Below are 134,073 nucleotides of genomic sequence, written 5' to 3'. Positions count from 1 at the left end.
AAGAAACGACCAGAAGAGATACAAAGATAATGTGTGGAATAATGATCATATTCCATGTTGAAACACAGCAAGCTTTGTGTCCATTTGTGCAACAATTACTATAAATTGATATGTAATATTATGATAAATTGATATGTGACTTGTGGATAAATAGACTTAGGTACAACTGTAAGATTTTCAGGTATAGGGTTCTTGGTTCCTTGACTGGTAAAACTAACATGAAACATAATATTACAAGAAGCAAACTAACAAACCGGGAAAAAAAAGATTCCAAGTGCTAAAATTCAGTACAATCAAAATGTCCATCATTTAAAGACATTGTAACATTGTATTGTACATTGAAATTTACAAGTTTCATTCCTATACGACATTTCCGCCACTTGTAAATGAACAAATGTTGTCAACCTACTCTGATGATGATTACTCTTTAATGATGAGCAGGAGACTTAAGCCCTTCTTTGGCAAAATTACAACACTTTTACAAACCAGGGGCAACCGGCGCAAAGCACCTTAGGTTAAGATTTTCCTTAGAATCCGAGTTAAGGTGTCCATAAAATAAAATCGGTTGTACAAAACACCCTTAAATCTTCTCCTTAAGGTTGAACATTTGAAGGAACATGTAAGCACAAGATTTAAGGGTGTTTTGTGCAGCAGATTCTATTTTATGGACACCTTAACTCAGACTCTAAGTAAACGGTGCTTTGTGCAACCGGCCCCAGATCCTTTATGTTTCACAAATATAAAATGGTGAAGTTCAGGTAGTGACATTTTGGAAGAGAACTAAGTTTTACTGGCTCATTCGCTCCATCCAGTAACAGTAGCTGGAAATGTTCCTACTAAAGTGGCAAGTGTAAGATAATTCCCATTAGCCATAATAAAGCAAGCACAAGTTTGGAAATTGCCTAAAAATCAATCCAGAAAATTATTATATTGCACAAGATTACGCGGAACTTCAGAGGACTCAAGCCCTGAACTTATCAAATACAAACCACTACTTTTGTTGTTGTTGCTGAATTGTAACCTTATTTCTCTAACATAAATGTGTCTCAACACAGACTGTTGAGTTCATTTTCACATTTAAAAACTAAATAAAAAACAAAACAACAATATCCAAATGAGCTTGGTTTTATACAGTTCTGACCACAGGTTAAACATGATACTGTACTGTAGCATTCATTACAAAAACCTCAACCATAGGACCAGGAGGGACAGGGAAGTAATACATTGTTTATGTTGTTCAATTGCTTTTCAGCCATTCCCTCAAAAACCACACGCACGCACGCACCTACAGTAGCTTATACAGTCTTCACACCTTGTATTGAGTCAACAGTTAGCAGCAAGAGCACATGGAATCATGTGGTCACAGTGGGCAGGTCAGAACACGTTAGCGTTGCGTGGTGGTTTGTGGAAGTATAATCGGTGTACACGCAATGCCAGCAAAGGACTCTGGGAAGTGCAAATCCCTCTCCCACTCGTCTGTCTCCGTGTTGTACACCTGCACGATGCTCGTGACATTATTCAGGTGCCAGTTGTAGCCCCCGACGATGTAGATCTTTCTGTCCAGTAAGCAGCAGCCTGCCTCCGACTGCCCCGCCCGCATGGGACTGACGGTGGTCCACTGGTCGCTCTCGGGAACGTAATACTCCACCGCCAGCACGTCAAAACAACGGTCGACGTGGTCCATGCGACCGCCCAGGGCGTAAACTCGCTCCTTGGAGCTGATCATGGCGTGGAGAACCCTGGGTTCGTTCATGGGAGCTCTGAAGTCCCACTGGTCGGCCGCCGGGTCGTAGCAGTGGAGAGTTTTCTTGTCGTCCAGTGAGACGCCGTAACCCCCCGAGATGTACAGCTTGTCCCCGCAGGTGGTCCCCGCGTGACCCCAGATCCTGCGTTTCAACGCCTCCACGTAAGTCCACTCGTTCTTCTTTGGGCAGTAGCACTCCACGGACGACAGGCTGCCGGATCGGTCGCGTCCGCCAGTGGCGTACAGACGTCCGTGCAGCATGTTTAGCTGAAACTGGATACGTCCCTCCTGCATGGGCTGGATGCGCAGCCATTGGCTCAGGTGCGGGTCATATCGAAAGCAGCTGTCCACTGCCCCCTCGCCGCTTCGGTACTGTAAGTGCTGCCCGCCGACAACGTAGACAAAGTTGTCGAGCACGGCGACGCAAGCGTGGCTGCAGCCCGTCTCCATCTCCGTCAGCTCTTTGAACTGACGAGAAGCGATGTCGGGCAGATAGTACACCTTGGTGCTCACCGTGCGGTCGTTATCCGTGTAGGGGGTCCCGCCGAAGGTGATGAGCGACACGACGTCGGAGCGGATCACCGTCCGCGGGGACTGCATCTCGTGCTGTCGGAAGGGCAGGATCTGGTAGTTGAAGGCCTCGAGGAGATACTGCCGACACAGCACGTCCTCCACCATGATGTCCACCGTCTGGACGCTGTCCACCAGCTCCGACGAGCGCATGAGCGGGAAGCGCACGTGGCAGAGCACCCCGTTGGCCTGAGCCCGGCGGGACTCGTCGTGCCGGAGCCATCGGATGGCGGCGTGAAAGAGATCAATCTCGCTGCAGTTCTTCAGCTTGTTGGTCTGCAGGAAGAAGACCAGGCGCTCCATGGGGATGTGCAGGAAGTCGTCCTCCTCTGCAATTTGGAGGAAGTGGCGAAAGGTGAAGGCGTCCACCGACTCCTTGAGGGAAGACAGGTTGAAGGTGGTGGCCATCTGGCCGATGTTCAGACAGGTCTCCACGCTCATCGCCGACTTGAGGAACTCCTCGCACAGCTCCACGACCGGGACCATCTGGAGGAAGACGGCTGCCCCGAGGACATCTTGAATGCAGTCCAGGTCGAGAGTAACCTCTGCACTATAGGCAAAGTCAATGATATGTTTCAGGCCTCGGGCGGACAAGCCCTTCAGCTCAATTGTATCCTGGTTTGACTCCCTCATACCTCCGGTAAACATCGCTCTGCAACGCAAGAACGAAAGCTGGTGAGTTGAGTGACCCTAGAACTCCATTTCATCTAAACACAGGGTTCCCATCATAGCCCAGATGTAAACGTCCAAGAATTTTCCATGACTTTCCATAACTAAATCAGAGCACTTCCACCAGCTAAAAATGGTTCTTCCTTCCTGGTTTGATGTTTTTCTGAAGAGGTGAGCTCTTTGGTTTCCACTACAGCTGGACTGAAAACCACCATCTAATGGGAAAAATGTGTGAAACAAGTTGTAAAATACAGTCTGCTATATTTCTGTAAAGTGACCAATTTGTAAAATGTCATTGACCTCAGGGATTTATAAAATTCCCTGATTTTCCCCGTCTAGAATACATCAAGATATCCAAGAAATTCAGTGACTAGTGCGAACCCTGTAAACATGAATTCAGTGGAGATGAGTCAAATGAGACACAAAAGAGGGAGAGGGAGAGTGTGAGAGAGAGAGAGAATGAGAGAATCATTTTGGAGTGCATTTCATGTTTCCCTCAGCCCTATCTTGTGGATCTAGGGATGCATGCACTCTGTGTAAGTGCTCTGGGTGAGAGAGAGCATCAGCTGAGTGCCTCACATTTTAAATGAGAAGCATGAGACAGGCTAACCTGAAGTAGTCACTGCAGGAGGCCAGCACTGCCTTGTGGACATGGAAGCGTTCCTCGTTGATGGCCAGCACCACGTCTAGCAGCTGGCCCTGGGCTCGCAGGACGGACAGGCCCTGCAGGAGGGTGGCGCTGTGGCTCGGTGCTGAGAAGGTGCAGCGCAGGGTGCTGTTCTTGTTAGCCATACTGGAAGAGAAAAAAAAGTGAATTCAGGGCTCCTAAATGTTTTCCATTTAATGTCTCACTACTATAACTAGGTGAAGGGTGCGGCTCACAATTGCTCATTTGTGGATCATGCACAAGCTGTGCGAGCGCGTGAAGCATGCGAGGCACGCTAGAGCGTGCGAAGCGCACGATATTTCCAGTAGCAATAAGACAAAGGGGGAATCTGCACACCACAAAATAAAGCGTGGGTGCAAATGGAGGAAAACATCTCAAAATGTGAGAACAAAAGCTCCATGCGACACTGCTATGAAAAACACATGGTAATGGTCTTGTAGCTTAAATAGACTGGGGTTTTATTTTGGAGGTTTTGTTCTGCCATTTTTCCCCAGACCTTAATACAGATTTTGTTCTTTTTTCCTATATCTATATCTATATCTATATCGATATATATGCCAGTCAGGTGGAAATAAGATTCATCATGGGTAGAAACGACATCGGCGCAAGTAGGTAGCTACCACAGGTAGAAACCAGATGCAGGTAGAAACGATATCACCAATGTTAGAAGGACATTGATGCAGGTAGAAATGACATCACCGGTCCGTGAGTAGAAACGTCATCAGGTCACATAGAAACATCATCATCGTGTCATCACTTCACTTGCTACTTGGGATTCGTAGAGGACGATCATTCCGCAACAACAAACCACATTTAAAGTAGGTGTAAAGACACAAGATATTCATTTAAAGAGAGTCTACATGTGTAGAGGGATTAGACAATAATTCAAACTTTTAAGATGAAAATTATATCTATGTATCTATATAATCGTCAAAAATCTGAATTGGCTTATTTGCAAATTAAGTAGATACAAAAAAGCATACAGGAATGTATTGCAGCTTACTTCGTCTATCTGAATGAAGAAATTAACAGAATGAAAATACTGTAGGTTGTGGTCATAACAGGCTGCATAAGAATTCAAGGGGACACAATCTGGGCTGATCTTGACAATAATAGACTGGACTGACCAAAGTCAAGGATGTTTAATATAGGCTATCTAGTATCTATCAGAATGTATTTCTGTAATTGCTATCAAAATGACTATGTGCAACGTTAAACAGTTCATTGATGAGATGACTGATAGTGTCACTTTCATTTCACACCACTTTGTAAGTTTGTATAGACCAAATCAGCGGGATGTTTACATTTACTTCCGGGTACCCCTGAGGTCCACACATTATAATGGCGGTGGACGGCACAAACTGACATGTTGAAGACAAAAACAGACAAAGAAGACAAAAATGGTTCGTCCGTGTTGTGTTGTTGTTTAATATCATTCATAACAACACTTTCACTAACGTTAGTGGAGACCAGACTAGCTAATTTACCTGTTGGACCAGACTAGAGTAGACTTGAAGCTAAATTAAATTGACCTGGCGTCAGTAGCTCTGTCTGTAGGCTCTTTCGCCGAGAAGAGCCTGGTGACGCGAGGTTACTCTGTCTGTAACGTAAAAAAACAGCGAGTTTGACAGACAAACAAACTTTATTAGCTAGCTAACACTACATAAAACAAACACAGAAGAAAGGCTAGATACGTCGGACAAGCATGTTTACCAACCGTTTAACCATTTAAATTGAAAGTAGTCGGCCGAAAACAACGAGAGGGTTTGACAGCATTTATATGACAACACGCACATTTAAACCTGCCGCCTTTCCCAAGTGGTACCCGGAAGTAAATTTGTTTACATGGTGACGTCACGGTGATTTGGTCTATAGTCTTGACTCTTGCACAATATTATTATTTGTTGTGTTGTTGTAACATTACACCCAATACCCGATGTTACTGCCCAGTGTTTTGTCGGTTTCATGTTGCATTTTAGGCTATCAATTAATCATGACAATGACATCAATAGCAGCGGTGTTAATTGCTTTAGATTAGATACTGTAACAGCTAGTTATCAAGCATAAGGAGACGGCATCCACCTCGTGCACAGGTGAAAATATAGGAGATGGCGATGCAATGCAAATGTCACGTTTACTAACTGGTCCGATAGCCTTATTGGTCATATCAAATACCGCCACAGCAGACCAGTTGGGTGTCCTCCTATCGATATCAGAAAACAGTGGAATCAGCCTCACCGTTTGATACTATCGACACAAACCCAAGCAGCTGGCTCCACGAGGCCAGACATCCTCAGTGTTTCCTGGAACACTCCCGCGGCTATCTCTCCGTGAAGTGACCAACAACAATCTCACACTATTTGACTTCCGGTTTAGCTATTTTTAACCCTAACCCTAACCCTGACCCTGACCCTAAAAACCTAACCCTAACCATGAAACAACCTAACCAAAAAAATTGTTGCTGGCTAAATTTGTTGCTAGCTTTATCCTGCACACCCCTCGGGGCTCTCTCTCACCTGCTCTGCGAATGTTTTGAAGCAAAATCCCCGCCGTCCGACTCCGCCATCTTCTAGCACAGAGCAGCAGCAAGCATAGGGCATTTTCACACGCATTAATACCACAAGGTCATCGGCGTAATCGGCCCGTTCGTGGATTGAAGGCATCCAGCCTGCAGACACAGAGAGAGGGAGAACGCTACCGGCTGTCTGCTGCTGTCCTGTGCTGAATATGATAACCTGTCTGTCTGTTAAGTGCCAGTGCCAGCTGTAGCCTAGTAGTGTACGTATGGTCTGTACTGACACTTTCTGGTCACTAGGGGGCGCCACAGTCATAGACTATTAGACTGGTTCCCAATCTGGGGTCCAGGAACCCTCAGAGCTCCGTCAGAGGGTTCCTGTGGGTCCTCAGCTAAACAGGGACATTACTTACTTACAACTTTGCAATGCATATATGCCTTGTTACTTTGTATATGTCATGTGTTCAAAAAAAAGTTGCAATGTAGCAAAAATAGCTGCTACTGCTATGCTAATAGCACAGTGGTTCTCAACATGGGGTCCGGCCGGGGACCACCAGGGGTCTTTGGGGGGGTATCAAGTGGTCCCCAGCTTCACCATTATTTAATTTACAGGAAGTTAAACAATTAGACAATGTAGAATAATGTTTTGATCAGCCCCGCCCACTTGACCCAGTTGTTTTACCCATCGACCTATATAACTCAATGGTTTTACCTGCTCACTACTGTACTATCACAGGAAGTGTAAACACAATAGGAAGTAACTGGCTGACCCCTGTGTTGGAACATAAGGTGAATAGTTTGACTGTTATCTCTCTATCTACAATAGATTGTCATGATTCTGGGCCAAATCATAACTAACAATAAACAATATTATCAGATTTGGGTTCGAGAGACAAAATCTCATCAAATGGGGGGGGGGGGGGGGGGGTCTGTGGCTGTAATGTGGACTAAATCAGGGGTCCTATTTGACTATATTATTGTCAGTAATAATGATGTAGGCAATCAAGTAAGGATGATCCTATTTGCAGCATCCAGAAATTGACAGAACAATCGCAGGACTGTGTGCTGGTCTAAATAATAGCCTATCTGGTATAAACAGTGAAGCCATGACTCTGAATCTAACCGCACACAGCGCTTATCAGTCAGGCTGCTGTCTGTGGTCAGGACAGATTATCCTCATCTTGATGTGGGGACAGATAAATTGGCTGTCAGATTATCATGCTCCTCCAGTAGGCTATGCTGCAAACTAAATAAGGGGACTTAAGGAAAAAAAATGCTTCTTTGAGCAGAAATTAAATGCAGAGTGATGGAAAATATTTCAAATCTGTCATCACTTTTGGCAAAGCAACATGACATATTAACTGTCAAAGGTTAGGTTGAAATTCCACAGAAGCAGTAAAGTCCTATCTGGTTATGAGTGAGCAAACGTCACCTTGCACATGTACTTTTTTTTAGGTCAGTGTTTTGACCACTTCCCGTCACCTCTTGTCTTGACACACACACACACACACACACACGCACACGCACACGCACACGCACACGCACACGCACACGCACACGCACACGCACACACACACACACACACACACCTACACACACACACACACACACACACACACACACACACACACACACACACACACACACACACACACACCAGACAAGTGTCAAGAGGAAGTTGGGGGCTTCTTTTACTGTTTTTTCAGCCTCTAAATTGTTAAGCCATCACTTTCAATCCTTTCTTCTTCTACGTTGCTCAGATTAAAATGTTCACTCACCAAAGCTGCAACACTTTGCAGATGATATTCCATCTGCACTTTGCTGATGTTGTTGCAGAAAAATCATGTTAACTGGTGTTTCTCTCAACTCAAGGCTAGTTTATAGTCTGGGTATGATCGATGCCTGATGAAAATGTAATATATCACCATGCGAAGCACTGCAATAGTAAAACTTTTTTTCTTTTCTTTACTTGTTTCTTGTCTTGAGAGCGGGGCTTTTCAGCCTTCATAGGTGAAATGTGTTGATAGACACCTCTTCCTAACACTGTCCTCCAGCAGTTAAACATTTTATTGCAGAACAGAGTACAGCACATACATTGAGTTTTAAAGCTAGAAATCTCAGCATCTGGATACATAATCATTGAGTCATTCTTATTATAGGATTATGGTCATTATCTGCTTTGGGGCAGTAAAACCCTTGCTCATATGCCCTTTAAGAGGAGTCTGCCTTCACATCGAAGACCAAGCCATTCCTGTACATCAGCACTGTGATCTCATCTCCCTGTCCGAGGTCCATCACGTCTGAGTCTCTGGACCGCCTCACTGCCTGACTCTTATAGCCGGGACTCAGACACTCCTCGCTGGCTCCCTCTGAGGTTGTGGAATCGTGTAGAATCCTCTCATGCTCCATGTCTTCTTCAGTGGTGTCATCGGGTTCCCACGCCTCCCCCAGGACAGTGGTTCCTTCCAGATCCTCAGGCGTCTGCACGGACCTGTCCTCTGGTTGCAGCGTTAGCTCATGTACCTCCTCTTTCATCTCCGGCATCTCCTGTGGAGATCACATTGGCAGAGGATGGTATCAGTCTCAAATGAATAATACACTTTATTGAAAACTCACTCTGATTGGTCAGTGGAGAGACCTTCTGAGGTTTGTTACTTCTGCATGATTTCTGGATAAAGAAGGTTTTCCACCCTACTGGCAGTACTGACGCTATATACAGCACCGTTTCCCAACCTTTTCCAACTCATGGCCCACTTGAAAATCGCAACAAACAAAAACAAACAAACAAAACAAAAAAGCGTCCCACATCTGACCGTAACAATAATAGGATGCCAAATAATCTGTTCTCAGGAGCTGATAAAAAAGGAGCTGTCCATCAGCACCACACAGATGTCAGATAAAGTGAGGGGCTGTCTGCAATAGGCTAACAAATTATTGATTACAAATTAAATAATGTGTCATTCAACAATGGAGAAGTGCATTCTGATACATAATGATCATAATACCGGTAGTAATAATGATAATAATAATAATAATAATAATAATAATAATAACATTAATAATGATAATAATAATAATAATAATAATAATAATAATAATAATAATAATAATAATAATGAGAAAAAGAAAAAGAAAATCGCAATGTTTGGCAAAGGAATTGGCAGCCCACTTGCAATAACTTGACGGCCTGCCAGTGGACCCCAGCTCACAGGTTGGGAATTTCTATGCATTAGCAAACGAAAAACTCCTCAGGCAAAGCATAAATCCATGTCTAAGAGTTACCTGATTCCCTGGTTGAAAGGTGTCTGTTAGAATGACAGGTATCGGCACAGGAGGGAAGATCCTGTTTTTGATTCTAAAAATTAGAGCAGAATAGAAACTGTCAAACAGGATCAACCAGGATGAATTAAAGAGCAAAGACAAAACAGCTAATCAACTAGAATTTCTAACATTATAAGGCAGAATATTAAACTCAACACATCTCTCTGACACATCACATGTATATTTGATCCAACAATTGTTAGTCTTCATGTGAATGAGATAGAACAGAGTTATTAGTCCTCACACATATATATTTATGTCCTCATGTAGAATGTTTACAACATTTTGTCAAAAAGCAACGGTCATGTGAAAAACAGTGAAAGCCACTCACCTCTTTAAGATGATGGTGCACAGTAGTACTGAGGCTAAAAAGAACCCAAACAGCAAGCTGCTAACAGTCAGCCACACTAAGTTGGGAAAAACATAAGATAAATTAGTAGCCTCATATGGAAATCACATTAACTTGTTTACCAGTGGTGTGGTAAACAATTGTCAATCAACCTTGCTCAAGTCCCAAGTCAGTCCAAATGTAGATTACCAAGTAAAGTCAGAACAATTCAAGTCCAGTATCAAGTAAATATCTTATAGAAAACTAAATATCTAGGTATTTCAATAGGATAAAAAACACTGCATCATGGGGTTTGATATTTAGTTTCAACTTTAGATTTTTTTTGTCAAAACTAGAAACCTTTTCAAGTCAAAATCAGGTCCCATGTCACCACCCAACTCAAGTCAAGTCTTCTCTCCATGCATCAAGTCAGGTCTAAAGGGATTAAAAGTATGACTTGTCTCATACCGTTGACAGTATTCTCGGGCGCTGTGTGGATGAATCTAAAGGCTTTGGGTCCGGCTCCCACTCTGGTTACTCCGGCCAGGCTGATGTTGTATCTGGACCCCGGCGCCAAGTTATCCAGACGACATTCTGTGCTTGATGCTGATATATTATAGCACTCTAATTAAATGAGAGATGGAAAGACACCCAGTATGTAGCAAAGTGATTATGTATTAAAGTACACTAGTGATGTACTAAAGTGATGTATGTAACAAAGTGATTAGCTACATGGCCATTTATTATGTTGAGTTAGTTTCACACATTCACAGGCAATTGAAATATTGTGTACCAAAAACAAATAATTGAAAAAAGGATTCTTGTCTTTAATCCTGTAAAATGTTTCATAGATTATTTTGTCCACCAAGCAGTGACTGATGAATGAAGTGTTATAAACAGAAGTGTACTGTATGAATTTATTTATAGTGATTTGTATACAGTAATTAGAGATCTCCATTAGCTAACAAAGTAATTCCTGGGTTAAAAAAAAAAAAAAAAAAATTACATCTACACTGAGGGGGGGATCACAGTAGTTTGCTTTTCAGAATTGTTCTTCCAAAATCCATGTTACAAATTATGCTTTCGATTAAAAAAAAATGCAGATTATTATGTTAAAGGATAATGCTGCTGTTTCTTATTGCATTACTTACCATCAATAAATCATATGAAAATAATCAAATCAACAATGCAAGTGCCAACCGTGCTGTCTGGCTCCAAAAGTTGGCGACAGTCAAGATGCCAAACTCGAGGCTTTGAAACGGGAGTCCACAAACCAATGATGTCACGGTGGCTACATCCATATTTTTATACCGATTTGTTTCCGACATCCCGTCACGTTCCCCTTTTATACCGCGTTCATGAATGACAACTTGGACCGCCGGAAGTTTCAACATGGAACCTCCGCCCATCATATTTGTGTTCACGCTGCACTTCCCGCTCTGGGGGAAAAAACAAACACAGGCTATAGGTTGCTATAGCAACCTGTGTTCAGTTAGCATTGTAGCTACCTACTAGCTAACAATGCTAACCGAACATGCTGAATGCTGAATTTCACATAGTACTCTAATCAGAGCAAAAAATAGATGACAAATGAAGACATCAAATTTTGTTAAAACGTCAACAAACGTCTTTATAATAATTCTGTGATTACCATAAATGATACAAGTCGCCATTTTGATGTGGCTATGACGTCAACTCGGACAAAGCGGAGCTCTGAATGATACCAGAATTTCCGATCTGTAATCCCGACGTGGACGAGCGTTCAATTAACTTCTGAGGTCGGAACCATGCATTTTTTCCAGCGGTCCGAGTTGCCATGAACGCGGTATTAGCCTTCAAACTGGAAGTCATTGGCTCCAATCGGCTACATGGACGAGACTTGTTAGCAAAACAAATTCATTGCTGATTTTGTTATTATCTTAATAGGATTTGTTGACGGTAAAAATGATTTAAAAACACGAGCCTTAAGACCTATCCTTTAAGTCAGAATCAGAATCAGAATCAGAATTATTTTATTTGTCAAGGTATGTTGTCAGATACTAGGAATTTGTCTTGGTGTGGTTGGTGCTCTTGTGACATTGATAAGAACAATTATACGATAAGTAGGAGTAGGATTGCGTGAAATGAATTTTGCACCTTCAGCCTTGTCTTGCGGACTGGTTCTCATGCTGCACACAACATAGTGTGTGAGGAAACCTTGCTGCTCTTCAGAGGGAATGGCTTTCCAAGTCAGGACAGCAGAATTGCGTGTTTCACTTAAAACAGCGAACTCCGGTTTGATGCGGGGAGCTGAAAAGGGAAGGTAGCTTGAAGTTTAGTGTCTAAGAAAAATCCCTACACATAGTTTACTTTTTTTGTTCCATTTCTTATTATTTCTCATTTTGGAAATATTTCTAATAAAGTGCAGTGTGACCCTGTGGATCTTTATGGTCGCAGCATGCAGAGAAATTCCATTTAAATGATGCTTACCACCTTCCTTTTTATAAAAGAGACACATCTCAACTGTCCGTGGTATCTTATTGACGCATCTGTGTTCGAAGTAAAGGTAGCGAACATAGTCTTTCAACTCTGCCTTCATTTCTGTAACAAAAACAGATTTGATTTTATGTGCTGTTCAAGTCAAGTCAACTTATATTGCACCTTAAACACAAAGAATACTTCTGTTACACGGTTAAAGAGTAACTAAGCCCAAAACCTGAATGTGTAGATGGCAATATTATTGCCATCTGCTATTGGCTGATCTTTGATGCCAGGTGACGTCATTACCTGTCATTCCCTAAACTAAAGGTAGGTGACATCACCTGGCACCAAAGATAAGCCAATAACGGATGTCAATTTATACTGTGTATAGCCCCTTATCACAAGCATGTCTCAAAATATACAATCATACAATTTGGGGCAGACATGGGATCAAGTCACTTTGGTCCAAGTCTCAAGTAAGTCCAAAGTCATTTGGTCCAAGTCTCAAGCAAGTCCCAAGTCATTTTGTTTTGCACAAGTCAATTCAAGTCACAGGTTATGTCAAGTCAAGTCAAGTCACAGGTTATGTCAGGTCAAGTCAAGTCACAGGTTATGTCAAGTCAAGTCAAGTCACAGGTTATGTCAAGTCAAGTCAAGTCACAGGTTATGTCAAGTCAAGTCAAGTCACAGGTTATGTCAAGTCAAGTCAAGTCACAGGTTATGTCAAGTCAAGTCACAGGTTATGTCAAGTCAAGTCACAGGTTATGTCAAGTCAAGTCAAGTCACAGGTTATGTCAAGTCAAGTCACAGGTTATGTCAAGTCAAGTCAAGTCACAGGTTATGTCAAGTCAAGTCACAGGTTATGTCAAGTCAAGTCAAGTCACAGGTTATGTCAAGTCAAGTCACAGGTTATGTCAAGTCAAGTCAAGTCACAGGTTATGTCAAGTCAAGTCACAGGTTATGTCAAGTCAAGTCAAGTCACAGGTTATGTCAAGTCAAGTCGTGTCCCTAGTTAAGGCAAATCAAGGCCCAAGTCAAGTCACCCCCCCCCCCCCCGCCCAAGATACTGCAGTCTTACCTTCCTTTACAAAGAAAAAATACATTCAATTTGTATTATAACTAGAAATCTCACACGCTGTGAACTATTGCTTTAAGAGGAAGCAGTCCCAGACATCAGCAGTTAAAAGTAGATCACCTGCAGCTACAGGCTGTGTTGTGCAACAATCTAAAACCTGCTGGTAACTTGTCAAAATAAGTCATTTTGGCTGAGGAAGGAAGTTAAGTAGATTTGCGGCTACTTTCTCTAAGACCTTTGAAAGCTGTTGTTGATGTACTGTGGAGACAGTGTGCATCATAGAAATGATTGAGACTTCAATTACATGTTAATGGTCAGGTTCTGAAGGCCTACAAAGGAAGATTTACAGTAGGCTCTGACTGTTGCAATCAGTGGAATTAGTTCTATACAGCAACTGTTGTGATCTATTTATTTATCCACAATTGAATGAATATACTGTAACTTGACATCACTAATGTCCAGACTTAAGACACATTAGTGCAGTTGATTGTTGTCGTTTGATGTCCTTTGTCGTGTGTGGAGCACGATGAAGCTGTTCGTTAACAGAACTGTATGTAGCTACTGTATGTAGTACGGACTTACTTGTTACATTACCGCTTGCTTTTAAAGTTCTCAATGTCTCTGGCATTGTCTCCCCATCTTGAAGCTCGTACCACTCTAGACAAGTTCTATTGGGAACTTTGACTGTTGATAATGGTTTGTCACAAGCTGTTGGGGGTGGAAAAGTAACAACATGGCTGTTAAGCACTGGTTCTGCTGAAGGATAAATATACCAAACCGGTCTCACAGTAGTTTGTGTTGTCAGTCACACACTTCAGTTTCATCTATTGAATTGTGTAGCCTACATTCCCCCCCCTCCCCCGTGACACTCAAGACGACTTTCAAAGTAGTATATTTCAGTTGGAAGTTGTGTGACATTCAAATAAGCTACATTTCAATCATAAGTAACATTTAATGTGTTTTTGTTGCAAAATCGTGTCCATGTATACAAATGTATAGATTAGATTTGTGTGTGGCTGCCAACATGAACTGCCATGAGGCCATGTTGAATACATGCTAAATAAGACACTTTAAAATGCAAAGACTCAAAGAGCATTTTGAAGGATGCAAGTGTGTGTGTGTGTGTGTGTGTGTGTGTGTGTGTGTGTGTGTGTGTGTGTGTGTGTGTGTGTGTGTGTGTGTGTGTGTGTGTGTGTGTGTGTGTGTGTGTGTGTGTGTGAGGTGCGTACCGTACATACAGTAGCCTTACTTTTCAAACCTTTGGCTGGTTTGACTGGAACCAGTACATTTGCAGCAGGAGATGCCCCTGCTGCATTGATGGCAGTAACGGATATGTTGACGAAAGATTCAGTCACACGAGTGCTGTATTCAGTGGTCTGGACTTGTTTCACCTTCTTCTTCTTTGGACAAGGACATCCATGAGAAGCCTGGGTGTCTGTCACATTGTAATGCACTCCTCCCACTGCTGCTGCATGTGGCATAGCCTGAGAAACAGGATATGGAGCCCAGTTCAGACATACAAGGCCCATGATCCATCACTGCTGCATGTGGCATAGCCTGAGAAACAGGATATGGAGCCCAGTTCAGACATACAAGACCCATGATCCATCATAGCCTGAGAAACAGGATATGGAGCCCAGTTCAGACATACAAGGCCCATGATCCATCATAGCCTGAGAAACAGGATATGGAGCCCAGTTCAGACATACAAGGCCCATGATCCATCATAGCCTGAGAAACAGGATATGGAGCCCAGTTCAGACATACAAGGCCCATGATCCATCACTGCTGCTGCATGTGGCATAGCCTGAGAAACAGGATATGGAGCCCAGTTCAGACATACAAGGCCCATGATCCATCACTGCTGCTGCATGTGGCATAGCCTGAGAAACAGGATATGGAGCCCAGTTCAGACATACAAGGCCCATGATCCATCACTGCTGCTGCATGTGGCATAGCCTGAGAAACAGGATATGGAGCCCAGTTCAGACATACAAGGCCCATGATCCATCCTCTCCCCTTCTCTCTCTCTCTTTTCCTTTCATTTCTTTTACAACAGTCACTAATAGTGCAGCCCCCTCTGGGCCAATCAGTAAATCAATGACAAATCCTTATGGCAGGAAAACTGTTATTCACACAAAGTGGAACTGAAGGCATTTTGGAGAGCAAGGATAGTTGATATATGTAAAGTACTAAAGAAAAGTTACTTGAACCTGCATTGTGGGAGATATGAAATAATACTTTTGACTTTAGCACTAATGAGTGCCATTTTCAAAATGTGTGAAAGTGAAAATGTATTGAAAACAAGTTACCGGTAAAATATCTCACTCTGCTAGTAGATGTTCTTATTGCAATAACATGCTTTCTTAGATGTCAAGCATGAAAACTAGTCTGTGTTTGCTCTCCAAGACAAAAGACACCACACACACACACACACGCACGCACGCACGCACGCACGCACGCACGCACGCACACACACACACACACACACACACACACACACACACACACACACACACACACACACACACACACACACACACACACACACGTTGAAAATGAGAGTATAGTTTCCCTTCACTAGCTAGCTTACCTTCCAAGTTAGGATTAGCATTCGAGTGCCGTTGTTAATCTTCCTGGTGGTCAAGTTAACTTCAGGCTGTTCAGGTTCTGCAATAAAAACAGATGTTTATACTGCTGGTGATGGTGAGCAGACAGCATGTCCACATGCTTTCGATGAATAGCCTGCAAATTAATTGGACCCCCGATCCAAACTGATCTAAAATTCCATAAGGGAGATAGATGTTTTTAAGCAAGGGTTATACAATTAATTGATTTCTCTGTTTGGTCCACAGTGCAAAACATTTTCTAGTTTCACAATAACGGCTCTAAAATTGTTTTTGCCTCAGTCCACCACTACTTGCTGCTGACACAGCGACTGGCATGACCACCGACTCCGCCCGCTAGCGAATCGCAGGAGCAGCTACCAGCTCGATCAGTCCATACAAATTCAGAAAACAGAATTTAAATTCAGTCGTCTGCCGGAACAAATCCCATCACTTTCAATCTAAGTCATTTACGCAAACACAAGATCTCAAGTCAAGACTTTAGAAAACTTTAAGTCATCAAAGTAGATGTCAAAGTCAAATCCCAAGTCACCAGAACCCAAGTCAAGTCTCAAGTCTCTTCATGCATCAAGTCAAGTCTCAAGCAATTTTGACTTGAGTCTGACTCAAGTGGTCTAAGTCATGTGACTCAAGTCCCCACCTCTGAGCCCCGCATTCAGGTAAGAACATGATTCACCTGCAGGAACAATCTGAACTGCGGACCAATCGCTCCACAGTGAGTTGCTGGCCTGGATGGAACGCTGTCTGACCTCAACCTGGTAAGATGAACGCTTCTGGAGATTCACAACACTGACCTGGTCTGTGATAAACCGAAAAAACATGCAGATTCGTAAAGGAAAACCATGACATTCTCTAGTTGGTTATGCCCCACCCTCAACAGAGACCTGTGACACCTGGTTGAAGAATGGTAACATTGCTGACCAGTGAAGCTCGCTGTTTCAACTGACAGCTGCCTCTGGAGATAATATTGTCTGTGGGTGGGTGCAATAACTATGTAGGTATGAAAGAGGTAAATTATGACTTGACTTATTCCTGTAGGCTCCTACAGTACGTGGAGAATTAGGCCGCAACCACACACCATCTATAACACATGAGAGTACTTACACATTAACGACTCTTTTGCTGTATTTGTCTTGGTTGTTCTCTATACAATGAGGGAAAAGGTCAAATAGGTTAATCAAGGCAGCAAAAAATGGAAATCAATTCATTACAGACAGTATATCCAGTAAAGCAAATGGATAGAGTTCACATTAAAAATAGCGCTCACATTTTCCATGGTGCCTTCTCTTCGGATCCGCACCTCTGCAAAAGCCGGTTGCTTCTCTGCAGCTCTCCAACTTAAACTGAGGTTGCTTTCTAACCAGGACACTGATATAGTTTGTGGTGCTTCATACTTCACTGTTGAAAAAGGCAAAACAGTTTTTGACATCTGTGTAATTTATTTTTAAGTTGATCATAAAATATGTTTATCTGCAATAAAATGATTACTTATGCCATTGTCCATTATGAGCATACATAGCCTGACATTTTTAAACCAGCCACTTTAGCTGATAACCAACCATTACATAGGGCTCCGTTTCAGCCTAAACATAGATTTAATTAGTCAAATTGTGGAAGTGGCTGTAGTACTTTGGAGTTCATTCTCCACTGTGGCCTGCTATGGATGGAAAATATTGTTTCCTGCCCTCATAGCAAGTTGTGGACTCATTGCTACAAAAAGGACAATAATGCGCTTGTATGTTATGTTGTTGGGTGAAATGAGCAGAGCATCAAGTACCTGTGTGCCCCAGGGTAACAGAGGTCCTGGGTGATGTGCAGCTCGAGTTTCCTGTGTGAGCTGTCACCCATATGTAAACAGGCCGGCGTCGGATCAGTGCCTCCTCATTAATCAGGGATTTCCAGTTCTTGTCGATGCCCTCAATGTCCTTTTCTTTAAAGGGAGGATCTGTCGTGCTGAGTGCATTAGAAATGGCAGAAACACCAATAAAATCAAGGGCGGCAACCTCGGGTCCTGAAAGGTGAAGCCCATGCGGAAGTGCCTTAAAGGAACACTCCGCCCATTTTCAACCAGCTTTGTATCATTAGAACATCAGTAGTATATCAGAAAACTGTAAACTGTTTTGAAGTCTGTCATTTAATTTGACAGTTATTGAGTGTTAAAGTGTGGACCAGTGACATCACTGGTCCACACTAACTCAAATTAATAACTCATTAACTCAAATCAACTCTCAATAACTGTCAAACTAGATGACTGATGAATAGTCTGACAGTTATTGAGAGTTGATTTGAGTTAATGAGTTACAGTACGGCGGGTCTTAACAAGGAAAGCAGTGGGATCCATAATAATGTGCCAAACTCGAGCCTTCAAAACAGGAGTCCATACCAATGGGTGATGTCATGGTGGCTACGTCCATATTTTTATACGGTCTATGAATAAAACAGCTTAGAATTTCCTGGCCTTCTAGATTAAAGGTGTATGTCAGCGTGGGAGGATGGGAACTTCACGGGAGTTTTTCTCTTTGTGCTTTTGAGATGATGCAAAAAGACTTGTACCAGCTAACGTTGCACATCTAAACCATTAATGCTATTACACACATTTTAAATTCAGTACATACAGCACATCTATTACATAAATGTAGTACATAAATGTATTACATAATAGTACATAAATACTGGAAGGCACAATTTTAAGTTGATTAAAGCTCATATCAATACTGTTTTCACAATCATCTGCTGAAAGTGGAAAGTTTCTCTGAGCTGACTGAAAAGGCCATTTTCAACAAGCATGATGACGTCATGAATACTGGAGCCAATCCCTGTCCAGTATTCAGAAGTTAAAGCCCTTGTTTGTATGCTATGATTGGCTAGTTATGTTCTAGAACTTCTAGATAACCGTGATTGGTTGGAATTTTTAATGAGGCAGAATGAGAGAAAGCCATTTTAAGGATTTTAACAAGGTAATTTAACATTTTTATTTATTTTTTTTGGGGGGGGGCATCAGACAAATTATTATTCAAAGAGTATTTTATATACAGTACATATTGAAACATGAAACAACACAAATTGTGTGATTCACGTGAAGACTCACTAATGCAGCCTGCAGCCTCTTTATAACAGCAGCGTCTCGTCTCTAATCTCAGTTCAGAATGGAATCCCTTCGCCTGCTCTCTGAGCAGCTGGTCTGAATGGACAAACTGTGTGAAACATTTCCTGAAGGATCCTATATGCACTAATTTACATGGCCTTACATACAAATAAATGTGTGCAAAATAATGAGATTTACATATAATTTAAATATGGCTTTGACAGGTACAAAGAGGCTGTATCTTTTCGCCAGCTCTGATTTCGACATTTGGTGATATCACTCTTGCCTGTGCAAAACCTTGGTGAATCTGGGCCTGAATATCTTTCAAATATCCATCCGGCAAATTTGTCAACCAAGAACTTACAGGTAACACATGTCCCTCCCGGGTCACTCTACTTTGTGTTAATTTGTGTGCTATCAATCAAAATGGTAGATGTCTCATTTTTAGAACCAAACACCTCAGCTGATACGCCCAACTCACTTGAAGTGAAGGTCATATGTCACGTCGCTCGCAGATGTGTGTATGCTCCATTCACACCTGTAAACAGTCTCACTAAAGTTCCTCCTGAAGCACTGAGGAGCTGAAGGAGCTTCACAAGCCGAGCCTTGGGGGAAGGGAAGGGGGGGGGGGGGGGGGACACATATTAGGAATCATTTCATGTATTTATTGGCTTCAACCTCTATGAAGAATGAAGACAGTTTTGGCTGTAAAGGCTCATGCACACCTTCAGCTTATTGTTACAGATTACAGATGCGTAGGAGGAAATGTCCATCAAGACAAGAGAGAATTCCCACAGACCGACCATTTACAGTAAAAGAAAAAGGGAAGGAGAAGTAAAATTCCCACACACTGTTGTGTGGGGCGGCTGTAGCTCAGGAGGTAGAGCGAGTCGTCACTAATCGCTTTGGATGAAAGAGGTCGGTGGTTCGATTCCCGTCGAAGTGTCGAAGTGTGCTTGGGAAAGATACTGAACCCCAAATTGCTCCTGATGGTGTGCCAGCAGGTGTGGCAGCTTGCCACCATCTGTGTATGAATGGGTGAATGTACCTACTGATTGTAAAGCGCTTTGGATAAAAGCGCTATATAAATGCAGGCCATTTACGATTTTGTGTGCAGGAATCCTCTCTTCTCGTGCCTATATATGGACATTTCCTCGTACACATGTCCTAACAAAAAAGCTGAAGGTATGCATGAGCATAGCAACATCAGCAACAAACCTAAAGCATAGTGAGCAATAACATTGAACACAATGCATGAGCAGAAATCTAAATCGCTTGAAAGCTACAGTCAAAGTGTAGTGCATTGGGTATGAAATGTGCTATCTAAACAACGTTTTACTCATTCCTTTTTAACCTTGCTTTTAGCTGAGTAACGGTCTTATATTTCCCTACTTTTATTGTATTGTGTTTTTATTTAATTTATTTTCACTTTTATATCGGTACTCCTATTTATTTATTTTTTATCTCTTTATTGTTCATTTCTCATTTTAATTTTGCTTTTCCTGTGAAGCAGTACACAGTACAATGCACGGCTACAACGCTGCACTGAATTGTATGAAGTTTGCTGGGTTGACAAGCGTTTCTCTGAAGTTTAGAATTCAGTCAAGCAGATAAAAATGCAAAATAAACCTGAAGCTTGCTAGTCCATGACGTTAAGTAATTTCAAACTCAAATTTCAACCAACAAATGCCCTGTTTGTGGAAAAAAGAACGCAGAAGCATTATACTGTATAAAACATCAATCCGGAGAAAGTGGAGATCTCAATGGAGAGAGATCTCAAGAGATCTAAATGGAAAAGCTTCTGGAAGCTTCTTGATGAAGCTGCGAAGTGCTCCAGCAGTGTGAAGCGGATGGCAGCTGGCAGAGGAAACCACAGGGTGCTGATAAGATAACCTGAGAAGACTTTGTGGCTGATGTTATACTTTCACTGTAGATGCTATCTTCCTTCATACAGCAGGTGTGATTTATACTCAGTATTCAGAATGAGTTGCAGAGAGAGAGGTCAATAGTAGAGCTAGTCTAAAGCCACATAGTGAATTTAAAAACAGAGTGACAGGTTTTGTGTATTCACTTACCTTTGCTGACCACAGTGAGCAACATGATCATGGCAGTGAATCCCTGTAGTGAACTCGAGGTCTTCAGCTGGTCCATGAGGTGCTGTGGAAAGTCTAGAAGGATCATCAAGTCGTCCTCAGTATGTTTGTGAGTCTATATGCAACCTGTCTTCTGGTAACTCAATGAGCTATGCTCAGAAATGTCATAGAGAGGAGTTTCATATCTCTCAGGTCGTATGAGCTGCAGCTAACCACAACTGTTACGGGGGAGGGGGGGACAATTTAGGCAGACAGACACAACAGTCATTCTGAAAGCGTTAGACTCTTTTGTCGGTTTTCACATGTTCATTTCACACACTGCTTCTCCTAGTAAACAGCCTGGTTTACCAGGCTATTGTTCTCCTAGGTTTCCCTTTGAAACGAAAACAAAAGAGAATTTACGATGACTTAAATAGGGAGAGTGATACATCTACATCTGTCCCATGTCCAATGTTTTTATGTCCTCCATTAAGTGAGATACACCGTATATTCCTGGGACTTTAAGCAGGATTTTTCCAGAATTGTGTTGATTGATTCAAGTTTGGTCAAGACAAAAAATTTTTTTTTTTACTAAATGGACTTGAATATGATTTTGAAACCACTTACTTTTAACGGTTGTCTTTTTGGCACTTCAGTCATAGTTCTCCGAAACTAGAAGTAACTACTTTGCGGTTGTATGCCTCCGCCAAAAAGTCAAGTTGCAGTCTCCATCCATGTCTGTCCAGACTTATACAAGCACAAATACCGTGTTTCGCCTCCGCTCCAGTTCTCACTCAACCCGATCCAGAGCTTCAATTTATCATGGAGGAGGATGCTTCTAAGTAGACCTGTCCTCTCCCAACAGTCTTCTGTTGATTTAAAACTCCATCCTTGTGCTTCTCTCTTAAGCTTCTCCAGCAGAAAGAGAAAAAATGACTTTGTCAACTGTGAACTTGTTCTGACCATCATGCTGGCCTTGGAAGAGTGTCACTGGCTGGAGGGCACCAAACATCCCTTGATTGGATGTATGGACAGACCACAAGAACCTGACCTACATCCAAACAGCTAAGCGGTTGAACGCTCGAGTCAACAAGTTAGCTGGACCTTGTATTTTGGCAGATTTGATTTCACCCTAACCTATCACCCCAGTTCCAGGAACATCAAGCCTAACGCCTCCCAGCACTTCAAAACATGGTGGAGGTAAACATTTACTACCATTGAAAGGAGGACAGATTACAATTAGGCCTATTTCTTCCCTGGGCTTTTGCTATGGCAGAAACTTGTCTAACCCACTAAGTCAAGTCAAGTCAAGTCAAGTTTATTTGTATAGCACATTTCATACACAGAGGCAATTCAAAGTGCTTCACATAAAATGGTTGACACAAGAAAATAAAAGAATAAAAGAAGAGGATAAAATAGACATTTAAAAGCATCACAACAGAACTTTAAGAAAGAGCATAAAAAGTGCATTAAGCGACAGGCGCAGCAGTTACAAAAATAGCTAAAAACGTACTCATTGGGTTTGTTTCTATACACACACATGATTGGAAAAATGTCCATAATCTTTACTCGAACCTTTATAGGCCACACACATCTCCTAAAAACAGCTGTCAGCAGTTAAAAGCGACGGTCAACATAAAAGTCTTTAGTTAATAAAAGTAAGTAAAGTTGGGGCAAATCTGAGGTCTTCAGGCAGTTTGTTCCAGCTAGCAGAAGCATAGTGGGTGAATGCGGCCTTCCCATGATTTGATTTGATCCTAGGGACAGTTAGTAAGCCGGACCCTGCTGACCTGAGAGGTCTAGATGGTTCGTAGCGTGGGAGCAATTCAGCGATGTATTTTGGGCCTAGGCCGTTAAGTGATTTGTAGACTAGTAACAGTATTTTAAAATCTATTCTATGACACACTGGCAACCAGTGTAAGGACTTAAGAACTGGAGTAATATGATCAGCTTTCTTAGTCCTTGTTAGAACTCTAGCAGCAGCACTAACACTAACACTAGCACTAACTACAGTATAACTCAGAACCAGAGCCTGAGAAAGGTCAAATGGATTATTTTTGTGTTTCCATTACAAATAGAGCAAACCGTGCTAATGTTATGTTGTTGCATTGCTGCTCCCACTCAAGATGCTGCTAATGTTATTATAACCTGTTTGTCTAATGTGACACGTACTGTGTGAGCAGGTATTTGTACTGGTGGATCAGTTTGTAAAAGGTTCATACATAGAACAACATCCAAGGTTTGAAACTGACCTGGGACGTTTGTCACATGTCTCCCCCCTCTCTGTTTTCCTTTGTTCATAGTATTCCCATGATGTCACATGCATTTTTTGACAACTATGGTTCTATTGGCCTGTTCATTTATTACAGTCACCTGTTATTTTCATACCAAGGTGGCTGTGAGTTGAAGGAACTGATGCTTAGGAATAGACTGTCAAATAAAGGCAAAAATAAACAAACAAACAAACAAACAACAAACAAACAAAATCAATCAATCAATCAATCAATCAATCAATCAATCAATCAATCAATCAATCAATCAATCAATACATAGATAAATAAATAGATAAATAAAAATGCATTGCCATAATCAATAGACCCTTCTCACGGGGGCCATTTTGTGTCTAAAAGGCAGGGTAAACACAGGTGCATGCAAAACACTAATGAGGGGTTCAAACTTCCATGATTGGAATTTGGCTATCTTAACCCTTAAGCCGTTTTCCCACATGCGTACCGGAAAATTACCTGTAAGTCAATATCGGACATTTCCCGGAATTTCCCTTCACACCTGGGCGCTCGCATGTGGGAATATAGCAGCGAAATTGCCTGTATGTTGGGGGGCGGGGCGGCACTGCAGAGCGGGTGGGGAGTGACGTGTCGGCAAAACTCCGATGGTGAAATAAGTTTGCTTGTCACACAATAAATCACACTCGTTTGACTTAAGAGGGCATGCAGAGAGGGGAGAGGGGGAAATCAGCACGCCCACACATGAAGCTGACATACCGCTCTTATTATCACAAGATAATTTCGCCAGTTTGCTTTAATGTGCGCGAATGATTAGATTATGCCCGCTGGAACATCAAGCAACATGTGTACACCTCGCCCATGAGAGAAGGACCGGTGTCGCGGAAAATGACTGGACCCGTTTCACACTTGTGTCCCCTTAAGAGCATACCGCTCTTCTGACTGGCTCGAAACTGGTGAAATGTCCGCGATGACGGGGTCGCGCTTATACCGGAACAACAACTTTCACACATGAAGGCATTAGACCACGTTCCGGTCATTTAGCGGTACAAAGCGCATGTGGGAAAACGGCTTTAGATAGTGTAGCCTACTTTCAAAACTATAACAGCCCCCCCCCCCCCAGTAAGCCAGACCTGTTATGGGGCAGGAGGTCTCTAGTGTGCACAGACTGTCCCGTAACCAAAAGGTCGCAGGTTCAAGCAGCCCAGTGCGTCCATCAACAGCCTGTTGATGAGACTGTGGCTCACTGTGGATATGAACATTCAACTTCACACCTTCCCTTGCAATGCTTTATCAACATAATTTCTCTCAACAGCCACTAGAGAGCGACCTTCATCTGTTTAGGAGGAACAGGGAAATGAGTACAAAACTAACCCTGAATATTTATTATTAACCAGGTGTGTCAAAATATTTTCTGATATGATTTTAGTAATCGGATCGGATTAAATCTGAAAATTGTGTATTTCAAAATGCAAAGTGAGATTCTGATCATTCATTTTGGGATTTGGATCAGCTAATATCCAATCCTACTTTTGATCAAGCTTGCTGTTTCTGCATGTTTCAAAACTCAAAAGGCAGAGACGATAGTTTTTATGCCAAAAATCAAAATAATCTTGATTCCACTGAAAGGCATGATTCAGGATGGAAGGGCTTCATATAGAACCAAGACGAAATTGTGATGTGTGAATGTGGGGGGAATACAGCCTGCACAGCTTGAATATGAATATATTTGATGTTAAAATTGTATTAAATGAACAGCTTCCTAAACAAAGTCTCGTACCAGCTGCCACCGCTGCAGCAGGATCAACTAGCTGGCAGATGTTCTGGGATTCTAGCCTAATGAATAAAAATGGAAAAAGAATTGGGAAGTTTTGTTTTGAATCAATTGTTTTTGCCATCCAATGAGACTTTGAATTTGCATACACATTGTCTTGCACTTTTCCACCTCCACTCACTTTCTTGGTCTTTTTGCCCTAACAACCTGTTTTAATACTATTTGTCCAACAGGTGGCAGGGTAGATCTATTAAAGGCTGCAAATCTGGATTCAGAATGACACTATTTGATAATGTTAGGAAAAACTGAAAAGATCAGTCTGGTCTTGGGTTGCTAAACAGGGGATTTACCTCCTCTCTTTTCTCTCCTCGGGTTAATTTCTGAAAATACCCATTATAGATATTTGCATAAGGAAGGAAATCCGATGACAAAAATGACACTATGATGCTTTACCATTTGTATGCGGCTGTGGCTCAGGAGGTAGAGCGCGTTGTCCACCAACCAGAAGGTCGGTGGTTCGATCCCCGGCTCCTCCAGTACGCATGTCGGACTTCGACACTGAAGTGACACTGAACCCCAAATTGCTCCCGATGGCTGTGGCAGCACCCTGCGTGGCAGCTGGCTGCCTTCGATGGGTGAATGTAGGCACATTGTAAAGCGCTTTGGATAAAAGCGCTATATACAGATCCTTTCCAAAAAAAAATAATATCAAAACAAGTTTTTTTCCATAATTCCTTTCATTTCATTTCATTTCCACTCAATGTGTTCGTAACTCTTCGTAAATGTCAGTTACATTATGTTTAAAGAGATATGCAACCCCCCGTGACCAGAGAGAAGAAAGCCAGGCCTTCATGTCAGAACATCCTTCAGAAATGTCTAGCAAAGAGGTAAATACTGGAATATTAATGCTTTCTCATTGGCTCTTTTGGGGGGCTTAGAACAAGGCTTTTCAGCCTTCATAGCTGAAATGCCTTGTGACAAAGTGAGTTTTAAATGCAAAAATCTCATTAAGTAATACATAGGTCATATAGCTATATTGCGGAAAATTGGCTTTGTACGAATTGTATGAATTTCCCTTCACTGACTTCTGAAACGTTTCCGTCTTCAGCTCATTGCTTTTCTGCTGATGTCGAGTGGAAAACAGCATCTGTGTCAACCTCACACCTACAGACCGACCACAACACTGCATGTGGTTATTAAGGTTGGGCCAAACGTTTTACAGAACACTACATTTTCCACAAGATACTTGGGGAAAAGGTCGCTCGTTTCAAATGTTAGTGTAGCTTTAATAATATGCGGTTATATATTGTAATCTGTCATTAATGGGAGAACTTGCATTCTTCATCAAATACCACAATATGGAAGGGCTCTGTTTCAAAAGCATAACAAATCTGAGCAGATAAAAGTAATAATAGACTAAATTCAATACACAACTGCCACTAATTCACATAGAAATGTATGGAGCTCTTGTGTAATCATAAAGAATTGATTACATCTAAAAAGCAGAAGAAGAAGAAGAAGAAGAAGAAGAAGAAGAAGAAGAAGAAGAAGAAGAAGAAGAAGAAGAAGAAGAAGAAGAATCAGAATCAGTATCAGTTTTTATGTATAATAAAACTGATGATGTACTGTATATGGGAAAAGTTTTTTATTTATAACATTTATTACATTAATAGGGAATTCATGACAACCATATTTTTCCACTATATTTTTTGCAAATTGTTACATTAATTGTTTACTATAAACAGGAAGTGGCTACATTACAGTTATGGGTAAGTGTGATTGCTTTGTTTGTGAATCTACCTGCTCAAACAGCCAGTTTAGAGGTGGGTGTTGTGCAGTGCAACGTGTCGTGCAGGCACGTTAACAACTTCTTGTGACTGTTTGCAAAGGCGCTGACACGTGAAGAGAGTGGAGGGTGACAAAACTGCACATTGTCCAAACACAAAGTCAAAGTGAGAGGGAGGCGCAAACGTCAGTTGTGAGCGATTATCTCCAGTGCGTGGCAGGCGGTTCCTACCACACTCTGTATTTTTATCAGCTGAGATACCTACGCTCCTAAAAACACAGAGCCAAGGCATCAAATAAAGTCCAGTGACTTTCAGTGAAACAGGCACCAAACACCCAAACCACGCTGTTACTTTTACACTTCTGTCCAGCAAGATAAAAATAGATCAGTTGATAGATCAGTCATGTTTTATATTGTTTAAATGATGCTATATGATGTGTTACATTATGTCCTGTTTGTGGGGACCATGTTGGAAATAAGTGTTAACAGTTTTACTTGTCTATCCTTTGATTTTGTTATTCTATATCCCAAATCAAATCAAATCATATTAGATTATTGGGTCAACTAGGATTCAGAATATTTAGACAATCAGAAAAGTATTTTCCGCTTATCGTCGGCAGTCCGCAGACTACATATTATCGATGCATCTCCCAATTTCCCAGCCCCATGTGCCGTACCTTAGATGCAGAGAAAGCGTTTGATCGCCTAGAGTGGCATTACCTGTGGTCGGTGTTACACATGGCACATGGGGTTTGGGAACCAATTAATTTTTATGATTCAAACTTTATATTCTTCCCCCATGGCCCAATTTCCTATTTCCAGATCCTCTAGACAAGGTTGCGTCCTCTCCCCTTTATTATTTGCCCTTTCCCTGGAGCCTCTGGCCCAGGCCCTCCGTCAATCCTCTCATACTCCCATCACTTTACATAACACTGACCATTTCATTTCTCTTTACGCTGATGACATTTTACTTTTTTTAGGAGATGCTCCAAATTCAACTTCACATCTTCTGTCTGTTTTCCATAACTTTGGAAAATTATCTGGATACAAAATTAACTGGGCTAAATCGGCTCTTCTTCTACTTAACAACGCAATGAGATTAGCCACTCCACCTGCAAATATCCCAGTGGTCCAGAAATTTCAATATTTGGGTATTGACATTTTTCCATCTGAGATTGTTGCAAACAATTTGACCTCCATCTCTAGGCAGGTGGAGTCCGATTTGGAGCGTTGGTCATCCCCAACTCATTACAAGCTCGTGCTTCCATTTTAAAGATGAATATCCTGCCTCACATTAACTTTTTTTAGCTCCATGTTACCTTTACCACCCCTTGCTGGTCACTGGAATAAACTGCATAAACTGATCACAAAATGTATCTGGAATAAGAAATGACCACGTCTCAAGATGTCAATCTTACAAAGAAAGAATTTCAGGCGGCCTGAGCCTCCCTAACTTTAAATTTAATTTTTGGTCTTACACACTTCATGCTCTTCATACCTGCTTTAACTCGGAAGCTCAGGTGGCGCGGCGTTCATTGGAGGAGCAGATTGTTAGCCCGTGCAGACTCCAAGACATCATTTTCTCCAACATTCCTCTCGAAACCTGTAGATCCAGCTATGGACCCATAATTTCTCATCTTATCGCTACGTTTAGAACTGTTGAATCCCATGACAATTTACCGTGCAAATTTCATACTCATTTACCTTTGTTTCATAATTTTTCTCTTATATGTGGGTGGTCACCTGATCTCTTTCCCTTCTTGGAAGAATAATGGCATTAATATTCTCTCTGATATTACGGTAATAGGCTTCTGGCATTTCAAGACCTTCAGTCTCATTATAACTTCATTCTTTTTTTATTTGCAACTTCATAGTGCTTTATGTTTATATGGTCTTCCTTGGGGTGAAGAATTAAAAAGCCATCGCATACACAAAATTTGTTCATCCAAGATCTTATAAAGGCTTGGTTTCTAATCATTATACCTTTATCACCAAAGCTGCAGAAGATCAACCATTGCAGGCTGTTTGCTGGAGTAGAGATCTTTCCATTTAATCTAATATAATCAATTGGGATACGGTGTGGATTAATATCATTTTATCTTCCAGGAACCCCAATCACCAGTTGATTCACTATAACTACGCCCAGTACCACTCGCAAATTATTTCAGATGAAACTATCTCAAAGCCCTAACTGTTCCTTGTACTCCTGTTGTTTTGCTGTTGAATGATTTTACGGTTGAATTTAGGTAGGTAATCTATGGAACAATGGGCAGTATCACTGTAAGTCTTAGAGTCCAGAAAGAGAGCCTGTAGCTTTAGGACACACACACACACACACACACACACACACACACACACACACACACACACACACACACACACACACACACACACACACACACACACACACACACACACACACACACAGGGCGCGGGAAGCTGGGTGCGGTGGGTGCTGCAGCAATCCGGCCCTGGATATATGGGAGGAATAGCAGGTGGGCTATCACTGTCCCTGATTCCTGAGGGTAAATTGAGTAATGCTGCAGAGAAGAGGAGAAGACACTGAATAATGACATCACAACAGTATAATCCTAATGTTAATTTAAAAGTAAATATTCCTCTAAATATGGCTAAAAGTCCAAAAAGGGTGGGAGAGAAAATGAGGATTCCGACACAGCAGTGGGAGTAAGTGGTGACATGGAGGTGAGTGAGAAAAGGTGACTGAATAATGACACAACAGTCTAATCTTAATGTTAATATTCCTCCGCGACCTTGGGTCGCCAAATTTTCCGGCGCCCATGCCGTCCCCCCCAATGTTGAATCGGTGGCTACGGCCTTGCAGCACCCCCTACCTAAAAGTACTTCCAGCGCCACTGCACACACACAAACGCACTTACAGTACACACTCACGCACACTCACTCACTCACTCACTCACTCATACATACCCGGGCATGATCCCCTCCAGGCTTTCACCTGGCAGAGATAATAAAACACTGGGAAGTGTAAAATATGAGACCTTTAATGAATGGATTCTCCTGATACAAATAAAGAGCACACACACACACACACACACACACACACACACGCATGCACGCACACGCACACACACACACACACACACACACACACATGCGCGCATGCACACACGCACACATACGCACATAAAATCTAGCCAAACCAAGTGAGACCAAACTAAATGAAAAGAGTTGTGAGTCGCTGGCTGTGGTTTACCACGGTGGTTGTCACCCTCTTGTTTTTCTCGACCACCCGAAACAAAGCAGCGCCTGCCTGTGAGCCCCGCTGCACGGCAGAACATAGAGTGCTGAACTGTGACCTCAAATCATGAGTTAAATTATTACTTTTCTGCATGATTTCATAAGAAAGGTATTTATCTCATGAATTTGTTTAGAAAATCTATTTGTTAGACTTCTTAATTCATCTTGAAACCCCATAGGAAGTCAGACCTAGAGGTGCAGTCCCACTGGTTTAGATTCAGCTGAACAGCTGACTTGGCCGTGTGTTGCATAGCTGATGACAGCGTAGTCTGTGTCTCTGGGCTGGATCTCCACTGCTGCCTGGCCTCTCTTGGGAAACTCCAGCACGCTGTAGACCAGAGGAGCTGCAGGCACACCACTGGCTGCCTCCGCTGGGCCCTGCACATAGGATGGAGGTGAAGATGGAGAGTTTGCTACAGATGTTTTGATATTTACACACACATCACATTGACATCTTCAGGGTGACAATGTGATAGTTTAGCCTCACCTGCACTGTGGGCGTAGGGTCTCTTTGTTGCTGCTCTGTACAGAAGGTAAAAAAGACAAAGTATTGAGTCAAATAAAATAAAATAAATCATCCTTCCATCTTGATATCAGACTGAACTGTCAACTCGTTACAATCTATTTCCATCTTCCATCAAGCAGCCAAAACTCAACTCAGTGGAGTGGGCGGATTCTAAGGTCTGGACACACGCAAAATGTGAACGTGAAGCATGGACATTTGTGACCTGACACATTGACTCCAAAACACATTTTGAGTTTTATACATTGTTGAAAAAAGGAGAATGTAAGGTTTCTGGTGATATCATAATTATCTTTGTACTTTGTACTTTTTACATTAGTTGTTGTTTTTAAAATCCAAACTCAGTGGTGTCAAACCTAAACTTGAAGTGAGCTGGACAAAGACTAGGCCGAATGTGACAGTAAAGTGTTATTGACGATAATTCCCTGGAGGAGTCGTCCATTTCTTGCTGTGGGTGTCAGCTTGACACAGCGATCAAAACACGATGAAAACTTGAGAGATAAATGAACAATAAAACAGGAAGTTTGACCAAACCAATCGAAGGCTTCAAGAGAAGGATCATTTCCACCTGGGCATTTTCATGTTACATCTAAATGGTTAGAGATGTGTAGATTCAGCTAAAAACAAAATTTAGCAACCTAATCTGGGAACCCAGAGTATTTCGGCACGTAAATATGTACAGCACGAATCTTCCGCCCACGACTTCCGCCTCCGCGCAGTGTCACTCTGTTGTTGTACCGGCGAATATAGGTTCCGGTCCTGAACACTGGTGAATATACGAATTTTGACGTTTAGCATTAAAAATAAAAGCGTATGTTTTTAAAAGGCACCGCTCTGTGGAAGTGGAAGTCCTGGGCGCAAGATCCACGCTGGGTTCCCATTGTTTAATATGTAAGAATGTAGGCCCATTTACTGCTTGGTCTCAAACTGGGGTATTATAGCCAAAAAGATCCAGGGCTTTAGGAGAGCTAAAGCAGACATGCAATGTTGAAATGACTTATAGTGCTCACTCCAAGTTGTTTTTCTATACTGGACAGGGATAAATGGCAGAAAATGGCTTCTTCTGAGATAGGAAAACAAAAGCTGATATCTACAACTTTGCTGACTGGACCATTAGCATTACGGTAACTTAATTTATTATTATTATCTATCTAGTTACTGTAAGATCTAGCAGTGCAGAAAAGCTAGTGGAGCCATGATCTCTCAGTGAGCCTCGGCCTTCATAGGGAAAGCCCTCTGTGGACCGAGTGTGGATCAAGTCAGCAACGATACCGGAGTGCACAGTCAGCAAAACCCTGCATTTGTATACGAATCCGGGAATTCAGCAGCTGTGGTTTCTGAGGTGACGGAGCTGTCTGAGTATCTCAAAGAGACTACTGTGTTCAGATTCAATTAGGTTGAGGGGTTTACAGGTATCTGTGAAGTGAAGAGCATCTGTGTAAATGAACAAATAAATCTATATAGCTTTTTTTCTCAGTGATACTGTAGGCACATGATGTGCATTTTCACCTAGTGAAAGGAAGACTTCTTATCAAAGCTTGCGAATCATCACAAGTTTCAAAAAGGATGTGAAACTGCAACCTGGCTTGCATTTTGAGCTAACCACACCACTACACATTTTTTCCACAGAATAACAATTATTCTCTCATCTTCCCTTGACTTTGCTCCAGTAGAAACATGCATCAGACTGAAATACGTACGTAACTCAAAATGACTTTGATGTGTAACATTAGATGGGATGGGTTTAAATGAGTCGCCATTGTTTTGGCGGTAAAGGTAGGTTTAACATTGGGGATCAGATATAGGGCTCTATCGTCCCACCGGCCTTATATTAGCGCTTCAATCATGAGAGACTCGTAGGAAGTTTTAACAAGCTTTATTGAACAAATAACCAGTTTAAGTGTGGCGTAGCTTGGTTGTCAGGGGTTGCACTCTCTGCTCGGCAACACGAAGGCAGCTGGTTGCCTGCGGCTCGCTGAGCTCCGCTCCTCTCGTCAAAAGGCTCTTCCCGAGGGGAGCGCCGCAACACACTGAATCCCACTCGATTTGGAGGCGGAACACGCCAGGATTGGCCAAAGCCCAATCCAGTCCCCAGAATTGTCAAATAAAATCATCGACATGATACTATGACCCGCCTCTCAACCTGTCATCTTAGACAAACTATGTTTTCAGTCTGAAACGGAGTCATTATGCACGTGACGAACAGGTTCAGTTCGACTTTAAGCGTAGAATTATTCACACCGTGCTCATTGGATAAGTGCAGTAAACGAATCACAATGTCCCTTTCATGTTCCATTCCACGGAGCGATCCAATCCGGTGAGAAAAACCCGACCAAAGCGTTCTGAGCTCCCCCCCCCCCGCTCTTTCATCCCCGTCTGTCTCCATATATATTATTCCACATTATTATGCTTCTCAAACCAATCCCACTGCAGTTTAAATACAGTAAGCATGTAAATACGCTACACTATAGCAAGATCAAAGTGAAAAGAATGTTCTAAACGCATCGGCTAGAAAAAATATAGCCTATCCCTGGCTGGATGTCATGATGAGATTAGATTGGTGAAAGTTTGGGCAGAATGATATCGTTTTCTCTCGCTACCTTTTCTTATCCCCCACTGCACAGGTAGGATGATGCAACAGCCTCTGAATGACAGGCGCTCAAAACTATGGTATAACAACTTTTTTTCCATCGGTCATTGTGCCTGTCTGACGCGTGAGAGAGAGAGAGAGGAGGAGAGAGAGTGAGATGGCAGAGGAGAGCTGCGCGCAATTACGCACACACAGTAATATCCGCGGCGCACTGAATAAGGCCTGGTTTTGAAAAGCGCTAAGCGCTAAATTAACGCGAGGGGGGAAGATAGCGTTAGGCCGGTATTTAAGGGAAAAACGCCCATTCTGGCACTGCGCCACGCCTCTTCGGCGTAAAGCGCATTTTGGGGCCTAACGCTACGTTCACACAGACACAGGGAACCTACACCTTGCCTTGCCTCAACCCACGCCTACGCCTGCAGACCTTGAGCTGGGCGTGGACCGATCACACCGCACGCCTTTGCACGCTGAACCTGGAGCCGAGTCACAAGCGCCTCTCCTCTCTCCCGGCCGTATTTTTTCACGTGTGGTCCCGAATTATCATGTGTAGGTAAAATAAATCTGATATATTTAATGTTCTATTGATGCTGGATATGTATCACCAGGTCTGACTATAGTCAGACTTTTTAGAGAGGTAATCTTGCAAGAATATGTGCTGGCACAACAACATTGTCCATCTTCTTCAGTCGCTATTCTCTCTCCCGAAGATTTGTTTGCCACGGGGAGAAAGCCCCACGTGATAGCCACCCGTCAATCTCTCTCTCTCTCTGCTCAACACTGTTGTAGTAACTCCATTTTATTTTGAAATTCAGTTGACTTTGCCATTTCCCACGGATATTGTTGCGTTTTTCTTTCATGGCTTGACAGAAGAAGCCTGCCTGCACGCGCCTAGTCGGCTCGAAAATAGAACTCACGCCTAAACGATAAAATCGGCAAGGCACAGGCAAGGCGTGGGTACACGCAGGGTTCACGCTCAGGCGCCCGGTGTACACAGCCTCGTTGACTAAAACGGACGCCTATTTAAAAGCATGGGTAAAGGCAAGGCGTAGGCAAGGCTTGGGTCCCCGGTGTGAACCCAGCCTAAAACCATGATCTTCCTGAGGCAGGCGCGCAAGGCGCGTTTTTTTTGCGTTTAACGCCAGTTTTAGTGCCTAAGGCCAGTGGGAAGATAGGGGCCATAGTATTTACAATATTTTACATTTTAAGCTAACACTTATAGCTAACACTTCCAGACTCACATGTAAATGAGTGCAGTAGTAGAATCAGCCAGCCTCAATTTCTAGATCATACAACCAATAGTCAGGAAGTCAAAGGTCAGACTCTCATGTGATAGAAACATGCTATTAAAGAAATAAAAACTGAGGAGAGTTACCTTTGGTTCTCTTGGAGCTCCAGATGAGCCAAGACAGCAAGGCCACCAGCAGACCTGCAGCAGAAAGCCCAAGAACCAAGAAGAAGAGGAGAGAAGGCACTGGCTTTCCTTCAGCATGGTTCATGTCTGTGCTGTTGGCTGCCGTAGGAGGAACTGTAGGAGTTAAGAAGGAAACGATGACAAAATACACTCCTCTCTCTACAAAAGTAATATTCATTTTCTCAGTTTCTATAATATGGTGTCATGGCAATTATAGTTCATCAGGACATAAAATTACATCCCAAGAAACTGTGGGAGTTGTACAATAATAGGTTTGGGAATTATTACACTTAAATTGTCATTTTGGATACCAGACAGAAGAATTAATTGTTTTCTGAGTACAGTTTCTGTAGTTCAACATTAATACAATCAGAGACTATTATAATTACATAATTGAAAATTGAGTAGATAATAAATTAAGAGATGCACACACACACATTCACTCTTTTATCAGTTTCTCATCAGCCTTTAGCACCGTTTGAATTTGTATGGTGATTCATAGGGTTAAGTTAAGTTAAGTTAGTTAGTTAAGTTAAGTTTGAATTTGCATGGTGATTCATATGGCTCTAGTTATTTCAAACTTGTTTGTTGAGCGACAACTAGGCTATACCAAAATGGCAGCCAGCAAAGGAATTGAACAATAGCAAGCTGGAGAAATGACTTTGGGTGGGTGTTCAGAATGCCATATAACTGTAATGCTAAAGACTGAGATTGATGAGTTGGACACTGAGCAAATTATTTGCTGGACGGTGTGAAGCAGAGGCTGAACTTACCTGTGCTATTTGTGTTCAGCTCCCGGACGATTAAGGATATCTCATTACTACTGTGCACGATCGCCCTATTCTCGAAAAAGCTTGCAGAGTAATTTCCAGTGTCATTTAGTTTCAGACTTCCAATGCAGTAAAATACGGATACTTTTGCTTTGTTGAAGACACAAACATGTTTGTCTGAGCAATTTGTGCCCGGTGGACATTCATGAATCTTCTTGGTATTCTTGTAAATTGAAACAGAACTGATGTTGGACATGTTCTGATCTGTAGGAAGGAACTTAAAGCGGAGGCTGTGGCCAAGGACTCCAGTGACTTCTTTTCGGTTGGAGACAATAGAGTAGCCTATAGAGAGATAAAACAATTAGATATGGGGATGCAAATAGAGTTGATTGACCATAGAAGGTATTAGACATTGCACTGTGTGTGAGCACATGTTGGCACATGTTGTCTCTGTCAGTGTGCTGTTTAGGTATTATGTCCTGTACTCTTGCTCTTCTGATTCTGAATATAAGCAGCATGTAAATTTACCATGTATCATGACTGTTACTTAAGGATATTACATATACAGTAGGCTATCTATAAGGCAGCCGTCTATAACCATCTGTCCCTATTGAGCTTTAATAGGTGTTACACAATTTAACTGTTAACAAAGTACACATTTAAAAGAGTTTCCTCTGATGGTGTGTCTGGGCCTTTCACACCATAGGGAAGAAAATAAGAAGTAAATAGTTTCCATTTCCATCCCCAAAAATGTAAACATAGTTTCACAAAAATAAAAAAATAAATTTCTATTGTTTTCTCAGCACTGCTTTTCAAATGGCACCAAAAAAATCCCCAACAACAACAACAACACATTTTGAAACATTTAATAGGATTACAAAGAATGAAAGTAGCCAAAATATCAACCACACAAATATAGACAGCTTACCACTGAACACCATGCGAGCTGTGATGATCAAAACTAACCCAAGAGACTTTGAGGCGATGTAATGAACCATGGTGAGAGCCGGGGGGTTGCAGGCCTGAGGGGAGACGGCAGGTCGCGTCTCTGACCGGACTGATTTCTGTCTGCTGCCCGTTGAATCCTTTGGTTTGATTTGCCTTTATCAAACATCAGTTTTATGCGCCTGACAGAAGGAAACTGTAGGCAGGAACTTGCGTGAACACCTCCTTCATCTACCTCCAGAGTCACAAGCACCTCCTGTTAACCAAGACTTCAAAGAGGCTCAAGGACATGCGCCGTGTGCAGTCTGTGATCAACCCAGCTCAAAACGGTGTCACTCGAGTTGCTGTGTGCTCGCTTCAAGATATGAGAGGAAGAAGGAACCAGGCTTTTTTTCTTTTTTTTTACTACAATGCACAATCTCCAAGCTCACCATGGTGTCAAGATTTACAGTGGAAATTTCAGCTAATAGTAAAACGTTGTAGCTAATTGTTAGGTCTACCTTCCCAATATTGAGTTGAACCCCCTTTTTTAAAGGATAGGTTTGGTGATTGTGGACCCATAAAGAGTCTCTTCCATCCCTGTAGTTCTGGGACCCACGCACAGACACTATTGTCTCCAGAGTCAGCAGTCGGTGAAACAGCTAGCTCCGCTGCCTCTTGCTGCTAACAATGAGTCCAAACTATTCGTCTAAATATCTCCAAAAAAGCCGTTCACAGGGAGATGAGAGGCAACATGACTCAGTTCCTCTGTTACGTCACTTTCACTAATCAGGAAATCACAGAACTTTTTTTTTACAAACCACTGTGGGGTGAAAGGTGGTTCCTTGCAGAGTCATCTACTTTAGTTCCTTTACTTTAGTGACGACTAATATGAGTCTGGGACAGACAGCTGAGATTTGGTGGTTTTCGCTGTATAGGACGAATCAGCATGAGGTCGCTTGACACCCAGAAGTAATTAATAGTATGAGTTGTGCCAAACAAACGTTAATATCTCAAAAACTATACATGACATCGCTTATATTTTGACATTCTGAGTGAGAGCAGAAGTAGCTCAAGAGTTTGATGTATAATATATGCATGTCTTGTTAAAAGTTGTGTGAACTGTCACAGTTTTTAAAATGTAAACAGAGTTAACTGGCTAGAGTCAGACATTCAAGCCTCGCGCCACTTGGGCTCCATAGGGTTCCATTGCCGCTGCCACCCAGTGACGCGGTTTGTTTACCAGAATGCTGCTCGGCTGATCCCTCGTATAGATGGTTCTGACTTTCGCCGAAAACCCGTGTGTCAATCGGTCGAATTACGACACTGCACTCCATCGGGTCCCCAGCAGCGCACCAGTCGATCGGACAAACGGTTCTTCAAGAACCGTTCTTGAGATACGCGAAGGACACGTGCGCAAGTACGTGGACGGTCCTGGAATTATAGATATATTTAGCACAAATGTCCCCACAAATGTCCACAAATGTCCACTTGGAGTCAAGGATAAACTGATTAGGTTTTGGTGGCCAAAGGTCAAAGTTCAAGGTCACTTGTGTGCTGTGTTCACACCGAGATATTTATTTTTCACTCTGTCGCTCGATTCAACCCTTTGGAATCGCTCTGTCGCTGTGTTTAAATCGCTCGTCAACAGGCACACGAATTGACGGACATCTGGGGGCTATAACGTTACGCAATGCCATGCTGTTTGTCCACTATGAGCCACCGTAGTTGTTTACAAGCTAAGCCTATCAGCATGCTCCTAACGCGAGCTCTATACCGGTAGTACAGACTTCACTTCATGTCAGCCCTCAGCCTGTCAATCAGCTGTCAATGTGGTTTGTTGCCACACAATAAACCAGCGGTTTGTTCCAAGCCAGTGTGATCCTTGACTCGCTCTCACACGGCAGCCAATCAGCGTTGAGCGGCATGCGACTGATGCCAGCGTAATTTCGCTCGAGTTGGGATATTTCATCTCGGGCGACGAGCGTATTTTCTCCCTATCGCTCTGTCTCTGTCGCTCGGACGCCCAGCGATTTTTCTCCCGGGCGAATATAGGCTCAATCGCTCGTTTGCATTGACTTTGTATGTAAACTCGATGCCAGCGAAAAACTTTAATAGGTCGGTGTGAACGCAGCTTAACACATTTACTGTATGTGTGATGAATGGTTTAGACTTTAGATTAGGGGATGCAGAAAGCCTTGTAAATAAATTGTAAATGATTTACACATAATTTATAACAGGTGAGGAACACTTCATTTGGCCTACTCAAAGTTTATAGATGACTTACAACACATTTGTGATATGTTAACATATCATTTATTAATCATCTACAAATGTATATTCATGTTTTGTAAGTGATTAGTTAATCATGAACTAAAGGCTTATAAATGACTTACGACTGAACGTTATTATAAAGTGTTACCATTAAATTCTTTAAAAGTCTTCACTACATATGTTTTATGAGTCTGGACAGAGATGGATGTAGACTGTAACTTGACTTGTTGGCGGAAGCAAACAACAACTTCTAGCTATTTAATGTTTCTTTCTGTTACAGAGGCTGAGAAATAAAGGTTTGGTTTGGTTTATTTGGCCTTCAAAGCAATTACAGATACACACATATACATCAAACATTAAAATACAGCATAAAAAAACAGATGAATGCCTGGATTGCCCAATAAGCTGGGAAAAGCCTGCTTATTTCCAATGAGGTCCAGTGAGGAACAGAGATTAGACAGAAGAAGTGAATGTTTCAATTGTGTGGGTGGGAAATCCCCATTTCCCCTTTGTAGTCTCAATGTGGAGAAACACCAGCACCTGCTGTGAGATAGAAGAGACCAAAATTGTCCCCAACATTTGTTTACTAGTTATCATTATTAATTTACCAAATGATATTTGATACTGATATTTATTACATAGCTTTTTTGAATACGCAATTGCATTTTTTTTTAAAGTTGGACTTAGCAGATAGGGATTCAATATCTAAAAGGCGATAATGCAGCAACATAAAAGATGCCAACTGCCATAAAACGCCACAGAAGAAGGATAAGAAGGAAATAGTCTTTGTGCAGTATGCGATCACAGCAACACAAAACATGGAGCAGACCAAATTCTTAAATTCTTCAAATTATACATTATAAATTATAAAGTGCAAAGTAACAGACCTTTAAAGTGACATATAGTGGAGTCCATATAAATGTCAATGTAATAAGTCCATGTACAATGTCCAGTAAGTCCTTGATGTACACTGTATAATGGGGGGAGGGGGGTTGTGTCCATGGGAGAATGTCCATAAATGAACATGTAAAAGTTCATATGATGTCAAGTAAAGTCCTTTGAGTGTCTGTGGGATAATGTCCATGGGGATGGGAGGGTTCAATCATTGAAGAGCCAGATTGCTCAGGGGCCATGGGTGGGTGGGCAAAGTCCTGGTTGTGGGAGGGTTCCGGGTGTCATTGAAGAGGTGGATAGCAGTTAGGTAGAAGCTGTCTCTATGACGGGAGGTTCTGCTAGACATCAGTCTTCTGCCATGGAGAGGACCCTGAAGAGTTGATGTCCTGGATGGGTGGGGTCGTCCATAATCTTCTGAGACCGCTTTAGCATCAACAATCCCGGCTGATTGTTGAGCCCAGGAAGCGAAAGGACTCCACGGTCTTGACTGGGGGAAAGTGGGGCTGTGTTTTTCCTGTAGTCCACAACAATCTCCACTGTCTTTTGGACATTGAGCCCCAGGTTGTTTTGATTGCACCAGGACGTCAGGCGTTTGATCTCCTGCCTGTATGCATTGCAGACTCGTCTCCATTTGAGATGAGCCCTATAAGGGTGGCATCTGCAAATTTCAGAAGATGATGATGGTCTATTATAAATGCTGTTTCAGAGGCTTTTCCACTTGGAAAGTCTGTGGAAAAACAATAAATATTTTTTTAGGACGAAAATGTTAAAATTAAAAGATGTCAACATAAAATATCAGTCCGCTATTGGCAACCTCTAAAAAGTAAACAAAATATCAATATTGGTATCAGCCTTCAAAAACCCATATTGCTATAATCATAACACACACACACACACGCACACGCACACGCACACGCACACGCACACGCACACGCACACGCACACGCACACGCACACACACACACACACACACACACACACACACACACACACACACACACACACACACTAGCTTAACACTTTTAACCAGACAAGACTCAAGAGGAAGTTGGGGGCTTTGAAGAGAGAGTGTGATACCCAAGGTGTCAGTTTATGCACAGGGTGGGTGGGAGTTGTTTGGATTTGGTTGGTTTCAGTGGTTTGCTGGAGGTGGTCGCTCATCTCACTTCAAACAATGCCCGTCTGTTCTCAGTTCAGACAGCAGCTCGTACTCAATGTGAACATCCCACATTGTCACCACTTCAAACTCAACAAGGTGGGGCCAGACAGTGCCGAGGAAGACCCTGATCTGACTACAGCTGGGCTGTGTTGCCTGTGCAGATTGCTCAGCACGTAGCCTGTTTGTAAAGTGCATAGAGTAAATACAGGGCTTTCAGGTGACATAAACACACCATCTCATCTGGCGGCCATATTGTTGGTCGTCAGCTTTCGGGCAACAGTGGTGACCAGCTGATTGCATTTCAACTGTGCGTTCACACCAATAGACCCTTCTCACGGGGGCCATTTTGTGCCGAAAAGGCAGGTTAAACACAGGTGCAAGCAAAACACTAATGAGGGTTTCCAACTTCCATGATTGGAATTTGGAAACCCTCATTAGTGTTCTGCTTGCACCTGTGTTTGCCCTGCCTTTTCGGCACAAAATGGCCCCCGTGAGAAGGGTCTATCGCGAAAATCGTGCTACTTGCTCGAGTTTGACCATGCTCTCTTCATTAGCCTCATTCACGCCGCCCGGGGCAAAATGGCGTCTGCTCATGTGTTTACATTGACTTTGTATATAATCTCACTGCACAAATTTGTGAATTCACCAGACATGGATAATTTCTACAGTATGCTGTTTGTATTGGGCCGCCACGGATTTATAACCAGCTGTATATGTGTGTATTCAACCCAGTGAGTTTGGGGGATTTTCAACAGGATGAGGTTTGCAGAACGGGTGTTGTACGCAGCAGCAATTTGCAGCAGGCGCAGGTAACGCTTTAGAATACAGCATGTAGTTATAGTATAACTAAGGGGTACAAGGAGTATAGTTATAGTATAACTACGGGGTACAAGGAGTGCAGTTATAGTATAACTACAGGGTACAAGGAGTGAATTTAGACTTTAACTAGAGGGTAACAAGATCTGTACTTATAGTATAACTACGGGGTACCACTGTAGTTATAGGGCCCTATTCTCCCACAAGCCTTCGGCGCTAAAACGGGCCTTAAACGCAAAAAAACGTGCCTTGCGCCTGTTTTGGGACGATATCAATATGGCTTTACGCTGCCAAATGCGCTTTAGGCCGAATGGGCGTGGCGCAGTCCCAGAATGGGCCAAAGTGGGCGTGTCGGCCTTAAATACCGGCGTAGTGCTATCTTCGCACCTGCCGTAAATTTAGCGCTTTGCGCCTTTGAAAACCAGGCCTATTCAGTGCGCCAGTGCACTTGTGCCTCTCCCCTGTCACCCTCTCTGTCTCTCTCTGAAACCAGGCCTATTCAGTGCGCCAGTGCTCTTCTGCCTCTGAGTCACCCTTCTCTCTCTCTTTCTGACTCCCTCGCTCAAACAGACACAACACATAGCAGCACCCAGCTTCCCATAGGAAATAGCAGTTGTAAGTTTACTGCCTGTGAATGTTCACTCCCAGCATGCAATTGGGTCCTCCATTTCGCTACTAAATAGCAACCAAATGAGCCGAAATAGATATAAAAGGTAGATCTAAAATAATGTGTAATGGTAAGACAACCTGCAATTGTAGAACATTTCAATATTGGACAAAATAAAACATCGAAATGAAACACCACCCTATGTGAAACATATATGTCCTCTTGAGCCTATATATACCCCTTGTGGGTTTAACGTGATTTAGATAAGTGACAGCGGAACGCGCTTCTGTGATGTGCTATACTGTGATACCGCTCCAATAACTTGGCCCTACTTGACATTTAGTTTTACAATAAAAACACATTTATGCAATGACTTTACATAATGTAGGGTATATTTATGTGCATCATTCTACCTGCAGCAGGGGAGAGAAAACGATATCTTTCTGGACAAACTTTCACCAATCTAATAGGCTATATTTTTCTAGCTGATGCGTTTAGTACATTATTTTCACTTTGATCTTGCTATAGTGTAGCGTATTTACATGCTTGCAGTATTGAAACTGCAGTTAGATTGGTTTGAGAAGCATAATAATATGGAATAATAGCCTATAATGCAGACAGACAGACTGGATGAAGGGAGGGGGGGGGGGCAGAGCGTTTGGCTTTCGTCTGGTTTTGCGGGATCACTGGAATTGGAGCTAAAAAGGCAAGCGTGCGATTCGTTTATTGCAGTTATCCAATGAGCATGACAGTGCATAATTTTACGCTTAAAAGGCGTGGTTGTAATGGTTGAGGCTGCGTCTAGCGCCAGCACGACGATATCAAGTGCGCTGGTCCACGCCCACTGATTTGAGCTGCGCCAGCCGCTCGGCCTAGAAACAGCGCCGATGCAACGATAGGGACCATAGTATAACTACGGGGTACAAGGAGTCAATTTAGACTTTAAATAGAGTGTAACAAGATCTGTACTTATAGTATAACTACGGGGTACCACACTGTACTTACAGGGTAGCTACAGGGTCGCGGGCTGTATTCTAAAGCAGGGGACCAATTCTGTACTTATAGGCTAATTACGGGGTACCACACTGTACTTATAGTGTAAGTACGGGGTACAAGGAGTGAATTTAGACTGTAACTAGAGGGTAACAAGATCTGTACTTATAGTATAACTACAGTCTTATACCCCGTAGTTATACTATAACAACAGTCTTATACCCCGTAGTTATACTATAACAACAGTCTTGTTACCCCGTAGTTATACTATAACTACAGTCTTGTTACCCCGTAGTTATACTATAACTACAGTCTTATACCCCGTAGTTATACTATAACTACAGTCTTGTTACCCCGTAGTTATACTATAACTACAGTCTTGTTACCCCGTACTATAACTACAGTCTTATACCCCGTAGTTATACTATAACTACAGTCTTATACCCCGTACTATAACTACAGTCTTATACCCCGTAGTTATACTATAACTACAGTCTTGTTACCCCGTAGTTATACTATAACTACAGTCTTGTTACCCCGTAGTTATACTATAACTACAGTCTTGTTACCCCGTACTATAACTGCAGTCTTATACCCCGGAGTTATACTATAACTACAGTCTTATACCCCGTAGTTATACTATAACTACAGTCTTGTTACCCCGTAGTTATACTATAACTACAGATCTTGTTACCCTCTAGTTAAAGTCTAAATTCACTCCTTGTACCCCGTAGTTATCCTATAACTACATGCGTATTTGCGGGCTGTATTCTAAAGCGTTACCCAGGCGCAATATTGCATCTTAACATTAAGATCAGTTGCTTTGCATATTAGCCTGCTGGCTATTAGCTAGCTAGCAAACTTAACTGATCTGACTTATCAAGCTACAGTACAACTCAGAAAAGTAAGTAATGCTAAAATAAAAAATCGGGGGAAAAAAGAAAAGAAAAATAAGTAATGCGGGTAAGTGCAGGTGACAAATGTAACAGTGATGAAGGAGGATGACAAAGACGCGTTTGTAACATTGTGATTCCAAAACAGAAGAAGACAAGGATGGAAAGCAGATAAACATTCCAGAAGTCTACTTGAATTTACTTGAGATTAGAATTTGAGAATAACACATCACTTCTGCACAATGCTGTAGTCTGGACTGTACCAATGCTGTAGTCTGGACTGTACCAATGCTGTAGTCTGGACTGTACCAATGCTGTAGTCTGGACTGTACCAATGCTGTAGTCTGGACTGTACCAATGCTGTAGTCTGGACTGCAAATCCAGCTGAAACAGCTCAAATGAACAGGTCAGATACCTGTTCATTTGTACCTCACCTCTTCATAGAGATTTGAAGCACACAGCCCACCTGAACCTGTCAGGAGTCTCTGTTCACTTTCATCTCTCCCTGAAAATGTTGGAAGAACTTCCTCCATAAGGTCACAACTCACATAGGCTACCGACTTGCTATTCTTGGGTTTGATATTTAGCTATAGGCTCACGTGGAGCCAAGTGTCAAAGTTCATATAGAGGGTATGCACACCCACTGGAACACGCCCCCTCAATCAGGAATGAGTGTCAAAATGAGTGTCAAGTTCCTCCCTGAGCAGCAGGTGTCAGTTATCTAGGCTGATTACTGCATTCAAGCTCAGTCTTGCTGTGACTCAGTGGGCGTGACCCCACAGTGACTTCTGCCTCTGTGACATCACATGCATACCCTCTATACCCCTTGTTAAAAACTGATTTTAAGGGAAATCCCTGATTTGATCAATTTGACCAAATTGCCCTTTGTATAAATTATCTACATCTCAACCTTTGAGTCTGTTGGTGCTGGTAGGCTATTGAGCGGTTTTAGATGCAATGGAGCAAAGGCTGTCTTGGTTAAAATGAGGAATGAAGTAATCATGTAGCCTACAGTTACGTTTGCTAGGGTAAACAATAAAAACGTGTTGTAGATTACTTATATGGTGGATATTTTTTTATTTTTTATTTTTTTATGCATTGTTTAAATATGTAATAATGTATATACTGTACATTACATTACATTACGTCATTTGGCAGACGCTTTCATCCAAAGCGACTTACAATAACACACTTTTTGTCAGCAATAGAGCAATCAACTATGGAGCACAGTCTATGACAACTACAAATTCTGAAGGAACAGTGGTAGGAGTTTAGATTTTTTTTTTTTTTTTTTTTTTTATTAATAATATTTACTAATATACTTGGTGTAAAACTGCTGAATATACTGCTAAAGCTTAATGAAACATGTGTAATGTGTCTGGTCTGTGTCAGTAAAGTGAACTCAGTGGGCGACAGTGTCATTCTACAGAACTCAGTGACAGAAACCTACACTAGGAAAATAAAAGGTTAGAAACAAGATATTTATCAACATATTCAAATTAAGTTTAACATCCTGTGCTAAGGGGGATCCCCGAGCCAATTAACTCATTAGGTTTGATTATAGGTTTGATTGAGTAGGTTTCATATGAACTGGCATGCGCATCATAGTAGCTGTAGTAGGGTGGAAAGACTAAGATAATTAAGAGCATTTTCTTGTTTCTGTAGCCATTGGTCTGCTGAATCCATCAAATAACCACTGAACTATATTATGCTCTATGAACCAGTAATGCCTTAAATAACCTTACATTTACTGTTACAAAGCTTTCGCGTCCACCAATTCAATGGCCGCCACCAGGGCTGACCCAGGGCTTCGGAACCAGCCAGCCACATTTCGGCGATGACATCATCACCGCGACGAATCGTCGATGACATCACAATGCGATCAGTGACATCAGACATCATGTGACATCCCGACCAGCGATGTCATAACCAGCTGGACAATGCTAGACTATAGTCAATATGACATCGTCGAACAAGTGTGGCATCATTAAGCGGGACGAGAGATGAGAGTTATGACGTCATACCTCCAGTCCAGCCAGGCTATATAAGGTTCATACAAGAACGTGACCAGTTCAGTGTTCTCAGTTCGACTTCCATGACACCCAGGAGAACATGTAGGGACAGAAACCGCTACAGATGTGTTATTTTTAATGGATAATTAAAGTTTACGTAATGAGAAATTAAGGACATGTTGATCAAATTAAGGAGTTTGGTTTCATAGTGTTTCTCTCTATTGTACAGTGGCACATGTGGGGAGCCTTGTGCCAAGGTCTTATACTGTATTGTTTGTTATTGTTGTTTTGTTGTTGTCTGTTTTTTGATTGATGTGATTGTGGACCACTCACTTTATATTAAAAATTTTAAGCAATCACTGAACCAACCATATAATGGGCAACAAAAACACACACATGTAGCCTACAAAATCTAAGTTTCCCATGAATGTGGAAAAGGAAGCATTTAACATTGATGTTCATGTCTTACACAATTGGAGGTGTCGAAACTCAGTTTACACCCCTTATGAGGACAGAGTATTTTAAAGAGAAATTAGAACAAATTAAAGTTTGTCTAAGAATCTGTTTTTTCTTCTTCTTGGTATCGGTGGCTGTCTGATGATGATGATGCTTCATGACCGCTCACACATTGTATAAATAGAAATGTAAAATTATGGAAAGAGACCTTAATGCAGTTTCAGCTTCACTTAATCAGTATTCATGCTTATTCTACTGTTAGTATGTTTTTGTGCCATCTAGTGGACATTATTGTTTAAATTTTGTATTATCATCAGTTTCACTTGTAATGTTCTATTATCTGACAATAAGAAGAATGGAACCTGTTTAAATCATATGATGTCACATTCATTGGGAGAAACGGAAATATATTTAGTTTTTGTATTTTATTCCTGTTGGTACTTTTTGTTTATTACTGTGGTGAACTTGCTGTTGCTGTTAATTGTGAATTTTCGATGCTGCACCCCAAATAAAGCCTTTGGCTTGTCATCTTGATTTCCATTTTGTTTGTTTATATTAGTTTTTGTTAGTTTGAGGTGGGACATCTGCTCAAATCTCTTTTGTCTTTTTTTTAATCTTACATTTCGGTCTTATTTATCATTGTTATTTTGTCACTATTTATGGTGACACTTTACAATGGCCTTATTCCAGGGTATTAACCTCTGCATTAGTGTATGGAAAAACATTGTAAGATTAACAATATTACTGTGCAGGTATGGTTGGAAATCCCCCTAAATACTTAATATAGCCTCCTTACAAGTAACTATGAGTAACAGCACGTTTTAATGAAGCCATTTGAATGGTGTGGTACTGTGTACTGACGATGCTTTTCCATTTCCACAGGTTTATAAACAGGTTAAGGTGATAGCGAGAAAGTGTTACTCCGTTCTCTTCTGTGTTTTATCACTTTGCAAATAAATGAAACTAAATTATTCACACTACATAGCCTACACTTTCATGAAGGAAATTGAATGCACAACACTTGGATTTCAGTGGGTTTTTAACAGCGGTGGTGACATAAGCTATGAATCATTCAAACCACACAAAGCAACAGACTGCTAATTTGACTAGTAACTGAAGACCTTTGTTCCAAAATGCAATATTTCCAGTTTGGAAAAAAATTGTTGACCTGAAGTGCATCATTCAATTTTTTTTTGCCTTGCGAATCAAAAAGCAGAGTCATTGTTTTAAATAGGTTTCACTTTTTAACTTGATGGGTAATCGTAATTATCATTTTGCAAGTAAAGTCCTCAGTTTCATTTACAGTATATCCTTGCTTGATTCTGGTTAGAACTGCCTTCATTTTTCTTCAGCTGCAACACCATCTTGTGGATAGAAATCTTCAGTACAACGTACAAGGCAAATGCCTTTGACTTAAAAATCTGTATGACAATTTATAGTGATGCTTTGCCCTTACCACACACCTTTTGTGTTACTTTTCATATGGGCAGGGCCACCATAAGGGGGTAAAAGGGGAGAAGCTTTCTGGGGCATAGCCACTAGGCTACTTGTTGGGCACATGGAGCCCTGGCTGCACTGGCTGGACCTTTTCAGGGGCACAGCCATTTCTATGGGCGGCCCTGCATTATGGGTATTCCATCGGTGGTGTAGGTAAAAGCACCTGCCTACCACCGCAGAGACCCGGGTTCAATTCCCAGCAGCACCGCCTTGGTCAGACGCTCCTGACACAATTGGCCGTGTCTGCGGGTGGGAAGCCTGTGGAGTAGGGCAGGCTATCCTGATCGCTGCACTATAGTGCCTCTTCTGGTCAGTCGGGGCACCTGTTTGCGAGGAGGGACTGGGGGAATAGTGTGATGATCCTCGCAGCGCTATGTCTTGCGGTGAAACTCTCCGCTGTCAGGTGAAAAGAAGTGGCTGGCGACTGCACATGTATCGGAGGAAGCACGTGCTAAGTCTACAATACCGAGATCGGCAGAGGGATTGGCGCAATGACTGGGACATCAGGGGAAATTGGCCAAGTACAATAATTGGGGAGAAAATGGGAGAAAAACTGAGTGCAAAAAATGATATACCATACATTTTATATGTGCGGTTTAGCAGAACAGACAAAACATGGTGCAGCAGTGTTGAGCAGTCCAGCTCATCGATGGTGAATCTAAGTAGATTGAAGCTGGAATGTGTGTTGGGCTGCCGTCTGTGGGCGGAGGCACACGTGTTGAATCAGCGTTCAGCCGAGCTGCAGGGATGGGAAGAGGAGGAAAGCCCTTATCACCATGGTAACAGAGGAGCCGGCTCTCCTCCTGCTTAAACGATGCTCTATCAAAGCAATTACCAAGCAAATGGGAATACCCATTGCATATAAAATGCAGGCCATACACCCGCCCCAAACAACACACACACACACACACACACACACACACACACACACACACACACACACACACACACACACACACACACACACACACACACACACACACACACACACACACACAGTGATGTAATGATAAATAAATAACAGTGGGGAAACTGTGAGCGCCAGTTGGTGTTGATGATTTTGGAATCGAATGCTTTCTGTTTTTGTTTTTTAAAGATGCACTTACACCAGTTTGACATTTCTATTGTGATGCATATACAGTCTGACAAACATGGGTTTTTGAAGGCCAATATGATACCGATGCCAAAAGCTGCTAATTTCGATTGATGCTGATGATAGTCGATACCGAGTGTCAACATTATTTTATCCTTTTCATGCCAAACAAATTCAAAATAATTCCAAATTCAGTGTTTCACCCAGAGTTTTCTTCTCATAAGGGGTAAAAAGCTTCTGAAACAACATTCAAACACTACAACTTTCAACTAAAAACCAGACTGACAATAAAAAATAATAGTAATACAAGTTCTACTATACTACTACTAATAATAATCATCATCATCATCATCAAAAAATAATTTAATGTACCGGTACACACAATGTACAATTTCCCATAGAAAACTTGTATTCATCAATTGCAAACAAATAGATAATAAATCAATCAAACAACGCATATGAATATGAATGTCACGAATCAAATAATAGAATAAACAATCATCAGCCAATCTTATCACAGAAGAAGGCTGGCTCTGATGAGACCATGACTTGTTGGCATTTTCCCTACAAGACCAGTGAGTTCAATTGGTCCCATGCAAAAATCCCCCAAAAGTTGATCCACTCAGTTTCAGCAGTCACCAAAACAGGATATGAAGAATGATTATGTTGTTCTTAAGATGCTCTCCTCGGCCCATTACACACATGCAGTGCAGCTGGCTACAGAAGTTGGTCTAATCCAAAAATGTGCAATGCTTCCTGCAGTTGGGTCGGATCGAAGTGGGATCACGTTCTTACTGTACGACACCAGTTTGTTTTGGCGCACCCCAGTGTGATTGCTGTGTACTGTCCACACCTGCCCAAACGAATCGCACCAAGGGAGACAATACGTTCTCACTCCAAAATCGTCTCACAGAACTGCTTTGTAACATGCCGGCCGACTTGGGGGTCTTTTAGGGGTCTCCACTCTCCAGGGGAGTGACCTAATGTGCACGCAATGCATACACCAGAGTCTGGAGCTGTAACCAGGAAAAAGCGGTGACCTCTGGTGGTCTTTCAAGATTCAAGATTCAAGATTCAAGATTTTTATTGTCACTCCGTAGTACAAGTATCACGTGTGAAATTCTTGTGCTGTGGACTCTGTTTACAACATAGTACAAATATAACAGGGCATATAAGTGCAAAAACAACAAGAGAGACAACAAGCAATAAGGCAAATAGGTGCACATGTCATGTGCATACTTTAGACGTACTTAAACATTTAAGAAAAGAAAAAAGAAAAAAAAGTGGCATATTCACTGCACATAGGTGCACATGTCATGTGCATACTTTAGACATACTTAAACATTTTAAATTCGACGTATTTGACATACAGGTGCAAATAGCATATACTAATTAAACATACAATTAAACATTAGACATACGTAATGGTAGCAGCTACAGTACGGTACAGTACGGCTACTACACCATTTGTGTATGTTAAGGAGTCTCGTGGCCTGCGGGAAGAAACTGTCCCTCAAGCGATTTGTGCGTGCTTTTGGGACCCTGTATCTCCTCCCTGAGGGTAACATGGAGAACAGGCTGTTGTGGGGATGGTTTTTAATGTAACAACAGTCTGAGAAGGGAGAAGGAGTGGGATTGGTAACTTCTTTGTCTTTCAACTTCCTTGTTGCGAGAGACCCAGGTTCACCTCCTGACATGATGTGTGTTTAATCATAACTTAAAGCATAACCCTAACCTTAGTTGCCTAACCTTAACCAACTTGTTTTACAGTAGTTGTTTGTTTTGCATAAACATAACTGACATTTAAAGATAACCGATGTGACGTTTTCAAATTAACCGACGTGAGGCGTGTCACCTGCATAGCCAGGCGTAGCCTACCGTTTCGCTCATATGATGTCATTGTAAATCGACATGTCGTTTCGGTATGAGGACGTGTTGGTCTGATGATGTGAGCTTATATCAGAAACATTTGTATCTGGACAAATTTACACATTTAGTAAGTAATAAAGTGTATCTGTAGCTGTGTTGAGGTGAGTCCAGACTCCCAGTGGGTCCAGTCTGGTCTGCTGGAGTCTCTGCTGGTGAACTGGGCTCAGTCCAGATCCTCGCAACCAGGAAAACCATCAGGAGCTGCCTAGCAACCAGGACTACAGCTGTGTCATCGCAATTACTGGTTGCCATTGGAGATGCAGGCAAAGAAACACATAAACAGCACACACACACACACACACACACACACACACACACGCACGCACGCACACACACACGCACGCACACACGCACACACACACACACACACACAAACAAACACACACACACACACACACACACACACTCTAGCTCCTCTGCACACGTGTTTGGAAAATTGACAAGTGTCAAATGATTGCATTTACACGAGACCCCCACACCACACCGCCCCCTTCCCAAGACAGCCTCTCTGTGTCTTTCTCTCTCTCACACCCCTCCCCCTACCCACACACACACACACACACACACACACACACACACACACACACACACACACACACACAGAGCTGTCATGTTCCCAGCTGATGTATTCCCCAGCCTCGTCGTGACCTACCAGCAGCCTGTTCAGTAGAAGCTGCTGGCATGTTCTCTCAGATCTGTTTCTACTCCGTGACAAGTCCTGAGAAATACTGACGCAAACACAAACACTAAGCCGTATTCCCAGATGGAGTGTTTTCACGGCAAACAGGATGATGGCTGCTCTGAAGATCCAGTCACAACTAGGGTTGGGTATCATTCAGAAATGTTCTATATCGATACCGGTATCTTTGACTTCGATACAGCTTCCTGAACGATACCTTTTGCGATACTTTACTCTCTATAATTAAAGAAAAATGTAATTTCAGTTGGAAAACATTGAGTCCAAACTTCTCAATTTCAACATTGCTATTCATTAGAACATTATTACATTATTCAAGGACAACTCGGAAAAAAACGAGATGCGCTCGTAGGTACAGCGTTGAGATTTGGAGAATAGAATTTGGCGAGAGAACCAGGAAGTGCATGACTTCTGGGTTGGCCTACAACAATACCATCATCACCCCTGTGGTATAGTCTATTTAGGATCTCCCCCATGCTATGAGGGTGACTGTGCCAAGGTTCAGTCTCTCGTGTGAAGGACAGTGACGGATCTATGTGACTTTATTGTTTTGGCACCAAAACGAATCAACAGAACAGCAGAAATTGCGCAGCACCACTGCGTTTTGAGACCACAACAAGTGATGTGAGACGAAAAGGCAGAGCAAACACATTGAAGACATTTGTGATGGGAAAAGACAGTAGCGTACTGCCAGTGGCGTAAGGTAGTTAGTAGTCTGACTCACTGGAAGCAGGCTGCGGGCAGTGCGGGGGGTAAGCTCTGCCATTGGTGCCGACCATTTCAGTCGGAGTGGAAGGGAAATCCCCTTCAGCTTCCTGCGTGTCGCTCTCAAACGCCTCCGCCGCTGTGAAACAACAACAATAAATGCTAGCTAGCAAGCTAGCAACCTACACACTGAAAATGGCAAGTTTGAACGAACATTTGGATTGTGCAATAAAGCAGGCCTGCTTGGGAGCCTACTTTTGGTGGATGGTTGTAATGATAACAGAGCCTTTTTCTAGGCTATACCAGAGTGAGAGAAAGAGGAGCCAGACTCTCTAGTCTGAGTTCAGATTTTGAGCCTAAACTATATATCGCCTCGTCACATGATCAAATAAGGAGTTGACATTGGACAACATAGCCAATGATCATTGCATATCTGTATGACAAAAATACAAAAGAAAATAAGAAATTATTCATTTAATTGAATAGTTTTTATAGCCTAGTAGTGTATTTATAGTTTTTATAGTCTACTATGCATGTCTCCTAGGCTCACCCGCTGCGCGGCCTCGCTGTTGCGGCCTCGCCCGCCCTGCAGCTCGACCGATGTGCTCCGTCAGGTCACCGGCACAGCGCAGGGGCGGAAGCCATCGTCTCCCTCTGGTTCCTCTCGGATCCTACCTACTTATACTCCCATCACTTATATAGCCTCAGACTGATGACATCACTGATGACATCATCATTGATGACATCATCACTGAACTATAGCCTCAGCCTTAGGGCACAATTGCTCAAGTGACATCACTGATGACATCACTTATGACATCATCAGTGATTTATGACATCACTGATGACATCATCAGTGGGACAACAATTTTAACAGAGAACAGAGAACAGAGATTGCCCACATGCTGCTTTTATAATAGGAGGATGTTGGATAAGCATTATAATTTTGTTATAGATTTCCACAGATTATTTTACACTGACAGAGATGACAGAGATGTGTTTAGCCTTTTCGAGGGCATGATGGCACACATTTTTTTCCAACGCATGTTCTTCTTTGAACACCGGCATATTATTTCTGAGGTGACAATGTGACCTACCCCAAGGGCCGGGTGCAACTCCACTGCCTGAACTGTTTACGCCCCTGGCTGCTGCTGTGTGAATCCCCGTGCGACGGAGCCAGCCCCGCTCCAGCCCCCCACCCAAATTGATTTACACCCCCCCCCCCCTGACAGTCACATGCTGTTAGCGGTGACCCGTCGCTCCCTCTCGGCTCTGTCGCTCTCGGGTGCGCATTGGAGACGAGACGCGCAAAGTGTTGGAGCGTCCTTTTTTTGGGTGGAGACGGAGTGTATCATCATTGTTTTATTTGCCGCACACGGAGCTCTGAAACATCTCCGGGAATCTGCTGAATCTGCCGCCGGTAAACGATACTCTTAAAAACAGTTATTTTTAGTCGCCCACGGTCCACCGCAGCAATGACTGGTGTGCTGCCTGCTGGCTGTGAGATCACTCTGGGCTGGTGAGTGAGAGTGAAGACCCCTCACCGCTCCGCTCGTTCATACAGAGATGAAGTCGAGAAGAGATAAACTGAAGATCCCCTCCCTGACTCTGGAGTAAGTTCTGCTTTTCTCTCTCTCTCTCTGCATGAACAGGTGTTGCTCAGTGAATGGCAGTCAGCTGAAACGGGTTGAAGTCGGAATAACAGATTAGTGCTCGTGTTGTGCTGGCTTGTTTTCATCCAGCAGCGTCAACACGCATACAAGTCTGTAGATCAAATATCATTATGTTGATGCCAATCTGCACTGGTAGAGCTGCAACGAATCGAATTAAATTACTTGCCGAACTATTCAATTAATCGCCAACTATTTTGACAAATCGATTAATTGGTTTGAGTAAATTGCTCATTCTCTAACTCCAGCTATGAATGTAAAAACAAAGAAGACAGATTAACCAACTATAATAAATAATCCTTATAGTTGCAGCCACTGGATTTTAAACATTAATCTCACTAGTTAATATGCCTAGAGCCATTTAGAGCATGTTATAAATGTAGGCTATATATATTTTTATACATTTTCCTTCCTTTTTTCTGATCAACATGTTAAGGGACTTGTGTGGTGTGTGGTGTGTGTGTGTGTGTGTGTGTGTGTGTGTGTGTGTGTGTGTGTGTGTGTGTGTGTGTGTGTGTGTGTGTGTGTGTGTGTGTGTGTACAGTATCACCTGTAAAGCTACATGTGTTTTCAGTAGGCTATTTCCTGGAAAGAACACTATCAGCCTTCTCAGTGTTATCAATAAAACTGTGTTTGCAATTTTTCTGCAAACTGCCTATTAATTTTTAAGCTGAGGCCGACCAAACCCGCTTTCTAACCTTGAACTGAAGCCACAGATGTAAAATCCGTGTGACCCCCCCCCCCCCCCCATAAGGAATCCAAAAAGCACGTTTACTGTTATTTCATTTGGTTAAAACATCAAACTGAACCATCTGATCCCCATTCAGTTGTTGCCCAACAACAGAACACAGGGCTTTTGATTGGGTTTGAGGGATCGCTTCCTCTCCATTCCGTTTCTTTTCAGTCTTACACACCTCAATCAGTCCAAATCATTTATCTCCAATTTAAAGACACAACTTTAGCCCATGCCTTATGAGAATGATGTCTTCCTGATGTGTTTTCCTTTGAGCAGTCTCCACCTGTCGCCTCGGTCTGTCTTCACCCTCACATAAATGTCTGATCACATGAAATTCTCACGATTCTCTTGATCATCAAGATTCCTATAATCACATTCCTCCCCCTCACAGCACAGCACATTTTTTTCTTTCTTTGTTTTCTTGGGAAGATATTTATTTCAATGTCTTCCTTTTCTTTTATAATTCTATGCCGTGATTCCTGTCTCCATCAAAAGGCTTTTGGCAGGCCTGCAGTCCTATATCCGCCCACGCTCCTTCCTCCAGAGTGAATGTAGCTGAGGGGGGGGGGGGGGGGGGGGGGGTGCTGCCTGTTGCCCACTATACAGTAGATGCTGATCCATAGAAGGCGTAGGAGCAGTTCCTCTTCACAGCCCCATTCTCTGATCCATCTGCTTCCCCCGGAGGCCGGAGCATGCCATGCGCTTTCCCATTTTCATTTTCATTTTTAGCCACTTAGCTGCTGCCTGCTGCTGCACAGAGAGGATGGCTTCACACCATGGAAAGCTTCAGGGTCTCAGTGATGCTGCTGTGGGAACCGAACCTGTGGCGTTCAGGTTTCAGGACCAGCACTGCATCAACGACAAGCTTGGCAATGGATTTGATCTTGTGTAGACCTATTATACACTTATTCTCTCAGTCCAATGATCTCACGGCACTGGCAGACCATCAAGAATACTATATTTCTCACCATGCTGCTGACATGAGGGAAACTATGTTAAGTCTTAGACTTAGACAACTTGAATGTCCATAAGTGGCAATTTATGGTACAACACAGAACATAGACACATTAAAAGCACACAAAATAAACATGAATGACAATAATCCAAATGATCTATAGCAGCCATCATAAATACCCTCATAGTCCAGGCATACATTTAAAGTCCTATGGGTAACTGTATACCTGCACATACATTTAAAGTCCATATGGCCCATATGGATTTTAAATGTATGTTCAGGTATGGGTAACTGTATACAACATACAGAACATACAGAACATATAAAGGAAACAGAAACCACAACGATCCAAAAGCATCTAGCAGCTAATTATAAATATCCAGGCTGTCCAGTCAGACATTTAAAAATACACGCTGCTGTACATTGATATACCGATAATTATATTTAAAATATATTAGTTTCTTGTTTCAAGGTGTCCTTGTTTCATGATATTGTCTTGAAATAAGTCATATTGATATCTGACGCTGTCAGATAGTTTGGAAAAGGGCACGCACATTCAAAAAATACCTGGCAGGTGATTGGATGAACCATCTATCACCATCACAGGCTCGCTTCTCGCTGTTGTCACACCTAAATGCCGCCCGTAGCTGCTGGGCACTGATTGGTCCGACCCACTGCTGGGGCAGAGTTAAACCACTAGCTTGGGAGCGCGGCAAGATGTTTCTCGTGCGATCGCGATCTCACAAATCCAGTAAGATTTACTGAAATGAGCAAGGTTATCCGCCTGTGCAGGGAGGTGATTTGATATCCTGGAATAAGCTGATCAATCTGAATACAGGACTAAAATTCCTTGCCAGGATTGCCATTTTCCGCAGTAAGGGCCATCTGAAAAGGAAACCCACGGTGTTCTGCCATGTTTTGTTGAAATGCTAGAAGATTAAAGAACCATAGCAACACAAACATCTGAGCCAATCAGAAGCTCGTTGGGAATGACACTGATGATCAGTTTACAAGTCACTCTGGATGGGAGTGACGGCAGTATTAAAGTGAAATGTAAATAGCAGACGAAGGCTCTTGAGAGCCTCATTCAGGTCTGTGTTTTGGAGATCTGAGGGAAACGTGCTGAGCAGAGGACAATAATGAGTTGCACGTGTTGGGTAATTATGAGCCGACAGGATGGAGTGCGAGGAGTTGTTTTTGCTGCCATCCTTCCTGCATTACTATGACAACACGTTGGTTAGTGCTTTAGCTGTGTTTTGCTGTGAGGAGCCCCTCTGACTGCAGCACAGGGACAGTATACAGCAGTGTGGAGGTGAGATCTGAGCAGGGATATCAATAGCTTTAGCGCTGGGTCAGCATCCTCTCACCATCAACCACTTACAGTATAGGCCTCAGGACGGCTGAGCAGGCATATTCTGAGGCAGGGATGGTGTGTTAGAGAGAAAGTGTGAAGCTGTGTGGACTGTCTGTAAAATATATGAATCCAGATTGAGAATTGTGTGTATAAGTAGCTCAACATATATTATTCTTCTTAGGGCTGCCTGCAACAAACGATTATTTTCATTGTCGATTGGTCTATTAATTATTTTCTCTGTGAACTGATTCGTTATTGAGAATGTCAGAAAATGGCGAAAAATGGCGATCAGTGTTTCCCAAAGCCCAAGATGACGTCCTCAATTGTCTTGTTTTGTCCACAACCCAAAGATATTCAGTGGAGTAAAGAAACCAGAAAATATTCACATTTTAAGAAGCTGGAATCAGAGAATTTTGACCCTTTTTTTTCATCTTTAAAAAGGACTCAAACTATGAATCGATTGTCGAAATAGTTGGCGCTTAATTTAATTGTCGACAACTAATCAATTAAGCTCCTGTCCTTCTGGAGTGTTTAAAATATGACAGTGGACTCTTGCGGCAAAAACACATTGTTTACTTTCATCTGAAGGCCTGCAGAGACCTCTATATATTCTAATATTAATTTGACGCCATACTTCAGACACGCCCTGTGTCCCTGATGTTATTAAACCGGCTGCGGTCTATCAACCACTGCTCCAAACAGCTGAAGTAACTTCCTGCCTGGTATGTTGATCAACAGCTGCCACTTCCTGTGGTGTGAGTGAGTGTAGAAGCCAGTCGATCCACACCATCCTCCAGAAAAGAGTGGCAGCAGACAGGCTGTGCTGACAGCGTGTAAACAGTGTGTGTCTTTCACCACCAGCAGGGCCGGCCCGCCCTATATGCGAACTAAGCGGCTGCCTAGAGCCCCGGGAGTTGCCAGGGGCCCCCTATTTTTTTTTTTTAATAAACATAGGCTATAATATTATAGGCTGTGTGTGGTAGTTAAAACATAGGTTGACGTTTATTTAGGTTTGTAGTTTAAACAAAAACATAAATACTGTAGGCTACATACAGTACAACACAAAAGGCTGTTATTTACCTTTTGTCGCCACCTGGTGAGTAAATATATATGTAACTAAAACCATTAAAATTGACAACCGGTCCTGCATGTATCTACCGGTCCTTGGCACAAAAAAGGTTGGGAACCCCTGGTTTAACTGACCTGGCAACCCCTATGGCTGCTGGGTTCTACACGCTTGCTTGACACTGATAGGGCTACAAACGAGCGTCATCATCGTCATGTTTGTTTGTTTTAAATATTCTTCTAAATATGGCTAAAAGTCCAGAAAACGTCAAATTTTCTTCGGCGCTGCAGCACCGAGACTCCCCTCCTTACAGCACCCCCTACTTAAAAGTACTTCCAGCGCGGATGCCCCCAAACCCCCGCCCCTGGGAGGGGGCCCCTAATCTATATCCTGCTTAGGGCCCCCAGATGGCTAGGGCCGGCCCTGACCACCAGCCAATGAGAGCCTGGAACACGGGTCTGGTGACAGGCGGGAGAGACTAAAATGTAGAATGCCTTGCAGTCTGAAGAGAAATACCATGGAACTCTTCAAACATATTTCATTGCTTTTTCATTTTTGGCTTAAGGATGTTGGTACTTGTTACGGTTATGGTTATAGCCCATTAAAACTGCGTGGCTAAGGTTATGGGTTTGGCCATGGTTAAATAAGAAAAAACGTAAAATTATGGTTGGGTTGGTTGATAGGTTAGGCATTTTTTGCCTATGATGCTGGTGACCGGTGTTTGATCCCCATGGTAGCCTATGCCACATGTATATTCTTAATGAACATTTTTCTTATGTAACCATAGTCTGACTGCCTGGAAGCAGGCTGCGGGTCTAAACTCTGCCATTGGTGCCGAACCATTTCAGTCGGAGTGGAAAGGGATTTCCCTCTTGCTCTCTGCGTGTCGCTCTCAAATACCTCCACGGCTGTGAAACAACAACAATGCTAGCTAGCAAGCTAGCGTGTAGCATTGCTACACGTTGAAAATGGCAAGTTTTGACAAAGATTGGATTGTGCAATAAAGCAGGCCTGCTTGGTTTCAATGGATGGTTGTAAAGATAACAGCGCCTTTTCCCCCTGCTAAACCAGAGAGCAGCCAGACTCTCTCTTGCGCGGGTACAGCGCGAAACGGAGATAGTCTGGCAAGCGAGACTAATTGAACCATGACCAAACCCTAACCCTAACCACAAGTTGTTTTACTTGACTAGACTAACCATAACCATAACAACCATACATATTTTTGTGAGACCGTGTTCCCGCTCCGCAAGGCATTCTGGTTTGGCCGCATACACTTGAGTCTCTGCCGATGACAGGCGGGAGAGACACTGACCCTTGTGACCATGTCTTGCCTTGCAGTTTGTCGCCCACGTGCCAGAGCCCCACCCTCCTGAGCCCCTGCAGCCCCTGCAGCCCATGCAGCCCCTTGCAAACCCTTCACCCCTGGAGGTAAGACAGCCAGCACACACGCACACCTCCACCAGAGGCTCCTTCTGTAGCTTCATACACGCACACCTCCACCAGAGGCTCCTTCTGTAGCCTCATACACGCACACCTCCACCAGAGGCTCCTTCTGTAGCTTCATACACGCACACCTCCACCAGAGGCTCCTTCTGTAGCCTCATACACGCACACCTCCACCAGAGGCTCCTTCTGTAGCTTCATACACGCACACCTCCACCAGAGGCTCCTTCTGTAGCTTCATACACGCACACCTCCACCAGAGGCTCCTTCTGTAGCCTCATACACGCACACCTCCACCAGAGGCTCCTTCTGTAGCCTCATACACGCACACCTCCACCAGAGGCTCCTTCTGTAGCCTCATACACGCACCTCTACGAGAGGCTCCTTCTGTAGCCTCATACACGCACACCTCCACCAGAGGCTCCTTCTGTAGCCTCATACACGCACACCTCTACCAGAGGCTCCTTCTGTAGCCTCATACACGCACACCTCCACCAGAGGCTCCTTCTGTAGCTTCATACACGCACACCTCTACCAGAGGCTCCTTCTGTAGCTTCATACACGCACACCTCTACCAGAGGCTCCTTCTGTAGCCTCATACACGCACACCTCCACCAGAGGCTCCTTCTGTAGCCTCATACACGCACACCTCCACCAGAGGCTCCTTCTGTAGCCTCATACACGCACCTCTACGAGAGGCTCCTTCTGTAGCCTCATACACGCACACCTCCACCAGAGGCTCCTTCTGTAGCCTCATACACGCACACCTCTACCAGAGGCTCCTTCTGTAGCCTCATACACGCACACCTCCACCAGAGGCTCCTTCTGTAGCTTCATACACGCACACCTCTACCAGAGGCTCCTTCTGTAGCCTCATACACGCACACCTCCACCAGAGGCTCCTTCTGTAGCCTCATACACGCACACCTCTACCAGAGGCTCCTTCTGTAGCCTCATACACGCACACCTCTACCAGAGGCTCCTTCTGTAGCCTCATACACGCACACCTCCACCAGAGGCTCCTTCTGTAGCTTCATACACGCACACCTCTACCAGAGGCTCCTTCTGTAGCCTCATACACGCACACCTCCACCAGAGGCTCCTTCTGTAGCCTCATACACGCACACCTCTACCAGAGGCTCCTTCTGTAGCCTCATACACGCACACCTCTACCAGAGGCTCCTTCTGTAGCCTCATACACGCACACCTCCACCAGAGGCTCCTTCTGTAGCCTCATACACGCACACCTCTACCAGAGGCTCCTTCTGTAGCCTCATACACGCACACCTCTACCAGAGGCTCCTTCTGTAGCCTCATACACGCACACCTCCACCAGAGGCTCCTTCTGTAGCTTCATACACACACACCTCTACCAGAGGCTCCTTCTGTAGCCTCATACATGCACACCTCTACCAGAGGCTCCTTCTGTAGCTTCATACACGCACACCTCTACCAGAGGCTCCTTCTGTAGCCTCATACACGCACACCTCTACCAGAGGCTCCTTCTGTAGCCTCATACACGCACACCTCCACCAGAGGCTCCTAATGTGGCCTCATACACGCACCCCTCTACCAGAGGCTCCTTCTGTAGCCTCATACACGCACACCTCCACCAGAGGCTCCTTCTGTAGCCTCATACACGCACACCTCTACCAGAGGCTCCTTCTGTAGCCTCATACACGCACACCTCCACCAGAGGCTCCTTCTGTAGCCTCATACACACACACCTCCACCAGAGGCTCCTAATGTGGCCTCATACACGCACACCTCTACCAGAGGCTCCTTCTGTAGCCTCATACACGCACACCTCCACCAGAGGCTCCTAATGTGGCCTCATACACGCACAGTGCCTTTGTTCCTAACCTTCTCACAACAATCTCAACACCATCACATCCTTACTCCCAACTCATGTTTCAATGCACTGGGTGCCCACTTTTTTCCTCATTTTTCAACACCTTGGTAGCTAACAACTTGTGTTACCGTCGGTTATGGTTAGGCAACTAAAAGAACTTGGATAAAGAGGAATTATTTGGGTTAGGCTGAAATAACAAAAACTTTCAATGTGACTTAGAGTTGAAATGTAGACTTTGAACACGCTGGGACGCAAACTCCGGTCACCGGTCTCGAAGTCAAAGGGTTACGCCCATCTGCCACCGCATCCCTGACCACGACACCCTTACTGACCACTGTTTTAATTCATCGTCACACTCCCGTGGCGTCGATTTCAGACATTGTGGGAGTTCTCAAGGACTATTGGACAAAAAAAGGGTGAAAAAGAGGTACCCCGTGTTTTAAGAAGTGTCGCCAAGGAGTTCTGACCAAACGTCAGAATGTTGACGACTTGGGAGTGAGAACGGTTTGTCAACACAGCTCAGAGAAATGTTTGTGTAGCTCAGCATCATACCTGTCACACTGTTAGCTGTAGGAGAGATGTGTCTGTGTTCAGCATCTTACCTGTCACACTGTTAGCTGTAGGAGAGATGGATCTGTGTTCAGCATCATACCTGTCACACTGTTAGCTGTAGGAGAGATGGGTCTGTGTTCAGCATCATACCTGTCACACTGTTAGCTGTAGGAGAGATGGGTCTGTGTTCAGCATCATACCTGTCACACTGTTAGCTGTAGGAGAGATGGGTCTGTGGTCAGCATCATACCTGTCACACTGTTAGCTGTAGGAGAGATGTGTCTGTGTTCAGCATCATACCTGTCACACTGTTAGCTGTAGGAGAGATGGATCTGTGTTCAGCATCATACCTGTCACACTGTTAGCTGTAGGAGAGATGGGTCTGTGTTCAGCATCATACCTGTCACACTGTTAGCTGTAGGAGAGATGGGTCTGTGTTCAGCATCATACCTGTCACACTGTTAGCTGTAGGAGATGTGTCTGTGTTCAGCATCTTACCTGTCACACTGTTAGCTGTAGGAGAGATGTGTCTGTGTTCAGCATCATACCTGTCACACTGTTAGCTGTAGGAGAGATGGGTCTGTGCTCAGCATCATACCTGTCACACTGTTAGCTGTAGGAGAGATGTGTCTGTGTTCAGCATCATACCTGTCACACTGTTAGCTGTAGGAGAGATGGGTCTGTGCTCAGCATCATACCTGTCACACTGTTAGCTGTAGGAGATGTGTCTGTGTTCAGCATCATACCTGTCACACTGTTAGCTGTAGGAGAGATGGATCTGTGTTCAGCATCATACCTGTCACACTGTTAGCTGTAGGAGAGATAGGTCTGTGTTCAGCATCATACCTGTCACACTGTTAGCTGTAGGAGAGATGGATCTGTGTTCAGCATCTTACCTGTCACACTGTTAGCTGTAGGAGAGATGTGTCTGTGTTCAGCATCATACCTGTCACACTGTTAGCTGTAGGAGAGATGGGTCTGTGTTCAGCATCATACCTGTCACACTGTTAGCTGTAGGAGATGTGTCTGTGTTCAGCATCATACCTGTCACACTGTTAGCTGTAGGAGATGTGTCTGTGTTCAGCATCATACCTGTCACACTGTTAGCTGTAGGAGAGATGGATCTGTGTTCAGCATCATACCTGTCACACTGTTAGCTGTAGGAGAGATGGGTCTGTGTTCAGCATCATACCTGTCACACTGTTAGCTGTAGGAGAGATGTGTCTGTGTTCAGCATCTTACCTGTCACACTGTTAGCTGTAGGAGAGATGTGTCTGTGTTCAGCATCTTACCTGTCACACTGTTAGCTGTAGGAGAGATGGGTCTGTGTTCAGCATCTTACCTGTCACACTGTTAGCTGTAGGAGAGATGTGTCTGTGTTCAGCATCATACCTGTCACACTGTTAGCTGTAGGAGAGATGGGTCTGTGTTCAGCATCATACCTGTCACACTGTTAGCTGTAGGAGATGTGTCTGTGTTCAGCATCATACCTGTCACACTGTTAGCTGTAGGAGATGTGTCTGTGTTCAGCATCATACCTGTCACACTGTTAGCTGTAGGAGAGATGGATCTGTGTTCAGCATCATACCTGTCACACTGTTAGCTGTAGGAGAGATGGGTCTGTGTTCAGCATCATACCTGTCACACTGTTAGCTGTAGGAGAGATGTGTCTGTGTTCAGCATCATACCTGTCACACTGTTAGCTGTAGGAGAGATGGATCTGTGTTCAGCATCATACCTGTCACACTGTTAGCTGTAGGAGAGATGGATCTGTGTTCAGCATCATACCTGTCACACTGTTAGCTGTAGGAGAGATGGGTCTGTGTTCAGCATCATACCTGTCACACTGTTAGCTGTAGGAGAGATGGGTCTGTGTTCAGCATCATACCTGTCACACTGTTAGCTGTAGGAGAGATGTGTCTGTGTTCAGCATCATACCTGTCACACTGTTAGCTGTAGGAGAGATGGGTCTGTGTTCAGTATCATACCTGTCACACTGTTAGCTGTAGGAGAGATGGGTCTCTGTTCAGCATCTTACCTGTCACACTGTTAGCTGTAGGAGAGATGGGTCTGTGGTCAGCATCATACCTGTCACACTGTTAGCTGTAGGAGAGATGTGTCTGTGTTCAGCATCATACCTGTCACACTGTTAGCTGTAGGAGAGATGGGTCTGTGTTCAGCATCATACCTGTCACACTGTTAGCTCTAGAGAGATGGGTCTGTGTTCAGCATCATACCTGTCACACTGTTAGCTGTAGGAGAGATGTGTCTGTGTTCAGCATCATACCTGTCACACTGTTAGCTGTAGGAGAGATGTGTCTGTGTTCAGCATCATACCTGTCACACTGTTAGCTGTAGGAGAGATGGATCTGTGTTCAGCATCATACCTGTCACACTGTTAGCTGTAGGAGAGATGGGTCTGTGTTCAGCATCATACCTGTCACACTGTTAGCTGTAGGAGAGATGGGTCTGTGTTCAGCATCTTACCTGTCACACTGTTAGCTGTAGGAGAGATGGGTCTGTGTTCAGCATCATACCTGTCACACTGTTAGCTGTAGGAGAGATGGGTCTGTGTTCAGCATCATACCTGTCACACTGTTAGCTGTAGGAGAGATGGGTCTGTGTTCAGCATCATACCTGTCACACTGTTAGCTGTAGGAGAGATGGATCTGTGTTCAGCATCATACCTGTCACACTGTTAGCTGTAGGAGAGATGGATCTGTGTTCAGCATCATACCTGTCACACTGTTAGCTGTAGGAGAGATGGGTCTGTGTTCAGCATCATACCTGTCACACTGTTAGCTGTAGGAGAGATGGGTCTGTGTTCAGCATCATACCTGTCACACTGTTAGCTGTAGGAGAGATGTGTCTGTGTTCAGCATCATACCTGTCACACTGTTAGCTGTAGGAGAGATGGGTCTGTGTTCAGTATCATACCTGTCACACTGTTAGCTGTAGGAGAGATGGGTCTGTGTTCAGCATCTTACCTGTCACACTGTTAGCTGTAGGAGAGATGGGTCTGTGGTCAGCATCATACCTGTCACACTGTTAGCTGTAGGAGAGATGTGTCTGTGTTCAGCATCATACCTGTCACACTGTTAGCTGTAGGAGAGATGGGTCTGTGTTCAGCATCATACCTGTCACACTGTTAGCTCTAGAGAGATGGGTCTGTGTTCAGCATCATACCTGTCACACTGTTAGCTGTAGGAGAGATGTGTCTGTGTTCAGCATCATACCTGTCACACTGTTAGCTGTAGGAGAGATGGGTCTGTGTTCAGCATCATACCTGTCACACTGTTAGCTGTAGGAGAGATGGGTCTGTGTTCAGCATCTTACCTGTCACACTGTTAGCTGTAGGAGAGATGGGTCTGTGTTCAGCATCATACCTGTCACACTGTTAGCTGTAGGAGAGATGGGTCTGTGTTCAGCATCATACCTGTCACACTGTTAGCTGTAGGAGATGTGTCTGTGTTCAGCATCTTCCCTGTCACACTGTTAGCTGTAGGAGAGATGGGTCTGTGTTCAGCATCTTACCTGTCACACTGTTAGCTGTAGGAGAGATGTGTCTGTGTTCAGCATCATACCTGTCACACTGTTAGCTGTAGGAGAGATGGGTCTGTGTTCAGCATCATACCTGTCACACTGTTAGCTGTAGGAGATGTGTCTGTGTTCAGCATCATACCTGTCACACTGTTAGCTGTAGGAGATGTGTCTGTGTTCAGCATCATACCTGTCACACTGTTAGCTGTAGGAGAGATGGATCTGTGTTCAGCATCATACCTGTCACACTGTTAGCTGTAGGAGAGATGGGTCTGTGTTCAGCATCATACCTGTCACACTGTTAGCTGTAGGAGAGATGTGTCTGTGTTCAGCATCATACCTGTCACACTGTTAGCTGTAGGAGAGATGGATCTGTGTTCAGCATCATACCTGTCACACTGTTAGCTGTAGGAGAGATGGATCTGTGTTCAGCATCATACCTGTCACACTGTTAGCTGTAGGAGAGATGGGTCTGTGTTCAGCATCATACCTGTCACACTGTTAGCTGTAGGAGAGATGGGTCTGTGTTCAGCATCATACCTGTCACACTGTTAGCTGTAGGAGAGATGTGTCTGTGTTCAGCATCATACCTGTCACACTGTTAGCTGTAGGAGAGATGGGTCTGTGTTCAGTATCATACCTGTCACACTGTTAGCTGTAGGAGAGATGGGTCTGTGTTCAGCATCTTACCTGTCACACTGTTAGCTGTAGGAGAGATGGGTCTGTGGTCAGCATCATACCTGTCACACTGTTAGCTGTAGGAGAGATGTGTCTGTGTTCAGCATCATACCTGTCACACTGTTAGCTGTAGGAGAGATGGGTCTGTGTTCAGCATCATACCTGTCACACTGTTAGCTCTAGAGAGATGGGTCTGTGTTCAGCATCATACCTGTCACACTGTTAGCTGTAGGAGAGATGTGTCTGTGTTCAGCATCATACCTGTCACACTGTTAGCTGTAGGAGAGATGTGTCTGTGTTCAGCATCATACCTGTCACACTGTTAGCTGTAGGAGAGATGGATCTGTGTTCAGCATCATACCTGTCACACTGTTAGCTGTAGGAGAGATGGGTCTGTGTTCAGCATCATACCTGTCACACTGTTAGCTGTAGGAGAGATGGGTCTGTGTTCAGCATCTTACCTGTCACACTGTTAGCTGTAGGAGAGATGGGTCTGTGTTCAGCATCATACCTGTCACACTGTTAGCTGTAGGAGAGATGGGTCTGTGTTCAGCATCATACCTGTCACACTGTTAGCTGTAGGAGAGATGGGTCTGTGTTCAGCATCATACCTGTCACACTGTTAGCTGTAGGAGAGATGGATCTGTGTTCAGCATCATACCTGTCACACTGTTAGCTGTAGGAGAGATGGATCTGTGTTCAGCATCATACCTGTCACACTGTTAGCTGTAGGAGAGATGGGTCTGTGTTCAGCATCATACCTGTCACACTGTTAGCTGTAGGAGAGATGGGTCTGTGTTCAGCATCATACCTGTCACACTGTTAGCTGTAGGAGAGATGTGTCTGTGTTCAGCATCATACCTGTCACACTGTTAGCTGTAGGAGAGATGGGTCTGTGTTCAGTATCATACCTGTCACACTGTTAGCTGTAGGAGAGATGGGTCTGTGTTCAGCATCTTACCTGTCACACTGTTAGCTGTAGGAGAGATGGGTCTGTGGTCAGCATCATACCTGTCACACTGTTAGCTGTAGGAGAGATGTGTCTGTGTTCAGCATCATACCTGTCACACTGTTAGCTGTAGGAGAGATGGGTCTGTGTTCAGCATCATACCTGTCACACTGTTAGCTCTAGAGAGATGGGTCTGTGTTCAGCATCATACCTGTCACACTGTTAGCTGTAGGAGAGATGTGTCTGTGTTCAGCATCATACCTGTCACACTGTTAGCTGTAGGAGAGATGGGTCTGTGTTCAGCATCATACCTGTCACACTGTTAGCTGTAGGAGAGATGGGTCTGTGTTCAGCATCTTACCTGTCACACTGTTAGCTGTAGGAGAGATGGGTCTGTGTTCAGCATCATACCTGTCACACTGTTAGCTGTAGGAGAGATGGGTCTGTGTTCAGCATCATACCTGTCACACTGTTAGCTGTAGGAGATGTGTCTGTGTTCAGCATCTTACCTGTCACACTGTTAGCTGTAGGAGAGATGGGTCTGTGTTCAGCATCTTACCTGTCACACTGTTAGCTGTAGGAGAGATGTGTCTGTGCTCAGCATCATACCTGTCACACTGTTAGCTGTAGGAGAGATGGGTCTGTGTTCAGCATCATACCTGTCACACTGTTAGCTGTAGGAGAGATGGGTCTGTGTTCAGCATCTTACCTGTCACACTGTTAGCTGTAGGAGAGATGGGTCTGTGTTCAGCATCATACCTGTCACACTGTTAGCTGTAGGAGAGATGTGTCTGTGTTCAGCATCTTACCTGTCACACTGTTAGCTGTAGGAGAGATGTGTCTGTGTTCAGCATCTTACCTGTCACACTGTTAGCTGTAGGAGAGATGGGTCTGTGTTCAGCATCATACCTGTCACACTGTTAGCTGTAGGAGAGATGGGTCTGTGTTCAGCATCATACCTGTCACACTGTTAGCTGTAGGAGAGATGGATCTGTGTTCAGCATCTTACCTGTCACACTGTTAGCTGTAGGAGAGATGTGTCTGTGTTCAGCATCATACCTGTCACACTATTAGCTGTAGGAGAGATGGATCTGTGTTCAGCATCATACCTGTCACACTGTTAGCTGTAGGAGAGATGGGTCTGTGTTCAGCATCATACCTGTCACACTGTTAGCTGTAGGAGAGATGGATCTGTGTTCAGCATCTTACCTGTCACACTGTTAGCTGTAGGAGAGATGGGTCTGTGTTCAGCATCATACCTGTCACACTGTTAGCTGTAGGAGAGATGGATCTGTGTTCAGCATCATACCTGTCACACTGTTAGCTGTAGGAGAGATGGGTCTGTGCTCAGCATCATACCTGTCACACTGTTAGCTGTAGGAGAGATGGGTCTGTGTTCAGCATCATACCTGTCACACTGTTAGCTGTAGGAGAGATGGGTCTGTGTTCAGCATCATACCTGTCACACTGTTAGCTGTAGGAGAGATGGATCTGTGTTCAGCATCTTACCTGTCACACTGTTAGCTGTAGGAGAGATGGGTCTGTGTTCAGCATCATACCTGTCACACTGTTAGCTGTAGGAGAGATGGGTCTGTGTTCAGCATCATACCTGTCACACTGTTAGCTGTAGGAGAGATGGATCTGTGTTCAGCATCTTACCTGTCACACTGTTAGCTGTAGGAGAGATGTGTCTGTGTTCAGCATCATACCTGTCACACTGTTAGCTGTAGGAGAATAGGGTCTGTGTTCAGCATCTTACCTGTCACACTGTTAGCTGTAGGAGAGATGTGTCTGTGTTCAGCATCATACCTGTCACACTGTTAGCTGTAGGAGAGATGGGTCTGTGTTCAGCATCATACCTGTCACACTGTTAGCTGTAGGAGAGATGGGTCTGTGTTCAGCATCATACCTGTCACACTGTTAGCTGTAGGAGAGATGGATCTGTGTTCAGCATCATACCTGTCACACTGTTAGCTGTAGGAGAGATGGGTCTGTGTTCAGCATCATACCTGTCACACTGTTAGCTGTAGGAGAGATGGATCTGTGTTCAGCATCTTACCTGTCACACTGTTAGCTGTAGGAGAGATGTGTCTGTGTTCAGCATCATACCTGTCACACTGTTAGCTGTAGGAGAGATGGGTCTGTGTTCAGCATCATACCTGTCACACTGTTAGCTGTAGGAGAGATGGGTCTGTGTTCAGCATCATACCTGTCACACTGTTAGCTGTAGGAGAGATGGGTCTGTGTTCAGCATCATACCTGTCACACTGTTAGCTGTAGGAGAGATGTGTCTGTGTTCAGCATCTTACCTGTCACACTGTTAGCTGTAGGAGAGATGGGTCTGTGTTCAGCATCATACCTGTCACACTGTTAGCTGTAGGAGAGATGGGTCTGTGTTCAGCATCATACCTGTCACACTGTTAGCTCTAGAGAGATGGGTCTGTGTTCAGCATCATACCTGTCACACTGTTAGCTGTAGGAGATGTGTCTGTGTTCAGCATCATACCTGTCACACTGTTAGCTGTAGGAGAGATGGGTCTGTGTTCAGCATCATACCTGTCACACTGTTAGCTGTAGGAGAGATGTGTCTGTGTTCAGCATCATACCTGTCACACTGTTAGCTGTAGGAGAGATGTGTCTGTGCTCAGCATCATACCTGTCACACTGTTAGCTGTAGGAGAGATGTGTCTGTGCTTAGCATCTTACCTGTCACACTGTTAGCTGTAGGAGAGATGGGTCTGTGTTCAGCATCATACCTGTCACACTGTTAGCTGTAGGAGAGATGGGTCTGTGTTCAGCATCTTACCTGTCACACTGTTAGCTGTAGGAGAGATGTGTCTGTGTTCAGCATCTTACCTGTCACACTGTTAGCTGTAGGAGAGATGGGTCTGTGCTCAGCATCATACCTGTCACACTATTAGCTGTAGGAGAGATGGGTCTGTGTTCAGCATCATACCTGTCACACTGTTAGCTGTAGGAGAGATGGGTCTGTGTTCAGCATCATACCTGTCACACTGTTAGCTGTAGGAGAGATGGGTCTGTGTTCAGCATCATACCTGTCACACTGTTAGCTGTAGGAGAGATGGGTCTGCATGCTGGAGAACAGCTACTGTCTCCTGCTACCAGAAACAAGCAAGTCTAGTTCTCCCCCTGATCTGTGAGGTCATCCAAGTGTAATGAACTGATAGGAACACGTGTGGGAAACTCCACATTCCTCTATGATAACACAAAGTATGAAGCTCTCTTATTTCAACCATTTGGAGAAAGGTTTGCATGTTTTTCACATTAATCCAACCAATCACGACGATATATTTAACATAATGAAATGGTGCGAAATGCTAAAACCGGCACTGAAAACATAAGAACTACGAGTTGTTTGTTATTACTGGATGTTAAGATGGTTTCATTTTCCCAGAGGAAGACATATCATTTATCAGTTGTCTCCCTCAGTCTAAGTGTTGCTTGGCAACGTCGCTGGGTGCTGAGGAGGAAGGCGATACTGCAAACAGAGGCGGCCGCATCCAGCAGCATGTTAGGATGTCTGAGCAGCGCTAGGTTGTCACACCGCATATGGTACAGTAATCAACCAATCGCATTTGGCTCCATCGCAAAACTGCAAAAATGCAGTGGCAGGATGCAGAAGCTCTCAGATTTACTTAGAAGATGTGATGAACACAAACTGCTTTGCTTGACACTGTTTTCACACAGGCACAAATTGACACTACAGTCTGACTGCTCAGCCTGCTCACCAGAATAAGATGTCAGCATTTTAGGCTATGTTTCTGCTAGGGATGCACCGATATGAAAATTTTGGCCGATGCCGATAACCGATATTAACATTGCTGTTATGGCCGATAACCGATATTTACAGATGTCGATATGATCTGTATAAAACCACATTTTTATGATCATCACATTTTGTACATACAGAAAAACACATGTTAACACTGAATTTGAAAAAGTTATGCATTTCTTTATTTGCAAAGCCTTTGGAAAAGCCCATAAATCATAGATTTACTGCATTATTTCATATCAATGTGAAGAATTTGGCTGATAATGATAACCGATATTAACATTGCAACATCTGACCGATACCGATATGACCGATATGTTAAAAAATGACTAACATCGGCCGATACCGATATGATTGCCGATATATCGTGCATCCCTAGTTTCTGCAATCCACTGAGATATTGAATATCATGTTTCTGAACCAAAAATATGTTGCATATCACACTTCTAGATGTGTGTACAGTATATGAACGTTATACACATCATAGAGTCTGCACGGTGGCCAGTAAGTGGCGTTGTGGCGGGGGTGGATGGACGGTGTAAACAGTTGCCTTTCACACCGTAGAGCCGTGTTCAATTCCTAGGGTTTCCAAAGTCTACATTTAAACCCTAAAGCTGCGTTCACACCGACCTATTAAAGTTTTTCGCTGGCATCGAGTTTACATACAAAGTCAATGCAAACGAGCGATTGAGCGTATATTCGCCCTGGAGAAAAATCGCTGGGCGTCCGAGCGACAGAGACAGAGCGATAGGGCGAAAATTTGCTCGTCGCCCGAGATGAAATATCCCAACTCGAGCGAAAATACGCTGGCATCAGTCGCTCGCTGTTCAACGCTGATTGGCTGCCATGTGAGAGCGAGTCAAGGATCACACTGGCTTGGAACAGACCGCTGGTTTATTGTGTGGCAACAAACCGCATTGACAGCTGATTGACAGGCTGAGGGATGACATGAAGTGAAGTCTGTACTACCGGTATGGAGCTCGCGTTAGGAGCACGCTGATAGGCTTAGCTTGTAAACAACTACGGTGGCTCGTAGTGGACAAATATCATGACATTGCGTAACGTTATAGCCCCCAGATATCCGTCAATTCGTGTGCCTGTTGACGAGCGATTTAAACAGAGCGACAGAGCGATTCCAAAGGGTTGAATCGAGCGACAGAGAGAAAAATAAATATCTCGGTGTGAACACAGCTTAAAGTCAGATTTAACCCAAACCACGATCGCCAAGTTGTTTCACTTGCCTAAACATAACCAAAGTTGTAAGTTGTTTTATTTGCGTTAAACATTAGAAAGGCATCGATGTTTTCAAAGTAACCGCCGTTTTAAATTTACATTGAGATTGTAGAATGCCGACATTTTATTCGGGCGATTGAGTCGACTGCTACAGCCATCACAGCATTTTGCTTAACATGACCTGTGTCATCTCACCGTTCACAAACACATTCATTGACCCTCAGATTCTGTCTTCTTCTGCAAGTATGCAACCATCTCTGATTCTGACACACTAAATGTGCAGGAATGAATGAATGAATGACGACTAATAATACAAGAAGCTGCTGTCACACAGTGCAGGAGCAATAGGAACTCACACTGCAACTCACACTATGCTATGTATATAGACTCACAAAGGACAGGATTTGCTAACAGAATAAACTTCCTTGCAACTTAAAGATCCTGTTAAGGTCGCTGTGAGACATGTAGATTTAGGTGCGGATACTTGATGGCCAGGACACACTTGGTAACTGAAGTCTCGATAACTAGGAACGCTGTGGAACCTGATAGCTGGGTCTGCAAGGTTCGAAAGATGGGAACTGTTGCAGAGGGTTGTCGTGAGGTTAGTCTATGAACAACTGCAGAGGACCTGCAGAACCAAACCTTTATAGGTCCCCGGACATGACATCGCCTTGTGTTATGACATCATCAGTGAGTGATCTATGACATCACAGTAGGAATGATGACATCATCCTAACAGATCCTACTGTGACTGTAAATATTGGATTTGATCAAATATTACTGTAGCAAACTTAGAAGCCAACCATCTACAGGACAAATGCACAAGAAGCTGTCAAATAGACTTCAAAAGTAATGTGTTAATGTCATTGTTAATGTGATTAGTTCTTGTAACAAGAGCTGGCACTGGCATTGAGGGTGGATAAATATCATGCAAAATCAGGTCCCTCTACCAATTTGTGTTTTTGCAAAATGGTGCAATTAATCGCGTCAACAAATGAAGTCTGCCATGGTCTTCTAGTGAGGCCATCGCAACACAAATCTACCTCAAACATAAACAAGTGATTTTATATGGCGCTTTCAATGTTGAATATAATCAGCCTAATAGAATATTAGAAAAGAAAAGACAACTAGTTACCTGCCATAGCGGCTGGTAGAGCAGACCTTTTGACCAGAAATAATACCATGATGAGAAAGGCTGTTAATTAGTGTGTTACAGGGCTTACAAACTGGGGAAAGGATGGAGGATGGTGGATTGAAGCTTGGCCTGTGAGCGGACAGACGAGGAAACTGAGACAGAGAAACCTTACTGAGTGTGGATCATATTTCTTTTAGCATCTGCTCAAGGAATGAAATTAGATTTGAATGAACTTTCAACTTTTAAAAGTTTTATGGTGCCATATTTTGACAGACTTTAAATAGGCTACTTTATGTGTGTTTGGTTAAATCTGATATCCACCAGTGTAAGTCATCTCTGCCAAGCCATAAATGCATCGCAATGCAAACACATTCGAGTTCTTACTGTAAAACTGTCCAACACTTAAAACACTCCCAGCCTATTAAGTCTATATCCATATGTCAAAATGTCAATTTATTGTAACAAAGTTCTCTTTTCCCTTTAATGTTAAACAACCATAATCCTGTGCACAGAGTTTGTGCTGCATAATATGTTCTGTAGTAAAATCTAATGAAACCTAAATACATAGCCTACAATGAAGGCATTACTAGCACTGGAATGTACCACTGATGAAAAGTTTGGGACGGGTCACAGGAGCCTCCCTCTGAGAGGATTATGGTACAACCCAACAACGATTTGCTGCTTTCAAGTGCTGCCGGTAATGTTGGAGTTACAGTTTGAGTGCACAGTTCCTGGTGACAGACAGGTTGCCAGCCTGCCTGCTCTGAAACAAGAGCGGGTCAAGCAGCTGACAATCATAAGCACTCCACAATTCAGTTCAAATGAGTCAAAAGAAACATTCAAAGCCTGTGTAGATTTCCTTGTTTCTTGACTTGTTAAAATACTTTTTTTCCCTGAACAGCTCATAAGAAAACTACTTGTGTAGGCTCTTTTGATGTTGCTATGGGGTGCATATTATAACATGTAAATTGCATGAATTCTTTGAATGGGTTCATGTTCAGGCTATCCAAGCTAGCAGTAAACTAAATGACATCCAGTGATTATTCTCTTCTCTATACAGTAGTGTCTAGTTTGTCTGTGCAGGTTTGCTTTGCGGCTGCCTCAGGCTGTTTACACTCAGTTAGACTGCACTCCACCCTTTCTGTCCACCAGACAAATGGCTGCATGTAACCCAGCTGCCCTAAACAAGTGTACCCTGAGGCCACATTGTTGCCAACTTGTTGTCAGATTTAGCAACTTTTCATAACGCCTGGTAGGGCTGGGCGATATGGGCAAAATCAAATATATTTTTGACCAAATACCTTTATATTGATATTGCAACAATTAACAGGGATGAGTATGTGGTGCTTTCACAAAATATTTACACAATGGGATTTTTTGACAATACTATAATCTGGATATAATGACTAAGTGGGTAATAATAGAACAGCTAGAACAGTCTGGTAAGTTCAGAAAATGACATCAGTTTACTGTAATGCAGTATAAAAAAAACCTGCAGGAAAAGAAAACACTTATGCCATATCACAATATTACAATATCCAAATCTAAGATGATATCTAGTCTCATCGATATTTTGCCCAGCCCTACCCCCTGGCAACTTTATTTCAAAGCGTCAAAGCGAGTATAGCGACAAAAAGTCAACTTTTTTGGACCATGGGGAAAAATGCTCATGTATTGAGTCTCAAACAAAGTGCTGATAAATTGGTAGAGCTGTAAATGTGCACTATTGCTTGACTCATCCATAGACTGTATAAAAAACCAGGTCCGATCACAGCTTTGGAGCCTGTGTGCCTTAAATTCCCTCTTTGTCTGCGTAATGGGTGAAAAATAAACATTCATATACAAATTAGCCTGTGACGTCATCTGCACACTCTTTTGAGCAGCTATAGTAATAATTACTTTTCTTGTCTTCTGTGCCTCCCATACTGAGACTGTTGTCCATTATGTTCTGGAAATGTACAACTGTGTGTAAACTGTGGCAAGATGTAGATTTATCTTATCCTATATTATCTGTAACTTTGAGCTTCTACTGGAAAATGTCCCCCCCTTAAGGATCAACACAATGACTAGTATTTTTTTTCTAATGACTCTTATTTCTTGTCAAGCTTTACATTCATAAATGTCAATTTGCGAGTGTAAAATGTTTTCAAGAAAGAAAGGGAAGACAATAACTTAAAAAAAATGCTGTTAAAACTGAGACAAGTTATCTTCTATTTATTTATATTATGTTTAAACCTGGCATGTTTTGTAATATTTAATAATTACATACTTATGTATACTCATCATTTGAGTGTTTATCCCTTTATTTGTAGCCTACTGTATGCATTTATTTTCCAATTTAATTCAATATCACATTGGTTAATTGCAGTGTTGCATTATTCTTTGTGTAATGTTATGAGAATTGAAATCAAGGCGGAAAAAATGCTTTTCTTGGAAGAGCAACACTCTTGGGACTTGAGAGCTGGGAAGTCGGAGGTAACGAGCAGCACTTGAACGCAGCATCAAGCTCCAGCAGCTTCCTCACACACATGACTCACAGCGTCATCAGCCAGCAGCAGCACGAACCAGCCAGCGCAGCAGCGGCTGACTGGACGACCTAGCGCGGTTAACACACACCACACAGTCCCGCTATGGAGCTCCGGGGCAGGCGGCAGCACCGCAGCGTCTAGTCGGGACTGGAAGAAAATGTGCTCGGCTCGGTGCTGTGGGCCCGCAGGAGCCGCAGAACCTCACACTCACTGAGCGGGTCTGAGCACAAAGGGACCCGCTGATGAGACGATGCACGGAGCGGGGCTAGTAGCAGCCAGGGCTCCTCTCACAGCACCAGTGCTGTTTTGAAACGGACGGGACTCTGCTTCTAGTCTTCTGTCAGCATGTCGGATCCAAGCCACTGGTCTCCAGCGCCGCCGACCCACAACAAGTGTCGGTTTGTCCCGGGAGCGTTGCTCAAGCGCTCCAAAAGGTACAGATGCAGAGTTGTGATAAAGGCTTAAGTCAGTTTTGTGTGTTATACTCACACTGGTATCATGCCTTAAAGGGACAGTTCACACCAAAATGAAAAATACTTTTTTTTTTTAAACTCCTACCTGTAGTGCTATTTATCCATCTAGATCAGAGGTTTTCAAAGTGGGAGGCGGGTCTCCCCAGGGGAGCACCAAACAGTTTCAGGGAAGGCTGAGTGAATGGAAGTGGAAAAAATGACATTAGTTATATTACAATTTACCCTCAGGCTCTTCTAAATTTCATGTCAACACTGCAGTTGGAAGAGCCCTCTCATCGACCATAGGAGTTTCGTTAGACAATCTGTGTTGGGCATTAAACTCACCTTATTTCTGCACTTTGAAGTCACAGGTAGGGTCGGGTGGGGCTAACTAATTATATTGGAAGCCTAGTTGCGGAAAAAAAGTGAGCTGCTGTTCTTTTTTTAAGACAAAGTTTGACGAGAATCACCGAGTTGCCTGGAAACAGAGTCCAGACTCATGCGCACTGGCATCATATTGTCTTGTACATACATTCTACAATGCATTTAGACAGACCACCACCGCTCACTTTTTTTCGGCAACTAGGCTTTCAATATAATTAGTTTGCCCCACCCGACCCTACCTGTGACTTCAAAGTGCAGAAATAAGGTGAGTTTAATGCCCAACACAGATTGTCTAACGAAAATCCTATGGTCGATGAGAGGGCTCTTCCAACTGCAGTGTTGACACGACATTTAGAAGAGCCTGAGGGTAAATATTACAATAGTTATCAAAAGGAGATCACATAGAATAGCAAATGTATGTGATTTGGTTAAAGAGATAGTTCAGATACAGTAGTTTTGTTGGGGGGATTTTTACTGCTTTCCAACTTTCCCAGAGTCAGAAACTAATAAATGCCTTTCCAGGGGTGTCAAACATGCGGCCCGGGGGCCAGATCCGGCCCCCCAAAGGGTCCAATGCGGCCCAAAGGATGACTTTGCAAAGTGTGAAAATTGCACTGAGAAGTCCAATGTGATGCACTTGTGAAGGCTAAGAGGTAGCAAGTTTCAGGAGCAAGTTCAATATTATCGCCTATTCATGTTATCTGTATTAATCACTAAATAGTCAACTATTTTCATTACCTTTGCTTGACTATAGAGAATTGCACAGTTGCCATCAATTGTAATCAGAGGTGTAGTGATAAATAGAGGTGGGTAAACTATCCAAGGTGAGTAGTTTAATTTATCCACCTTGTTTGCCCTCATTGATTGATACAGTTGCTCTGAAAATAGGTGAGTAAACTATCTGTCTCATTTCAAAGGGGTGGGTAAATTGGGTTTACTTGCGTTGACCCTCCACTACACCCCTGATTGTAATGCACAGTACAGACAGTAGATTTGACAATGTGCTTGATGGTAGCTGAGATAACCCTACATATTGTAGGGTTGTACCTGTAATTCTTTACACTAAGATAAACGGGAGCATTTTGAAAAAAAAATTAGGCCATTTATAGGTTATTATTGATTATTGATTTTCATTGTCTGGCCCACTTGACACCAAATTGGGTCGCATGTGGCCCGTGGACTAAAATGAGTTTGACAGCCCTGCTTTAGACAGAACTATTCTATGTATTTTGGTGTAGTCTGGAGTATGTCAAACAGCAATATCGGGCTATCTTGGCACAATTGTTAAGTGTCTATTCACCTTATTCTTTGCCCACACATGGATAGTACACACGTAATAGTATTTCTGTTTTAGAACCGGATGTAGATTATTTCTTCTACCTTTATTTTTTAGACTTGCCAAAAACGATGGCCGCCCACACTCCCCTCCTAAGCTGGCAGAATTACTCCCCCATAAACTAACATATCTTGGCCAATAAGTATGTAACATACAAAATAAAACAACCCGTAATATCTTAATTTAAAGTAGAATGCAGAGGACATGTAACTGTGTAGTTAAACTTGCATTCCAGGAATATTGTGCTCTAAAGATGACGTTAGTGGCTCGAGACTGTTTCGTCCTGAAACCCACACGTTTTGCGCCAGCGTAACCTATGTGGGATTCGAAATAACGCATCCGAGATAGAAAACGTTATGAATATAGCCACGTTATAAACAACAAACTAACGCTGGTGATCCGTATGGAAACAGTGTTACTCGAAATGGTTAAAAGTGATATCAATTTGGTCATTCAGTGGCATTTTACTGCCATATAACATAACTAACTAGCGGCTAATATTAGCCACAGTAGGCATTACCCATACCCATAGATGCACTGGTCTTAAAGGGCTCGCACCGCGTGAACTACAGCTGAACCGGAAGAACAAATACGTTTGCGTCGAACGCGAAAGAGAGAAAAAGTGGGCGTGGTGAATAAGGTGAAACTAGTGTGTGTGTGTGTGTGTGTGTGTGGGGGTGCTTTGTCTGAGGAAGGCCCATGGTCTCAGACTTTGAAAACCCCAGATCTAGATCGTTTTGGTGTCAGTTGTCGAGTTTTGGACATATCGGCCGTAGAAAATAAATGTTTGCCTTCTCTTGAGTACAATGGAACTGGATAGCACTCTGCTTGTGGTGCTCAAAGTGAAAAGAAGAAGAAGAAAAAAGAAAGTTGTAAGGTGTCACTGGACAACATATAGATAGTCTAGTCTCACGTGGTCAGACACAACATATAGATAGTCTAGTCTCACGTGGTCAGACACAACATCTCACTTCCAGTGGCGGAGGGACGGCCTGAATCAAAAGTCAGCATTTCCGGGGTTTTGTGGCAACCCTCTGATTGGCTGGGCTGTAATGGAATTCCGGCTATCTGCAGTGCATTGGTGTATCGTTCAAAAATGTACCGCCCCATGAGTTGCGTCACGTCACAAATACAGTAAGGAGGTCTGTGGTTGGTCAATTCACATCATTCACACATTTTGTTTTGGTCTTAGGGGGCGGTCCGTCCTTAACCACTTTTCAAGAGTTGTACACCACAACACCAGACAGATATATTATTATACGGGCTGGCTACTGCGAGACTACAGATAGCCTAACTGTAAACTCAGTTTGGAGGCAGACATGAATCCGTATGATGTAAATTCATAGTATTTGAAGATATGATCTATTACAGAAAAGTAAGCATGCGTTGACGCTTGTCTGACAGTAATTGACTGTGTTTATATTGGGAGGCTGTTGGCCCCATGATGATCACACAGCACACACTTCACCTCCGCCTGTTGACAGGAGGTGTCTTTTTGTGTTTCAATGTTAAAACTCAATGGCCAAAGAACCAAAGTATTGTACTGAAGTCCACTGAAAAAGAGGCAAGAGGTAAGAGAAGGAACGAGGAAGCTTAGCGCTCTGCTGCTAACTGGGAGAAAAATGCAGTGCACCCATATTATCTAGGTTAACTAGTTAGCCTAGTAATTGACCTTCCAAGGTCATACTATCCATACTAGCCATACTTGTTAGTGATAGCTACTGACCTTCCAACATCATGATGTCATGAATGACTGGAAGAAGAAATCATTGCCATCTCTATTTATCCTTTACCATTCAAGTTTCCCAGTTAGCTTAGTAGCTTAGCAGTTAGTTAATTTGGCATTTTGTGGTTTTTGGCTCCGCCCACTGAGGTTTAACTGAACCAATGAGCTCATTCCTGCCACGGAGTAATATTTGCTCTGATCTGTTTGAGTTGGTTGCAGATCAGACATGAGGCACAGCAGATCAGACAGAGGAGGCACAGCAGATCAGACAGACACAGCAGATCAGACATGAGGCACAGCAGATCAGACATGAGGCACAGCAGATCAGACATGAGGCACATCAGATCAGACATGAGGCACAGCAGATCAGACATGAGGCACAGCAGATCAGACATGAGGCACAGCAGATCAGACAGAGGCACAGCAGATCAGACATGAGGCACAGCAGATCAGACAGAGGCACAGCAGATCAGACATGAGGCACAGCAGATCAGACATGAGGCACAGCAGATCAGACAGAGGCACAGCAGATCAGACATGAGGCACAGCAGATCAGACATGAGGCACAGCAGATCAGACAGAGGCACAGCAGATCAGACATGAGGCACAGCAGATCAGACATGAGGCACAGCAGATCAGACATGAGGCACAGCAGATCAGACATGAGGCACAGCAGATCAGACAGAGGAGGCACAGCAGATCAGACATGAGGCACAGCAGATCAGACAGAGGAGGCACAGCAGATCAGACAGAGGCACAGCAGATCAGACAGAGGCACAGCAGATCAGACAGAGGAGGCACAGCAGATCAGACATGAGGCACAGCAGATCAGACAGAGGAGGCACAGCAGATCAGACATGAGGCACAGCAGATCAGACATGAGGCACAGCAGATCAGACATGAGGCACAGCAGATCAGACATGAGGCACAGCAGATCAGACAGAGGAGGCACAGCAGATCAGACATGAGGCACAGCAGATCAGACAGAGGAGGCACAGCAGATCAGACAGAGGCACAGCAGATCAGACATGAGGCACAGCAGATCAGACAGAGGAGGCACAGCAGATCAGACATGAGGCACAGCAGATCAGACAGAGGCACAGCAGATCAGACATGAGGCACAGCAGATCAGACAGAGGCACAGCAGATCAGACAGAGGAGGCACAGCAGATCAGACAGAGGCACAGCAGATCAGACAGAGGAGGCACAGCAGATCAGACAGAGGAGGCACAGCAGATCAGACAGAGGAGGCACAGCAGATCAGACATGAGGCACAGCAGATCAGACATGATCAGACATGAGGCACAGCAGATCAGACAGAGGCACAGCAGATCAGACATGATCAGACATGAGGCACAGCAGATCAGACAGAGGCACAGCAGATCAGACATGATCAGACATGAGGCACAGCAGATCAGACAGAGGCACAGCAGATCAGACAGAGGCACAGCAGATCAGACATGAGGCACAGCAGATCAGACATGAGGCACAGCAGATCAGACAGAGGAGGCACAGCAGATCAGACAGAGGAGGCACAGCAGATCAGACAGAGGAGGCACAGCAGATCAGACATGAGGCACAGCAGATCAGACATGAGGCACAGCAGATCAGACAGAGGCACAGCAGCTCAGGAATATCTGCTTCACAGCCTGTAGCTCTTTTATTTTCCTGATGTTGTGTTGAACTGTCTGAGCTGTCTGTCTCAGCTGCTCCAGGGCACAGTGTTGACGGTCCCTTGCTCTGTGTGTGAAATATCTTGACTGTTGACGGTCCCTTGTGCTGTGTGTGAAATATCTTGACTGTTGACGGTCCCTTGCTCTGTGTGTGAAATATCTGGCTCAACTTGTTTTTCAGAGACATGTGATGTGTGTATGGACGGTTCCTGTCTGCTCGCTGTGCTTTACACTCAAACTGGTCTGTCTCACCAAGAGCAACAATACAACACTGAAAAACTCAAAAAGATGCCAAAATTGACAGAATATCCTTAGCTGCAGGACGGGCGAGCCTAGGAATCCACCCTAGTATTATAAAAGGGAGCATGTGGGCAATGTTTCTCTGTCGTTTAAAAAATGTCATGCCATCAGTGATGTCATCAATGATGTCATACCATCCCTGATGATGTCATCAGTGATGTCATACATAGGCATTGTGACATCATTGTGACATCACTGATGATGTCATCAGTGACACACACACGCACGCGCGCGAGTGAGTGGGAGAGAGACCAAGCTGCGTATGCGAGCTGCAGTGCCACTGCCAGCATGGTGAGCTGCGGGGCAGAGCCTACGAGATGCCTAGTTTAGAATATATCCCAAACTCTCCTCTTTGTATATTCTACAGTTTTCTGTCAGAATATCGTCTGTCTTGTAGTGTGCCTTCATTCTTCTGACCAACTGGGTGTATTACAGGGTTCCCAGCTTAGTGGATCATGTCTGGAACTAGAGCTTAGGTCTATCCTTAATCTGCCCAGTGTCACGCAGCACGCTGTCATTACCTCCTCGCCTTATCTGGGACACTGAAACCTCTCTCTTAAGTCGTCTTAGACATCAAGGTGAAGGTCAATGCACACACACACACACACACACACACACGCGCGCGCACGCACACACACACACACACACACACACACACACACACACACACACACACACACACACACACACACACACACACACACACACACACACACACACACACACACAATGATGCATGGACAAGGCCCAAGATTGTCACTTTCATATTTGGCATGTATCAATGGAATAAGTCATCCCTTCAAATATCATATATTTAAGCCAGCAAATGTGACTTAGCCAAGTTGCCTTTAAAAAGAACAAAAAGTTTCAAAAGGATGCCGGTTGTCCCCAGTAAATGATTTTCTCTGGTGCTCCACGCTAACACACAAAGGGTTTTGAGCGATGGGAGGCCGCATGCTAACACTCGTAACTATGTTGACTTGAGTGATGGTAGACGACTAGCTAGCATTAACTCATAAGTAAGTTGTATTAAATTAAATCTACACTCAATTATTTAGGCCTTTTTTGTGCTGCAGCTGGTGATTTTGGCGTTTATGTTCTTGTCACTTAACGGGTCATTTGACCAATGGGACACAGTCTCCCAAAACCTGCTTGAGAGGCCAGTGATGAGTCCTATGTTGCTCAAAGGGAATGACAGCATATGAATCATTCAACAACATTAAAGTAAGACTCGTCTCTCGTCCTGTTTGTGTCCCAGTTGTCGCAGCAGCAACAGGAAGAACCTCGGAGTCGGGACGCCATCGCCCACGCTGTCCCGGCCGCTCTCGCCCCTCTCCACCCACACCGGTAAGACACAGCTGGTTTACTTCTTCTGTGGTGTTCATTCAGACCAGTTAAAAACACATGAAGAAGAAGAAACAGTTGAGTATGAGCATCAATCCAGACTGCATTTAGTTCTGCTAGGCTATCTAAGCATGTCATAAGCCCTTGTGTTTTGGGGGTGGTTTCCTGTAGTTGGTTGGATGAATGACCTGCATCACAGTTCCCTTGTTAGAGGACTGAGATTCTCATTATTTATTTATTTATTTGTTTACTATTAGTTATTTATTATTAGTTATTATCACCCATCACCACACATTAGGACGGCACGGTGGCTCAGTGGTTAGCGCTCCTGCCTCACAGCAAGAAGGTCCCGAGTTCGAACCCCGGTCCGTCCCAGGTCCTTTCTGTGTGGAGTTTGCATGTTCTCCCCGTGTTCGTGTGGGTTTACTCCAGGCGTTCCAGTTTCCTCCCACCATCAAAGACATGTATGTTAGGGTTAACAAACTTAACACTCCTAAACACCCTCAGACCAGCTAGGCTTTGAAGAATAGCTGCTGCAATGCTGTAGATAATGGTGATCCAAATAAACGTAAATTTAAATACGGCCTTTATTGGTAGGAAAATAACAGGTGACTGTAACAACTTGATTGGTGATTATTACAATCAGCTGAGAGCCACACAGCCAATGAGCCGGTGAAGCACCATATTGGTACGAAATGCATGATGTGGCATCATGGGATTAGCCTACTAATAGTCAAGATTACTTTTGGCATAATGATGCAGCCTTAGTATGCTGGATGTCTGGATCATATGTGGGTGCTGCTCACTTTATTTTAAGAAAAAAAACCATTACATTTTGACAAGGTCCAGTTCAGAATTCTTGGAGAGAAAAAACTGCAGATCCAGTTCAGGATTCTTGGAGAGAAAAAAACTGCAGAAGGTGACAAGCAGGGAATGTAAAGTGTTTGGTGCGCTCCTTCTGCTTTCTGAGTCAGCCGCAGTGTGAGCAGCTCATCCCTTAATGTGGTCCAGCAGGTGCGCTCTATGTATAGAGTGTTGCTCTCATGCCAGCAGGCTGTAGACACACTTCTCTCTTCAGCTCAATCACGCTGAGGAGGATCTCAATTGCCTCCTAATTGCTACTCGAGCACTTCCATGTAAACAAACCACAATCTCCAGTGTGCACAAACCGGACAGAGCGAGGCAATCTCCAGTGTACACAAACCGGACAGAGCGAGGCAATCTCCAGTGTGCACAAACCGGACAGAGCGAGGCAATCTCCAGTGTACACAAACCGGACAGAGCGAGGCAATCTCCAGTGTGCACAAACCGGACAGAGCGAGGCTTCCTCCCCATGGACCCTTTTCACGGGGGCCATTTTGTGTCGAAAAGGCAGGATAAACACAGGTGCAAGCAACACACTAATGAGGGTTTCCAAATTCCAATCATGGAAGTTTGAACCCCTCATTAGTGTTTTGCTTGCACCTGTGTGTACCCTGCCTTTCTGACACAAAATGGCCCCCGTGAGAAGGGTCCATTAAGAAGGGAATCATTGTGATGTTTGGATGATTAAGTCCCAAGATAATCGAGTACCACAGGGATGACATATTTTGGAGGCTTTACCAGAAGTCCCTGCACTTCCTGGTTCTTACGTGCAAACGTTAATGGTATTTTCTTTTATGGGAATTTCGGTTAAGTGCATGAAATAAAGTCTGTCGCTAACAAAAGTTTATGAAACAGCGAACCTTTCGTTCAGCAAGATAATCTTCACAAATGAGGACCACTTTTATGACTTTTGAAGCGTTTTCTGAAAATCGCGTGAAAAGACACTTCGAAAATAAAAAAAAGTGGTCCTCATTTGTGAAGATTATCTTGCTGAACACAAAGTTCGCTGTTTCATAAACTTTTGTTAACCACAGACCTTATTTCAACTCAAGCATTTACCGGTAATTTTGAAGAAGGTGATAATGGTTCCAACATAGACTTGACGGTGTGATTGTCTGCTTTCTATTTCATGGTTGACTATTTCAGTTGTGAATAGTAATGGTGGTCCTGGTCTGTTTCCTTCTCCAGCTGCCAGCAGCCCTCTGGACAGCCCCCGAAATGTGTCGACCAGCGCCTCGCTCAACTTCCCTTTTGCCCGAAGGTACGCCAGCACTGTGCTCTGTAAACCTCCTGTAACTAGCGGAATACTCCATTGCACAGCATCACAAGTTCGGCCATTAATCTGCACAGCCATCGCGAATTTGCCCATTAATCGACCCTAATTACCCAAGTAAAAAATAAGACTCCGTTAGGTCACCCGCTCTCCCTTGGCTGATTCCAACTCCGCTCAGGTATGCTCCATCAGTAGCTAACGAATGGAGCTCTCCATGGTGCTGAAACTGTTGACTCATTCTGTCCACTACTTAGCCATTTTTGCCCATTTAGTCGGCCCTAATGACCTAATTAAAAAATCCGGCTCCATTAGGTCACCCGCAGGGCTGCTCTTTACACTTCCTGAAAGATACAGCGCGATCTCACGTAAAATGGCCTAGCTGTGGCCGAACACAATTTCTGCTCGCTCGCTCACTCACTCACTCACTCACTCACTCACTCACTCACTCACTCACTCACTGACTCACTCACTCACTCACTCACTCACTCACTCACTCACTCACTCACTCACTCACTCACACACACACTCACTCACTCACTCACTCACTCACACACACACACACTCACTCACTCACTCACTCACTCACTCACTCACTCACTCACACACACACACTCACTCACACACACTCACTCACTCACTCACTCACTCACTCACACACACACACACAGAGACTTCGCATTCTTATTAAAGGATGATCCTGAGGTTTATTTGTTTATGTGTCTTAATATAATTTAATCAATGAATAAATATAAAAAATTTAATAAGCTGTTATTCTGAGCCAAACTGTTCTTTTATTCCATTTGAACAATTTGAAAAGATGTGCTAAGTAATGATATTTAGATTGAATGACTTTCAATTACTAATTTGTCTGCATGAGTTATGATCTTCATCCCTCCGTTCTCGCCATTCTTTTGTTCTTTGGAATGGTACAGTACATAGCCAATTATTACATATTGGAGAATGTTCTTTACATCCCCCACCGCCGCCGCCAACATCTCTAACCTGGCAGGAAGACGCGTTACCGAAACTGTCCAATAAACAAGCTGCTTGTGAGTCATGTGACTTGTTTACAAGCCCTGGTTCCCTTGTAACTAGGTAGCCTAAATGAAGCAAATCCAAAAGAAAGACAAAAACAGCAAGCGTGATGATGGCAGCCCAAATCTTCAGCTATGAATGATTAAGAGCTTCCTGTGAAGTTGCTTGTGTGTTGGGCCGGGGGCAGGCAGGCAGGCGGACTCCTCTTGGTCAGGATGAGTGGAGCGAGGTGGAGGGAGTCCCCTAAAGCCCCCCCGCTCGCACATCACTCATCCCCGTTCCCACGGCAACACGGCCGTCTCCTCCTACGAGCGAGGCAGCAGCAGCAGCAGCAGCAGCAGCAGCAGCAGCAGCCATGAACCCAGGAGTGCTTTAAGGGTTTCATGCTAAAACAAGATGGGGATTGGGAACGAGGAAGAAAAACTGACAGCTACTCTGAGAAAATGCTTGCTGGCATCAAAGTAAACATCGTGGTTCACTGTTGAAGCTAAAAGTCATCTGTAGACCTTTGCTGATACGTTTCTAGTTATTTCTTGAGGCAAGAATCTGTCTCTGTCTCGATGCAAAGCGATTGGAAAGAAATTCATACATAGGATCAACTTCATTGTTTATATTTGACTAAGAAACAAAATTCAAGCATTTAATCAGAAGCCTAGGTCAAAATGGTTTTAAGAGAATGAAAAACAGTACGTTCAATGAGGTGTGATTGATTGTACTTTGACTGGTAGCGTAAAGCAGTTCATATTTAAATAGAACTCTTCGATTGCAACTTGGATTGATCAGCCAACCTCACATGAACATGAGTACACCAGGTTAATTGAATCCTGCTATTCTTCTGTTGCTCATTATTGCCCAGCTGTTGTTGTTGTGTCCTTGGGCAAGACACTTAACCCTCATTGCCTCGTATGAATGGGTATGAATGTTGGTGGTGGTCGGAGGGGCCGTAGGCGCGAAATGGCTGCCACGCTTCCGTCAGTCTTCCCCAGGGCAGCTGTGGCTACATCACCCGTAGCTTACCACCACTGGTACGAATGGTGTGAATGAATAATGATTTCTGTGAAGCGCTTTGGGTGTCTAGAAAAGCGCTATATAAATCCAATCATTATTATTATTATTATTATTATTATGAAAGAGTCTGTTATATAATCACGGCAGGTCACATTTTGATAAATGTCATTTATTTTAAGTGGATTTTAATTTTTGATCGGCTTAAAAACCAATTTGCCGATTAGCCCCACGGCCCATTTCAAGACCCTGCTGATCCAATCTGTCTGACAGTACCTTCATTCTGAACTCCGCAGCCGTCGGCCCGCGTTAGCATCTGACTCCTCCTCAGAGTTTCTCGTTGATTTTCTTGTGTGATAAGGTCATGTGAATACAAAACATGCCACGCTCTAACACCTGCAATTTATTCACACAAGTTTTGATATCGATTTTCTGCTTTTGCAAAACCCTAAGCCGTCCACGGCCACCACAGCAGCGACATCCTTTCACTGGCTGTTAGTTACTCAAAGTGAAGAATTGTCTCCGTTACGTAAAGGGAAGTATCCTCAAATTAATTTAGCGTGTGCGGCTACTTGTGTCTGGATGAATGGAGACTGACAGGGAAGACAACAGTGTCAGGATGAATCGCTCAGCTGAATGCCACGGGTCACAGGATTACATGCACAGCCACGTAGTGGAGTGTAAGACAAGCTGATATTCCCCAGAAACTCACTCAAACTCTGTCTCTCTTCCTTAACAACAACAAAAAACAACACACAAAAACACGTAAAATATGGACATCATGACAACTCTTCAAAAGTGAAACCAAAACATCTTGATCGCCCCCTGGTTTCTGGCTGGTCCCAGTATAGGTAATATAAATCCCGCCCCCTCCATGTTAGCGGATGGAACATGAGCCAAACTAAAATTCTACAAAGTACAGCTACAAAGTACATCTAAAAAGTACATCTAAAAAGTACATCTAAAAAGTACACACCAAATAGAATTTTCCCAAAGATGGCTTCTGTCATTTTAGGTAGTTCTTATCACGCTGATGTGTGTTCACATGCAAATTCTTCCTGATAATTTTGTTTTTAATTAGTTATTTGACAATATAAAAAGGGCTCTCAAACCTCCGTCAGACGGTGAGACAGCTGATGCTCGATGTCCCACGCGCCATCATCCCACTGGCCGACTCACACATGCAAGATGGCAGCTTGTAGAAACGAGATATTTAGACTTCCCTTTCGCATCGCAGTATGAAGTGGAGACCCATCGTCCATATTATATACAGTCAATGTTCTCACCGTGGGGACCGGGGGACCACCAGAGGGCCTTGAGAGGGTTCCAGCGGGCCCCCAGCAAATTGATGAATTGTTAAACTTCACCAGAATGTAGAAGAATGACTATTTTGATCATAGTTTCTCTGTTATCTCTCTACTTTTAGAATTCAGACACGGCACTCCTGGAACTCTGGACAAAAGCTAATCTAATCAAATAAAATGCTCTCAAATTTGGTTCCAAGAGAGACAAAATCTCATCAAATGGGGGTCCACGGCCCTCCTGTGTGGACTAAATGAAGGGTTCTTGATGTGTGAAGTGTTGAGAATCACTGCTCTAAGCGTGAAGTACTGTCTGTGGATCAAGTCAACACAGAGAAAGAGAGACTTGGGGGGGAAAAGAGGAGTCATTAAATGTCATGCTGTTCTTGTTGCGGGGGGACTCGTCAGTTATGTAAGGCCCTTTCTCATATGAAATGCTGCTAATACTGTCTGAAGCTTATGTAACAAGCAGCTCTTTTCTTCCTCAGAGCGGACGGCCGAAGATGGTCTTTGGCGTCTCTCCCTTCGTCTGGCTATGGCACCAATCCGCCCAGCTCCACAGTCTCTGTGAGTCCAGTCCCCCGACCCCCACCCCCCTTACCAACATGGTCCTCCGTGGTCCACACTTATTATAACACCTCACTCAGCCCAAACGGGACATTGCTTTATGAAATAAGGTTATAACACCTCACTCAGCCCAAACGGGACATTGCTTTATGTAATAAGGTTATAACACCTCACTCAGCCCAAACGGGACATTGCTTTATGAAATAAGGTTATAACACCTCACTCAGCCCAAACGGGACATTGCTTTATGTAATAAGGTTATAACACCTCACTCAGCCCAAACGGGACATTGCTTTATGAAATAAGGTTATAACACCTCACTCAGCCCAAACGGGACATTGCTTTATGTAATAAGGTTATAACACCTCACTCAGCCCAAACGGGACATTGCTTTATGTAATAAGGTTATAACACCTCACTCAGCCCAAACGGGACATTGCTTTATGAAATAAGGTTATAACACCTCACTCAGCCCAAACGGGACATTGCTTTATGAAATAAGGTTATAACACCTCACTCAGCCCAAACGGGACATTGCTTTATGTAATAAGGTTATAACACCTCACTCAGCCCAAACGGGACATTGCTTTATGAAATAAGGTTATAACACCTCACTCAGCCCAAACGGGACATTGCTTTATGTAATAAGGTTATAACACCTCACTCAGCCCAAACGGGACATTGCTTTATGTAATAAGGTTATAACACCTCACTCAGCCCAAACGGGACATTGCTTTATGAAATAAGGTTATAACACCTCACTCAGCCCAAACGGGACATTGCTTTATGAAATAAGGTTATAACACCTCACTCAGCCCAAACGGGACATTGCTTTATGCAATAAGGTTATAACACCTCACTCAGCCCAAACGGGACATTGCTTTATGCAATAAGGTTATAACACCTCACTCAGCCCAAACGGGACATTGCTTTATGCAATAAGGTTATAACACCTCACTCAGCCCAAACGGGACATTGCTTTATGCAATAAGGTTATAACACCTCACTCAGCCCAAACGGGACATTGCTTTATGTAATAAGGTTATAACACCTCACTCAGCCCAAACGGGACATTGCTTTATGTAATAAGGTTATAACACCTCACTCAGCCCAAACGGGACATTGCTTTATGTAATAAGGTTATAACACCTCACTCAGCCCAAACGGGACATTGCTTTATGAAATAAGGTTATAACACCTCACTCAGCCCAAACGGGACATTGCTTTATGCAATAAGGTTATAACACCTCACTCAGCCCAAACGGGACATTGCTTTATGTAATAAGGTTATAACACCTCACTCAGCCCAAACGGGACATTGCTTTATGAAATAAGGTTATAACACCTCACTCAGCCCAAACGGGACATTGCTTTATGTAATAAGGTTATAACACCTCACTCAGCCCAAACGGGACATTGCTTTATGAAATAAGGTTATAACACCTCACTCAGCCCAAACGGGACATTGCTTTATGTAATAAGGTTATAACACCTCACTCAGCCCAAACGGGACATTGCTTTATGAAATAAGGTTATCACACCTCACTCAGCCCAAACGGGACATTGCTTTATGAAATAAGGTTATAACACCTCACTCAGCCCAAACGGGACATTGCTTTATGCAATAAGGTTATAACACCTCACTCAGCCCAAACGGGACATTGCTTTATGCAATAAGGTTATAACACCTCACTCAGCCCAAACGGGACATTGCTTTATGCAATAAGGTTATAACACCTCACTCAGCCCAAACGGGACATTGCTTTATGCAATAAGGTTATAACACCTCACTCAGCCCAAACGGGACATTGCTTTATGCAATAAGGTTATAACACCTCACTCAGCCCAAACGGGACACTGCTTTATGAAATAAGGTTATAACACCTCACTCAGCCCAAACGGGACATTGCTTTATGTAATAAGGTTATAACACCTCACTCAGCCCAAACGGGACATTGCTTTATGCAATAAGGTTATAACACCTCACTCAGCCCAAACGGGACATTGCTTTATGAAATAAGGTTATAACACCTCACTCAGCCCAAACGGGACATTGCTTTATGCAATAAGGTTATAACACCTCACTCAGCCCAAACGGGACATTGCTTTATGAAATAAGGTTATAACACCTCACTCAGCCCAAACGGGACATTGCTTTATGAAATAAGGGGCAGTGGTGCCAAGACCGAGATGACAAACTGTTAATTGTTTTCCTCCCATCATCTACTTGAATGAGTCATTCTCTCACTTTGTGGAACTGGATGTCTGGGGTAATACACACTGTGTGTGTGTGTGTGTGTGTGTGGGCGGGGGGGGGGTGGGGGGGGTTGCGGCATCCAGTTTTGGATGATGTAATAAGCTACCGTAAATTCCGCACTATAAGCCGCACCGGAGTATAAGCCGCACCTGCAAAGTTGACTGTTTTTTACATATATAAGCCGCACCGCACTATAAGCCGCGGGTGTTTTAATGGTATTTTTTTTTTTTTTTTTTATATTGTGTTTTAATGTTTAATTACCATAAGGGTTCATGCACAGAGGGGATTGTCGGGAAAGAGATGGCTGTTTGAGGAAGCTCCCATTTATTAACATTTCAACAAAACAACATAACACAACACCACCTGTGTTTTGTTTTACAGTGCACACAGTGTCCGTGGTGTGGTGAAAAGAGGGCAAGAGAGGAAATTAAAACAGAAGTGGATTTATAGTTAGAAAGAGTGCTAAAAATAGAGATTTTTTTTTTTTTTTTTTTTTTTTTTTGAAAAAATCCATAGATAAGCCGCACCGTTATATAAGCCGCAGGGGCCAAAAAAGCCCAAAAAACGGGGAAAAAGCCGCGGCTTATAGTCCGGAATTTACGGTAGTTAACTTTTTCACATCAACTTCCTTTCAATACAAGTGTTGGTGTCCCCCCTACTCTGGCGCCAGCTGTTTATGTGTGTGTGTGTGTGTGTGTGTGTGTGTGCGTGCCTGCGTGCATGCATGCATTTGTGTTTTCCATGTAAGGATGAAAGGAGGAGTGTGTGTTGGGATGATCCTCCATATGAGGTTCTTTTCCAGACAGCTTTTCAACAAAACCTCAGCGACACATTTTTCTCACTAATGATGTACTAAGACCTCACATTCTGGATGTGCTGATTATATTTAACTTCTGATGTTCTTTGTTCATTATTTGAGGAGTTTGTTTCAAAAGTTAGATAAATTATATTATATTAATCAGAACTTAGTCAGAACTAATAGGAAGAGAAGCGTATGGTATTCTTCAAATATTGACAGTCTCACTTTGGACCTAAACTCTATTTATTCCATCAGTAGTATTAGAAATAGGAATAGATTACAATAGAATAGTTAGAACTTAATTTGTAGTAGACGGCAGTTGAATCGCAGACGGTGAGAACCCTCTAGAAAAATGTTGTTTTCATGTTTTCACTTCAGAGGAAGGGTGACCTGCTGCTCAGAGGGTTGAGAAAGCCCTCTGAAAACAGAATCCACAGGATAAAGTCAAAAATACACAGTGTGGTCCAGCTAAAACCAGGCTATTTTTCGTAGTTTCTGAAAAGTTTTTCAGATGTAGGGTTTTCAGATGACAGCATAACATCTTGAGCACTCTCCTGTTTTAACATGATGGCAAAGACTCGTACAGGTGGGGGGGGGGGGGGGAGGAGTCTGTGGTGAAAGCCAGCCATGTTACAGGTGGGGGGGAGGAGTCTGTGGTGAAAGCCAGCCATGTTACAGGTGGGGGGGGGGAGGAGTCTGTGGTGAAAGCCAGCCATGTTACAGGTGGGGGGGGGGGGAGGATTCTGTGGTGAAAGCCAGCCATGTTACAGGTGGGGGGGGGGGGGAGGAGTCTGTGGTGAAAGCCAGCCATGTTACAGGTGGGGGGGAGGAGTCTGTGGTGAAAGCCAGCCATGTTACAGGTGGGGGGGGGGGAGGAGTCTGTGGTGAAAGCCAGCCATGTTACAGGTGGGGGGGGGGGGAGGAGTCTGTGGTGAAAGCCAGCCATGTTACAGGTGGGGGGGGGGGGGGGAGGAGTCTGTGGTGAAAGCCGGCCATGTTACAGGTGGGGGGGGAGGAGTCTGTGGTGAAAGACTCGTACATGTGGGGGGGGGGGGAGGAGTCTGTGGTGAAAGCCGGCCATGTTACAGGTGGGGGGGGGGAGTCTGTGGTGAAAGCCGGCCATGTTACAGGTGGGGGGGGGGGAGTCTGTGGTGAAAGCCGGCCATGTTACAGGTGGGGGGGGGAGGAGTCTGTGGTGAAAGACTCGTACATGTGGGGGGGGGGAGGAGTCTGTGGTGAAAGCCGGCCATGTTACAGGTGGGGGGGGGGGGGGGAGTCTGTGGTGAAAGCCGGCCATGTTACAGGTGGGGGGGGGGGGAGGAGTCTGTGGTGAAAGCCGGCCATGTGCAGCTTATTGTAATGAAGTTTATGAGTGGGACAGGGCCCAGGTCAGAGGTCAGCTGGGACAATAGGCCCTTTTCTTGGAGCTCGGTGCCTCTTTATACAGGACGTCACAGAGGCCTCTTTATACAGGCGAAACACACAACTCTGATTGGCTGGTGAAGATGTCCGTTAAGTTCGTGTAGCGGCTCTGACTGAACTCCTTGACCACTATTCTAAATGAATGCGCTAGTCAGTGATACCCCAACATGTAGCATTTTAACATCAATAAATCATTACCACATACATTGTAAGACATTAGTATTATGGATTTGGTGGTAAATCTGCTGGATTGCTTTACGGCACAAAACAGGAACTGTTTTACTTTCTCTCAAGTACAGTAATACACAACTTAATGTGTTTTACACAATACACAACTTGAAATTTGGATAGTTGCACTATTCAATTTGAATCCATATTGGCTGTTATCAAGGCTGGTTTGAGCTCAAATCCTTGATCTTGCAGTTTCAAAACAGAGTGATGTGTGGAAAGGGGGGAAGAAGCAACATCCTCTTTGCAACATGAGGCAGCAGGGTTTCTTTGAAATGGTGGAAAAAAGGCCTTGAGAAACACAGGTGCATCTCGCACGTTTTATTTATTTCAAATTGTTTTTATTCGTTTTTAAGCAATACAAACAAGAAAAAACAAAACCCGTAGAAGACAGACAATACAAAATAGGTGCATGGTTGCATGATGTCATACATGCATACAATCTCCTGAATAATTGTGATGCAATGACAACCAAGTGTAAAAATAAAACCAAAATAATAGAGACAAGGAAAGAACAAGAGGGGGGTGGGAAGAGGGTAGGGTAGAGGTGTTGGGGGCTACTAATCTAAAGTTCTTGCGTCAAATTCCTTATGATAATAATCTAAGAAGGGGTGCCAAGTAATTTCAAACTTTTCCAGAGAGCCCTGGACTGTGCATCTGACTTTTTCTAGCTTAAAAAATGACATTACCTCACGAATCCAGCGTGAGTGTGATGGAGGTGTGGGCGATTTCCAGCTAAAAAGAATAAGCCGGCGAGCTAGTAATGTTGAAAAGGCCATTAGATCTGATTGATGTCTGGATATCCCACTGTTGCTAGGGGCAACCCCAAATATTGCAGTAATTGGATCTGGGTCAATCTGTTTTTGACATATATATGAGAATGTATTAAAAATGTCTGACCAGAATGTGTACAAATTTGGGCAAGTCCAAAACGTGTGGCCTAGAGTACCCGGAAACTGATGGCATCTGATGCAATTTGGGTCTGAGCCAGGATATATCCGGGCCTCCTTGCACGTATTAAATGTGACTCTGGCTGCTAATAATCCCACTCTATCAGCCACTGTGTGGTATCTGGTATCCAGCCATCATTTGGACGTCCAGGTCTCTTTTAGAAACCCAAGTTGGCTGCTAAGATCTGGTGAACGGTGAATGTAAACTATGTCCTCCTGTCTTAACTGATGAATCCATCTGGCCTGCAGTCGTCCTCGTCCTCCCAGGAGCGTCTTCACCAGCTTCCCTACCAGCCCACCCAGGACGAGCTGCACTTCCTCTTCAAACACTTCCGCAGCTCGGAGAGCGTGACGGACGAGGATGGCCGGCCCTGCACCTCCGTACGGGCCCGCTCCCGGAGCCTCAGGTACACAACAGATTCCTGCCTCTCGCTCGCTTTAGTCTTTTAGGCAAATCAGGATCGTTTTCATTCCAAAATGCTCAATATCCAGCTATTACTCAATATATGAAAGATGCAGATGATTACATCCTCTCAAATGTAAGTGTTTCCTAAGCAAGGGACTTAAAATAACCAATAAATGAGGTGATTTTCCATATTCTGTAACCAGTCATTATTTTGTCAACAGTAGGCTTCACTGTTTTGCGGGGCGTTACAAGCAGCCAGAAATAGCCTTCTTCTCTGATTGGCTGGCATCGTCCCAAAATGTAAGATGGTTACTCCATTAAAGGCATAAACCGACTACCGTATGTTCTGATTGGCCAGCCTGAGGCAACTTTAGAACAGTTTTCACTTTTTTTTTACTGCGCAACGAACATCAAGAGTGGAAACACGCAGAGAAACGTTCAATTATTAATTTACAAACATGCCCCGCTCTGAAATAGTCAGTGTGCAGTGTGTGAAAGAAAAACAAACACATGAAAACAGTGGACAGACCTGCTTTCTTTGGATTCAAAAGTCTCTGTATTTAACTAGCCCTCTTAATAACTAAAAATGGCACCTGAATTTCACCTGCCTATTACACACAAACAGGTGTGACTGAGTATAACAAAATTCAGATCTGGGTGGCCCTATATATATATATATATATATATATATATATATATATATACAGTACGCTCACTATGCAAGTTGCGTTGGGCCCCACAAATGATGCCCCCCCCCCCTCGTGTCAAAGCATGTGTCAATGTTTACAAGTTGGATGAGAGGATGAAGCAGATCTTCATCCTTCTGCTCATGAAAAGAGGGAAAAAACACCATGAGAGTGAATTGTGGGAACAGCCATCAGGTAAACTTGTGTCCTCTCCTCTCCAAGTTTGATTTGATCTGCAGCAAATTGATGAATTGTTCAACTTCATTGTTATTTGATTTAACATCATTAGAGAATGTAGAATAATCATCATAGTTGATCAGTTTCACTGTTATCTCTCTACCTACAATACAGATAGTCTGACTCTGGACAAAATCTAATCTAAGAATCAAATATTCTCAGATTTGGGCGTCTGTGGCCGTAATGTGGACTATTTTAAGATGGAATTGACGCATCGGCGAGGCCCGCGAGTGCCTCAAATCAGCAGACACGCCCCTCCACAAGGCTCCTGTGCGGACGGTTTTCGCCTGGCCGTGTGCACACCCCGAACTCTGTAACTACGCGGCGCGTACTGGGCGGACAAAGTGGAGTTTTCAAGACTCCCGCTCACTTTCCACGAGCAGAAACCCGCACAGAGTATAAAAGCTCCACACGTTTTCTCGTCAGCCTTGAGAATCACCGTTGTGTCTGTCTTGCTAACCTAGCTAGCTGTGCATCTCTCTGTAGTCTGTCTCGCTAGCTCAGCCGTGCATCTCTCTCTAGTCTGTCTTTCTTGCTAACCTAGCTGGGCAGTGCATCTCCAGGGGGTCCCCAGCAAAAAGGGGAATACTTTATTTTCATCCATCCATAAGTAACACAATGACAGAATGTATGGCTAATTGGCTATTGTGGTCATTGTTATGCCTCCGCTGGCGATAGCCAGGCCGGAGGTGTGATGGCCATTGAATGGGGACAATCTGTAGTCCCTCCCTTGATTTTCATTTTTGTAGTGAAATGATCATCTTCATTTCAGTGCGAAGTCTTTTATTTTTCCTCATAATCATCATTCTCGTTATGGGGTCGCCTAAGATATAGAAATTTTATATATATTTTATATTTAAATTTTATATAGAAGTACCATTTTGGGGGTGCTTGACATTTTATTTTGGAGGCTTGACATTTTATTTTGGAGGCTTGACATTTGGGCAGAGTCTTCCTGTTTTTCAGCGTGCACGCGGTCCTGTTGTCCTCGTTCCCTGGGTGTCAGTATGTACTGTGAGATGTCAAGATGTCTCTGCATCAGTGTGAGCGGGATACGTTCATGTTGCACCACCACAGCAGCAGTTGATACATTCATGTTGCACCACCACAGCAGCAGTTGATACGTTCATGTTGCACCACCACACCAGCAGTTGATACGTTCATGTTGCACCACCACAGCAGCAGTTGATACATTCATGTTGCACCACCACAGCAGCAGTTGATACGTTCATGTTGCACCACCACAGCAGCAGTTGATACGTTCATGTTGCACCACCACAGCAGCAGTTGATACGTTCATGTTGCACCACCACAGCAGCAGTTGATACATTCATGTTGCACCACCACAGCAGCAGTTGATACGTTCATGTTGCACCACCACAGCAGCAGTTGATACGTTCATGTTGCACCACCACAGCAGCAGTTGATACATTCATGTTGCACCACCACAGCAGCAGTTGATACGTTCATGTTGCACCACAGCAGCAGTTGATACGTTCATGTTGCACCACCACAGCAGCAGTTGATACGTTCATGTTGCACCACCACAGCAGCAGTTGATACGTTCATGTTGCACCACAGCAGCAGTTGATACGTTCATGTTGCACCACCACAGCAGCAGTTGGCGGCCAAAGTGGTCCTGATTGATTACACACCCGGGCAGCAGGGATCTGTGTGGCTTTGACAACTCTGTCTGTTGGCTGTGAAGCCCGGGCGCTCTGTGTTCTGCCGGAGTGCCGCAGGGATCTAGATACTGAGCTGGAGATGAGGGGGAAGGGGGGGGGGTTGATCGGGGGTGCAGAGAGCCATGGTGCAGCAGTGTGTGCTGCGCTGGGCAGCCTGCCATCCGCTCCAACAGAGGCGTCTTTCATGACAAAATATGGCCGAGGCGGGAGGCTGTGTGCATTATGATAGGTTTCCATATCCGTTCTGCTTGAAGCTGCACAACGCAAAATGTCTTTTGTAAAAATACACCCGTCTTCTCCTCCTGAAGTCCATATCTTAGGATGCTCTCCAGGCCTGCGTGATAAAACAACCACATGAACTTCGCCCAACTCCGAGATTAGAGTCGCTCCTCCTGACCCACGCCCCTGAGCTGGTATAAATACCCATAGGGCTTTATATGGATAATACTAGTGCCACACAATTAATTTAAATATGATCGAAATCGCAATTATGGCCAAGAGCAATATCCAAATCGCAGGAGTGGCAATTTCTTGATCAAGATACAATGTGCAACATACCATTAAATATGATGGTGATGCTACAGAGATTCCCCAGCCTACAAATCATATTCTCCAGGCATAAGGGAACATGCTTGTTTGTACAGCCCCAGTAAAAATCACATAACCCCCCCCCCAGTAAAAATGAAAGCCAAAAGTCCCCACTATCATCATGACTCATATCGCAATCGGAATATCTGTCAATATAATGGTAATATGATTATTTTGTATGCAGTATCAAAATAATCACAATATATATATATATATATATTTTTTTTTTGCATATCGTGCATGTTTTATATAGTCATCCCTCCAGTCATCCCAACAGAACCTTTCTCTGTTTTTTCTGTTTTAGTCAGACCGTTGTCTCCGTGTTCGCTAAGTTTTCCCGACAGGAATAACGCCTCTGATTGGCTGAATAGACGTGGAGTGGACACATGCCTCTGATTGGCTGAATGGACGTGGACACATCTGTTAGTCCAGAAAACGTGAAATTGGTTTGAACTTTCTGTCCATCTGAATGGATGGAAATGTGACGGACACAGAGCATCAGCAGTCCCCACAGCAGACAGCTCCCATTGAACTGGAATTTAAATTGTTGAGTTGAGCAACAGCAGCAGGCTTTTGCTCAACTCAACAATATAGCTAAAAGCAACGATTGATAGCCATGGGTGTTATCTATAATCTACGAACAGTCTGTGTTTAGACATGCTCAAAAAATATTACATTCACTACATTAATTTGTGCTTACTTGAATCTATATCTTTTATTTTGTATTTTGTTAGACTGGGCTGAGAAACAGCACTTTTTGTAGCCTATGGGGACAATGAAGTAGTAAGTCTTGAATCAGGAAGTGGGGTGGCAGTAGAGAATCATGATAATGAGTTAGATTAATAGCACAAGAGTTGCATCAGACCCTGTGTTTTGATAAATGTCACATGCCTTTTAATTGCCAATCAAAACCTACTAACCGGTGCGTTGTCTGTACTGCAGCCCCGGGCGAGCCAGCACCTCCTTTGATAAGGAGATCGTCATGATGAACCACGTTTACCGGGAACGCTTCCCTAAGGTACGTACCGCTCACTTAGACTCACTTTGAGAATTTGTACACCAATATGGCTTTCCTCAAATGTTCATCCATCTGAAACACACAACCTTAGTATACTTAAGCATAGGCGAGCCTCACAAGCCTTTCCTCATTATACAAATATGACACACATTCTGTTTGGTTCTGCGGATCCGTCAACAAAGTCCACGGGCCAATCAGGGAGCCGCCTCGTAGTTGACAACATAACCGGCCAATAAGCGATTCCGCTGGCAAAACAGTCATGGCGGCTCCCCATGAAACGAGTGGGAACGTTAATGTTCGTAGAGTAAACACAGCCATAAGTGCAGTTATTACAGAAATAGACTCGATAACAACAATTAAACAAGAACAAGAGTATGCACCAGCAGATCTTCTCGACCAAAGACGTTTTTGCAGTTCTTCCAAGTGGATTTGGATTTGACTGGATCTTGACGCTGATTGGCTGAAGGAGTTGTCGGTCAAGGCAAGTAGTCCCACCGACTGAAATCACTGTGGAGTCTGATACGTAGAGCGAAACAGGATGTGACATCACTTTATCAGGATTGTCTCTTAACCAGGCTATGTCTTTATGTATGAGGGGCTCATCTTAACCCATTGATGCGTGATTTCTAACCCCACATAGGATAAGCAATAACCACGCCCTGTGGCGCTGGGATTGGCCAGGAGCATTGAAGCTTGGGACTTAAAGCACCTGGGGTTTTTCATCTTTTAAAATAAAGATGTTTAAAAAACTATTGCTTGTTACATTTTCAGTGCTGTACCTTTTCTCTGGGTAAGAATTGAGCTTGAAATGAACGATATGATACATTATATTATATGAGCTATGAACGTGAACACAACACCGTTTATATTATTGCATGTTTTTGTAGATTGTGTACATTGTGTAGATTACAATTATTATACTTATTATTATTACTATGCTAAGGAAGGTAGGTGACCATAATTCATTTCAATGTCCGCTCTCGAAATCGCTGTCCGTTTTCAAGAGCTATTCAGTTGGTTCATGAAATCGCTGGGCTGCGTGCCCTCCAGTGTTGCTCCTGGCCAATCCTGGCGCCACAGGGCGTGGTTATTGCTTATCCTATGTGGGGTTAGAAATCACGCCCCATTGATACCTGATGCAGCACTTGTGTGTGTATCCCTTTAAGACCGCGAACCGCGTCACGTGGTTTGCGGTCTTAAAGGGATACACACACAAATGAGGGATATACACGCAAATGCTGCATCAGGTATCAATGGAACAGGGTATTACGTAAACAGGAACAAAACTGAGGTCCATGCAATTTTCTATTCAACCGAAGCCCTGATGCCTAAACTTGCGGGGCAGCTGGATTGGTGCGAGATCGTGATGTCACACGGTCACATGACAAATCTATCTTGCCATGCTCCAATCTATTCGATCTGCACCAATCCGCATCCTGAGGCAGCTACGGGCGGGCGGGCTTTACCCAATCACCTGCCAGGTATTTTCTGTAAGTGCCTGGCCTGCCCTTTGAAACGCTTTCCACGATGACTTGTTCCCAGATGGTTATGAAAACAAACTATCTGGCAGTGTCAGGTTACTGATGCCTGCTAGGTCAGCTAGACCAGCAACTGAGTTAGATCATGTATTTGGCCTGGAGCACCTGAGCATAGCAGTGGAGCGCGTGGTGATCTTTCAACAGGTGCTACAGAGCAGCAGACATCTTAGTTATTGCTCTTTTAAACGTGTTAACTGTGTCTGTGTGTGTGTGTGTGTGTGTGTGTTTGTGTGTGTGTGTGTGTGTGTGTGTGTGTGTGTGTGTGTGTGTGTGTGTTGTGTGTGTGTGTGTGCGCGCGCGCGTGTGTGCGCGCACAGGCCACAGCCCAGATGGAGGAGCGCTTGTTGGACATGGTGACCCTCTGTTCTCCGGACAGCTCCCTCCCACTAGCGGATGGCGTCCTGGGCTTCGTGCAGCACCAGTTGGCCGAGCTGGTGCGAGACTGCCTGGACAAGTCCCAGAAAGGCCTGGTCACCTCCCGCTACTTCGCCCAGCTGCAGGAGAAGTTGGAGAAGCTGCTGCACGAGGTGGGGAATTACCATCATGTAAAGAAAAACAAAAAAACCTATTGCCATTATATTGACAGATATTGCGATTGTGATATGCCGTGTTGTTCTAGTCAAGTTCTTGACTCATTTTCACCTTGGATGTTGGAGACCAGGATGCGGACTTGTTATCGGATAAAGACTGTTTTTTTTGTTAGTTTTTTGTAATAGGCCCTAATAATTTGGCATACGATATTGATAGCTATATTAATTCCGTGGCATTATTCAATTTCGTGCAAAGGTCAAACTCAAACTCAGGTAATGGGGACTCGACTGGGACTCTTCTTTGTTGACTTGGACTCTGACTGGAATACTGGGGACTTGAGACTCGACTTGGACTCAAGATATAGTGACTTGACTACAACACTTGTGATGTGCGATCCAATTTTAGTGGGAGTGCTACATTTTACATTTCATTTTCACTGAAAAATATACGACGTGAATTTTACTGGGCTCTGTACCAAACGAGCATATTCCCTTTCGTCTGGATATGGTTTGTAGGCTGGGGCACCATACTGCTTCATTTAATGGTATGCTGTTGTGACACATTTGAGATCAAATTGCAGCTGCTCCTGCGATTTCCATATTGATTCAATTAATTGTGCAGCCATAGTGAAGAGGCTGGCTGACGCCGACCCTCAGAGTTCAGCATCTGGTGTGGTCCGACAGGCCAGCTGATGCGGAAATCATATACAACTGCACGCTTAATTAACTGAAGGGGTTCTGTGTATTACCAGAAAATGCTTCTTTGGGCTTGTACCAGAGCAGCTTTAAGCAGCAGCCAGTGAATGCCTACATGTGTGCGAGTTAAATCAAGAGAATTGATCGAGCCGGGTGAAGCTCGCAATCAGCCACAGCCACACCGATCAATAACCCGTCTCAACGGGTTATTGATCACACGATGGATTCGGTCGTGGCAATCATCAGTGATGGTGAGATAGCCACTGATCACAGATAACATGCTTCTTTTATTGTCTTCTTTTTTTTTTGGTCACAGGTCTTATCTCCGTTATGATAAAATGTTAGTTTATATGGCAACCTCTTCCCCTTCTCCTCTGCATGCTGTCAGACAGAAGGCATGGCCGACTCTTCTCCTCTGCATGCTGTCAGACAGAAGGCATGGCCGACTCTTCTCCTCTGCATGCTGTCAGACAGAAGGCATGGCCGACTCTTCTCCTCTGCATGCTGTCAGACAGAAGGCATGGCTGACTCTTCTCCTCTGCATGCTGTCAGACAGAAGGCATGGCCGACCCTTCTCCTCTGCATGCTGTCAGACAGAAGGCATGGCCGACTCTTCTCCTCTGCATGCTGTCAGACAGAAGGCATGGCCGACTCTTCTCCTCTGCATGCTGTCAGACAGAAGGCATGGCTGACTCTTCTCCTCTGCATGCTGTCAGACAGAAGGCATGGCCGACTCTTCTCCTCTGCATGCTGTCAGACAGAAGGCATGGCCGACTCTTCTCCTCTGCATGCTGTCAGACAGAAGGCATGGCTGACTCTTCTCCTCTGCATGCTGTCAGACAGAAGGCATGGCCGACTCTTCTCCTCTGCATGCTGTCAGACAGAAGGCATGGCCGACTCTTCTCCTCTGCATGCTGTCAGACAGAAGGCATGGCTGACTCTTCTCCTCTGCATGCTGTCAGACAGAAGGCATGGCTGACTCTTCTCCTCTGCATGCTGTCAGACAGAAGGCATGGCTGACTCTTCTCCTCTGCATGCTGTCAGACAGAAGGCATGGCCGACCCTTCTCCTCTGCATGCTGTCAGACAGAAGGCATGGCCGACTCTTCTCCTCTGCATGCTGTCAGACAGAAGGCATGGCCGACTCTTCTCCTCTGCATGCTGTCAGACAGAAGGCATGGCTGACTCTTCTCCTCTGCATGCTGTCAGACAGAAGGCATGGCCGACTCTTCTCCTCTGCATGCTGTCAGACAGAAGGCATGGCCGACTCTTCTCCTCTGCATGCTGTCAGACAGAAGGCATGGCCGACTCTTCTCCTCTGCATGCTGTCAGACAGAAGGCATGGCTGACTCTTCTCCTCTGCATGCTGTCAGACAGAAGGCATGGCCGACCCTTCTCCTCTGCATGCTGTCAGACAGAAGGCATGGCCGACTCTTCTCCTCTGCATGCTGTCAGACAGAAGGCATGGCCGACTCTTCTCCTCTGCATGCTGTCAGACAGAAGGCATGGCTGACTCTTCTCCTCTGCATGCTGTCAGACAGAAGGCATGGCCGACTCTTCTCCTCTGCATGCTGTCAGACAGAAGGCATGGCCGACTCTTCTCCTCTGCATGCTGTCAGACAGAAGGCATGGCTGACTCTTCTCCTCTGCATGCTGTCAGACAGAAGGCATGGCCGACTCTTCTCCTCTGCATGCTGTCAGACAGAAGGCATGGCTGACTCTTCTCCTCTGCATGCTGTCAGACAGAAGGCATGGCTGACTCTTCTCCTCTGCATGCTGTCAGACAGAAGGCATGGCCGACTCTTCTCCTCTGCATGCTGTCAGACAGAAGGCATGGCTGACTCTTCTCCTCTGCATGCTGTCAGACAGAAGGCATGGCTGACTCTTCTCCTCTGCATGCTGTCAGACAGAAGGCATGGCCGACTCTTCTCCTCTGCATGCTGTCAGACAGAAGGCATGGCCGACTCTTCTCCTCTGCATGCTGTCAGACAGAAGGCATGGCCGACTCTTCTCCTCTGCATGCTGTCAGACAGAAGGCATGGCTGACTCTTCTCCTCTGCATGCTGTCAGACAGAAGGCATGGCTGACTCTTCTCCTCTGCATGCTGTCAGACAGAAGGCATGGCTGACTCTTCTCCTCTGCATGCTGTCAGACAGAAGGCATGGCCGACCCTTCTCCTCTGCATGCTGTCAGACAGAAGGCATGGCCGACTCTTCTCCTCTGCATGCTGTCAGACAGAAGGCATGGCCGACTCTTCTCCTCTGCATGCTGTCAGACAGAAGGCATGGCTGACTCTTCTCCTCTGCATGCTGTCAGACAGAAGGCATGGCCGACTCTTCTCCTCTGCATGCTGTCAGACAGAAGGCATGGCCGACTCTTCTCCTCTGCATGCTGTCAGACAGAAGGCATGGCCGACTCTTCTCCTCTGCATGCTGTCAGACAGAAGGCATGGCTGACTCTTCTCCTCTGCATGCTGTCAGACAGAAGGCATGGCTGACTCTTCTCCTCTGCATGCTGTCAGACAGAAGGCATGGCTGACTCTTCTCCTCTGCATGCTGTCAGACAGAAGGCATGGCCGACTCGCCGAGCCAAACGCACACTGTTCTCCCAAAGATACTCATTTTGGATTTTTTCATGAATTGTTAAAGTTGCTCTATGTGTTACATTAAACATTTCAGTGATTTAAGCCTGCATTTACACTGCAGGTCTTGATCCTCAGATCCGACTTTTTGCCTATATCCCGTTTTTTTTAACCTTCTGCTTACATCTACTTTCAAAAGTGACCCATATCTGATACCTGTGTGTGTGCTTACACTTGCTTCACTTGAAACACCCTGGTTAGACCCTCTGTCTAACCAGATTGAATGAATGACAGGCATTATGACAGGTAAGCAACACCCCCCTTACCTTACAATTACCATAAGTGTCAGTAATGCAGTAGACCCAATACACAACACATACATGGCTCCTATGCTTTTTTCCTGCTTACACGTTCATGACACATATCAGATATGTGCCACACCCACATGTGAGCAAAAAAATTGGATTTGGGTCACTTGTACCAGACAGTCTAAATGCGGCCCAAATGTCCCATATGGTGTAAAGCAGGACTCTCTTTGCATCTGTGATGATAAAGGAGTTGGATGGTCTATCTAAACATGATCTAAACAAGATGAAAAAGTATCAAAACACACCTAAATGGTCACCACCTAAATCCACACAATCCATATTAGAAACGCCAGCCTCTAAATGAGCCACTTGGACTTCCCTAACTTTGTGGTGTCACAAATGTTCACTCATTATCATTTTTATAAGAAATAATAGACTAACAAAGTGTTTATTTATTTACTTTCAAAAGCGGTTGAGCGGTTGTCATTGTTTATTACCGGCGACTTTCAGAACAGGGGGTTCATTAATATGAATGAGCCTTAAAGACACCCAGTTTGTTCAGTACTTGACATCAGTGAAAATGGAATTTAAAAAAATCAACCCAGGCAGAATGTTCATTCACCATGACTGCCACACCCCTGAAATTCAAGATGATCAATCAGTAAAATAATTCTGTCACAATAATGTAATATTTGTAACCCCTTTAGTAGCTTCAAAGTTAGATTTATTTTTTATTACATACTGCATTCATATCCCTTATCGGTTCATTCCAATGTTTCAATGAAGCTACATCACTCTTATACTGAGTGAAATATTCAAACCAAAGGTGCAATTTTTTTTTATGGATGCCCCAGCTAGATGATGTGTGCATCATCTTATACACATTTCCCTGTAACTCAGCCTGACATGTTTGGTATCTGTGGAAACTTTGGGATCTCGACTCATAATAATAAAATAATTGATTGGATTTATATAGCGCCTTTCTAGATACTCAAAGCGCACAATTAAAAACTTCATAAAAAAGTTCTGTGAGTTTGAACAAAACTTGGCTGAGAGCATGTTTTTGGAACCAATAGAAAGGGATTGGAGTGGTTAAAGAAAATTCTCAAAATGTGTGAAACTGCATTAAGCAAGTGAAAATTACTTATCCTCATTTACAGACTTTTCATATAATTCTAATAATTGCTGTTTGTTTGATGTCATTCGTTCTCCGACACACTAGTTGGGTGACAGCCGCATCATATTTCTCTTCATGCTGAGCCCATCTGCTGGGAACACAGTCTTCTGATATATTTATTTTCAATTTTTCAGTACAAAGTCTTCATGGCTCTGTAATTCTTATTATCTCGGCTTATGTTTGTCACTGTTTCCTCCTGACTGAATCTCGTATGTTATTTTTAAGCCCGTTTTCATGATTTTTTTTAAAATATAAGAACAATTCAAATCAGCTTATAGCATATTGTTAGTTTGATTACATATCTTTGTTATTACATACTTATGATTGTTGCCGACTTATAATATCTTATTTCTAAGCAGCGTTAAGCAGTTTAATACGTATGAACTTCTTTCTTTCTCCTATCTTTCCTCTCTTGCCCATTGGGCTCAGGTTCACTTGTTCTCACAAAGTCATCTGATTCCAAAGCAGCCAATAGCTCCGTAAAGCTTTGGGGTAGAATCTGATTCTGTTGCTGCCGGCCATTTAGACATTATGGCCAGTAGCCTGTACTACGAAGCTAGTTTAATGCCTTATCCGAGTAAGTTTGAGTTTAAACCTGGTTTAGCCGTACTAGAAAGCAAGTTAACTTTCAATCACCATGGCAACTGACGCTGCAAAGCTAACCTGGTCGCGACCAGGTTAGCTTCAGAGGATAAGATCAAAATCCATGACAGACCCATATAATCGGCTCTCTGGAGTCACTCACCGTTCATATAAGATCGCCATATGAAAAATAGATTGCAGTCAACTGAGAATATAACAAGAAAAACATTTGTGGCTCTGTAGGCTACATAATTAAATTAAGCCTACTTACCACTTTATGTCTTAACAGCTCAACTATGCGTGGAGAAATATGATCACTATTAATCACGCAGCGCATATCATAGGCTAAACGGAGCCTCAAATGGAGTGAGGGTGATATTCTCCTACATGCCAGAAAAGCCTATACATATAATATAGATGGGATAAATATGGGATAGCCCCAATACTAAATATGCAGGCTTCTTGCATGTTTCAGCTGGAACTGTGTCCTGTAGGCTGTATGCCAATATATGAGCAAAAATAGGCTAGTTTTTATCAATGAAAAGTATGCCCGCATCGTCTCAATTCAGTCCAGCAGTTTTCTCTTTTATATTAGGATATCATTATTATAGCCTATATATGAATTATTCGATCAGTGCAACCACACACACATAATGAGTGATAGAGATCATTATTCATTGAGCATGCTTTCTAAATCTATGGTCTAAATAGGCTTACAGATTGTGGAAATTTATAGACTGAGATTACACATTTAATGTACATTTACACTCGCACAAAGCTGTAGGAGACAGAAATCGCTGATCAAAGTAAATCAAATGACTGATGTGAATACAAGCGGCAGCTTTAGACAGTCCTTCCCCCAACTATATCCAACGCGGATTTTCATTCTGCCATAGGTTACATTAAATATCCGCTAAAATCTCTGATCCCACTGTGGCTGCGCTTTTTCATTCAATGAGGAAATGGGTGTGGAAATGGGTGTGGGCGTGGATCAACTCAGCTGTTCATAATGTGATTGGCTAGCGCACCTCTTTCGCGTGGACGCGCGCCTGTGCACGAGCGAAAAACGTGCGCGTGCACAGGCAGATCCCAGGTCCACTTACCTAGTAGAAAACCAGCGTCGTAGTATCAGTTAACTAGATAGCTTTGATCCTGTTCAGTCAAACCAGATCAAAGGGACTTATCGCGGATCTGTTAAACTAGCTTCGTAGTACAGGCTCCTGAGGTTGCCCCAGGGCATTTGCCATTGATTTATCACACTCGTCGTCATCTGCCATCCCCTGTTCATCTAGTGGTGGGGTCAGGGTGCTATGGATTATTACATCCCTTCCTCCTTTAATGGTGGAGAAGTAGGTGAATACATTCCCTGACCCTCTAAATGGCTCTATTATATTATTATTGTTGTTGTTGTTGTTGTTGTTGTTGTTGTTGTTGTTGTTGTTGTTGTTGTTATTATTATTATGATTATTATTACCATGTCTGTGTACAAACATTTGGAAAAGCCAGAGCAGATAATAATATATACTGTAAACAACCCCCAAAAAGCTTAAAGACAAAACTTGCTAAACGGCCGGGACAGCAGGGGGAATTGGCCAAGTAAAATTGAGGAGAAATCCGAAAAAAAAACTTGATCAGGAAAAGAAAAGAAAAGCCAGAAGACAAACTGTAAACAAACATAAAGCCACAAACTGTAGCTCGTCAGTGTTCAGTGTTGGCAGGGTTTGTACTGCACCGAGTGCCTGCTACTCTGAAATGTTATTTTTGTTTCCTGTTATGGTATTTGTATCTCATATTTTAATCTTCTGAAGTGTTTTCTCTGCTAGTGTTTTGTTGTGTTTAAGGCGCTATATACAGTAAATAAAGTTACATTACATTATATCATTTAGCAGACACTTTTATCCAAAGCGTCTTACAATATCACATTTTGTCACAGTAGAGAAATCAACTATGCAGCACAGCCTATGACAGCTAAGCCCCCATTCACACAGGACGCCGAAGCAACGCTCAACCGAAGCTGTACCTACGCTGTACCCACAAGTTTCATTTCGGCGTCCTTGTTAACAGGCGAAGCCGTTCACACCACCCGCGCGCGTGCCACGCTGACGCCGTGCCGAAGCCAAACTATGCTTTGGGGCGTGATTTGACAGCTCGCCTGTCCACTGTGTCCAGTGATCACGCAGCTCGCCGATCACAGACCAACAGCAGGTGGCGCTGTGGCTCGAAATGCCAAACTCGAGGTAAACGCGAGTCCACAAACCAATGGATGTCGTCACGGAGGCTAAGACTATTGTATACAGTCTATGTAAGACTATTGTATACAGTCTATGTAAGACTATTGTATACAGTCTATGTAAGACTATTGTATACAGTCTATGTCTATAGACTATGAGTCTATAGAGTCTATGCTCTGGACAGTCTATATACTGCATATACAGTCTATGCTCTGGACCCATTTTCTCAACATCTGTGAAGACTTGTTCTTTCTTGTTTTCATCTCTTGTTTTTGTGTCTGTATCGATGTCCTTTGCTCTCTGGTTTGCACGTTATGAATAAATGTAACTTGAGGTGTTTTTGTCTGGTTTCTCCTCTGTGCTGCAGGCGTACGAGCGCTCAGAGAGCGAGGAGGTGACCGTCATCACCCAGCTGGTGAAGAAGATCCTCATCATCATCTCGCGGCCGGCTCGCCTGCTCGAGTGCCTGGTGAGTCCACCAGCCGCTAAGCTCTCCCTGATGGAAAAGGAGATGAGTTTGGTGCAAACGGACAGATGTGGCCTCACGTCAGAGTAGGACCGAGATGAGATTCTGATCACCTTTATTATTCTTACTTGGACCGTAGAGATTTGTCACTAGAATATGAAGTTGGATCACTTTTGAAGAGAATATATAATACAGATGCTTATTTGACGTGTTCCCTTCACACTGCCTCCGTAGTTTGGAAGGGAGTGGTCTCTTCTTACAGATATATTAATGACAAGAAGTCTTAACATTGATTTGATTTGCTTACCACTTTAAAAGTAACGATTAAGACTTTCATTTAAATTAGGAGGATGGACATTTCATTATACACTTGCTCCTCACATTATATTATTTATTCTCTTTTCTTATACACTGTTATCTCTTTTTATTCGTTTTATTTATGTTATCCTCTATTTCTTATCTAATGTCTTATATGGAACCCTTTGAATATGAGAGGTGTTGCACTGTTCAAATATTGAGTGGCAGTGCATAGATGAATCTGAAAATGTAACTTATATACTTATAGTGAAATTGTTATACTATTATATACTTATAGTGAGATTTGAAACGGGAGTCACAAAGTGAAAATGTGTCATGATCAGATTAGTCTTGACGCTCTAATGAGACCTGGCTGCCACTGACAGGAGTTTGACCCGGAGGAGTTTTACCACCTGCTGGAGGCGGCGGAGGGCCACGCCAAAGTGGGCCAGGGGATCAAGACGGACATCCCTCGCTACATCATCAACCAGCTAGGGCTGACCCGCGACCCTCTGGAAGGTACAGGCCGTCGCTGCAGCAAAGCAGCTCCAATAGAGCACCGCAGGCATGACGTCTTTTTGTAGGCTTCAGTGGAAAAGTCTATGGGCTTTTAGAATGGGAATTTCACTTAAATGCATAAAATAAGGTCTGTGGTTAACAAAGGTTTATGGAAACGCGAACCTGGGTTCTGCATGATAATCTTCACAAACATGAATAACTTTTATGACTTTTGGAACGTAAATGCATTTTTTTTTTTTACACGATTTTTATAAAACGCTTCAAAAGGCATAAAAGTTATTCACGTTTGTGAAGAGTATCATGCAGAACCCAGGTTCGCGTTTCCATAAACTTTTGTTAACCACCGACCTTATTTTATGCATTTAAGTGAAACCCCCATGTTAAATCCCATAGACTTTTCCACTGACGAACCCGGGAAATACTTCCGGACTCATTCTTGCGGCTCTCTATTGTCTCAACTAGAAACTCGTTCACACTGCAGCACAAAGTGTCCCAATTCAGATTTGATTGTCGATATCGAGGTATTCTAAAATTCTAGAATGTAGTGATATTTGATTTTGTCAATATCGCCCATAATAATGTAATATACATTCAAGTTCACAGCACAAGATGCCTAACCATGGAGGAGAGGGCAGGACTCCATGGCATAATGTCTAATATTCTCTCTGTCCCTGGTGTTTCTTAGACATGGTTCATCTTGAACAGTACGACCCCAATCTCTCAGTGTCTGTGGAAGCAGATGCCAATGTGGAGGTAAAACATTCACTGTTATTACTTACTGTACCTGTGGATGCTCACAGTCATTGATATATGAGCAGCAGTGATGGTTTTACAGCAGATTAAAGGAAGAGATCTATTCACCTTATGTTCAGACGCGGGGGTGGGCCAAATTCTTCCGGGTCGTGTCAACACTTCCGGCGGTCACGGCGCGAAATATAAAAACGTCAGAAGAAGAGAGTTGTTTTTGTAGCGGACAGCGCAGGGGGTAAAACAAAGAACGTAGCCTACTACTTTGAGCTCGGTACACAGCAAGCAAGCGGAGTATCCACTGTTAGCCAGGTCAGATAATAAGTTATCGTCGACAATGACGAGCACTTTCTTGTAAAACATATCTGGACTCCAACAAAGAAAGCTTCAGATGGTTTTCTGTACTCCGAGCGCAGCTCGAGCCACTTACGTCTATAAGACCCGCAGACGTTAACGTAATTCCCTGGAATGCGAGAATTAACGAGCCAGTTACATGGCGTTGCATTCTTAGACATTGCTGTTTGCTTTTATGTGGTATGTTACATACAACTGGCTAAATTATTAGTTAATTCATAGTTAGATTTTATTGGAGCAGCGCAGCCATTTTTTTGTTTTTGTTTTTTGTTGCCAGAAGTCTTTCACACGACCACACAAGCGGGTCAAATGGGCGTGGCTACATAAGCTGAATGTGATCTATATGTATATGTATATGTATGAAGTTTATAATTGTAATTGCTTACCTGATCTGTATATCGTTCTATCTAAAGGAACATTTGACAAGTCCTATAAGGGCTGTGGGGCCTGCCTCTGCTCCTTCTAAGAATCCACCATGATCTCATCAAAATTGGTTTCCTTTTGAAAGGCAGAATTGAGGGAGTTCACTCTCCCTAAAGTCATAATTCTGAGCATATGTTTGTCTCACATCGTATACTGGTTGACAGTGTCACCAGGAGGAGAGTGACTACTCGATGCCATGAAGTAGTGGCGCTTGAGTCCATGTTTCCTTTAGGGGGGGTGTAAAAATATCTTTCTATTTTACTTGATCTGATTGGCCTGTTCTTTAATATGAATTGTATCTTTTTAGCTGTCTTTTATCTGCCTTTAATTCATGTGAAACACTTTGAGCTGCATGTTGTGTATAGAGCTGCAACGATTAATCGATTAATCGATTAGTCGATCGACAGAAAATTAATCGACAACTATTTTGATAATCGATTAATCGTTTTGAGTACAATTTTAAGAGAAAAGGTCTAAATTCTCTGATTCCAGCTTCGTAAATGTGAATATTTTCTGGTTTCTTTACTCCTGTATGACAGTAAACTGATATTATCTTTGAGTTGTGGACAAAACAAGACATTTGAGGGCGTCATCTTGGGCTTTGGGAAACAATGATCGTCATTTGCCACCATTTTCTGTCATTTTATAGACCAAACAACTAATCGATTAATCGAGAAAAGAATCGACAGATTAATCGATTATGAAAATAATCGTTAGTTGCAGCCCTAGTTGTGTATGAACAGTGCTACTGTATACAAATAAAGGTTATTTTTATTCTTACAAACGTCACAAATCTGACACAATGGCGTCGGTGCTGATCGCCTCAGCAGAGGATTAGGGCGGGTGTTCTGTATGTTTTCTGGAACCACAGTGACCTATATTAACGCAAAAAGGATATCATGAATATTTCAAATCGGCGTGTTCTTTGTGTGAAGTAGGCGACACCAAGCCAGGCCATGGAGGAGGAGAATGTAATTGCCCTGTAATCCACAACTGCAAACCAAGCGTGTACTTTGTGTAGTAACACACAAATGTTAAGTTATATGGGAGAAATATATGAACCTCATACTATAGTGTATCTGGTCTCCAAATGTATGAAGCAGACTGAAGATATGATAACGTCGCTTATCGCAGTGTGGAAATGTTGGCATCGGTGCTGCTGACACTTCAAATCTGCCACCCGCAGTTTCTTCTGCCAGAAAAAGCATCAAATGATCATCAGTTACTGCTCGCAGTGCAGCCCATTCTCACAAGGAAAACGACCATATTGACAATAAAATGAAGGTGGTTTACGAATGCGATCTCTTGCGGTCGTGTAAGTGCATGCACGCAGTGCATACAGTACGCCAGTCGCTTGGACCTTCCTACCTGAAGTCCACGAAGTGTTCCTGAAAGCTGTCGTTTTGGGAGTCATTGGAAATGGACTTATTCTGTCGTTTCGGTATGAGGACATGTTGCCCAGTGTGTTTCAGCCTCTAACACTTCTACTATTTCTACTATTTTCCACTGAATAGAGTAAGTGTCCTCAGACACTAACCCCGACTCATTACTATTTTCCGCTGAATAGAGTAAGTGTCCTCAGACGCTAACCCTAACCCACTGAATAGAGTAAGTGTCCTCAGACGCTAACCCTAACCCTAACCCACTGAATAGAGTAAGTGTCCTCAGACGCTAACCCTAACCCTAACCCACTGAATAGAGTAAGTGTCCTCAGACGCTAACCCTAACCCTAACCCACTGAATAGAGTAAGTGTCCTCAGACGCTAACCCTAACCCTAACCCACTGAATAGAGTAAGTGTCCTCAGACGCTAACCCCGACTCATTACTATTTTCCACTGAATAGAGTAAGTGTCCTCAGACGCTAACCCCGACTCGAAGGAAACCTCTCGAGAGCCACTTCGAAACCATCAAGCTCATCAGCAATGGGGCGTATGGGTAAGGAGACAAGTCTCTCTTTTTTTTGTTGCTTTTTGTAGTCAATTCAGGCTGTTTTTGATGTAAAATATTATGTATATATTCTCCAAATGACTCTTTGCTATCTGTCTTCATTCCATTATTCTTCTATGTCTTTCACCGACTGTCACAAAAAATAATGGGAGTTAGAAAGTAGAAAAGTGCACCAAGTAGAGTGATAACAAACTCTACATTATAAATCCAATAAGAAACTCCACCTCCAGTCATCCCAACGTTACACCAGGCTCTCTGTTTTATCTTTGTTTTCGCCACTAGTTTGGCCAAGACAAACGTATCTGGGCCTTTACCGGTTACTGTTCGTGTATGAAGGACAGGCCTAACATATAGCTCCTGTGGTCTCTGTCAGTGCCGTCTACCTGGTCCGCCACAAGGAGACTCGCCAGCGCTTCGCCATGAAGAAGATCAACCGGCAGAACCTGGTCCTGAGGAACCAGATCCAGCAGGCATTCGTGGAGCGAGACATCCTCACCTTCGCCGAGAACCCCTTCGTCGTCTCCATGTTCTGCTCCTTTGAGACGCGGCGTCACCTCTGCATGGTGATGGAGTATGTGGAAGGTAACTGAGACTGAGGGACATTTAGACTTTTAGGCATTCAGCTGGCAGTCTTACCCAGGGCATCTTATACCGTGAGTGCAGCAGGAGAATACGTTTAAACTCCTAGATTATCAACATTAAAGGTGATCTTGAACCCTGGTTGTAGCTTGGTTTGTGTATCTGTCTCTATGATAAAAAAAAACCCAAATCAGTGATTGTGTTATCGGTTATAAAAATGGACCTGTAGTTTTATGGCTTGGTGTTTTGACCAGGTGGAGACTGTGCCAACCTGCTGAAGAACATGGGTCCGCTGCCTGTGGAGATGACCCGGCTGTACTTTGCAGAAACGGTCCTGGCCCTGGAGTATCTTCACAACTATGGCATCGTGCACAGGGATCTCAAACCTGACAAGTGAGTACACAAACCACTGCCCACTTCACTCCGCTTCTAGGCTTTTCCCATTGTGTTCTGAAATGTTGGTTAATGTTAGACACATTTGGAGTGCCTTACCAGCAGACGTCCATCTATCATATCCATACAAAAGTGAACTGTGAACAAAATGGATATACTGTATAATAGAAAACCACTGCACCAGTAATGTGCTCAGCATGGTACACACATATTTTGTTGATGATGGAGTTTCAGTCTCATGACCATTTCCTTCCACTCACCAGTTTGTTGATTACGTCCATGGGCCACATCAAGCTGACCGACTTCGGCCTGTCTAAGATCGGCCTGATGAACATGACCACCAACCTGTACGAGGGCCACATGGAGAAAGACACCAGGGAGTTCATCGACAAACAGGTGAGACGCTGTTCTGATTTGACCGACCAGCAAATAATTAAAACCGTTATTGTTTATGATCTTTTCAGTTGAATCATAATGGTGCTGATATGGTGATTTGGAGACACACAATTGTGCTGTTTAAATTGATTACAACATGTACATTGTGTTTTAAAGAGGTATGAAGCAGCAGTGATTCTGAAAGCAGCCTCTGGTGTAATCCAAATGAATGTGTCCTGGTCTGTTGTCAGGTGTGCGGCACTCCGGAGTACATCGCCCCCGAGGTCATCCTGCGGCAGGGCTACGGCAAGCCGGTGGACTGGTGGGCCATGGGGATCATCCTGTACGAGTTCCTGGTAGGCTGTGTGCCATTCTTTGGGGACACACCCGAAGAGCTTTTTGGACAAGTTGTCAGTGGTAAGTACCAACAAATATATTTTCTTAGAAAATGACAAATTATTAAAATGAGATTTCCTATTTTTATTATTTTTAAATGTTTCTTTATCTTGGGTCCTAATTATTATTATTATTATTATTATTGTTATTATTATTATTATTATTACTATTATTACTATTATTATTATTGATGTCAATGACATCATAATGAAACTAACAGACCCGGCCAAAAGCTCATATAGATTCAGCTCCAGTCTACGGCGCCACTGGCGCAGGAGCCTATTTTTGTATGTGAATTGATTCTTTTAAATGTAGGCCTCTTTTATGTTCTTTTTTTATGTCAGTATGTAATGTTTTTCTATGGATCCTCTGTGAACTCCTGAATAAAGATTATATATATATATATATTATTATTATTATTATTATTATTATTATTATTATTATTATTGTTATTGTTATTATTATATCATGCGTTCGGTCAGGTGTGTGTGTAATTGTGTATCTGTCTGCAGCTAATCTTGCATTCTCAGCCTAATATTTTCTGTGCACATTTATGCCTGTATGGTCAACGACCTCTCACGGTTGCGGTGATTCACACATTTTATTGACTGTTTTATACAGTCATCATCAAATATGACTCCGGGGACAGCCGGCCGATATTTCGGGGTCTCCGCTGCAAAGTGGACGTCCCGCCCCTTCCATCATTGTTTGCAGTCCGACAACATCTCATATGCAGCTATTTATTGTGCTTGCTGACAAGCAAGGCACAATCTTGAAATCCCACATACTTATTATTATAGTTGCTATCCACTTTTGTGTCGCGTAATAACTCCCCCAATTTTTGCGCCACATAGACATGCCAGATCTCAAAATGACCGGCTTATTGAGGACATGTATGCTATGACTTTGCTAAGGGTTTGTGAAAGCGGTTTGGCCGCAATTCGCCATTAAGCGCCATTTTTTTCCCCATTGACTTGCATGGGGTTTGGAAAAATCTTGCAAAATCTTGCAGTAAATTAGGTGTAATTCAGAAACCATAACAGCCAGAGCTACGAAACTTGGTAGGGAGGTGCACTGAGGGGTCTTTTACTATCCCCGAAAAAATTGCACCAATTGACCATATGGTGGCGCTATAACAGCCCTCCTTACCTTTTGGTCCATAACTTTTGAACCGTAGGGTTTATCATCAAAATTCTTTTTTCCCTGGATTCCTTGGGTCCTCCCGCATCTACTCAACTAGGCCACGCCCATTTGCGTCTGACTAGATTTTCCGCCATTTTGCATTTTGTCCAAAACAGATTTTTTCCGATTTCTCCTTGAAATTTTGTCCAATCTTCACCAAACCAACGCACACATCACGTGGGGACTGTCCTGCACAACACTGATTTGGAAGTTTTTGAAAAAAATGCACCGTTGCGATATAATCCACTTCCAACTTTCTGTGGGTGGGGCCTATTTCACAAAAATCATCCAATGCTAACCAAACTTGGTACAGGTGTGGAGGGATGTACTCTGAGCCTATATCAGAAGTATTTTGTCATTTAGCCTTTAGGGGGCGCTATAGCAGCATTCAGTGCCTGTCCCTTCGAAATTGTTTTATTTTGAAGGGCGGCAGGAAGTGCGGATTCATTCTCATTATGGCCAGCCTTCCTTCTTGTATGACACTTGACACTTCTGAGTTGATTTCAGAAGAGATAGTGTCATTTGGCGTGTAGGGGGCGCTATTGTTTGCCTATGGGGGGCGCTACAGCAACGTATCTCCGCAACCGTAACTCGTAGAGACTCACGAATGGCGGCGTTGGAATCGGGGTGGAAAATTAAGGGGGGCAACACTCACGGATGGCGGCGTAGGACTCGGGGTGGAAAATTAAGGGGGGCAAGGCCCGGAATATATCTGCCACAAAGTTCGGCGCGTAATAACTCCCACATCTTTCACACGACATAGACATGCCATACCTCAAAATGAGCGGCTCATTGAGGACATGCTCTGACTTGGCAAAGGGTTTTGTCAAGCGGTTTGGCCGCTATTCGCGAGCTAATCTGACGCTTCGGTCATGCTGCTGCATGTGGACAGGTGAAAACTGCTCTGCTCTCCTTTCATAGATGCTCCTGTCACACTCATAGACTCCATCCATCCACCTCCAGCTCACAAGCCATCATCTCGATCTGGGGACGTTAAGTCCAAACTCCTGACCTCCACCGGCCCAGGCTCCACCAGTTTCAAAGCATCACAGCCTCGCTCCTCTGCAAGACTCAAGCCTCTACAAGCTCTCTCTTAATTTGCCATTGAATCCCCTTGTAAATGCTATCTCTCAGTAAAGAACCGGGAATCCTGTCCTGTTGCCATGTCTGCTCATTTGGGGGTTTTGTGTCGGGCCTGAGTCAGGACAAATACACGATATGATGTTGATGATGTATCGATATATCCATGTATATCAATATATCATCCCACTCCTACTAGCAATCAAGAGAAACCCAGTTCAAATGTGAGTTTTATAATCTGTTCACAGGGTTCAGGGGGTTACTTTTAAAAATGAAACCCGATATAATTTCTCCCGCTTCCACTCACAAAGGCCCGCCCATAACTACTTAGTCCCCCTAGCTGCATGGGCAGGGACCTTGCAAGGCAGGCGGTGCATGGCGAGGACTGCAAGCACAATTACATTTTCGGTAGGAAATGTAGACCATCTAGTTATTATTATTATTGGCCGAAATGTCGTCTGGACCTAAAACACCTACAGTACAATCCATCAACTCCAACTCCATTATCGCCTCAATTGGACTGTAAACAATAGCCGCGGTGCACGGAAGCGGAAGTCTTAGTTGGCGTGGGCATCAACTATACAGCGGAAACCCCGAAATACCGGCCGTCTCTTAGTCGTACCGTCATTACAATGACCGTCTAACAGCTGACTCCTTACTCCTCCGACCAGATATAATGGTTGGAAAAGTTACTTACTGTAGTTTGCAAGTTCAGGACAGAAAGTTTTGTTAGCATTTGTGTTGAAGAGCAGTCAGGCTAATTGGCTAACTCTAAGCTAGCAGAGTGGGTGAGTGAGAGTGGCGGAGCGCTGGTGTGGCTGCCGCCTGCCAGCGTCACGGCAGACAGATGTGTGCTGATTGGTGCAGAGCTGGGTGAGCAGTATAAACTGTGAATGGCGCTGTACAGTTATAGCCTGATATTCAAACTGCATTTACAACTGTGGAGTGGGCGTGGCTTCGAAGGTCTGGAGCCAGGCTAGTACAGCTTACGTTTTGAGCCACATTTTGTGATAAAAAAATCAATTATGCATTCCTTCAAGCAAAGATGAGTTCCTGAATGTCGTGTAGATACGCATCGCGGAGCTGGCGGAGATCTGCACTCTGGGTGCACTTTGCTAGTTGCCGTCTGCTATTGGCATTGCTGTTTGGTGTTTGTATTCATGATCCACTGACTGACCCAACTGTGATTTGCAGATGACATCATTTGGCCAGAAGGAGACGATGCGTTACCTGCCGACGCCCAGGACATGATCACCCGCCTGCTGAGGCAGATCCCTCTGGACCGGCTGGGAACAGGTACAGCATGAGAAACACATGGGGATGTGTGATTGATGGTGTCTGATATGGGCTTGAAACCAGTCAAAAAGATTTTCACCAATCCTAAACGTCAAAACCACAAGAAGCCATTTGGTAACATGACAGAAATCAGAACAGCAACTTTATCCTCACACAATAATAATATGAATACACTGTATAAGCACTTACCTAAAAGCAGAGTTTAGTAATAAAATACATTTGAGAAATAACTTAAGTGTGAAATCAAAATGGGAAATAATGGGATAAAACTAAATGAGAGAGAGAGAGAGAGAGAGAGAGAGAGAGAGAGAGAGAGAGAGAGAGAGAGAGAGGAAGCTTGCGACTAGTTTTATTTTTTTTGTAAGTAGTTCTCATCCTAAGCTGAGTGACTGACTGACTGTCCTGACTTTTCCATCTTAGCCGCAGTATAAAAGGTTGGGGACCCCTGTTTTAAATCTTTCAATCTCAATATTTGAGCAGATGTGGAAACTGTCTCTGTATAGGCGGAGCCTCGGAGGTCAAACTCCACCCCTTCTTCCTGGGTCTGGACTGGAACGGACTCCTGCGGCAGAAAGCAGAGTTCATCCCCCAGCTGGAGGCGGAGGACGACACCAGCTACTTCGACAGTACGTCACAGTCTGCACGATGCTTTCATTTTCATTTCTGTCCAACCTTTATTCCTCCATGCAACTGCTTTAAACTAAGAATAACAATGTCCTTATGCTTGAACTATATATCAATTCAGAGAAATGATAAAAGGGAGCTTGGAAGGCCAGATAATAATACAAATTGAAGAGTGTGTCCTTCCTTGTTATAGACACATATATTTGGGTATTCTACTTAGGTTTTGGTGCCCAGGATAACATTATGAAGAATGTTCTTCTAACACTAGCCACCATTTGCAAAACGATTATTAACAGATTCAAACAATTTGAAGGATAATTGATATAATAATTGATAATTGATTGATTGATTATTGGATAACATCTTTACCGACTGGGTTCTCTATATTTTGTATAACAGATTAACTGCTGAGGGTCGTCTCTTGTCTCTGTCTGCAGCTCGTTCCGAGCGTTACCACCACCTGGCATCCGATGAGGACGAGGAAACCAACGATGAAACCAACGATGAAGAGTCTTCCCTGGAAATCCGTCAGTTTTCTTCCTGGTCGAATCGCTTCAGCAAGGTGAGAACCACATGTGCTGCATGGGCTTGGGGAGCGCTGGGACACTCAGACCCTCTGTAAGACTCCTCTGGTGTTCCTCTGTCCCGTCAGGTGTACAGCAGCACGGAGCATCTGGCCACACCGTCCAACCTCAGCTTCTCCTCCGACCGCAGCCACAGCGAGGAAAAGGAGGAGCGCTGGGAGGGGGGGCGCCTCAGCCCCTCCCCTGGCCCAGCAGAGGGCAGCGTGGAGCGCAGGCACTCAGGACGCATGGCCAGGTACAGCAAGGGAGAAGACATGTCTTTTTTTCTTTTCTTTTTTGCACATCATTGATCTCTTGTCAATCTGTCTGATGTCTATGATAGTAGTGATGTTGATAATTATGATGTTATGCATTAGATATTTTGCATTGAAGCTGCTGGTATAAATCTTAATAGATATATATACAGTGTATCTTAACACGTTCACTGCCAATGGCGAGTTGAGTCGTCAAAAAAAATCCAACGGTTGACTGCCAATGACGAGTTGAGTCGTCAAAAAAAAAAAAAAAAAAAATTTTGACGGTGGGACGTGGATCAATGCCCCCCACGTCTCCTATAAAAAATATTGGAGCCACCGAACGTGTACAACCCATTCCACCGACCCACTAAGTGGCGACAGTGCTCTCCAGACTAGAGGAAGGCAAGCAAAAAGCAGTGTGAGGAAGCCATTCTCATGAAAATGGATTGGCGAAAACGCTTTCGCTTTCGCGCAGGGAGCTGGCGGTGGGGTTTTGCAAATTTGCATAATAGATTACGGGTGGAACACACTTTGAAACACGCAGCATAAATAAGACCAGAATCGCAAAAGCTTCATCAAAGCTCTCAAACAGAAACCCCAAGAAACGAGCGAGCCCATCCAGACTTGCCCAGCGGCCGCCAGCAGACAGGAGCAGCAGCAAAGCAGTGAGCCTGGTGACGCGAGGTTACAGCAGCAGCAGAAACGAGCTTGTGACACGCCCGCTGCAGCCAAGAAGAACACACACGGAGGGAGGAGTTTGAAGGAGAGGGGTGTTTCCTGCTGTTATGGAGGAAATTACTGTTCAAAACTATTGTTTAGATGTCTGACGTCTTACTGATGCCAAAAATGAATGGTTAAAGTGACTGTTCTATCGAATTTCACAAAAAGCTATTTATCTCAGCTTAAATTTTCAGACGCTGAAACCATGCTGTATTCAAGTGCTAATGCCTACATAACTACTAACTCTACAAACTACGGTAACTCTTTTAGACAGAGAAAGCACACATTCTATTAGTTCTTTTGAGATATTTTGTGTTCACAAAATCTTAGCAGAAAAGAATCCTCGGGTCTTGAAAGATGAGCCAGAATCCTCAAAAAAACCCTCTGGCAGAAGCTACCTACAGTAAAAAAAAAAACGGCTGGCAGTGAATGTGTTAAGATTTGAACATTTTCATTAAAAACATATATTAACTAAAACTCTCCATTGAAAACTGGGATGACAATAATAGTTGTACCAATCACAGCATTCTCATCTAGCTGTGTAAAAGCAGAAGAAATGTGAAGTTGTTTGGTTGTGTTAAGGGTGTGATAATATGGACAGTCTTGCCTGTGGCTGTGCTGTTGTGACCGGTGTTTCTGTCTGTTTCTGTGGCTGTGCCATTGTGACTGGTGTGTCTCTGCCTGCAGCCTTCGCCCGCGCGCGTCGTCCAGCTCCTCCCAGTCAGAGCGGAGCCCCAGTCCGCTGGTGATGAGCAGCACCCACAGCCTGGAGACCATGCCCCGCTTCGCCTTCTCCACCGACGACGAAGGTGAAACCACACAGACGCTTCTTCTTACACTTAGCTCCTGTTCAGAGCGCTTCACCATAAGTGTGTTTACTATACAGTACATGGTGGGGGGAATCTCATGTTATTCATTGCTACACTCCCAACAACAAGAGTTCTGTTCTATTTAGTATTAAAATGGTTTTAGTACGCTTGTACGATTGCAGAACGATTGCTTTGAAGAGCCATCTAAGAATGGATGAAATTGGATGAAATGTTCCATTCATCAGTATTAAAAGAACTTAATAAGAACCACTTTGGGATCTTATTACCTCCAGTCATGTTTTCGCCCCTGGTTGTCTGTTTGTCCACAGGATCAGTCAAAAGTTATCAATGAATTTGGATGAAACTTTGTAGAAAAGTAGGTCAACTTGGGTCAACTTCCATGCCCACTTTTCAAATGCGGGTGTGACAATGGGCGTGACCAATCACAAAAAGGCACCAAACATGCAAACAGATTCCCATACCACCACAAAACTTTGTAGAAAGGTTGGCGGAGCTATGCATTCTACAGAGTTATGTTTTTGTTTTTTATTATTAATTAATGTTTTTTATCATTCAAATCAAATCATGATTTTTTTTTTACATCGGACATTATAGCGGTCAATATATCATCCCCCAATTCCTGTTCCTCCCACGGGTTTGATTGATTGATTGATTGATTGATTGATTGATTGATTGATTGATTGATTTATTTATTTATTTATTTATTTATTTTACACAGCAGAGAGACTTGGAGTCATTACGGTTCTATACAGACCCTCTTACCTAACTAACAAACCCTTGAAGAGCCCTTTTTCCGAGCTGTCTAGTCTTAATGAATGCTTGCAAAATGTTATGTTGACTTTTAGTTCACCTTGACTCTGTGTTCAGCTGAGGTGGTTGTGTCCAACCTGCGGAGGATCAGGATTCGCAGCAACAGCACCGGAGCAAAACACTCATCTCCCAAAGACCCCGGAGGACCGCGGCGCTTCGGCAACCAGCTGGAGACTCCGGACAGGCAGAGGCTTCCCTGTGGGGGGAAGGTCCCCAAGTCTGCCTCCATCTCAGCGCTGTCCCTCATCATCACCACCGGTACGCCATCATCATCACTAGAGCTGCAACCATTAATCACTTAGTTGTCAACAATTACATTAATCACCATCGGTTTGAGTGTTTTCTTTTCCGTCTGTACGTACGTACGTCCGTCTGTCCAATGTTGGTTAACGCGATATCTGAGGAACACCTTGATGGAATTTCTACAAATTTGCCTCAAACATCCACTCCAGGATAAACTGATTACATTTTGGTGGTCAAAGTTCAAGGTCACTGTGACCTCACGAACACCATTTTCAAGCTCAGTAACGCCATTCCTCAGTAACGCCTTAACGGAATTTCTTCAAATTTTGCTCAAACATCAAAGTCTGGACCGACATGGATGTCGACTGCTCACTTGCTGGCGGAGGCATATATCCGCGGTGCGGTTGTTTTCTCTTATTTTTATCAAATTCATTGTGAATATTTTCTGGTTTCTTTACTCCTCTATGACAGTGACTGAATATCTTTGGGTTGTGGGCAAAAAAAGACATTTGAGGACGTCACATTGAGCTTTGATCGACATTTTTCACAATTTTCTGAATTTTATAGACCAAACAACTAATCGATTAATCAATCTATGAAAATAATTGTTAGTTGCAGCTCTAATCATCCCTGCCTCAGCGCTCAGCAGGAGACTGCATTTATTCTGTATTACTTATTACCTTCTATACAGTACAACAGGTGGTGATATCCCCTGAAACAAAGACCAGCCAATAGCAGATGGCCAGTTCAGCACCATACTTTTCACCATTAGGCTTCGCCACAAATTTGGGTTTGGGGTTCAGCTACTCTTTAAACTTGTATTATGAGCCAATAACTTCTACCTATCTATAATTTTTACTGAACAATTTTAACATTGTGCATAAAGCAACTGTAATACAGTATATCATTCTGCTTAGAAAGTCCGAACATCCTTTTATGTCGCTTTGCTTTGATTTCTTAACTCTAATATTTTAGTCTTGCTGCCCATGGTTTTGGTAGCAAATGTTTATAACTTAACTTAACTTACTAAACTCAGTTTAACTTCCTTCATATTTGCGGAACAGTGTTTACCCTCCTTTTTGGGCTGCCAAAATCTTATTGAAATAAATTCATAGCACATAAAGTAGCATCAGATATGTTATATGAAGACTGGGTATTTTAAGGAAAAAACAAACAAACAAACAAACAAACAAACAAACAAGCAACAACCGGTACTTTTATCAAAAATGTTATTGGTTTTGTTTTCTTTTCTTTTTCCTTTACGCTGATCACCAACTGAATCTCAGAGGTTACTCCTCTCTTAATTTTGTTACAATAAGTTGTAATTGTAAGAAGAAACAGTGAATATATGTGTTGGTTGACCTCGGCTATAGGGACAGATAACCGTACACATACTGTACCGTCTCAGGCTCATGTGTGATTGGTCTGTTCTTTCTGTAACTGGACACGATATGGGTCACAGGGCTGCCACAGAGAGACTGATTATTACTAATTGATCTGGTCGACCCCTGTCTGCTTGGGCTCTGGTATCAATACCACAAAATTCAGACGGATGTGATCCTGTGTTTGTGTCAGACGACGTGCCCGGCGGCCTGCTGCCCAGTCCTGTCTCCCCGCGCTCGCTGTCCTCCAACCCCTCATCCCGGGACTCCTCCCCCAGCCGGGACCTGTCGCTCAGCCTGGGCAGCCTCAGGTCGCCCATCGTGGTCCACACCTCCGGGAAGAAGTTTGGCTTCACCCTGCAGGCCATCCGGGTCTACATGGGCGACAGCGACGTCTACACGGTGCATCACATGGTGTCGGTGAGTGCCAAATATACCATAGCAATGAGCACTTAAAACCAAAGATGTTACAGATTGCCGTATAAAACCCTTTTTTTTTTATAACACTTTCTATGAAACCACTGTCTATAATACATTAGAATCATAATTCTAAATTCATTATAAGTAAGTCTAGTAATTTGATCAAAAGCTGGATATGAAATGTTCAAATGGAGCCGTTGACATCATGCCCGTGGTGTCCCTGCTGTGACAGAGTGTGGAGGAGGGCAGCTCGGCCCAGGAGGCGGGACTCCGGGCCGGTGACCTCATCACCCACGTGAACGGGGAGTCGGTCCAAGGCCTGGTTCACCCCGAGATGATGGAGCTGCTGCTCAAGGTACGACTCCACTCACTCCTGCACGACTCCACTCACTCCTGCACGACTCCACTCACTCCTGCATGAATCAACTCACTCCTGCACGACTCCACTCACTCCTGCACGACTCCACTCACTCCTGCACGACTCAACTCACTCCTGCACGACTCCACTCACTCCTGCACGACTCCACTCACTCCTGCATGAATCAACTCACTCCTGCACGACTCCACTCACTCCTGCACGACTCCACTCACTCCTGCACGACTCCACTCACTCCTGCACGAATCAACTCACTCCTGCACGACTTCACTCACTCCTGCACGACTCCACTCACTCCTGCACGACTCCACTCACTCCTGCACGACTCCACTCACTCCTGCACGAATCAACTCACTCCTGCACGACTTCACTCACTCCTGCACGACTCCACTCACTCCTGCACGACTCCACTCACTCCTGCACGACTCCACTCACTCCTGCACGACTCAACTCACTCCTGCACGACTCCACTCACTCCTGCACGACTCCACTCACTCCTGCACGACTCCACTCACTCCTGCACGACTCCACTCACTCCTGCTGCTCCTTATTAAAGCAGACTCAGAGCAGCTGACAGGCAACTCTGCAAAGCGTTACCTCAGCATTACTGCATACCGGACATAAAAAATAAAATAAAAACATGCTGTGATATCCACCTTATTTTTGAATGCCCCACTGTAAAAAATAATTGTGGGTACAAGTTCCGGTTTAACGTGACTTCTTGTTGCAGCTTGCCATTTCCTAAAACGGTATTCTACTTGATTTGAAAAGATGGCCGCCTACACTCCCTTGTACCCTGGCTGAATTGAACATAACTTGGCCAATAAGTATGTAACATACCAAATAAAACAAACAGTAATGTCTTTATTTGATGTAGAATGCAGAGGACATGTAATTCTTTCGTTAAACTCGCGTTCCAGGAATATTGTATTTACGGCGCTGCTCTAAAATAACGTTAGTGGCGCGCGGCTCAGAGAGCCTGTTCGTCCTAGAAGCCACTCGCTTTGCGCCAGAAGACAATCAATTTGGGGGTGGAACACGCCAGGATTGGCCAACGCCAGTGCCCAGAACTGTCAAATCAAATCATCGACAGAGATGCTATGGCCCGCCTCCCAGTATTCTCAGTGTGCAGAGATAGATAGATAGAACGTTAGAAATATAGCCAGCCACGTTATAAACAACTAACCAACGCTGATGGGTCCATATGGAAATGGTTTTGCCCGAAATGGTTAAAAGTTAGATCAATTTGGTCATTCAGTGGCGTTTTACTGCCATGTAACATAACTAACTAGCGGCTAATTAGGCAATTACCCATGAATGCACTGCGCTCTTAAAGGGATATTTATCGACGAGATTTTTGCCCAGCTGGACCTGATTAGTGATTTGCTCCGTTCGGAAGCCGTTAGTTTTTGTCAAGTTAAAACCATAGACTGTAAAACAGTCTATTACACCGGAAGTGGAAGAAGCACCCATCAGGCATCATGGTAGCTAGAAATAAGGTGGATAGCTGTTCTGTATTATTGCACTGATGCCCAGGGCAACTTTATGCTTTTTGGGTTTTGGGAAATCAACCGGGCGAGTCACCCGTCGCCCTTAACCTCGTCAAAGTAGGCCAGAAACGGGTCACAGATAGTTGAAAATCTTTTGAGTGAGTTGGTCCTCAGGAACCTGGGGTAAATGGTAAATGGTAAATGGCCTGCATTTATATAGCACTTTTATCCAAAGCGCTTTACAGTCAGTAGGTACATTCACCCATTCACACACCGATGGCGGCAGGTTACCACGCAGGGTGCTGGCACACCAACGGGAGCGATTTGGGGTTAAGTATCTTGCCCAAGGACACTTCGACATGCAGACTGGAGGAGCCGGGAATCGAACCACCGACCTTTTTTATCCAAAGCGATTAGTGGACGACCCTCTCTACCTCCTGAGCTACAGCCGCCCGTTTTGGCCCAGAATCCAGATAGCGATGGGCAAAACCAAAAAGAGCAGAACAGTGTCTTTGAAGGAACTACCAGTAATCACTCTTTGATTTTTCTGCACTGTGTAGAGTGGCCACACAGTGGCACTGCAGACCAGTAATCACTCTTTGATTTTTCTGAACTGTGTAGAGTGGCCACACAGTGGCGCTGCAGACCACGGCGCTCGAGAACACGTCAATCAAAGTCGGTCCCGCTCGAAAGACCAAACATAAAGGCAAGATGGCTCGCCGCAGCAAGAGGAGCAAGAGGAGAGACACTTACGACAGGTGAGAGTTTAGATTGTTCTCATCGCTGCAGTGTTAGTCATCTGGCTCTTTAGTCATCTCTGTGTTAGTCAGCTTGTGTTTACTTGGTGAGGTTGGTACTTTATTAACATGGATGTTGTCAGAAATGCCAACCAGCAAAACTCAATCTTCTGTCTCCCCCTGGTGTGAGTGAGGTATCACCACTGCACACTGTAGCACTGATGAAAGCAGTCAAATCAATATGGGCATGATGATTGTGCCCCTTAGATTCCTCCAGTGCATGATGAGTTCATACAGTATTATACTGTTGAATATTTTTACTCAATGTATGCCAGGCAGGATGCATTAAGGATTTTGACTTAGCAATCCACTATTTATCTGACGACTAAATCTTTTAAATCATAACATAACACATGCCATTTAGCAGACACTCGGGCTGGTCGATATGGTTGAAATCAATATCACAATAATCCAAAGGACTTTTTTCAATATCGATATATATCACAATTTGGCTCGAATATGGTTTCGGACGGACGACCCATGTTTGTTAACGTGATATCTCAGATTTCAGGAATGCCCTGACGGAATTTCGTAATATTTGGCTCAAACGTCCACTTGGACTCAAGGATGAACTGATTAGATTTTGGTGGTCAAAGTTCAAGGTCACTGTGACCTCACGAACGCCATCTTCTAGCTCGTTAACGCGATGTCTCAGTAACGCCTTGACAGAATGTCTTCACATTTGGCTCAAACATGAAAGTCTGGACAGACATGGATGTCGACTGCTCACTTGTTGGCAGAGGCATATATCGGCGGTGCGGTTGTTCTAGTTATCAATATTGTTAGTCAGTGTGTCTGTATATTACCATTACATACACATAATACAGATAGAGGCTACACACGCAAGCACATGGGGGTGTTTAGTATGATTGAAATATGTATTCTCTATTATGCTCATAGACCATTATAATAAATATGTTTTGACGTTTTGAAGCCTCGAGTTTGTCATTGTGACCGTCACCATCTTGTTAATTTGGAGCCAGAAGCAGCGAGATCAGCGAGATCAGCGAGATGCGCTCTCACTGGACAGGCCACCTGTCAGTCACGCCCCAAAGCGCTCTCACTGGACAGGCCACCTGTCAGTCACGCCCCAAAGCATAGCGTCTTCTCATTGTGTCTCATGTGTCTACTGTATTTGACTTGAAATGGGAGCATGATTTACTAAAAGAACATCATGTTGTATTGAAGAAGACTTGAAACTATCGATTGAGACCATAAATGTGTTTGTTTACTGATGTGCAGTGTAATAAATCAAGTGAGAAGTAGGGTCATTTTCCCATTGACTTCCATACATACCTACTGTATATTTGCAGCCAGTGGAGTTGCCCCCTGCTGGCCATTAGGAGGAATGCAGGTTTAAGGCACTTCCGCATTGGCTTCATTGTTCAAGAATGGAGCTACCCCCTTGGTTATGCTAATGAAAAATCAAATCAAAACATCCCGATGAGTAAAGCCCAGTGTTAGTGTTTACACTGGAGTTGTTGGTGCTGTTGCTCCGCCCACTGAACCACACAGATAAGATCACACGTGGTGCTCCTCTCCTCCTCCAGGCGGCGCAGCATCTTGAAGAAGCTGTCCAAGCAGAGCACGGTGATACACAGCAGCCGTAGCTTCTCCTCCGGGCTGCACCACTCCGTCTCGTCCAGCGAGAGTCTCCCCGGCTCGCCCACACATAGCCTGTCCCCCGGCCCGGCCACGCCCTGCCGCAGCCCCGCGCCCGACCACCAGGCCGCCGGTGAGCTCAGCACCACCAAGCACATGTGATCATTGATGAAATAATCAGTTCCTCTTCAGAAATATCACAGACATTACCCCTGCCTGTTCAATTCTACAACAAAGATGCACTTTTAGAAATTCAATTGGCTGTTGACAGTTTGAGGATGTTCGTAACTGCTGTTAATTCGACACATGACTATTACCCACTGCTAATGCTAGCTCCTACTAGTTATGTTAGCTAGTGTGTAAACAGATGTGTTATAGGTTTACAGTATGTATACGTTTAAGTGTAAGTTTAATATGATTAGCTGACCATGCTATGGTTACCTAGCTAACAAGCTGACATTATCATATTTATTTGCTCATCAGTGGTGAGCAAAAACAATAGGGGTTAGCCCCTTCGGGGCATGAAGTCTATGACGAGCAAAGGCACAGGGAGGGCACGCATAAAACACTGTCTGCATTGTTTGATTTGGGTTCTGTCATTTTTCTGTCTTTTGATGTGTGATCTTCTCTCTGCTTCCCAGACACCAGCTCCCCTCAGAGCACGTCTCCATGCTCCAGCTCCCCCAGCTCCCCGGCGGCCCACATGCGGCCCAGCTCGCTGCACGGCCTGGGCTCCAAGCTGAGCAGCCAGCGCTACACCAAGGCTGGCCGCCGCAAGTCCACCAGCAGCATCCCCCCCTCGCCTCTGGCCTGCCCCTCCGGCGCCCAGCCCCTGTCCCCGCAGCGATCGCCCTCGCCACTCCCGGGCATCGCCAAGACCCTCCACGCCTTCCACGGCAAGACCCTGTCGCCGCCCGCCATCGTCAGGCACATGGTCCGCCCCCGCAGCGCAGAGCCGCCCCGATCCCCGCTGCTCAAGAGGGTGCAGTCGGCCGAGAAGCTGTCGGGCGGGTATCACGCCGACAAGAAGCCCTACGCCCCCTGCAGGCACACGCTGGAAGTGCCGCTTTACGGCGAGGCGGAGCCGCCGGGCGACAGCGAGGCGGAGGGCGCTTGCGGAGGCTCCTACGTTGGGCTGGACCACATCAGGCTGGGCATCTACATGGGCGGCCAGAGGCTGAGGGACTCCGGGATGGAGCGGTCGGAGCAGCTGGTCGTGATGCGGAAGCTCAACCTGTCGGAGCGCCGCGACTCCTTCAAGAAGCAGGAGGCGGTGCAGGAGGTAAGCTTCGACGAGCCCGAGGAGAAAAGCGGTCCCACGGTGATGGTAACTGGCCCGGCGACGTCCGCAGCCAAGCCCCAGCAGCCCCAGGCGGCCTGGGTCTGCGTCACCCGACTGCAGTCGAGCGAGGACGTAGAGCCAGAGGTGCCGGCAGTGCGCAGGTTCACCACCCTGGTGCCCCAGATCGCCGTGCAGGGCTCGACGGAGAGCGAGGAGCAGGACGAGTGGGAGCCATGTTCAGACAGAGAGGACGACGCCGGCGAGAAGCCCGAACACGGGGCCGACATGGCCTCGACTCAGCAGCCGCAGGCGGGACGTCCTCTCGCTGAAAGCCCCTCCTGCAAGGCAGAGAGCAGGGATGAGCCCGGGCAGAGAGGGGAGACAAAGTGACAGCTCATATCTTTCTGTCACGTCTATATCGAGGGAAACAAACTTTACTGCTGAAGGAAAACTCGGCGGCCAAAAGTGTTTTGGTCTGAGGAACCAGAGGCCGCCAACTCATCAGACTTGACTGGGTGTTGGGAGATTTTTTACTTGAAACTTTTTTTTTTTACTCTGAGCATTTGACTCCAGGCGTTGCAGACTTTCTCGGGTTGTATTTATTACATTTGGAAGCTATGATGAATCAGTAATGGGACAAAGAGAGGGAAGTTCTCATTGGTCGACTAGCCAAGGCTAAAACATGTTTTGTATTCATAAAATGTGGTTTTATGTCTTTTGACTGGATTTTTCTATAAATGTCTATTTTTTAAATACATTGTCACGGTACAGACTAGTTTGATAACGATGCGCGTAATTGCCGCAGGACCAAAATGCACAAAAGTCGTTTTTGGAGACTGACGTGTTGGTTGATTTTTGTTTTATGTTTTACGTTTTATTTTTTTCTCAATGTCAGTTTAGAACTGAACAGTGCAGCTTCCAAACGTGTAATACTGCTATGAGCTTGATCTTTGGAAAGCTACTTGTTCACACTCTGAGCAACTTGGTTGATGTGTGGCACTGTTTTTCTCCCATTTATCGATGTAAGGATGTGCAGCTACTACGTTTTGACCAGACAAACCATGCATTTTTTGCTGCTGTTTTTACTCGGCTTAATGTTACATCGTTTTGATGAGTTACCATAGCTAACTAGCACTAATAGGTAGCATTAATCAGAAATAAATTGAGAACTCAGAGTTTACTGTATGGTTGACTCGAGCCCAGCGATGGATGCAACGATTATACAAGCTTGCTTTTTTTTTTTTTTTTTATAGACGTTTACTCCTATAGTCTTTGTCTTTCAGGTAAAAGTTGTAGAGAACAGAGAAATTTTGAATGGTAGGAATCAGCTTCTCGCCCATTTTGCACTCACCAGAGCTACTTACTGTTCATGAAACTAAATCACATGTCAGGAAAAACAAGAAAGCACAGAGATCTGATTGGCTGTAGACTGCTGATGACGGGGAGAAGTTCAGTCATGGCCAACTTTTCTAGGCCAGCGAACTTGTTGAGCGTCTGCACATCTGGTCGCCCAGCTCTGTAGGAAATGAACAGACTTGCTATGACTTGTTGGGTTATCTTGCTCACAGTGTGAACTCAGTAAAAAGCTTTGTATTTCCTCCATCTGGAACCAGGGTAACATCTCAAAGCATGCAGATGCACTACCAGGGTTTGACTTCAGAGTGCAACCTACCTGTTATAAGCCTGAAGACAGTGTTCTGTATGTGCCATGATATCAGTGCAGTGTCGTCTCTAAGCCATATGTTTAAAGATATCGTCAGTTGAAAAGTTTTTGTATCGTTTGTAATCTCAACTCTGTTTACACTATATTGATAAAATGTTGTCACTTCACAACTTGACGTTGGATTTTGAGCTCTGGACGCTGCAGCACTTGAAGCACTCGATGCTCGACTAGATGGAACTCTTGTGTTATTGTGGAGCTCCAGAGCTTGTGCTGCCGTTTGTGATGCTCGGGTCATCGACTGTGCTTGTGCTTTTGGGTTGTTTCCTGCTCACTTTACAGCATCTTTAAACAGGGATGCAGCATGGCAGTGTGACTTGCTGTAACTCGTTCTAGTCAAAGCAAGCATGGATCTTACAGGTTCAACGCTGAGCAGCCAAATCGAGGTCAAAGTCTTCTTCACAAACAGGAGGGAGTCGCCCAGGACTCGCTTTTGTTTGTTTTGGTTATTTGCAGTATGTTTTTTGAATGTTGCTTCCCTTCCTTAGAGCAGGAGCACAGTTAAAGCTTGTGTTGGGTCCTATTCTGGAGTTTTTCCCCCCTCTCCTGAAACTGTAGCTTTTTGTCTTTGTTCATTCATGTGAGCATGTGAGACACCATGCCAAATACCTATTCCTACCTACATTTACTGTGTAGTGATGTTTACATCGGGGGTAAAAGTGCACTAATGTATCTTGACATGGGTTTTTTAAACATGACTTAAGATTGGAAAGTTAAACCAGTGGCGAGACGCCCCTTACATTCAATCCAAACCCAGGGCTTATTTGAACAAATGTTTTATGTCTTTGCATCGTACAAGTATTGATGTATATTTTGATACCAAGGCTGTATTAATAATTCCAAATGCATTATTAATATCATTGAAGGACATTATACACACAGACAAATGTGGGGTTCCAATATTGCAGGAAGTGTGATTTGAACAATATTACACAAAACTTATTTTTCCGTATGGGATACGATCCTCCATCCATGGCTGTTGCACCGTTTCCACTGAGGCTTTTTGTTCATATGGTCTTTGACATGTTCTGATTTGTCGATGCAATCCCTCCCTCCCTCCAAAAATGTCTTCAAATCTCACGACAACGAACTGCTGACAGTGGAAAGCTAGAATCACTTAGACGACACAAGAGAAAGATGGAATCACTGGAATGGCTGTCAGAATTGTTTACGATGAACGAACATGCTATCATGTACAAAACCCTTTTTATATCCCGTGTGTCTATATGATGAAACTACTCTTTGATACCTTGGAGGAAAGCTACTTGTAGAAATTACACATATTTTTTATGTTTTTTTTTTGGTTTAGTTTTTTTGAAGACTCATGTCCCTCAGAGCAGCCTGGCAGACTGAGCTGTTGTTGTACCTGTCTAGGTGTTCTCCTGTCCACTCTCCTGTTCAGTGCATGATGCATGACACAAGCACACAGCTGGAATACTTGATCGCATGGTATACTGGCCCTGTCGCCCTGTACTGTGTTTTCTTGTGCCCCAAGTAAAATTTGTATTTTCTCTTTGACTCATCTGAACTCTGGACTACACTTGTGTTTATTGAGTTTTGTATGTCATGTATTGTCTGGAAATGTTTGGAAAAAAGAATCACAAAAACAATGTTTAGACAACATCAGTAGTATATCCGAAAACGAATAAGTTTTGCAATGTCAGTCGTACACAAATGATATCACTGGTCCACAACTTAACTCAAATCAACTCTCAATCACTGTCGAGCTAAATGAATGCCTACAACATTACTGATTTCGTAATGATACAGCTGGTTGAAAATCGG

General features: G+C 43.9%; 4 protein-coding genes across 4 annotated transcripts in view; 1 reads left to right on the top strand and 3 right to left on the bottom strand.

Annotated features, from left to right (window-relative positions):
- Positions 1-6,340, bottom strand: part of klhl26 (kelch-like family member 26) — a 7,057-nt gene extending 717 nt beyond the window's left edge. The window contains exons 1-3 of the mRNA XM_083647125.1: positions 6,167-6,340; positions 3,594-3,776; positions 1-2,966 (exon numbers count right to left, since the gene is read on the bottom strand). The exon at positions 1-2,966 is cut by the window's left edge and continues 717 nt beyond it. Of these exons, the coding sequence (XP_083503251.1) occupies positions 1,385-2,966; positions 3,594-3,776; positions 6,167-6,216 (1,815 nt within the window). The 5' untranslated portion in view covers positions 6,217-6,340 and the 3' untranslated portion in view covers positions 1-1,384. The remainder of the gene's footprint in view (positions 2,967-3,593; positions 3,777-6,166) is intronic.
- Positions 6,341-8,271: 1,931 nt separating this feature from the next.
- Positions 8,272-21,268, bottom strand: il12rb1 (interleukin 12 receptor subunit beta 1). Its single transcript, XM_083647144.1, has 15 exons — positions 21,137-21,268; positions 19,543-19,666; positions 17,754-17,929; positions 17,244-17,374; positions 17,081-17,120; positions 16,653-16,775; positions 15,943-16,019; positions 14,599-14,833; positions 13,932-14,057; positions 12,284-12,394; positions 11,951-12,103; positions 10,283-10,438; positions 9,818-9,893; positions 9,448-9,520; positions 8,272-8,712 (listed from the first exon to the last, which is right to left on the bottom strand). The coding sequence occupies exons 1-15, from the start codon at positions 21,240-21,242 to the stop codon at positions 8,377-8,379; spliced, it is 2,043 nt and encodes a 680-aa protein (XP_083503270.1). The 5' UTR covers positions 21,243-21,268; the 3' UTR covers positions 8,272-8,376.
- Positions 21,269-29,995: 8,727 nt separating this feature from the next.
- LOC310785881 (uncharacterized protein) lies at positions 29,996-36,685 on the bottom strand. Its single transcript, XM_083647045.1, has 5 exons — positions 36,435-36,685; positions 35,510-35,848; positions 34,698-34,850; positions 30,700-30,734; positions 29,996-30,590 (listed from the first exon to the last, which is right to left on the bottom strand). The coding sequence occupies exons 1-5, from the start codon at positions 36,502-36,504 to the stop codon at positions 30,402-30,404; spliced, it is 786 nt and encodes a 261-aa protein (XP_083503171.1). The 5' UTR covers positions 36,505-36,685; the 3' UTR covers positions 29,996-30,401.
- A 17,336-nt stretch (positions 36,686-54,021) lies between these two features.
- mast3b (microtubule associated serine/threonine kinase 3b) lies at positions 54,022-130,958 on the top strand (the record flags this gene model as incomplete). The annotated part of the gene is made up of 27 exons (XM_083647415.1): positions 54,022-54,068; positions 59,575-59,664; positions 83,069-83,157; positions 85,207-85,279; positions 89,121-89,199; positions 95,105-95,262; positions 99,400-99,475; positions 101,331-101,540; positions 109,485-109,586; positions 110,267-110,399; positions 111,085-111,152; positions 113,768-113,859; positions 114,245-114,453; positions 114,705-114,843; positions 115,107-115,239; positions 115,470-115,635; positions 119,071-119,172; positions 119,676-119,798; positions 120,234-120,358; positions 120,449-120,615; positions 122,024-122,145; positions 123,034-123,234; positions 124,795-125,021; positions 125,254-125,376; positions 127,509-127,645; positions 129,235-129,419; positions 129,928-130,958. 27 exons carry the CDS (start codon positions 54,022-54,024, stop codon positions 130,956-130,958), a joined length of 4,407 nt encoding a protein of 1,468 aa, XP_083503541.1.
- Between the last annotated feature and the right edge of the window lie 3,115 nt (positions 130,959-134,073).

Source organism: Poromitra crassiceps, assembly GCF_964638095.1.
Source record: "Poromitra crassiceps genome assembly, chromosome: 12".
NCBI lineage: Eukaryota > Metazoa > Chordata > Actinopteri > Beryciformes > Melamphaidae > Poromitra > Poromitra crassiceps.
Note: the sequence above shows the minus strand (reverse complement) of the source record. Positions and strands in the feature narration are given on the sequence as shown.

Excerpts from the sequence above, each read along its gene's own strand:
- il12rb1 (XM_083647144.1), bottom strand. The coding sequence starts at position 21,242 with ATGATCCTTCTAGACTTTCCACAGCACCTCATGGACCAGCTGAAGACC. Across the intron at positions 17,375-17,753 it reads TGTTACCCTGGGGCACACAG|TGAAGTATGAAGCACCACAA; the intron begins GTACTTGATGCT and ends CTTTTTCAACAG. Across the intron at positions 17,121-17,243 it reads GAGAAGGCACCATGGAAAAT|AGAACAACCAAGACAAATAC; the intron begins GTGAGCGCTATT and ends CTCATTGTATAG.
- LOC310785881 (XM_083647045.1), bottom strand. The coding sequence starts at position 36,504 with ATGGTTCATTACATCGCCTCAAAGTCTCTTGGGTTAGTTTTGATCATC. Across the intron at positions 30,735-34,697 it reads GAGCTCCAAGAGAACCAAAG|AGCAGCAACAAAGAGACCCT; the intron begins GTAACTCTCCTC and ends CCTTCTGTACAG. Across the intron at positions 30,591-30,699 it reads ACCCTACGCCCACAGTGCAG|GGCCCAGCGGAGGCAGCCAG; the intron begins GTGAGGCTAAAC and ends TCCTATGTGCAG.